The sequence below is a fragment of the Acomys russatus genome, chromosome 14 (genome assembly GCF_903995435.1).
Source record: "Acomys russatus chromosome 14, mAcoRus1.1, whole genome shotgun sequence".
Lineage (NCBI taxonomy): Eukaryota > Metazoa > Chordata > Mammalia > Rodentia > Muridae > Acomys > Acomys russatus.
In genome coordinates this window covers 19,495,129-19,639,307 of record NC_067150.1, presented here as the reverse complement: position 1 = coordinate 19,639,307, position 144,179 = coordinate 19,495,129, and the positions used below count along the sequence as shown (strand labels likewise).

General features: G+C 45.3%; 1 protein-coding gene, 1 long non-coding RNA gene and 1 pseudogene across 2 annotated transcripts; 1 reads left to right on the top strand and 2 right to left on the bottom strand.

Annotated features, from left to right (window-relative positions):
- Positions 1-23,358: 23,358 nt before the first annotated feature.
- Eepd1 (endonuclease/exonuclease/phosphatase family domain containing 1) lies at positions 23,359-139,373 on the bottom strand. The gene is made up of 8 exons (XM_051156095.1): positions 139,067-139,373; positions 137,651-138,688; positions 72,066-72,117; positions 38,291-38,401; positions 34,438-34,572; positions 31,761-31,899; positions 26,030-26,224; positions 23,359-23,725 (listed from the first exon to the last, which is right to left on the bottom strand). Exons 2-8 carry the CDS (start codon positions 138,526-138,528, stop codon positions 23,526-23,528), a joined length of 1,710 nt encoding a protein of 569 aa, XP_051012052.1. The 5' UTR covers positions 138,529-138,688; positions 139,067-139,373; the 3' UTR covers positions 23,359-23,525.
- On the top strand, positions 78,503-78,596 carry LOC127198786 (uncharacterized; annotated as a pseudogene).
- Positions 83,084-84,159, bottom strand: LOC127198235 (uncharacterized). The gene is made up of 6 exons (XR_007831813.1): positions 83,980-84,159; positions 83,916-83,947; positions 83,565-83,628; positions 83,309-83,340; positions 83,149-83,180; positions 83,084-83,116 (listed from the first exon to the last, which is right to left on the bottom strand). It is a non-coding gene; the product is annotated as an uncharacterized LOC127198235 (long non-coding RNA).
- Positions 139,374-144,179: the final 4,806 nt, after the last annotated feature.

Below are 144,179 nucleotides of genomic sequence, written 5' to 3'. Positions count from 1 at the left end.
TTCCCTTCATGAGGTCATTTAGCTTGTGATGCATCATTCATGCACAATCAAACCAAACTGTTTTGCAAAATGCATTCTCTGGTGCTCGTAATTGCTGTATTTACTCCATGAAAGATGCCTGCTTGAACCTTCGAGAAAACAAGAGCGCCTGAGATACAAGAACATGTTTTCTTCCATTCCCTGAGATACCTTGCCGCATGGCATCATGGGATAGGTACTCCAACATTCCTTGTTGCTAGCTAAACTTTGACTCAGAGTGTGAAACGCCCCTTGCTTTTGATTTTTTTTCTTTAATCGTTCAATTTAGTATTTTTTATTTTAACTTATAATTTATTCAGCTTACATCCTGAGTTTTATCCCCTCACTTGTATCTTCCAATTCCCATCCTCACTCCCTCTTATGCCCTATTCCCCTTCCCTAGATCTCTGACAGAAAGGGGCCTCCTCCCCTACCATATGGCCGCAGCCTATCAGGTCTCATCACAACATCCTGCTTCCCCTTCCTGTGAGTGCCTCCAGGCCTCCCCACCAAGGGAAGTGATGAAATTGGGGTCAACAGAGTTCATGTCAGAGGCAGTCCCCACTTTCACCTCAACCATGGGGAGCTGTCCATTTCTTAGATCTGACCAGGCAGTCTAGGTTTACTGCATGCATTGTCCTTGGTTGGTGCAAGAGTTTAGGTCCCCAATGGGTCCAGATCCACTAGCCCTGATGGTCTACTTGTGGGGTTCCTGAACCCTCTAGTTCCTTCCATCCCCCCACTCTTCCATACCACTCTCAGCACTTTACTCAGAGTCCAGCAGTGAGTCCCAGCATCTGCCACAATCCCCCACTGTGTGGAGTGTCTCAGAGGGCATCTATGTTGGTCTGATATCCAAGTATAAGTGAATATATACCATGCGTGTCTTTCTGGGTCTGGGTTACTTCACTCAGGATGATCATTTCTAGTTCCATCTATTTGCCTGAAAATTTCAAGATTTCCTTGTTTTTGATAGCTCAGTCATATTCCATTGTGTAAATGCATCACAGTTTCTTTATCCATTCTTCAGTTGAGGGATATCCAGGTTGTTCCCAGATTCTGACTATTACGAATAAGGCTGTGATGAACATAGTTGAGCAAATGTCCTTGTTGTTTGGTGGAGCATCTTTTGGGTATATGCCAAGGACTGGTATGGCTGGATCTTGAGATAGAACTAGTCCCAATTTTCTGAGAAAGCACTAGATTGATTTCCAAAGTTGTGCAAGTTTTCACTCCCACCAGCAATGGAGGAGTGTACCACTTTCTCCTCACCCTTGCCACCAAGTGCTGTCACTTGCGTTTTTTCTCTTAGCCATTCTGACAGGTGTAAGATGGAATCTCAGAGTCATTTTGATTTGCATATCCCTGATGACTAAAGATGTTGAGCATTTCTTTAAGTATTCCTCAGCCATTCCATATTCTTTTGTTAAGAATTCTCTGTTTAGCTCTGTACCCCATTTTTAAACTGGGTTATTTGTTTTGGTGGTGTTTAATTTCTTGATTTCTTTATATATTTTGATATTAACCCCTTGTCAGATGTAGTGTTGGTGAAAATCTTTTCCCCATCTGTAGACTATCATTTTGTTCTGTTGACAGTGTCCTTTGCCTTACAGAAGCTTTTCAGTGTCATGAGGTTTCATTTAGTAATTGTTGATATTCCAAGACAAAAATAAATTTAAACAGTAGCTAGCCACAAATTCAACTCTACAGAAAATAGTAAAAGGAAAACTCCAACCCAAAGAGGCTCAGTAAAAGACAGGAAATAGATAACTTTACTTTAGGAAAAAAACATACAACCACATTACCACAACCAACATCAAAATAAAAGGACCTAACAGTCACTTGTTTTTATATTTATTTTATTACTTGTAATTAATCTCTCTCAACATCAATGGTCTGAATTCTCCAATAAAAAGACACAGACTAACAGAATGGATGCACAAGCAAGACCCAACATGCTGCTTCATTCAAGAAGTATATCTCAGCCACAAAGATAGATATTACCTCAGGGTAAAAGGCTTGAAAGAAGTCTTCCAAGAAAACAGACACAAGAAGCAAGCTGGAGTAACCATTCTAATATCTAATAACATAGACTTTCAATCAAATTAATCAAAAGAGATGAGGAAGGACACTTGACACTCAGCAAAAGAAAACTTATCCAAGATGGAATCACAATTCTGAACATCTATGCCCCAAATACAATGGCACTCATTTTATAAAAGAAACATTAATGAAGCTTAAACCACACATCGATCCCCATGCATTAATAGTGGAAGACTTCAACACTCCTCCTTTCACCAAAAGATAGGTAAATGAAACAGAAGCTAAACTGAGAAATAATGACACTAACAGATGTCTGGAACTAACAGATATCTATAGAACTTTTTACCCAAACACAAAGTATTATATCTTCTTCTCAGCACCTCACAGAACCTTCTATAAAATTGACCATATATTAGATCACAAAGCAAGCCTCAGAAAATAAAAGAAGATTGAAATAATCCTTGTATCCTATTAGACCACCATGGACTAAAGCTGGACCTCAACAACAACAGAAATAACAAAAAGTCTACACACACATGGAAACTGAACAACTCTCCACTTAATGACAACTGTGTCAGGGAAGAAATAAAGAAAGAAATTACAGACTTCATAAATTTCAATGAAAATGAAGGTACAACATACCCTAATTTATGGAATACATTGAAAGCAATGTTAAGTGGAAAGTTCAAAGAACTAAGTGCCTTCATAAAGAGATTGGAAACATCTCATACAAGCAACTTAATGACACATCCGGAGGCCCTAGGGAAAAAAGAAGAAACACCCAAGAGGCTGTAGATGGCTGGAAATAATTAAACTCAGGGCTGAAATCAATAAGTTAGAAACAAAGAGAACAATTCAAAGAACTAACAAAGCCAAGAGCTGGTTCATTGAGAAAATCAACAAGATAGACAAACCCTTAGTCAAACTAACTAAAAATTAGAGAGACACTATCCAAATCAACAAAATCACAAATGAAAAGGGAGACACAAATGAAAACAACAGACACTGAAGAAAGACAGAGAATAATTAGATCTTACTTCAAAAGCCTGTATGGCACAAGACTTGCTTTTTATTTTAAAGGAGGGGCTTTCTGCTATCTGCTGCCATGCTTTCTCATCCTCTGCCTGAAATAATTTGGTGTGTGGCACATATTTCACTCTGCACCAGTGTGAGCCATTTTAGAACACATTTCCTAGTGCTCATAAATGTTGTGATCACTCTGTGAAGATCATCTTATTGTTATCTTTGAGAAGAAAAACAGGAAGATCCCTGACAATGCATGTTCTACTTCCCTCCCATGGCAGTGCACCACATATGGTGCTGCCTTTACCTAGCACCAGTGCTGTTTTAAAGTGAATATGCCTCAGTGTTCATAAATTCTGCATTCACTATCTCAAAAGACCCTCGTTGGAGTCTTACAGAGTGAGCCAGTTTGAAACCTGAAAAAAAAAATCTGCTTTTAGTCAATGAGAAAAATGTGATGTCTTTTTTTCTTCAGAAGCAACAAAAAAAATGCTTTATGGAGACATGAATATCACATAGGGTGTATGAAAAGCTCCTTTTTTGTGCCTTCGAGAAGGAGAGTTTCAAGTACCCGATAATGAGACATCTTCTTTGTTTCCATGGAAGCACTCAGTGTGGAACATCAAAATTTGACATGAGCTGTCATAAAGGCATACTCCTTACTGCTCATGAGCACTGCATGTGAAAAGGCAACTTGTCTCCACCTCTGCAAGGGATAGCTTCTTGGAGATACCACACTCAGTCTATGAAGGAAGCTTGCTGGAGCCTTGGAAGCACTGAGCTTTCTCATAGCTTGAGAATGCAGCTGCTCTTTCTTCCCTTCCATGGCCTAACTCAGTCTGTGCTACATATTTGCCAGAGCATCACCATGAAATATTTTCTGGGCCCACATTACTTCTTGCTCATGGCTTATTTGACATGTAAAAAGCATCTTGTCTCCATCCAAAAAATGAAGGTTGCAAGCTGGGGAGATGGTTCAGCAGTTAAGAGTGCTTGCTACTCTATGAAGAGGACCAGAATTTGGATCCCAGCACCCATATTAGGTTGTCTAGGAAAGCCTATAACTACAGCTCCAAGAGATCTGACATGCTTATACTTTCTCGTACACACACACACACACACACACACACACACACACACACACCACGCGCACACACACACACTCACACATTAGGTAGAGCACTAGGTAGATAAAATTGTAACTCCTTTTATGAGTTATAAATTTAGTGTGTGGTGCATCCCACATCAAAACAAAACCATTTTTGAGGACACATTCTCTGTTGCTCATAAGCTCTCTGTGTATGAGGTGAAAGCACTCTGTCTGGCATTTGAAAAGGAATGCCAGATACCGGACAGTGTGCCCTTCTTCTGTTCATTTACTGCAGTAAGTATGTGTGCCTCCTTCATCCAGCTTTTAACAAAAACCGATTCATAAAGATGCAATGTCTAGTGCTCACACGCACTATCCTTGTGTTTTCCTTTCCCCTGGTGAGCCCAGCATGCTCTTCAAGTTCCAGGGCCACACATTTCCCCGGAAAACACAATCTGCCTGGGAGGCTCCAGCCCTGCCCATTGCTCAAAAGAGGACTGCAGGCCTGGGATGCTGCAGCCCCAACCACCCAAGTCAAAACTGTGCTTTTGGGAGGCCCTGATTCTATGATTTTCCCCAAAGAGTGAGTGACTCCCAGGAAGCTCCAACTCTTTGGTTACTCTGATGAGCACAGCAGCCTTCTTAGGAAGCTCCAGCCCTTCCTATCACTCTGGAGCAAACTGTGCTCATAAGACTCTACCCACACCCAAAAACCAAGTGAGGACTGTGTACCTGAGAGGCTTTAGCCAGGCCTGAAGCTTTGGCCATGGCCATTGGCCAGGTGAAGACTATGAATCTGGGACGATCCAGCTGCACCCATTGGCCTGATGAGGACGAATGCCCAGGAGACTTCACCTTAACTGATCTTCCCAGTAGTCTCCAGCCTGTCCCATTGTCCCAGTGAGGGATGAACTCCTAATAGTCTCCAACCCCACTCATCAGCCTAGAGAGCATGGAATGCCCGGGGGGGGGGGGGCTCAATTTCTTCACATCACACCAGTGAGATCAATGAATCCGCAAGGCTTAAGTCTTGATTCATCACTCCAGCAACTACAGTCACCCAATGAACTTCAGTGCTGCCCACTACCTCAGTGAGGTCAGCACATCTATGAGACTTCAGTCTCTCCTTGTCACCCAGGTGAACACAGCGTTCCAAGGAGGCCAGCCATCTTGGTGATGACAGAATACTCTCAAGGCTTAAGCTCCAGCCACCACGCTTACGTGAACAACACGCACAACAGGTTAGAGCTCCGCCTTTCAGCATGTCTGATAACTCTCCAGCCACATCCCTCAAGTGATAACAAGCTGCTACCTCACGAAGAGTACCTCACAAAGTAAACTCAACTGAATCTAGCTCCAGATGTACATGCCACAATGCAAAAACACAAGTAATATGAAACATCAAGGCATCGTACATCCTACAATTAATGTTTAACCATACATGAATGGCCTCCAGTGGAAGTGAACTAAATGAAATCCCAGAGGCAGGGGTGGGGGAAAAGCACTTAAAACAGTGGTAAAATTATAGTTATGAAGTAGCAACAAAAATAATTTTATGGCCAGAGGTCACCATAACATGAGGAACCATATTAAAGAGTTGCAGCTTTAGGAGGCTGAGGACCACTAACTTAAAATTATTATAAACACAATCATTTCAAAGGAGAAATCAAATCTTGAAATAATAAAAAAAAAAGCACAAATGGCTGCATGAAATCATGGGTAGATATGTAATACAAAAGAGGAAAACAATAAGGAGAGAGAAATAGTGAAGAAAACAAAACTGAAATACTTGACAGAGAAAAGATAATAATCTGACATCTGAAGTTCTTTGGAAAGCATCATCAATAGAACCAAGAGGAGAACAAAATATCTGAGCTTAAGCACAAGGTAGGAAAGTTAAACAATATTAGTATACTCTTAGCCAAACTAGCTGAGAGGGAGAGCAAATTAATAAAATTAAGAAACAAAAAGACATTCAATAGATACAAATGAAACTCAGAAAATCACAAGGATGTACTTTTAAAACATTTTTCACTAAATTGTAAAACCTGAAGAAATGGATGAATATTTAGAAGCACGTGATTTACTAAATTTAGTAAAAAATGAGATAGTTCAGACAGCAATATATAAGCACCAAGACAGATACAATATTTTTTAAATCTCTCAAATAAAAGCAGTCCATGTACAAATAGACACATTGTTGAATTCTGCCTAACAGTTTAAAAAGAACTAAAAAGCAATACTTCTCAAACAATTCCACTAAATAGAAAAAGAACACGTCAACTATTTATACTGATAATATTCAGCATTATCCTGCTACTCAATGCAGACAAAGACAACAACACAAAAGAGAAATATAGACCAGTCTCCATTATGACCATTTGCAAAGATTCACAGCAAAATACTTGCAAATAGAACTCGAGATCATTCATCATGATCAAGTAGGCTTTACTCCAAATAGACAGATGGTTCAACACAGCAAAAAAAAAAAAAAAAAAATGTCATACATCTCAATAAAGGGATCGAGGTCAGAAATCTCATGGTCATTTCAATAGATGCAGACAAAGCTTCTGGAAACATCACCATCCTTTCATGACAAAAGTCCTAAAGAAAGTGCAAATAGAAGTGCTTCCCTCAATGCGAGGAAGGTCATGTTATATTAACACCACATTATTCTGAATGCAGAACCATTCAAATCATCTCCACTACCATCGAGCACGGGACAACTCTTACTTCAGTCTTATTCATCACGATACCAGAGAGCATAGCCCAAGCAGTAAGACACAAGAAGCAAACTACAATGTGTAAACAGGCAAGGAGGAAGCAAGACATCTTTAGTTGCTAATGGTACAGCACACTCCCCTTCGGAATGCCAATACCAGGCTTTACTAACTTAAAGAAAACAATCTTAAAATTCATTTGGCAGCAGAAAAGACTTTGGATAGCCAAAGCAATCCTGAGAAAAAGGAATAATATAACCTCTAACTTCGAGTTCCACTATAAAGCCATAGTAATAAAAAATATCATGGTACAGGCACGAAAACAGACACTTAGACCAATGGAGTGGAATAGAAGATCCAAACATAAACACATGCAGCTATAGCTGCTCAGCATTGGAAAAGACAGTCTCTTCTGCAAATAGTCCTGAGAAAACTAGATATCCACCAGAGGAATAAAACAAGATCCTTATTGCTCACCTGCAGAAAAATAAAATACAAATAGATCAGCAACCTTGACAAAACACCTGAAACTCAAAAAATGCTGAAGAGAAAAGGAGGGGAAACACTCTAAAGTAAGGCATAGGCAGGGTGTTCTGAGTAAGACTACCACTGCTCAGGAAATAAGCCAATGGTTGGCAAATGGGTGTTGTGTGTGTTGATGCAAAAACTCTCAGCTCTCATTTCAAAGGCAATAAGAGTTTGTCATGTGGTCATTCTGAGTAATCATGGCTCGGGTACACAGACTTGGGTTGCTCCAAACTTCATGTTCCAAAGTTCATAAGTTTTATTGTTTTGTTGAACAAAGAACATCACAAATCAAAACAAGTTTAAAATACATTGGTGGGTACATCAGAGAGACAGTCTCTACAGGCCTCAGATGCTATCTGAGGCCATTTTTAGCTTTGAGTTAGTAGAAGCTAATAGTCTTCTAAGTTAATGGATTTCAATTTTTTAATCTATTAGTCACAAGATGTTAGTTCAAACACAGAAGTAGACAAGGAATGGCCACTGAGGGGTCAAAAACTATCACAAGATGAGGTAATTAGCCTCTGGACCTGCAACATTCCAACCTTTCCACATCTCTACAGTTTCAACCAATCATTTGCTAGTTGCAGACACAGCTTCTTTCCAGGAATTTTCCTTCACATATGGCAGTTACCTCGAAATTGAAACATTCCTCTCCAGAAACACTTACTGAGCCCAAGGAAGTAAACAAAAGGCCATATGTCGGGGAGGACAGGGACTTGGAAGATCTCATGGCCTTTTCCCAGCAGTATAAAAAGAACAATTCCTGCTGGGAGGACACTAGCAGCTGGAACCAGAGAGAGAAGAGGATTTTGTTGTCAATTCCCTGCCACCTGAGCGGAGACCTCCAGGGCTACCAGGGTGCTGAGTAGTCACTGGTCTTGGGATGTTGGCATGGTCTTTCCAGTAACACAACTGCTTTTGAATCATCCCTGCTCTTTGTAAGTAAGCCCCAATCACATGTGCATGTGTTCTGTCTTGATGGAAAAAGTGTCACACACCGGTGGAACAACATGAAATTACAAAGCTTCTGTGCAGCAAAGGAAACAGCCAAGTGAAGAGACAGCCTGAAGAGTGGGAAAAAAAGTCTTTCCAGACTATAAATCTGGTAGCTTCAAGCCCAGACCATGCAAGGAACTCTAAAAGTCAAACTACAACAACAAAATGGGTAACCCCAACGAAAACTGAACTAAGGAGCCAGAAATAGAGATTGTAAAAGGAGAAATATCAGTATTTGACATGTGATTTTTAAAAAAAGTGCTTAACCTTCTTAGCCACAGGAAAAAATGTAAACTAAAAACAACTATAAGGAGCAGCAATATGGCTCAGCAGGCGAATGCATTTGCCTACCTCCCTGGAGACCTGGGTTCGATCCCCAGAATCCATAAAAGGGTAGAAGGAGAGAACCAAATTCATAAAGTTGTCCTCTGACCTTCACACTTCACATGGACACATGTCCTGGCACACACACAATGATGATGATGGTGGTGGTGATGATGATATATTACTATTATTATAATTAAAATGAAATAAAACTTCCCTGAACTTCCATGTCACCTCTGCCAGAACAGATACCATCAAGAAAACAAATGACAATAAATGTTGACGATGGTGTAAGAAAAGACAAGGTCTTACTCGCTTTAGGTGGCAGTACAAATTGGTGCAGCCAATATTGAAAAAAAAAAGTTAAAAGTAAAACTTCCATATTACCCAGTGTAAATAAAAATTCTGGAAAGAAGCCATATGTGCAGAGGCTAATTACGGTGTCAATGACTGTGCGGGTGGGACACTGCAGCCTCAGGGATGAATCACAGTTCATCTCGAGTGACTTTTAGATTACCAAACAGCCATTCCTTTCCCATCTCCATGTCAGTCTTAATGCTCTACAAGTAGCAGACAAAGTTGAACCTAACATTCTGACAAACAGATAAAACTCAACAAAACACTGTTATCCACCAACGGAAGGGCTAAGAATGCTGTCAGATAGCTCCCGAGGCCTATGGTTGACTGCCTGTTAAAATTGCCCACTCAATGTTCCCACTAATGTACTGTTAAAAACACATTGACTTATAACTACATTTTGTTTATTACTATGAAACTACTTTCATGTCGGAACATTGAATCTGGGAAGAGCTATATCCAGGTTCCCAGGCCATCATCCTGGCACTCAAATTTGCCTCCAAAATAAGCTAATTCTTATTCCCTTTGAGGTGAGAGCTATTTGTTTCATCAACACCAGCTCTCTCACTCTTGAGATATACTCAAATAACTATGTCCTTCTACACAGACACTTGCCCACCCATGCTTATTGTTTTTCTGTTCATAATAACAAGAAAATGGTATCAGTTTCTATGTGCAGCAATGAATGGATTATGAACACGATGGAATTTCATTCAGCCACTTAAAAAATTAAATTATGCAACTTTCATTAATAGACGGAAGTTTAAAATATTGGACTAAGTGAGGTACACCTCAGCTCAGCAAGATATACACAGCATAGTCTCCAATACGTCACAGGGTTTAGCTTCTAATTTTTACATACGCATGAAGGAAGGTACTAGGGAATTCATACCCAGCCCATGAGAAAGAGGAAAGTATTTTCACCATAAAATGCTCAGTATTTAAAACTCAGTAAATGTCATCTATGCTTTATTCAGAACCTTACATTTTTAACCACTGAGAGATAGCTCAGTGGTTAAGAGACAGTACTGTTCTTACAGAGAACCCAGGTTTGGCTCTCAGCGTTCACATCTGGTGGCTCACAACAACCATTACTCCAAAGATGCACATACAAACACACAAAATTAAAAGTCAAAAAGTCATGATTTATTGAATTGGTGTCTGGCCATTTTTGAGCTATTGTAAGTCTTTTATTTTGTTCTGTTATGCATTGCTATTCTAATTTACTTCCAGACACATTTCCTTTTCTGATTAGTAACGCTGGCGAAAATGTGTGCTATTCTGTTTTTGCACATTTCTATGCATTCTGCTGTTTCTACTTAGTTTTATTTTTGTTTTGAAGCCTTTCGTCTTTCATTAGTTCTCACTATTTAGATATTCTTATCAAAATAATGCATACATTAAAGATATGAGCCATTCACAGTCTAAAAACACCACCAATTTGGGCTCCAAAACTAGTAAAATTTAATATATTCAGGTCAAATGTAAAGATATAATTTTTTCCACAGAGGCAAAGAAAGTTCTTCTGAGAGGTATCAGACTTAGAAGCTTGTTTCCAATTCATAATGAGGAGCTTGTGGCTGATGGTCTCCCTCTTGCTTCAGTTTCCCAATCTGAGAAGAAGCAAAGGAAAATTAAAACTCCTGAAGCTGTGGAGAGAGAGAGAGAGAGAGAGAGAGAGAGAGAGAGAGAGAGAGAGAGAGATATTTAACTCACAGCAGATGTTTTCAGGCCTTTTGAGTTCTTTTTAAAAACTCAGTCTTATTTCATGTGCATGAGTGTTTTGCCTGCATACATGTGTGTACACCACATGTGTGCCTGGTGTTCCTGGCAGCCAGAAGAGTGTTTCAGGTCCCCTGGACCTGGAGTTACAGACAGTTGTGGGGCAACAAGTGACTAAGCCAGGTAAACCTAAGCTGACCCTAGATCGTCTGCAAGAGCAGCTGGTGATCTTAATCACTGAGCCATCTCCCCAACCCCTGGCTTTGAGTCTTCATTTTAAACCTGGCCATGTTTACTTGTTGGTGTGAGTGTGTGTACACATGCCATGGCACCCATGCGGAGGTCAGAAGACAGTGTTCAAGAGTCAGTTCTCTACTTCCACCATGTAGGTCCTGGTCATCGGGCTTGGCATGAAGAGACCGTCCCCTTGCTGACAGTGCTTTGGGCTCTTGTCTCAAATGAAAGCATATATATTTTCATTACGACACAACACATAGATCATGTACATATATGTATTTATAATGGTGTCCTCACGTGGCCCAATAATGTATTTCCTATTTCTCTCCCCTGAGGCCATTTCCAGCAGCAACAATATGGAGTTGTATGACATTTTCTCTGTGTATCAGCTAATGCTGTATTCCTTATGTGAAAAGAAGGCTGTCTGTGTGTCTGAAATGATCCTTTCAGAAGCCCAGGACTGTGTTTTCTTCTCTCCCTTCAGAACACTTGGGTTATGATGAATCTTTTATCCACCGTCATCACGAATTGTTTTAGGACACATTTTTTTTAGTATTCATTAACTATGTATTCACTGCATGAAAAGACGCCTGTTTTGTGTCCTTGGTAAAAGGATACTGGATGAAATCTAAGAATGTTCTTTCATCTTTTCTTCCTTCATAACACTCAGTTCGCAGTGCATGTTTCTTCCAGCATGGACACATTCTGTTTCATCAGCGCACCCTCCTGTGTAGTGAGAGTTTGGGTTTCCATAAAAACCCAGTTGTTATGTGAATATGTTTTTGTTTTAATCCCAGGTGTGGCATTTGGAGATGCTTCAGACTGTCCACAGCTGCTAACCAGTGGTTGTCTTGTCCTCTAGGAGGGGCATAGTTTTGGCCAGCTGCAGATAGTTGAAGTCTGGTACTCTGGATAGGTAATAGATGCCAGAGCCCCGAGAAGGGCAAGAGGTGTTCTGAAGCAGAAGGTGGCGGCTGCTCCCCCGTGTTGCTTCTGGTTGCTGTTGTTGTGGTTTGTCAAGTCATTGTAAACAAAGAGCAAAGAGACAAGAAGTTGGAGATATCATGACCACAAAGATTGAACATGCCCTAAGGAACTGACAGTGTTAATCAGCAGAAGTAGTCTAAAGAGACATAACGCCCCTCTCCCCTTCTAACTTTCTTTCTTCCCTACCTAGTGTTGTGGGGTTGGAAGGGGAGGGTGGAAAAAGGTCTGGGAGGGAGGAAGAGACATAAGAACCTAAATAAAATAGGTTAAAAATAAACAACACTCCAGTGTGCTCACATATGCCACATCTACTCTATGAGAAGAAATCTGAGCCTTTGAAGTAGGGAGTGTCCAAGTTACGAGCACGTGTTCTCTTCTTCGCTTCCGAGAGAATCCTATACAAAGAAAGCCTGTCTAAACCCCCCACGCAATAAAAAAGATTCCTGGGGATGGTTGGGCAGCCAGTCTAGCCAAAATGATGAGCTTCAGATCTGGTGATAGATTATGTCTCAAAAACAAGGTGGATAGTGACAAAGGAAGATACTCAACATCAACCTTTGCCTCCAAACACATGTACACCTGGACACACACACCATTAATATGTCATGAATTTTCTTCTGTTACTACACATAGCTTGTGATGCACAGATCCCCTAACACTGGCCAACACTTGGAGTCCTGAGAGTTGAGCCATTGTCCTAGGGAGATGATCTGTTTGACCTGGGCCTTTTTTTCTTTGTCCTTTTCTGGTAGAGCCAGGGCTGTGTAGGCCATGCAAGAGTTTTGCCTTTGACTTGCATCTGGAGTCTCTTTTACTTTAGATTTTTAATGTTGGGTCTAAGTAGTACTTCTTCTGAAGCTGTGTTAGCAACTTCATCACTCTGAAAAGACATCTAAAAGAAGTAGCATGTGGGAGGGTTTCCTTCCTCTCCTTGTTTGGGAAAGAAAGCCCAGCTCATCCTAGAGGGAAGCTGTGGTGATCATGAAAGCTTGTGGCTCCAGCATCACAGCTGTTAGGAGGATACACACTCGGTGATCAAAAGAGAGACAGATTGGACCAGGACTGGGTCTGAGATATAGTAAATAAAGCCTATTCAAACAGCTAGGCCCCTCCTTCTAAAGGTTTCCTCCTGAAATAGCACCAGAAGCTGCTTTGAAATTTTCTGTATTCAATACACTGGACTATAACTTTGCCATACAGCCTTTATTATGCAGATATACATTCCCTCAAATACCAGTCTCTGGTTTGTGGGTTTGGTTGTTGTTGTTTTTACTTTTTATCATAAGGGATGATGGGTTCTGTCAAAGGCTTTTGTCTGCATCTATTGAAATAGCCATATGGTTTCTGTTCTGCTGTTTCTCCTGTTACATTTATTGATTTTTGCCCAACTCAAGCCATCTCTGGAATGCAGCCAACTTGATCATGGATGTGACTTTTTTTATGTGTTCTATAATTCTATTTGTAAGTGTTGTGTTGATAATTTCTGTATCTGTGTTCATTAGGGTCTCTTCTTTTTTATTGCATAGTTATCTGGTTTTGGTATCAGGGTAATACCAGCTTCCTAAAGAGTTTGAAAGCATTTCTTCCTTTTCTATTTTATTGAATAATTTGACAATCATAGGTGCTATCTCTTCTTCAAAGGTCTGGTAGCCTTCCACTGTGAATCTGTCTGAGGTTAAAATGTCTATAGTTAGGAGACTTGTTATTATCATTATCATCATTGTTATTGTTACATTATTGGTTCAATGTCACTGTTCTTATAAATCTGTTAAAATTATTTATCTTGGTTCAACTTTGGCAGGTCATATCCATCTAGAAATTCACTCATTTCTGGTAGATTTTTCCAGTATAGTGGAATATAAGTTTCAAAGGTATATCCTTATGATCTTCTGAATTTCACTGGTATCTGTTGTATTGTTTCTTTTTTCATTTATAATTTTGTTAATTCTTATCTCTTCCCTTTCTTTTAAGTTTTTGGTTTTTGGGGGGATTTTTTTATTTTTATTTTTTGTTTGTTTGTTTGTTTGTTTTTGAGACAGGATTTCTCTGTGTAGCCTTGGCTGTCCTTGACTCACTTTATAGACCAGGCTGGCTTCGAACTCACAGAGATCTACCTGCCTCTGCCTCCCCAAGTGCTGTGATCACAGGTGTGCACCACCATCTGGCTCTTGTCTCCCTTGCTTACCGTTAGTTTGGCTAAGAGTATATTGATACTATTTATCTTTTCAACGAACCAACTTTTTAAATAGATACTTTCATTAGTTCTTTGTGTTTTGTACAACATGTTTTGATTATACCTACTCCTCCTATATAGTTTAGTGTCCTTTTTAAAAAGTCAAGAGGACTCTGTGCTACTCAAATATTTTTGGTGTTTGGTCTCTAGTGAATTATGGCCAACAAAATAGGAGCTCCACTCTTAGAGAAAACTGACATTGACTCTTGCAGCAGCCAGCAGTAACTCTAAGATAGTGATAACACTCATCGTCCAACTCCCTTCTCCAATCCAGCAGGATTTGGTCTGTCTTTGGCTTGCATCATGTCTTATCTATATTGTGATAACTGCCATTGTGTTCATATGCACAGCTGCTGTGTCCAGAAGACGCCATTTCCATGTAGTCATCAACTACCTCCAGCTCTTACACTCTTTCTGCCTCTTCTTCTACCATGATCCCTGAGCCTTGGAAGGAAGGGTCATGGTATACCAATTGGCCTGAGCACTCTTCAGGCTCTTGTTACTGTACTTTGGCCACTTGTATGTCTCTGTGTTATTCAACATTGACTGTAAATAGAGGTTTCTCTGATGAAGGCTGAAAGATGTATTGATCTATGGGTATAGTAATAAATCATTAGGATTTAGTTTAATACCATATCCATGATCAAAATAATACTAGTAGATTCTCCTCTATGGCCTAAGGCCTATCTAGCTATAGGTCCTTGGCACAGTAATGGTGCTATGAATTGGTTTCACCTTGAGGGATGGGAATAAAATCCAAACAGAAAAGTGATTGTTTGCATCCATGATATTCATGGCACTATTGCAGGCCAGTCATTATTGTAGCTCATAAGGCTCAAACTGGTTAAGGTTGATAACTAATATTATTCTCTGGTAGTATGCACACTACATTCCAGCATTATAAAAGCTATCCTGTAGGAAGGAAACTTCCAGTTAGTATCAGCTTGATTTCTCCATGTTCTATGACTTAAGAACATAGTCTCCAGCAATAGGATCATAGGTTCTGGAGGGTAACCAAGAGCATTGACAATAGCCTGTAATTTGTCTTTGGGACCTCACTAGCCAACAATCACAAAAGAAGTAAAGCAAGCTATTTCTAGAACTAGAACTTTTATTTGTTAACCTGTGGTGCCTAGCAGGGACAGTGTTGCCACATCACTATGTAACTCTATTTTAACATGTGCATGTGTACATGCATGGTGTGTGCATGTGCACATGTGTGTGTGTTATTGTTAGGAATCATATTTCTTTAAGAATACGTTAAACTATTAATAAAAATGAAAAGGGATAATCAGAAAAAATAGAACAAGAATAGGTCCAAGGGTGGGGATGCCCTGTGAGCACACAGAGGAAGGAGATGCAGCTATCCAGATGAGATCTGATAGGCTGTGGTCAGATGGTGGGGGAGGCCACCCCACCCCACCTCCGGGAAGAGAATAGGATGGAAGAGGGAGGGAGGCTGGGAATGGGAAGATACAAGTGAGGGGATAACAATCAGGATATAAGATGAATAAATTATAAAATAAAAGCATAGGGTAAGGCCAAACTAGCCTGTTAAGTTTGTACTGGGCAGAAATAAATGATGATGCAATGGATGCTGAGAGACAGACAGGGTGTGGGATGGGAAAGCATACTGGCCTAATTGCTGGGTTCAGTCCCAGATCTCTCAGCCCATGAAAGAGCCCCTGTGATGAGTGGTCCTTCCTTAAGATCAGGTTACAGATACTGGTCCAGTTCATGGGAGGTGCTCTTAGGTTGAGCTGCATCTGATGTTCATGTCTACACATCCCTTCAGGATCTGGTTCACTGCCAGTCCCATCATCTTTTAGGACGTGCCACATGGGTAAAGGCAGATCCTTGGTTCACCAAAAGAAGGATTTCAAACCAAGCAAGTAGAAGGCACAGGTGGAGCTTACTGAATGTGCTGTGAACAGAAGCTGATAGCAGGAGCTGCACTCCAGGAGAAAAGGAAGACACCCTCAAGAGCATGGGTACGTGGGTGAGGGCATCTCAGACAGATTTGTACTTCCTTGTCTTCTCATACCTAGGATTTGAGTAGTTTTTACAGTTCATTGTGCTGTTAAGCAATTCAAATGAGATCACAGGATGGCTCCTAAAGTGTGGCTGACATAGTAAATAAATAGGGGAAACATTAGCTTTACCACAATTGTTGGCATATGTGAGCTCGACCCCTGCTTGGTTCACCAAAATAGCTACTGCAGTTGTTAGGATCAGAACCTGGGCCCACGAAGTCCTAACCACCTAGGCTTGGCAACATCCCTCTTGAAGGTACAAAGCAATACAAAAGAAAGAAAAAGGAGATAATTTAATGTGGCAACACTGGAAAAGGGGACAAGGAAATGTAGTAACCTCCCCTACCCCAAGTCCATTTTCAGGATCCTAACATAAGGGTTGAGTAGCAGGGGAGGGGAATTCATAAGTAGCCTGTCCCGGTTAGGGTGTGGTCCTGCTATTGGCTCAGCTCCAGTCCCTGACGTTGATGTGCCATGTTGAAATCTCCTCCCAGGAGAAAAGCTCCCCATCTGGCTGGCACCAGGCTTCAGCCTTTTCCTCCTAGCATGAGATTCCTGGGAAGTTTCTAATTTTGAGAGGCCCATTGTTTCAATAGTCAAAAAAAAAATAGGCACAAGCATCTCCTGAGAATGTTTTCATTCCTGGGTAGGATGCTTAGGGGTGAGACATGAACAGTTAGGATATTTTCATTGTAAGAAGAAAAGTTAATAGTTCTGCTGAATTTCCCAGAGAATACTTAAGAGAGCTGGGGCCCTACTCAAGGCCATACATGTTCATGTTTTAATTTGATGTATTGCTATGCTAACATTTTCATTTAGAATATCTCTTCTATGTTGGCAACCTTCATAGTAAATATTTTTTGTGCAGGAATCCTTGATTCTCAGTCAGCAGGAAGCTTTGATGAGATTGTCTTTCCATCTTACATCACCCAGACACAAGAAGGGAAACAGGTCCAAACCAAAGAAACTAAAAGAAGTAAGTGTCTGCCTGAGGGGCTTGGATTACTTTTGCTTTCCTTTGTACCCCGAGAGCAGCAGTGAAGGACCCATCACATGGGCCAGGAGGGCATCTGATTGTCCTTAGAGTCATTCTTGCTCAGTTTGTTGTTGTTTGTATGTTTGTTTTTAGAGACAGGTTTTCTCTGTGTAGTGCTGACTTGTTTGTCCTGGACCTTACTCTGTAGAACAGACTCAAACTCAGAGCTCTTCCTGCCTCTGCCTACTGAGTGCTGGGATTAAAGGTGTGCACTGCTGCAGCCACCACCACCAGATTTTGCTCAGTTTCTTTACAGAGTAGATTCTGAGCAGTACAGGAAAAACTACTATGGTTGTGGGCTGAGAAGTGCCTCCTAACACAAGCACACTTGGAACTCTCCTGACAATGGGCAGGGAGGGTCACCCCGGGCACCTGAAATCCACCTGTAGTAGGGAGCATCAGGAAACTCAGCACCTTCCACTTCGTGCTTGCTGACCTTAACAGCATACCTAGGACCCACTGGCTTCTCTTATGAAATCTTTCCTAGTTAGGCTCCTGCTCTGTCAGAAAATGGTGGGAGGCATGAGAAAGACACAGCCAAGAGGAGAGGAGAAAAAAAAATGATGCAAAGTTGAGGGTAAGAGGAAAGAACGCTGGAGAGGGCATGGCTCATAAGGCAATGCATGAAAACTAAGTTCAATTCCATAGTGAGGGATATATTTTAACAACAGAGGGAAAGGAATAAGAAAAGGGGGAGGAAGGGGAAAAGGACACGGACACACACACGGGCGGGGGGGGGGGGGAGAGAAAGAGAGATAGAATCCCATACCATAAAAAGAAATCTCAAATGCAGTGACTGGATGGAAAAGTTACTCTGTTCCACCTTTATCCCTGCACATCTTGTAGGCAGGACAAATTATAGGTCAAGGATTTCCCTCCACAGGAAGTCCTGCCTGGCTACAGGATAGAGCCACGTCACTTTTTGCTTTTGTTTTTTCTTTAAGAGGGAATGGCCAACCAATGACTGGCCAAACTTGAGACCCACCCCCCATGGCAGAGCCCCAACCCCTGACACTATTAATGGTACTCTGCTATCCTTACAGACAGGAACCTAGCATAACTGTCTTGTGAGAGCCTTCACCCAGCAGATAATGGAAACAGACGTAGAGATTCCCACAGCCAGATATTAAACAGAACTCAGGGAGTCTTGTAGAAAAGTTAGGGGAAGGATTGAGGGAGCTGGAGGAGTCAAGGACACCACTAGACCTACATGGCTAACTAGCCTGGGCCCATCGGGGCTCATAGAGGCTGAACCACCAACCAAAGAGCATGCATGGACTGGACCTTGACCCCCTACACACATGAAGCTGATGGGATGCTTGGTCCTTAAGTGGGTCCCTTAGCATTTGGAGCAGAGGATGTCTTTGACTTCGACTCTGTTGCCTCTCTCTGGACCCCATTTCCCTAGCACGGTTGCCTTGTCTTGCTTCAGTGAAAGAGGAGGCACTTAATCCTGATGTGACTTGATGTGCCAGGGCGCGTTGGCATTTGGGGTGGAGGGAGGGGGGAATTTGAGAGGAATGTAGGCTTTGAACTTTTTCAAACCTACTTTATTTGGGGTTTTTAAATGCTTATACCTCCCTTCCAACCAACTTACCCTAGATAGGAGAGAAAAGAGGTTAATGAGAACAGAAGTAGACGCAGTTCATGGAGCAATTCTACTCTTCCTAATCAGGATTTCAGCACACCCATTAAACAGCAAACCGGCAACTCAACAAAGGTGACTGCAACCACAACATCCAGGGTCTGGAGCAGCAATTGGGACCTGGAACCTTGAAGCATTCCCTGGACTGTGTCTTTCTAGAAGGGTCTTGAAGCAGAGTAATGAACAGCCAAATGATAGGAAGTGATGCCAAAACCAAAAGATTAAGCCTTTGGTTTGACGCACGCGCGCACACACACACACACAATTTTTTTTCTCTCAGCGTCTGTCCTAGGATGTTTATCAGCTAGCAAAGACCATGCTCCTACAAGAGGTAGTTCCTCTTTTAACAGACAAACACCATGTATCCTCTCACAAGTCTGTTTCCAGAGGACAGACACCGCACACCTTCACACAAGTCTGCTTCGTATCCCACAGTTGGGATCAAAACAAAAACATGTTTACATCTACTACAGAGGGGGTATTGGGGAAGTGGGTAGGAGGGTGGTACTGGGAGGAGAAGAGAGAGTCAGGTTGCAATTGGGATGTAAAATGAACAAATAAATAAATGGAGGGGAAAAGAAAGAAAGAAAAGGTTTCCCTGAAAGAATTTTTTTCTTTATGATTCCAAATCTATGAAGTGCTGGGAAAGGCAAAACTGTGGAGACAGAATGGTGGTTTCCAAAAGCTACAGGGTGTGGAAAAATATTACTTGTGAAGCTATAATGTGATCAATGCCATTTTACAAATGGTCCCAACATAGCATCCGACTTACAGTTCCACTTTATGATGGTCCAAGAATGATTTGCATTTGGCAGAAATGGGAAGAGCTCTCTCTTCAGCGCCACTCCTGCCGGAATGTAATAGCTCAATGCTTGATGCGGTTGTGAAAGAGTCAGGGGACAGCCCCATCTCACTTTAGCTCCTCCCTTATGAGCTCTGGGGCACCCACTGCTCCCCTGCCTCTCAAGTGCATGTCCTCCTCCTCTCTTCTGGCTACTTTGGCTCACAGGAGCTAAGGTCCAGAGAGACAATCATTTTATGATGAAGAACCAACCCTCCTCCTAGGCAACAGAGCCATCGCTACTGCACAAAGTTCTAGACAGTGGACCCTGAGTGTCTAATGAGATCATAGCTGGACAGCTGTAACTACTGCTGCAGTTCCTTCAGAACTCCTGAGCCTGCAGTAAGCACCTGAGAACCAGGTTTCAGGTGATTACTCCGTTCTTCCCACTGTGCCACACTGAGGTTGAATCTCCTTCTCTGCTTCCAGCACTGTGGGTCTTTCTGACTGGTGTTCTGGGATGTGTACCTGAGCCTAGTCTATTGGGATCTTTTAGAACCAAGACTTTTGCCTTAACTGTAGTGACAGATAGAGTGCTTTGAAGTTTGAGTGGCCAGTGATAGGCATGCGTCTAGCCCACTCAGTGAGGCTGGGCAACAGCCTAGCCTATTGTGGGTCATGTAAGTGCTGGGCAGGTGGTCCAAGGTGCTGTAAGAAATCAGGCTGAACCAGCAATGATTAACAAGCCAGTATGTGACACTCCTCCACGGCCTCTGCATCAGCTCCTGACTCCAGGTCCTTGCCCTGTTTGAGTTCCAGCCCTGTCTTCCTTCAGCGATGGACTGTGAACTAAAAGGTGTAAGCTGAAACAAACCTGTTCCTCTCCAATTTGCTTTTGATTATGATGTCTTATGACTCTAAGACAACAGCTATTTCTACCTATTATACCGGGAGTTTAACTGGAATATAATCTCACTATAAATTCAGGGCTTGTGTATGGGTGTCAAAAGGCATGGGATGCACAACAGAGTGAATCTAATGTAAACTGCGGGCTTTAGTCAATAGTGATGTGGCAGTGTTGGCACAGAAATTATAAGAGATTACCCAATTGTGAAACATGTTAATTAGGAATTGAAGGGAATACCCTTTGCATAAATTTTCCTATATCCTATAACAGCTCTTAAAACTAAAGTTTACTAATTAAACAGCAGGTTAACAAGAAGAGACTTGATACCCTATAAGCATATACAGGGGGGAGGTAATCCCCCTCAGGAACAGTCATAGGGGAGGGGAATAATGGGAAAACAGGAGGGAGGGAAGAATGGGAGGATACAAGGGATGGGATAAACTTGGAGATGTAACAAGAATAAATTAATTTTAAAAAAAGTTAAAAAAAAGAAAAAGAAAAAAAAATTCATTTAAATAAAAGGCAAGCTCAAAGGTTTTAACATTAATTCATATAATTAGCACATCAATAAAAGTATACTATTAGCTTTTAAAATAATAAATCAGTTTTGAATTATTAATTTTTCTGATGCTAGTGTCTTAAAAAAAATGCCATGATGTTACAAATAATAAAATTAAATAGAAAAAAGTTTACTAATTAAAAAAAAATTAGTACAACAACAACAAAACAAAACAAAAGCTCAAAATCAGAACACAAACCAAAAGGGTCTAGGTTAAAAGCAATGGCCTGTAGGCCAAGGGGGCCTGAGGTCAGAAGCAAAGACACCAGTGATGCGGCCACTGCTCAGTGCCTATCACATGGAGCCTATAGTGGGATGCTGTTACGTTATGGCATGGCCACGGCTACTCTGAAACCCTAGCACTATGATTACTAATGCAAGACCCTCCCAAGACTGGACACACTAACACTTCCTCCTTAGAAGGGTTCGCAAGCTACACGAGGCGGCACACAAAGGACTCGCTCAGAGGTAACCTATAAAACCTTACTGGAGGTTCCACGCCTCCCGAAGACGGAGGTGGCTGGGAAGGAGCTTTCCTTCAGTGCTGTAGTGGCTTTTAAGTCTCCCATGCTCCTTTAGTGAGTAAATTAAGTCACTGGTTCACCAAGCTAGACTTGAGTAGAATCCTTCTTTGGTCGGCTGTGGTGAGCAAGCATTTGTTCACATCTCTCAAGAAAGAGTTGACACAACAGGGTTGAAGACACAACTGTTTGGTGACAGTGGCAGGTTCTCCATCTTGGGCCACTCTCTATACTTGGTGTGGAAAGAGTAATAAATTCTTAGCTTCCACAGAGGACTGGAATGACCTAGAGAGCGTAAGACTAAGACTTACGTTTTATTTTCATAATGTCGCGATACGCATAGAGTTGACATTGTGAATGGGTTTTAAGAGTCAGAGAATCCGGGGCTCAGACCCTGTTAATTTTGGTTGAGTGACTGTCAGGAGCCGTGGAATGGACAGTATAAGCCTGGATCCACTGTAATAATTATGTCTAAAGATAAACGTAACCTGGCTCAGGCTCAGAGAACGGGGCCTCGCAGAGGTCCACTTGTTCTTGCTTGCCCTCCAAACCCTCCCCCAGAGCACCCCTTCCCTCCCCTGTGTGTGCCGCCATCACCACCTCAGTGATACCCTCAGGCTTAGCCTTCTGCAAACCCTGAATCCACACAATCACTCCTTAGTATCCACAGGGAACTGGCTCCCGGACTCTTCCTCCCGAAACACAAAGTCCAAGAACGCTTAAGTCGCTCACCCAAAATGGTATAGCATTTGCACGTACCCTATGCACATCTTCTCCCACACGTTAAACCATCCAGATGACAGGAAGATGCCCGGTACCATGTAAGTGCTATGAAACAGCTGCTAGGCCACATTGTTTGGGGGACGATGGCAGCAACTGTATTTGCTCAGTACAGGCACAATTTAAAAATTATGTTTGCATCTGTGGTTGGCTGGATTTGTAAATGCGGGAGCTGCTGATACAAAGACCACGTGTGCCTCGGAATCAGCAGAGGGAGGCTCTAAGCTAAGGATGGAGTGTGGCGGGGATGGTGTGAGGAAATGAGTCTTCCTGATAGAAATCACGTCCTACCCTAAAGTCCAGAAGCCAAGTGGTCCTCTAAGGAGAGAGTCTTACAAGGTATAGATGAAGGGGAGGCTGAGATGGAGGATGACTAAGCATGTGAGAGACCCTTTGTAGCATCTCAGGTAGGGACATAAAAGGGTTGTATGGGAAAAGGCATCAGGGAGTGGATGTCCATGTCTAAGAGAGCAAGGCAACCCATCCCACACCTTCACTGCAGCCAGGCACATTAATCTGTTTATTATTATTTTTTTTCAAAACAAAACTAAAACTCTTTGAGAAGTGCATTCATCACAGTTAAAAGCTTCCTGGAATTTGTCGGCAGAGCATCACATCCTGGTGAGGCAGAAATGAGAGCCGCTGTGGCCTTGCTTGTCAGCCTGAGCCATCCCCCATTTCCACTTTACCTCTGTAGCTGTTCTTGCGCTGCCACATGATGCAGCCAACAGCGCAGCACCCACCCACCCTGAATTCACTATCCAGCGTCAAGATGTTGCAGTTGCAGCCAGCTTCACCGTGGTGCCCCAACATAGCAGGCTTCCCTCAGGAGAGGTTCTAAAGTGTTCACAAAGTAGGCGGTGGTCCAGGGACCAAGGCTCAGGTCCTCAAAACAACAATTTGAAGGCCCTGGATCTTCTCACCCTGTAGTGCCAGCTCCTTCTTAGGCCCCACCCTGAGTCCAAGGGTAGAAACAGTGATGTCATCATCGCTCATGCTTGATGTTGGCTTCACTTCGCTCTAAGGTGACTCCACTGCCATTCCTGGGGGCTTCCTTCTTGCTCCAGTCCTTTTCCATGTACAGCTCAGCAAGCACAGGGCAATGCTCAGAAGCAACTCCGCCCCAGGACCAGTTATCTGGAATCCAAGGGTTTGTGAGACCTTCCCTCACAACAGCCCAGTGGCCTGAAGAGAGAGAGAAGAGAGCAGGAGTCAGGACAAAGGTGGTCACAGCTGCTCACCTGAAGGCCAAGGTGTCCTGATAGCCTTCCTCCAATAAGTTGCTCTGCATATACAAAAATTCAGGGCCAACTGTATATTTCTTTTAATCTTCAAATAATAGAAGTGGCAGCAGCTTCCTTGCCTGGGCATTGAAGGCACGCTCAGGACTAACTATGTATTTCTTTTAATTTTTGTACAATAGAAGTAAGAGCAGTTTCCTTGCATGGGCATTGAAGGCACCCAGAGACCAGGCTTTTTATCCAGCTCAACAGTTTACACCTTGTTCATACAGTATTTCTAATATGACCAACAAAACTAAAAAGACAAGTGATATTTTTACCATTATTTTTTATGACTATTTTAAATTCTTAAAATTTTTACACATGTATTCAATATGTCTTGTTCATATCCATCCTACTCTCTCTCTTTAACTCCTCCCTGCCCCACCAAAACACATCTCCCTCCCAACTTCCTGCCTTCCTTTTTATTATAACCTACTGAATCCAATTAGCATTTGTAATTACTTTCTTTTTTTAGAGTGCTAGGGATTAAACCCTAAGCCCGGGGCCCTGTGCATGCTAAGCCAGCACTACATTATACCTCTAATGACAAATGAGTATTTGACAGTCAGTGGAAGACTTGCTTCACAAAGCAAAAACCACTAAAGAAGGGTTAGCGGACAACTCCTTCTTGCAGAAAGGATGAAGAGGAGAAACTTATACTAGTTGTTGCTGAAATAATGATATCTTTGAAGTAAAGACAGAAATACAAGAAATAGGAATTATATATGAAGACAGCAAATACTTATGAAACAAGGCACCATTGCACCCCTCTGTGAGATGTGACGTCAGACTTAATGTAAGATATGGAGCATCCGGATTCCAGGGTTGGTCTGGGTAGCAAGGCTGACAGCTGTGACAGGGGAATTTGTCACTGTACCCAGCTTCCACATGTTGGTGGTGGGGGACAGAGGAAAGAATGGCTCAGCATCAGTATTTCTGCTACAACTTCCTGCTACAGGTGCCTTCCAGGGAGCCTGGTAGGCCCTGAGCTCCAAAGCAAACCTGCAAGTTATATCATGCCTCAGATGATGACAATCAAGGCCCAGTTGAGGTCCACTTGACCCTGTTAGGAAACCGATGTCCAGAGAGAAGAAAGTGCTGGCAAACATGGTCATCCACTTGAAAATTCTAAATCCCAAAGAACCGGACCCTGGCTGTGTGGCAAAGTGTTGTTTCCTTTCCTTTTTAAGTCCCTTGCTGTGGTTCATGAGGGTCCTGCTGAGAACACTATTCTAGTCTTTCATCAAAGACCCTGATGCTGATGTGGGGATATGGCCTGGTATCGGAAGGCCCTAGAACTCCATCTGCAGCACCGCACCACACACCACAGTAGAGCCTACCAATCTTGCATCCTGCTACCTGTCTCCTGGCTTTGTGGATCATAGTCTGAGGGTGGAGAATCCACCATGCTGTGCTCCTTGTGGATCAATGAGGTCTTTTCTCACCCTTCTGTGATATTCTGTGTTATGATTTGGTCCCTAAAGGTTCCCTAAAAGCTCGTGTGTTGTAGGCTTGGTCCCCAGTTGGCGGCGGGACTGCTGGGTGCAGCCACTCCCTGGATCCTTCCCTCTCCTTCCTGGCTGCTCTAAGGGGTGTATTGGAGGGAGAGGACAAAGGAAAGAATGGGTCTGGCACAGGTGCCTCCCGTGGGTGCCACATATTTCTACCACAATGCACTATCTCACTAGATGTCTAAAAGCAGCCATGCTGGGTGGCCCTGGACTGGAGCCTTTGAAACTATGAGCCAAGGTAAACCTTTCTTCCTTACAGGTCGATTACCTTGGGTCTTTTTGTCCCAGTGACAGAAACACTAACCGTGATGTGTCTCCTCCCCCTGTGGAAGTGTAGAGTACACCTCATCTCATAGCACAGCCTTTGACTACTTTAAAAAAAAATGTTTGTTGAATGACTGTCCTTAAAGTTCAAGTAGGTTATCAGTCCATCTCTGTATCAGGACCCCGATGACCTGCAGAGGCGACTATAGCTGGGCTTGCATGTGAAATGCACTGGTGGTTACATTTAAATTACTTGTCACATGCCCTTTCCTCCTAGACATGTCTCTGACCCAACAATGACAGTCTTTCTTCTGTCATAACCCTGTGAGTATGTGCAGAGGAGGGGGGGACGGCTAGCACTGGCCACTCCAGACGTTTACAGGTCCCCTGCCCACTACTGAGCGGAGACAGCAGGGGGAGGCTTCCCCTACCTGTGAACACTTTCTTTAAGCTTTTGCTGATCCAGATGTTGTCCACAGACTTGGAGCCTTGAGGGTTCCTGGTGCAGATGTTGGTGAAGGTGTGAGCCGGGACCAGGTGGTGAAATTTTTCTCTCCTTAGGATATCACAGTCACTGCTATCAGGCCCTTGGCCAAAATCCCCTAAAATAACAACGTCTTTTTCTCCTGGGAATGAAAGGAAGAGCATCAGAAAGAGCGGCTGGGAAACAGCAAAATCAAACACAACCCTCGAAAGCGGCTCGAAAGAGTCTCCGGTTTGAGCCCTCAGGGTTAGGGCCAAAGGCACAGTTCTCCTTTTCCTGGTATTTCTTGTGTACGCACAGCCTTTAAGGATAGGTTAATTTGAAAATGAGGGACAGTGTGTGACAGGACACCCCATTCAGTTTCTCTGCGCCCTAAACTTACAGTGGGAAAAGGAAAACAGGCCTTGCTCAGATAGCTAACAAAAGTTCACCAAACCTTTTACAGAGCACCTCCTTGGGACCTGCCTGTGCAGGAGTCAAGGATGAATAAAACGCAAGCCCTGCGCTCTAGGACTTCGCAGTCTAAAGGAGAGACAGGGGAGGAGCAGCGTGTAGGTGTAAGGCCAGAGACAGGTTCTGAGGCCATGTAGCACAAGGAAGGTGGCCAGGGAAGGCTCCTGGGAGGTGACAGCTGGCTTCCGTCTTAGAGGATGCATAGGAGCTGTCAGGATGATAAGGATGAGAGGAACTGTGAGGAGGCAGGGAGCAACAAAGCAGTGTGGTTTGGAGGTGGCAGCACTTGGAGTACCCAGATGCTTCCAGAGTGAACACTTAAGAAGCCAGATGTGGGCTGGCTCACAGACAAAGGCGCCTGCTCTCAAGCCTAGTGGCCGAATTCAGTACCCAAGACTCACATCATGTAGGCAGAGAGCCAGGTCCTACAAACTGTATCCTGACCTCCATGCAAGAAAGGCAGGCACAGCTACTCTCTAGTTGGCAGACATGTTCTCTCTGCCTGGGGATCAGGTCAGAATAACAAATCAGGGGAAAGACCGGTGTCTTCCCATCACTCAGTAAACAACTCAGAGCATCCATGAGCACAGCTTACTATCCTCTTGGTAATGGTCATCTCTTAAATTTTCCCCAAAATTTATAACTATAAATAATGCTGTTGTGACACATTCACCCAAGCATCTAGGCATCTGGGTCCCTGCTTTCTGTTCTTAGAACAGAGGACCAGTTAAAAGTCCAGTCACTGTTCATATTCTAGATAGGTGATGCTGGCCTCCTTACCAGAGGCTGTCCCATGTCAGTCCAGCCATGTGAGGGATGCTTCCCGGCACTAAAACCAACAGTGAGCACCCCCAGGCAAACGATTTGGTGCATCTCCTTCCTGTGCATCCTCCTTCCACAGCCTTGAGGATGGAGGACCTACACAAATCATGTAGGATTCTGCACAAGAATGTATTAATTCATTCAAGAATTTGTTTATGTAAGTATAAACTCCTGGGTATTTATTTTAAACCCTGAATTATAATTCACTACTATGTTATTTACTTTGTTACTTCATTTTTCCAGCAAGGAGTTTTTCTGCCTTTCTTTTTTCTTTCTTTTCTTTTCTTTCTTTCTTTCTTTCTTTCTTTTTTTTTTTTGTGCCCCCACCCCACAACCGTGTTGTCTTTTCTTTTTCTTTCTTTCTTTTTTTTTTTTTTTTTTTTTTGTCCAAGTGAGTGCTTTTATTCTTTGTGACCTGCCAAAACACCCGAGGTTCACCTGTATCTTTCTGGCACAGCCCTAGAATTAGCCACTTCTCTAAGAAACCCTAGTTCTTCCCCGATCCATGAACTGGGTGCTGCACAGACTTCTCTTTCTTCAGGGTACTAATGATTCATTAACTGATTACAGAAGCTCTTTATAGCTCAAAAGAATAGTGACCCTCTGTTACTTTTCAAGCCTTTGCTACGGTGACAATATCAAACAAATGTTCAATCAACATTTATGGTTTTGATTCTCTTATCTTTGTTTGTTTGTTTGTTTGTTTGTTTTTGAGGCAGGATCTTGCTGTAGTTCAGAATGGCCTGGAACTCATGATCATGCACAGCTGGGATTAAGTATACACCACAGTTTCATATTCTCTCTCTCTCTCTCTCTCTCTCTCTCTCTCTCTCTCTCTCTCTCTCTCTCTCTCTCTCTCTCTCTCCCCTTCCTTTCCAAACAGGAGATGAACACAATGCATGATAGGCAAGGACTGTCCAGCCCTCTTTACTTATTACTTTGGGACAAGACATTCTCAAATTGCTCATGCTGGCCTTGATCACCATGTAACCCAGGCTGGCATTGATCACCATTTAACCCAGGTTGGCCTTGATCACCATGTAACCCAGGCTGGCCTTGATCACCATGTAACCCAGGCTGGCCTTGAATACGCAATGCCCTGCCTCAGCCTCCCACAACAGACAGAAGGAGAGTGGTCTTGCAGAGTTAACCTTGCAGAGCAGCATTTCTGTGAACATTGCTGTCCCCATCCTAGGAGAAAACATCTGGGTGACTCTGGCCATGGCCAGCTTGGTGACCTCAGGCAGGGCTTGGTCCACCAAATGAAGAGAACAATCCGTTTCCTGGTAGTTGTTGACAGAAGTAGCAGAGCCCAACGTTCCCTCCTCTTCTCCTGAGCCACACTAACAAGAGTCTGCCAGAGACATGACAGCAGAAATGACTTACTTGTGTGTAAGTAAGGGCTACAAAGAGAGGGCAGGGGCCAAGTGGAAAGGTTGTCCCTTTGAAGTATTTTAGACATTTCTCTCCCAGCCTCCAGGAAATGGAATCGTTATGAAGTATTTCCCAAGCACTGTGAATGGGAATTCAAAAAGAACAATGACCTAGCCAGGCCCTACTAGATTCCCATGGACAGGGCTGACCCTTGTGGGGAACTCTCTGCAGGGAAGCACAGGCCCTGGGCAATGAGGCTGCTGTTGCCCTCTATGAGAGGCACTTTAGAGAAAGCAGCTCATAAACAAAATAGCATATCCAAGCCCTTCGGCAAATTCCTTTTCCTTGGTATAAGTATATGGTATTAACAATAGCTAAAGACAAAGAAATCTAAAGTGAAGTTACACAAGAGTCCAGCAGGGGGCACTTGTGTGCTACAAATGACACCCTCCTCCAGGAGGACCCAACAGAAGCCTTCAGAGGTGTTCCACTTCCTAACATATGGATCACATCCCACGGTATAAATCAGGGCGAGCCTGAGCTGTTTTGGGAAATCAGTGCCGGTTTCTCCCCAGAAAAATTGAGTATTGCTGAGCAGAACCCAGGGCTGATTACCTGGGTCAATGACCAGTCACAGCGCCCTTACTACTTGGACAGCATGTCATTTAACCTTTTCCTCTTTGCAGGTAGAAAGCTCAGACTCTGAAAACTGAATGATTTGCCCAAAGTCTCGGGAGGTGGCCCTCAAACCCAGAGTTCTTCACAAAGATCTAGGGAGGAAGAAGCCCAGACTATGGGCTGGTGGGGTTTACCCTGACACGTGGAGAGACTGGGTCAGGGCCTGCTGTACAGACAATATGTGTTGGCAGGAGAAAGACCTTTGAATGAAGGCAAAAGCACATGTGCACTGACTTGAACAATCTGAGGTTCTGGGAGACTGAAGCAGACAGTTCCCATATAAATGGAGAAGGCTTTTTCAGTGGGGTGCAGAGCCGAGTCCTGGTGGGAAAGGGTAACTCAGGGAGCAGGAGGGAGGATAGTGTCAGGGGTCAATGTGCCAGTTCTGTGTAGCTTTTCAAATGAAAACAAAGGCTCCTTTTGAATGGGCACATCCAGATTTCTCACATCTCGTTCTTCCAGTTCAGTGTGTGTCAGGAATGACGTGGTAGCAGCTTTGCCCCCAAGAACATGCAGCCCAAACTCTCTTAGTCACATGCCCTGGGTGGGCTCCCTAATCACGGATCCCTGGACCAGTTCCCGCAGAGATCCCCTTGGTTTAGAAAGGGACAGTGACAACCACTGAAGTGGGTTTCCACTGAGGTGCACTCCTTCCCCCTGAGAGCCTTCCTACCAGATGCATAGGAGCAGCATATGCTCCTTCACAGGGAGGGAGACCCTGTCCTCACATCTTGCTAGGTTGGAAGGAAGTTCTGTGAAAGGACAAGCATAGGATGCCTGATGACAGCTGGGTTTCACACTCCAGACAAAGGCAGAAAGGCCTGCTGGTTGCAAATCCCGTGTTTTTGCCTCCATCCCGAAAGCAAGCTTTGTCTTCCTTTGCGCAGAACCCTGTACACATTGATTTTCCTTTGCTGCAGAGGAAGTGCAGGAGCACGTCCTGAATTCCCTGGGTCATCAGTTAACAATTAACTGGGTGTTAAGTTACAAGCAGGGGCATGGGCGTGGGGGAGCTGGGGAGGGGGGAGAGGTCACTGTCCCTACCTGCATGGGTCAAGGCTGAGTCATGCTGTGTGTGGGGTCAATCAGAAGTCCCTTGGCAATGTGGAACCTGCCTGAAACTCTGAACACTCTCTCTCTCTCTCTCTCTCTCTCTCTCCCTAGAGACCAGGGGGAGATTGGTGTCTGCTTACAGCTCTCCAAAAAATTATGAGCCAGTGCCTTTCTTTCCTGCATCTATGAGAGAGACGAATAGATATATCCACAGATATGAAAAGGTCTCAAGTCATCCTTTTAATAAGTTAGAGACTAGTTATGGGTGAAATGTTTCCCACACAGCTACTTGTTGGATGGGGTATCCCAGTTTGAACCTGCTCAGCTGTTTTTCAGCCTGAAGATTCATCATTTAAGTAGAATGCTGCTCAGGACAGGTCATGACTTAAAACAAAAGCCTGTGCGTTTGTATTCATAGTGCACAAAGGTGGAAGCAACCCAAGCGCCTACCAAGACATGGATGGATACACAATAAAATGTGGCCACAAAGGGCATGGAGCCTCTAACACATGATACGACACCACTAATCTGGAAAATACTAAGCCAAGTGAGAAAAGCCAGACACAGAAGGAAAACACCACATGATTTTCCTTATATGCAATATGCTATCAAATCCAGGAACACGGAAGATAGTACGGTGGCTTTGGGGCACTAGAAGGACCAGCAGGCCAGGATTCCGTGGGGACAGAGTTTCAGAAGACAGATGACAGGAGAGAGACGGTACTGAGAGATGCATAATAGTGTGGCAAATTTCATGGCTATTTCACTACAATAATAAGGCTTTTAAAATGTAAAGTTACAATTGGACAGAAACATTTCCATAGGTGATCATTTACTGAATGTCGCACTATGAACGGACAAGTTAATGACAAGAAGTCTAGGAAGCTAGAAGGGCAATCAAGACAAATATGAGAGTGAGTTTCAGGTCTCCAGATGCAATTTTTCACCTTGTCACCTCCTGTCCCTCCTTCACAAGAGCATGTGCAGCTCTGCATGTGGTACCACCAGAGTAGACCCAGGATGTGCTGTCACAGGGGAGGACTATCACCACTTATGTTTGCTCCTCTTGTCTTCTCCATCCAAGAGGCTTACAGACCTCATCACTGATACCCTGACACGCACCGGAGAGGCCCACAGACAGGTCAGCCAGCCAGGATCCCTCTGAGCAAGGACTGTGATTGCCCTGCACCATGATGCTGGTGAGTGGCTGGGCTAAGAGTTCAGAGAGATGACTTGAAAAAGGCACCACTGCCTGCCCTGAAGAACTGTTGCCCAAAGACAGAGACAGATATCCCTACCTTTCAGGGTTTCCTGGAGGGTGAGTGCAAAGTTCAACAACCGGTGGCCATCACTGTGATTCTTGCTTGAGTTCTCAGCTCCTGGGAGGCCATGGGCTGTCAGCTGGAGGTTAACCAGGGTCAGGTCATTACTGCCCACCTGGGTAGTAGGAAATGAAGCAAAAGGAAAAGGCTCTTTCTTTTACAACGGATCCATAAATGGTTTCCTACACACAGTCAGCAATGGTAAGTGGGGGCAAAGCTAGCTCAGATGCACAGGGGGCAACACGAGGTACTTTATTTTAGATTTCTTTACTCTAAAATCTAGCCTCCTACCTCAACACCCTCAGAGCTGAAAACATTTGCGTATCTGGAAGTGGTAGAATTTTTTTTTTTTGTAAACCTTTTGTGCAACCTTATGAAAGAAGGAAGTGTCTCCAGTATCTAGATGTTACAGACCCAAGGCTGTTACCCACAAGGCTAGCTTCAAGTTCGCCACCTATTCATCTTTGTCCTTTGGAACCAATTGTGTGATAACATCCACTTTAATCTGATTTCTTCTGTTAGAACCAAAGCTCACCAACCAACCAAAGACAGGAGAAGATATGCCCAGAGCCTGGGCCCCAGGGTGGCTCTCACAGTCTTAAGAGTGTATACACACAAGGGCAGTTTATCTTTTGGGCTATCATAACAGTGCCAGCTGCTCTAGGTTTAGCAATTCTGCCTTTTCAATTGCCATGGCAACAAACACTAAACACTTCTGAGAAAGGATGAGTGCAGGAGCCCCAAGATGTGGACAGCACCAGTCTTGTCTTAACGGTGTGGCTCCCGTTCACCTCATCATCACTATCAGGACTGACAGCTCTACAAATGCTGCTGTCACAGTCAGAGAAACCACTTTGAGACTTGGACTGTCAAATGCTGCCTGTAAGGATAAGCTGTCTGTGTCCCAGACCATTGGCTTTGTCTTGAATGTGACTTGGAAAACAAGAAGTCAAGGGCTGGGCTGGTGATTGGTTCAAATGATTTGAAGCCATCCCTCCTGGTGCCATAGTTGGCATTTTCACTGTTAGCTTATTAGATATACTTTGCTTTTTTATGTTCGCTAAAAACTGTGCTTTACAAGTAATTTTTTTTAAGTTGGTAGGCATGGCAGCTACTCTGTTATGCCTCACTCAGGAAGCTGAGGGGAAGGACTGGGAGGCTCACTATATAGGTCACATAGTGAGACACTTTCTCAAAAAATAGTAATAGCACTAACAAAAATACCAGTTTGCCTTCTGACTATGTGAGCTGGTTGTGGCTGCTGTTCCAGTAATCCAGAGCCAGGACAAATCACTTACCATTGAAAGGTAAGGGTAGTGTTAGGTTGAAAGACAATCCTGGCCAACTCATGGGTCAGAACCACGGGTGCCAGGGTTACAGACATAACCTCATCAGTACAGCAGGAAGAGAGATGGAAGGAGCCACTGAGTGCCACAGCAGCCACATCTGTGTGTGAGCATGCACCAACCCCATCACCTCTGCCCTATAAATTCAATAGATGAGGCATGGGCTTATATATCCTGTGACATGGGTTGTCCCCAAGCCCCACCTCCTGCTACCGATAAATGATGTGGGCTTAGGGTTAAGGCTCAGGCTCCAGAGTTGCTGGGGAGCATAAAGAAAGAAAGGGTGTCAATGTTCAATAGAGGAAGGAGGATTTACTATGCTCTCTCGAGGGGTCAAGCTGCCTGGCTTGGAATTTGCGGGTAAGTCGCAATGAGGTTCATTGCCTCTGTGGTGATCTCTTGGCTTCCTCTTGCTTGTCTTGTTCAGTATCAAAGTACTTTGCTATCTAGGAACACTGCCCAGAGGCATTGCAGGCCACACAGATCCAGCACCCAGCTGCTCCCAGATGTGGCTGGCACATGGCTTCTTCATGGGAAAGCACATACATGGAGGAGCCAGTGGCAGGGGTCCCTCAGCCCAGAGCTCCTTTGGGATACCACCTCCAATCCAACAATCCCTCAATGGGCCCTTTCTTCCTGACATCTAGACAATGAGGCCTGAGGAACGGTTAAAGTGAAGGGGCTCCCTAGAGCAGCTCTGCCAAATGTGGCCATTCTGAACATCCCACTAACTAGGACCAGGCAAGTGGACCCAATGAACATACTTGAACACAGCCTGGATCCTATCCAGATGGGAGAGGCTTGAGGAATGTCTGTTTTCAATAAAGGTGATTCTGCTATATATTATGTCTGTCTGTCTATCTATCTATCTATCTATCTATCTATCTATCTATCTATCTATCTATGAATCTATGTATCTATCTGCCTATATATCTATTTACCTACCTACCTAACTAACTACCTACCTACCTACCTATTTTTGAGAAGAGGTTTTGTTATGTTGTCTAGGATGGTCTTGAACTCCTGGACTCAAGCAATCCTTTTGGCACAGCCCCTGTTGCTAGTACAACAAGGGTGGACCACTCCTCCCTTCTTGCCAAGGGGTTTTCTGGGTCTAAGACGCCCTAAAAATCTTCACTCCTGCCCTGTAGAAGGTCCCCTACTGAGGGAGCATCCAGAATGGGTACTAATCCCACCCTAAGAGAATACAATCAAGTGAGAAAAAGAGTGGCTTCTCTGGGTCACAGTGTCACAGAGACTTCCGCTTCGGAAGGAACTGGATCTCTGAGATGACAGGAAGCAAGTACCTTGAACCTGGCGAGGAACGGGCTGGGACCCACAGCCTTCCCGTGACCATTGCTGGGTGAGCTCTCCAGCCCAGGGATGTCTCTCAGCTCCACACTGGCTGTTGTGTCCCATAGGAATCCAGAGTAGCAGGGGCCCTGTGGTACAAACAGAAACAGGGCCTCAGTTCTGGGTTCCAAATTCCAAAAGCAGAGGGAAGAGCAGAGCAGCAGGCGCAGAGCAGCAGGCTCTGCTTCGGGTCCTCACAGTGACTCGTGCTGGGTGTTTCCACCATGGAGAAGTACCACCAAGCCACAGTGCCACAGTGCACCAATACCCACCATCGAGTTACTCAAGGCCAAGGTTGCCTGGCTCTTCTCCTTAGGAAGGAAGTAGGGGAAGAGCAGACCAGGCCCAGAATCACTTTTGAACCATCACATGACAGGAAGTCCTGTCATACCAGCTTCCATCTCCATTTGATAGATGAGGCCACTGCTGTTCAGAGAGACTGAGTAACTCCCCTAAAGCTACACAGCATAAGTACTGATGTGAAAGTTCAAAGATTAGTATCTGGAGTAGGGTGGGGGAGCAGGTATCACTTGTTGATAAGTTACCGCTTACACAAGTGGTGCCCAGCACCTGCTCACTTCTCAGTCAGCATTTGCTGGATGACAGAGGTTCTAGTGATTTGAAACTGAACAACGGCCCTCTGCGGATAGACAGGGCTGCCCACAGAGGTCTGAAGCCTGGATTGGATGCCCTGGTAAAGTATAGACAAACTTGGGGCTCAGTGGGCACAGTTCTGGGCCCCCTTCTGGCTCTAAGAATCAGAGCCAGTTGCTTCCATTCTGTCTGCTTCTGCCATGGCCTCTGGGGCCTTGTAGGAGAAGAAACACATCAGTGTGCCTACGCCAGCTGAGCCACCGATGGCGACAAGGGCATTCTTAAACGTCTGACACCAAGGAACAGATCAACAGGACATCAACCAGGCCCGCAGCCCTTGTCACTGCTCTGCTATGTTGTAAGGTCCCTCTTAACCCTCGCTACCTCTGAGCAGCCGCTGTCATGCACGCACGCGCACACACACAGTCTCAGCTCACAGCCCAGCCAGACATTTGAAAGGCACACCTTGCTTGATGTGTTTAGGAGGGAAGCCACAGGGACAAGAATATGAATGAGTCTTTTATGTTGTGTAAGAATTTCCTTGTCCACTCATTCTCCACAGTCGTGTGGAGAGCGGGGACTGACTCTGACATGAACTCTGGTGCCCCATATTTGACCACCTCCCCTTGGTAGGGAGGCCTAGTGACACTCAGAAAAAGAATAAGCAGAGAAACATGAGACTTGATAGCCTATGACCATATAGTGGGGGAGGAGGTACACCCCCTCGGTCATAGACCTAGGGGAAGGGAATAGGGTGAAAGTGGGAGGGAGGGAGGAACGGGAGGATACAAGTGGTGGGATAACAATTAAGTTGTAATCTGAATAAATTAATAAAATTAAAACAAACAAACAAATGGGGAAAAAATAATCTCTCTGTCTACCACTAGAGAGAGCACCACTTTAAGCCCTGCCACACTGGGATGTATCTGGGAACTGTGGGACCCAGGCCAGCCCCTCAGTGTGTCTAAGACTCAGTTCCTCATCAAGACAAGGAGAAAAGCTTCCTCCTGCACAGCTCATCTGCCTAAAACCTTCCCAGCTCCACCATCCCTCCTTTTCTGAAGCTGCTCCCCTTACCTGATCAATGCCCCCACCCCCACCCGCAGCTTCTGAGGACCTTTCTCATCCCAACATTTCTTTGGCTCTGACCTTTACCCAGGCACCCCCCCCCCAAAAAAAATGTGGCTTAGGAGGCCAGGACAGCCACAGCAACAGAAAAGCACTATGCCCAAGGACTCAGGGCAGACTGTCACATCCAATAACAAAGGGGCTGCTTTGGGGGAAACTCACTTCTTCCTATGTCTCTCTGCTTTCTCATTTGTAAACTGCCCCTTTAGTTGGTACCTGGACAGGACTCCAAGGCTTAGGGTCCCAACAGCTGTTCAGCGTATAAACTGTAGGTTCGTGATCATGGAAATATGACACTCGACTCACATTAGGTTTAAAAACAATTTTAGGAAATTTCACATGCCATTAATCTGGGTGACTAAGACCCACTGAGCCCATAATAACAGGGGGGCCAGGCCTAGACATGGCTGCAGCCTGAGACTGGCATGGATCCCAGTCTGAAATCGCCATCACCTGAGGCACATCCCACCAAGCCCTGGTCTGTGCCCTATGACAGAATCACCTCAGCACTCACTGTCTCCTCCTAGACTGGGGCTGTCCTGGGAGCTGAGGAAGAAGCTCCTGCTCCCACGTGCAGATGAAATAGCTAGGGCAGAGAGCTCTCAGTGTCTGTATTGATGGCGTTGGCTCTTCATGCTAAAGTAGGGTAAGCTGACCCGCCCTTTACATGGCTGTAAACTTAGTGAAAGGGGTTGGGCTACCCAGCTATTTTTATAGAGTAGCTACAGAGAAGGCCAGGATGTGGGTCTGTTTTCTCACATATACATGAACAACCTCTCACAAATGCTTTGCTGAATGAATGAATAAAAGTGAATAGACTCTGTGTGTCACGTGAGTTTTCACACACTGATATCCATGAAGTTTTTTTTTTCCCCTGCAGCAAAGTGGCATTATTCTTTGTGTAGACTACAGGGGAGAGCCCTGGGCTACAATTCTGAAAACCTAATGCAACCTACATGAACTCCCTCTGGTCCACTGTGAGCTCACTGTCCACTGTAAGTCTGTTTCCACACTAACACGGCAAACTCATGAAAGGAGCTACATGCACAGTGTTAAGCAGTCACTGAGAAGAGGAAGAGCTCACAATCAACACTAATAAATGGACACAGGACTTTAATCCCGTCAATATTTATGATTCCCACATTACGCGTATCAATCATGTAAATACAAATCATAATGTCATAAGGCATATTAGAACCTTAAAACATCTGCATTTATGAAAAAAAAATTATATAAAAGCAATGGTTTTTCAACTCAAATAATTACAAGAAGTAGTCCTAAAACTCAAGTAATTACAAGAAATAGTCCTAAAAATGTAAGAACCTAGGCTGGGAAGATGGCTGTCAGTAAAGTACCACAAACACAGGGACCTGAGTTCAGAGCCAAGAACCACATAAAAATCTGGGCACAGTGGCCTGTGCCTGAAACCTCAACCCTGGGGGAGAAGAGACAGTGGGTCCCTGAAGCTCAGTCTATTAGAATCTGTGAGCTTCCAGTTTACTGGGAGTTCCTGTCTCGAGAAAACAAAAGGAGGCAAGCAATGGAGGAAGACCCTTGATGGCAACCTCTATACACACATGCACATGCAAATGCACACACACATGCACACACACACACACACACACACACAGAGAGAGAGAGAGAGAGAGAGAGAGAGAGAGAGAGAGAGAGAGAGAGAGAGAGAGAGAGAGAGAGAATTCAATGCTTCCTGTGTGAACTACAGTGACCATGAATCCTCAGCTACTGAATAATGGGCTTCTGCAAGCACAATAGGGGACAGAGCTGTGACCTTGGGATTAAAAGAAAAAAGGGCAGACACACAGACAAATGAATGATGAGATGGCATGGCCCCAGGTAGGACTCCCCTCCCAAGATGCTAAGCTCACCTTTCTATCTGAGCAAGAATTCATCTCTGATCAAAATATAAAGTGAGGTTTACAGCATTAGAGATTATTAAAAGTTAGGTCAGGCATGCAAAACTAGACCAAGGATATTGACAAAGAAAAATTGAAACCACCCTTGATTTTGAAAAAAAGTTATGTTTAAATTAAAAACGGTGCAGGGCACTTGTGCAGAGAGGGGTACCTTCTGGAGCTGACTGGAAGGCTTCTCAGCAACAACGGACCTCCAGCATCCTCGGGACCCCTTCCACTTGCGGATGTTGAGCAGGATCGGTTGGTTTAGCTCTGTACAGAACTGCAAAGACACAACACAGGTCAGTGTGTCTGTGTCCCTGGGCGTGGCATCCTTAGAAAACTAGACACAGATGGTTCTGCATCACCACATAACACCTAAAGACCTGCTGAGCTTCATCCCTGTGTTCTCAAAGACCAGGGATGGCAGTGCATAATTTGTATACTGCAAAATAAACACATAAAAAACTTAACAACAACAATAACAACAAAAACCAGGGCTTACAAAAGAACCACACAACCAAATTAACACCACAAATTAAGGAGCGAATATTTATAAGCTGACAAGTTATCATTATGTGAAAACCATCTGTTCAGAAAAAAATACGGGTTCTCTATATCATTTTGGTCAGAGAAATTCGGAAGGCTCTGTCAGATCCCTACACATACTGTGGCACCAGTGGAGTCAAGGTCCCAGGAGCGCGTGGATAAGGATCAGTGCATAGCTTAGAGGAGGGTAAAGATGGCCCCAGCTTAATTCTCAGCCAGGACACTGCTTCTCTGTCCCAGACGGCTACCACAGCCTGTGTTCATGAATATGGGATGCCCCACTATTTTTATTTATTTTCTCTTCTTTTGAGATAAAATCTCATCATGTCACCTAGTCTGGCTTCAAATTCACAATCTTTCTGCTACAGTGTCATAAACACTGTAGACAAAAGTACACACACACACACACACACACACACACAGAGCATCTGGCTCAGAACTCATGGATGCACATTCTGTGTCAGGGGGACAGCATGTGACAAAATAAAACTATACAGAAGAGGAGTTAGAAAAACTGCTGAGTGCATAGTACAAAGGCCAGCTCCTCCAGCACACAACATACTCTTCTGTGGGTGATTCTTTCAAGGGATTCCCAACATGAAAGATTTGAGCCCAGTTTTCAAGATGCTCCATCATTTGGTACTGCTCTTCCCTGATGGCACTTCTTGTCCCTTAGTACACTTCAGCACGTCACTCACTCCTCTCCTGCTCCCCATGCAAAATATTCTTGACAGGGCTTTGTGTGTGTGTGTGTGTGTGTGTGTGTGTATGCATGTGTGGGCATGTGTGTGCTTTGTGTGCATGTGTATGTGTGCATGAGTGCGTGTGTGTTTGTGTGTGCATGTGTGTGTGTATGTGTGTGTGTGTGTGTGTGTGTGTGTGTGTGTGTGTGTGTGTGTTCTATACTTGGTGTGGGAGAATGCACAGAGCCATGCATATACCTGGGGAGTCCAAAGAAGGGTATCTGGTCTTATTCCTCACTGAGCCTGGAACTAGGCTGGCAGTTATCCAACCCCAGCAATCCTCCTGCCTCTGGCCCCCACAGTGTTGGGGTTACAGGTGTACACCACCGCCAGCACTTCATATGGATGCTGCTTTGTAATCAGGTCCTCATGCGTGCGCCAGCAAGAACTCCTTCCCACTAAGCCATCCCTCTAGTCCAGTTTCTGGTTCTTTCCTTTGAGTACCACAGATTTCTGCTCTACTGAGCTGCTCGTCATCAAGCCTAGTGTCTAGGCCCACGGTGTCAGCTTAAACTACTCTCTGGAAGGTACCAAAATCTGTGGCTCTGGTTCAGAATTATCTCCTAGGGTTTTATGTTACTGCTGATGGATTTGTTTCTTTTTTTGTTTTTGGTTTTGTTTTTTCAAGACAGGGTTTCTCTGTGTAGCCTTGGCTGTCCTGAACTCACTTTATAGACCAAGTTGGCATCAAACTCACAGCAATCTGCCTGCCTCTGCCTCCCGAGTGCTGGGATTAAAGGTGTGCACCACCACTGCCAGTTTTGTATTTTGAGACATGGTCTTACTTGTATAGGCAAGGCTGGCGTGAAACTTATCTGCCTCTGCCTCTGACTATAAGTGCTGGGATTACTAGTACGTGCCATCACACCATGCCTTGCCTGAGCTTTGAGTCTCGCTGCTAACTGCCTCTTTAACATTCAGATAGAAACTTCCAGTTCTTCTCAAACATCTACTTTACCCTGCCACAAAGGGCTGCCTTTTCCCCCTCCCCAGCCCATGCCTCACTGGGTTCTTTGAATTCCTTTTCTCCTAAGAGCTCCAACTCCCCTCCACTCCTACCCCTGCTTGCCCCATCTGTCCCCAAGCCCAGTGATTCTGCTGTCACCTAGCTGTGAAGTCTCTTTCCAGTCCCACTGTTGGGGCCCCTTTCAGATTCTAATCTCCCTCTGGGACACTGCAAAGTTAAGGAGTTTCTCAGCCTGTCACCAACCACCATGATCCATCCACTAGGCATGAGGGACCACGCCAAGGCCCCACCCTATGTTTCTTCTGTGTGGTCTGAGGAACAGCAATAGCAGAATCCTCTAGAAATTCTCTGGCCACATCATAGGCATGCTTGATCAGAAAGTCTGGGTGAGGCCCACGAAGTCACTTTGTAACAAGCTCTTTAGGCAGGTTTGAGAACAGCTGAGCTGCCCCAGTTCTGCCTAAGCAACGTCCTAGACTCCGCAGAGCTGCAGACAGCCCTACAGAATTCCCAGACTGGAACAAGCTCTTTTCACACCCTCTGGGCAGCACACAACCACACAACGGATAGCCAAGAGGCAGACTTCAGAGTTCTGGTCTTAAAGCCATAACAGAGAAGACGAGGTATGAGTGAGGACTCAGCCAAACACTCGATACTAAGTGCTACAGAGAAAGTGGACCAGGTGGTGGGAGGATAACACAGGAGGTTGACTTTAGATAGGGGTTAATTTACAGTCATCTGAATGTCTGCCTTTCCCCAACAGTGGACTCTGCTAGGCAGTATCCGGGCTGTTATAAAGCCTGACCTGGCACGGTATCCCATTGGCTGGTGAGTGGAAAATGTAAGTGGACACTAATCTTCAAATCCACGCCAGACAAACAGGACTCCCCCTGGAAGTCCCTACCTCGGTAACTGCCTCGATTTTAACCAGATATTTTCCACACAGATGCATTTGGTGCTGCTGTGTGACTGGGGAGTGTCCACCCAGCAGTTTAGGCAACAACAACTTTCATTGGTTTTACTATCAACACTGCTAGTGTGTGCATGTGGGGGAGGGGGCTCCTCTTGGCTGAGAGCCCTCTGTTGGTGTGATGTAATTGTAAACTTGACAGGATGGAGCCACAGGAAGGATAAACTCCTGGCTGTGTCTGTTTGAGCTGTGAGATTAAGCTAATTGAGGTGGAAGACCCACCCTAACCCAGAGTGGCATCATTCTCTGCCTTGGCATCCCAGACTAAACTAAAAAGGGAAAAGCAAGTTGAGCACTGGCATTTGCCACTCTCACTCCTGCCTACCGCTGCAACGAGACCAGGGCCGCCATGCCTTCCCTGCCAGGATGCATGTAAGGAGCACAGCGAGGCATGGCTGGGGAGGGGAGAAAGGCGCTCCTCTGGGACAGCAGAATAGATGCTCTCACCAGGCTGGAAACACTCATCAGTGCAACCCAAAGCTCAGGCAAGGCATGTGGCACACACCAGCGCCCAGAGGCAGGACACTGACCTTTAAGCCAAGCTGTTGTTTGCCCTCACACCATGAGCCAAATGCAATCCTTCCCTTTCTAAGTTGCTTCTATCACGTAATGGTACCACAATGTGAGAAGTAACTAACACAGCTAAGATATGAAATACTCTTAATGACGCGGCTGCGGTCTATGGACAACAGAGATCAGTAAGTGAAAACACTGCTGAGCCATCCCTACAGTGGCGAGGTCACTAAGTCCCAATTCTTCATCGATAGCTGAAGTCTCACTGTCCTCCAAACAGGGCCGACTTCTCATCAGAATCTCCAGAATGCATCCTGGATGTTCAGTCTTCACAGGTTCTCATCGGGTCACAGCTACCAAGGGAGCAACAGGCAGCGGGGTCATCACCAGCAGGAATCCCAGCGCTCAGGAGGATTTTCAGATAGCCAAGGACAGGTGGGTCTCTGAACACACCCCAAGTTCATCCAGCTCAGGTGCTCCCCTTCCTAGCAGCAGTCCTGTAGAGGGAGGCAGGTGGTCTAAGCCAACGGCACTGTTTCCTGTGTTCACTTTTCTCAGAGATGGTCTCTGGGACTATGCTTGAGCTAGTCAGAGTGAGATGACAAAGTGAGACTGCTTATTAAAAGTACAAATTCCTGGGTGCTTCCAACTTAATTAAATACTGGGTGAGCCAGCAACAGGGATTTCACATCCTCTCCAGAGGACCTGAACTTTAAAAGTTGACTTCATTGAAGTATGAAAAGGATTACATTTTCATTGGTTCATGTTGAAAACTCTTTATTCATTGGTAAATTCTAGAAGCCCAAAAGAAGGCATCACCGCTGATACTTCTGAGCCACTTTAATCTAGAATATCTGAGGGTCCTTGTCACCCTCTCTCAGCCCACGTAGCACATTAGCATCTGCTCTGTCCCGCCTTCTGTATTTCTTATGCCACTGAAGACAATAATCGCTTAAGAAACTCAGGAGTTATGTTGCTGACTGAAACTTTTCTCTCCCCGGTTTTCAGGATCAGAGTTAAATAGGATGCAGGATTCTCTTCTGTTTCTGGGACTGGAAAGAAAAACTCTACATGTGTAAACAGAGATGACCCTGAACTTGCAGTTCACAGCTAACCCACACAGTAGAACACCCCTTGGGTCCTTGCTGATCCAAGTGTGATCTACAGACTATCTGTGTGTACACCAGCAGGTACCTGAAACATGCTGCATCTGAGTCCACAGGTTCCCATGCGGAAGCTGCAAGAAGCTGGCATATCTGCCTTCCCACCTGCCAAGCTACAGGAGATGCCCCCGTACAGAACATCTCTGCTGTCTCCACACAGCCCTCAGTTGTTCACCAGTAAAGAATGCCCCACAGACAGGTAAAGCCCAAGCTCGGGTATAAGTTCACGACTGCACAGCTGGTAAGTGTTAGAGAGAGTGTCTGAAATTCCATCTTCTCTGCTGCAGCCCTTACTTGACAGGTAGGCCAGAGTGTGCCAAGGTCAGAGGAGCTGAGGCAAGACCCTCTCTACAGAGTCCTTGGATCCCAGAAATGCCAGCATGAAGTAGAATTGTCTTTGGAAAGTGTGGGGAACACACAGAACAGGGTTTTTTTCAGCTACAAAGAGCCAAGTTCTATAATTTGCAGGGAAATGGACACAACTGGAGGTAATCATATTAAGTGAATTAAGTCAGTCTCAGAAAGACTTGTGTCCATGTTTTCTCTCATTTGTGGCTCCTAAATTTTATACTGACTTGTAAAATCATGTGTGTACAAATGATATTCCAAGTAGAATCAACACTATCTAAGGGAGTAAGAGTGGCTAACAGAGAGGGCAGGGCTCGGGACAAGAATAAACTCAAAGTATATTATACATTCATATGAAAATGTCCTTATGTAACTCAGGGCCATGTATAATAAATGGACACCATGGGACCAAGAAGCATCTTGTAAGTACTCTCAACATGGACCCTGCCTTAACCTGATTTATTTAACTCAGCTGATTCTTAAATATTCTGCTTCCCCCACCCAACGAAAAAGATGAAATAATAATAATCTCATGAGTACAAGTGGGTCACCAAGGCAAAACGCCAAAATGGCAGGACTGGCAGAAGAAATGTGTGTGGTTATTCAAGAGAGGTGTCCGTGTAATTCTGATTTGTTCAGCCCTAAGACCAATACACCACCCTCCGTCATATTTAGCAAACTCTTACGGCTAACCGATCATCAACCAAATCAGAAGTAAGCTGGTGCCTGCTGTTTTGTTAAGTTAACTACTTAGTATTACTGTGGAGGAGGAGTGTGTGTGCCACAGCACACGTGTGGAGGTCAGAAGACAGCTTCGTGGATCAGACTCTTCGTCATCTTTATCTACGTTCAGTTCTCCCTACAGGCTGACAGCCAAGTGCCCTTACCCACTGGGCCATCTCACCTGCCTCTCTTGTTCTTAATATAGCTAATTAATAAACCCTGCTCCTAATTGACTGAATCTCTGAGGTTAGGCCCAAGATTGAAAGTTGTAACAAATTGCTGCCCCCACCCCCCCTCTGCCCCACCGCCCCCGGCAGTTCTCAAGTTTGAGAGGCTCAGACGAGCTAGACCGCTGTTGTGGAGTCAGCCTCCTCACCCCTATAACTCACTGTCTGGGAAGGCAGCTTCCATTATTCAAAACAAAAACCACTCTAGCTTTTCAACCCCACACCTTGACAGCACCTGACTTGTGGCTCCCTGTGGCTGATCCTTGAGATCATAATCTGAAGGCACCCCGCAGGCATGCAGGCCTGCTCCGGTGTGTCAATGGGGGTCCAGTCTACTCTTTCCTAGCGTGAGTTACAAAGACGACCATAGGCATAATTTGTTTTTCTAGCATCAGTCCAAACAGGGCAGAATCGTTTTTTAATATTGCCTCACAGCCATGACCAGAAGGATAATACAGTGGGGATATAAAATGTCCCCAAACGCCTATGTATCAGAGCCTTGTTCCCTGAAAATGTGGCATTATGGGAGTTGGTGGGATCTTCAAACTAAGGGGCCTACCGGGAGGATACTAGGTTCCTGGATTTATGTTTCCACAGATGCTGTTGGGACCGTGGCCCTTTCTCCTTGTTGCTGCTTCCTGGCTTCCATGAGGTGAGCAGCTCCTCCACCATGCTCTTTCCACCATGAGGTTCTGCCCTGCTACAGGCCCAAAGGCAACACAGCCAACTGACCACAGCCTGGAATGTTGAAAGCCAAAAGCAAAATAGCTTTTCTTCCTTAAAAAGTGGCTGTCTTAGGCATTTCGTCACTAATTTAACCAGTGATGGTCACCTCTCCACCCTGTGTCCTGACAACAGGAGGCCAAGCCAAACATCTCAGTGGCAATCTACTCAGTGCTTAGGGCACTGACATTGGGAAGTGCCAAGACAAAAAGATTACTGCACCCCTGACCTCAGGGCTTGCTGCATGCTGAGTCTACATTGGACCACCAGGCTGCTTACTCTGCAGTGGCCAGAGGGTCCTAAAATTTGAAATAAGCATTTTTACCTGTGGATCTTAGCACTCTTTTATTCACTTTGACTTCTCCCACTTTCTAAAAAGAATATTCCTAATTCAATTGTTCACGATCAAGAAATAAAAATGAAAATGATGTTCCAACCCTCTGGGAGGCTTTGAGCTTCCTTTTCTAGTCAAGCTAGAGAAAAGTCTGGCTCTGTGATGAGACTATAAATATGCATTGCTAATGGCAACCACACAGTTAACCGGAGGCAGATCTGAAGTACTGGTGGGCACTTTAAAGCAAACGCCACATGGCCATTTCGTCCTGCTTCCAAGAAGGAAAGGGAGGGTCAGCTTCACGATGCAACCTTGGGGTCAGATTTCCAGATGAGGGTGTTTCTCTGGGCTCGTGTTTCATTTGCTTTCCTCGTTTTTGGACGTGACTTCCTTCTAACGAGTTTCCCAAATGAGGAGACTGATTTCCTCTGTGTTCTTGTGTGGCCACTGAAAATCCAATTTGTTTTGGTGGATGAAGGCAGTGGAGTGTTTTCTCCTTATAAAGATACATTGAAACCAAAAAGAGAAGTCCAGTCTCAGGTCAAGCAAGGTCCAGGGACCCAATAGTCATCTGAATATGATACAACATGGAAAAAGACAACAATGGTGCTCACAGAAAGTTAGGGGGAAGTAAGAGTTTGTCCTTATCAAAATGTTCAAGCACAGGACATGACCGATGATATGAGAACCAGTGACCATCACAGGCAAAAGCAAGGGAAGGAATGACCAAGGTCTATGGAGAGCATCAGCCTGCTGCATAATGAAACTGAGCAAATGCTAATTTCATTACGTATAAACTAAAGAGTAACCTTGTTCGACCTTCTAAATATAATAAGCCTATTGTGAAGTTTCTCTAAAATATCAAGCTTTGAAAGGCCATATTGCTCATAAGACAGAAATAGCCCTCCCTTAGCTCAGTTCTACTGGGCGCTAGGTCTTTGGTGGTGTTGTGCAGCATTACCAGCCCTGGGGCACACCCCTAGTAAGAGACGGGGCTCTCAGGAAGAATGCCAGTAATAGCATCAGAAAGCCAAGCAAAGAACACCTCCAGCCCCCTTTTCCCAAATCTTTATGAGCAGAAAAAGACTCCTTGGCCCACATTGTTTGAGGATGAGTACTGTGTTCCTACAGAGCTGGACAAGGTGCAGCTACCTCAGCTCAAATGCAAGCACAGGCCCTAGGCTGCAAGGCCTCTCTGCAACCCACACGCAGTACTCCCCTAGCACTGTCCCTAGTATCTGTGCCCAGAGACCCTGTGGAGAGCACAGAGGAGTCCATTCCAGTCCCTGCTACAGAGAGGCCCAGTGAGCAAAGGGCCTTTTCCAATAGCAGAGAAGTGCCCTAGGGTAAAAGTAAAGGTGCTGTTGGACACTGGGGTCACAACTTCCCAGTGGCCTAGTTCCCCACAAAAAGGTCTACACCAGCTGTCCTCGGTGTCTCCGATAAACCCCCTTACTAAAGTGCTTAGAATAAAAGCTTACTTTTAACAGGGTTGATCCTTGTAGGCTAAATCCAAGCAAATCCAATAATAAGAACAGCACTCAAATGCCTAATCATGTACAACCAGATGTTCTTCTGTTTAAAAAAAAAAAAATCAAGCAGGAAGAGGCACAAGGAGGGAAAGGTAACATTTTCTAAGAGCCTGGCATAGGGCAGAAACTTCCAACATGCCATAGCAGCAGTTCCTCTAGGTAGGCAATGATGCTCCCATTGGATATGGCTGGGTCAATTACTGTGAGCAGGGGGACAAGGATGTGGCACATGCCTTTAATCCCAGCACTCAGAAGGCAGAGGCAGAGGCAGGTGGATCTCTGTGAGTTCGAGGCCAGCTTGGTCTACAAAGTGAGTCCAGGACAGCCAGGGCTACACAGTGAAGCCCTATCTCAAAAATAAACAAAGTAAATAAATAAAGGCAGGGTTAGCCAGCTCTATAGTTCCAAAGCCTCAGAAAACAATAGCCAACGACCCCAGTTTAGTGCGTGCCTGCCTTCAGGCACTCTACACTCACACTGCAACTTCTTAGAGATTTCATCTCTAGTCACACACACACACACACACACACACACACACACACACACACACACACACACGCTTGCCCCTGTGTTCTGCTTTTTTTATATCTACAGTCCCCACGTCTTTTTCTGAGATAGCACCACAGTATGTAGCCCAGCAGGCTAGCTTCAAACTTATGATCTTCCCATCTCACCAGTAGGATTATGGGTGACTGTCCCCTGTCAGGGATATATATGTGCCACACTTGTAGAAACTCCCTGACACCACTTAATGGGCTCTAAATCACCATCATCTACAGCCCCTCCCCTTGCTAGTGGAAGGCTCACTGCCCAGCAGTAGCTTCTGCTTCTTGGAGCTTATTTCACTATAGGCATTATAGAGTCACCTTACAAGGTGGCAAGAAACCCTCAACCACTCCACCTTCACATGCTCGGCGTGCTTTTTATCCATGTTCTAACTATTTTAAGAATTTAATTTGTTTCTGAAAACAAGCCAAGAGTTTTTTGGGGTTTTTTGTTTGTTTGTTTGTTTTTTGTCTTAACCTGTATCTGTGGTACCTGGCAATACAGGGGTCTCCAGAGGCCATGGCCAAAGATATTCTCCACCTCTCAGATCTGTGACCAGAAAGAATGTGACATTGTCTCCTTTTTAAATGTCTGATGGCACAAACGAGGAGACTCTTCGCAAATAAACTTTTCTTTCATCCAGAGACAATGCTCGCCTTTCTCTCTCTCCCTCTCCCTCTCTCTTCCCTCCTCTCTCCCCCCTCTGTATGTGTGTGTGTGTGTGTGTGTGTGTGTATGTGTGTGTGTGTGTGTGTGTGCGCACACACACACACACACACACACACACACACACACACACACACACACACACACTTTTAATGAAATGCTTCTGTGGTGAATTTCTCCTGATGCCAACCTGCACTTGTTAGAATCTTCAGGTGAAGCCGGGCATGGTGGCGCACGCCTTTAATCCCAGCACTCGGGAGGCAGAGGCAGGCGGATCGCTGAGTTCGAGGCCAGCCTGGTCTACAAAGTGAGTCCAGGATGGCCAAGGCTACACAGAGAAACCCTGTCTCAAAAAACAAAAAAAAAAAAGAATCTTCAGGTGAATGTAAACTCCAAAACTGCTAAGTAGGTTAGATGTTTTTGAGTTTAAAAGTGTCGTTTCATCACCCAACTAGAGCTTTGTGGAATTGTCTGGGGTCAGCACAGGTGCTTTAAAGAAATCCCCCGGATCCAAGCAGCATACCACAGCCATCACTAGAGCTCTCTTCTGGAGTGTACCCTTCCGGACCATGTTTGTTATTTAGCAGCAAACCTGTATTCTCAGTCCCTTCCTTATTTCTCAAAGCCTCACCTCCCTGTGAGGATTAAAGCTCCAGTGCACAAAGGCTGGAGGAGACACAAACACCAGGTACACAACCGTTCTAATAATTAGGGAAGAAGATGATTGCCTGCCCGGCCTAAGTTGGCTAGGGATGAAGGCAGAGGTAGAGACATGCAGTTAATCAAGCAACAGCCTAAAGCAGACCTGGACCGGTGACTCATGCTATAAAGACACGACTGGAGAAACCTGTGTGCATATTTGCTGCTGGTGGGGAATCTGCCTCAGTTGGAGGAGGCTTCTGCAGCAGTGATGTCTGAACTCGTAAGTCCAGAGTAAGAGAGTTGACTGGAAAAAGAAGTAGGGAGAGCATTTCAGAAGCAACGAAAGCACGCAGGAGATGCGCAGTAGGGGAAGTGTAAAGAGTTAGGACAGAGAGCTACTGAGATGCAGCCAGAGAGAGCCGAGGCAGCATGAGCTTGCAGAGTCCTAACCAGCGGAGGAAAGGAGTCAGGCCCTTGCCCAGAAGCACCCCCATCATCACCCAAGACTGTGAACAGGGCTCTGCAATCTCAAGGCTGCACAGCTGCACTGTAGAATGCAGGTTGATCTAGTGGGAACAGGGAGAGGTCAGGGCCCACCGTGGGGTGGCTCCTTGTATGTGGTAACACAAGAATTCTCTCGACACACTTAACAGAGGATTGTATGGCCCAATCGTTCTTTGAAAACTGACACTTTGAGTTGAGGGGGTGGGGAGAGGGGGAAGGAAGGAGAGAGAGAGAGAGAGAGAGAGAGAGAGAGAGAGAGAGAGAGAGAAGTGTGAATTTTAGGGCAAATAAAATAAGCTCTTCTTTCCTAATGAGGCACTAAAGTTGTGAGTAATGATTGAAACTAATTATTCTAAGTGGAAGCAAGTCCGAAAATAGCAATGCATTTTGAAGGATTTTGTAGTTATTTTGGGAGAGCGTGGGCAAGTTGCAGGCGGACTGAAGCATATCCCACATCACAGTTCAAACAAACAAACAAACAAACCTGACATGGTCATGCCATACTTTGTACTGAGTATGCTCACCCACAGAATGTAAAGGTTAAGCCTCCTGAGCCACACACTGGTGTGAAGGTCGAGGCAGCAGGACCGCCTGCTGCTTCCTACTGAACTGCTGAACCCCAGTGCAGCAAGAGCTGTCACACTGTGTGCCACAATGTGGACACTGTGATCAAATGCACTCGCCCTGAACTTGCACCACAGGCCAACAATGTTTCCTAACACGGGCCTTGTTGACTTCACGAAGCATACCCCTTCCCTTTCTAGATTCTTCTTCTTTCCTCTTGGATGTCAGATGAACAGGCTGAGCGAATAGATAACATGGATGGAAGAAAGGCACGGCCCCCAGCCTCCTCCCCCCAGCCACCCTACAGCAAGGTGATTAGTGAGAGTGTGTCACGGCAAGTCTTTTCCTATGATTTTTCTTTTACTTATCTGTATGTGTATGTGTCCTCTTGAATATCTGCCATGTGTGGTGTGTGGATACCCATGGAGGCTAGAACGGGATCAACCGCCCTGGAGCTGGAGCTGCAGGTGGCTGTGAGTCGCCTGATGTGGGTGCTGGGATCCAAACTCGGGTCCTCAGGGACAGCAGAAAGTGCTCTCAACCACTAAGCCGTCTCTCTAGCTCTATGTGGTTAATCTTGATTCTTGACTGGACTGAGAAAATTAGTAAAAGGGCTGTGGGCCTCGGGGTATATCCGAACACATTTCTTTAAAATAAAAAAAAAAAATCAATAAGAAGGAGAGGTGGTCTGGTACATTTCAGAGGATGGAGCTGCTGGGGTAAGAAGGGAAAATGAGATCCAGGTACACCAGCAAGCTCCCCATCTACTTCCTGCCTGCCCAGAGGGCAAGCGCCTCCTGCCAATCATCACAAGTGGAGCTTAGTATGATGGGTTGTAGGTAAGGAATTCCTGTCAGAGTGATACAAAGGCTTTTACTCTAGCGGCGTCAAGGGTCAGTTATGGCAGGAGAAGGGATGAGTATAAAGAGCAGATGAGCAGTGAGGGGAGGGCTGCAAACGTGAGGAAGGCTCAGCGCTCAGACATCCCTTCAGAACAACAAAGCAGCTGCTCACACTAGCTCCCAGGCCTCTTCTGGGAACACCCACACATTTTTTTTTTAAGCTCCAGGGACACATTTTGTAGGTCTGTTCATGCTGAAGACTGGTTTCCTTTCTGACTCTCTCTAGACCGCAGAGACCCCAACACTACCTACGTGTGCTTCTGTGAGGGATCCAGCGTTATTTGGGACTGTCACAGTAAACAGAATTAGCACATAGGAAGCCTTGGGGAAATGGCTCTGCTTACCATTTTTCTTATGAAATGCCAGTCTTCAGCTATTCTAAACCGTATTTATATGACCTGCTTTCCTCTAAAATGATCATAACATAAAGACTTCAAAGCTGTGGGTGAGCACGGTGCCGGTTCACAGTGTGTTTTTCTTCGGTTTGCATTACGACACTAAGTCTTGCTCTCTAAAGCCCTTACATTCCCTATTTTCTTCCAAGTAGACTACATAGATGTGAGTGTTCTTTTCCTGTGTGGGAAGCAAAAAAGAGACCTACAATTTTTCACTCCCACAGGCTTGGTGGCAGCAAGAAGTGGAAAATGTCTTAGATCCATTAATTTGTAATTTTTCTAAGCTAGCCAGGAACTAGAAAGCTGAATCCCCACAGGATCTCTCAGTCAAATTGCTTTCTCACTAAATTTTGGGCCAGGTGCAACGCTAAACTATGTGATGTTAGTTTCACAGGTTTTTTTTTCTGGATCCTTCCAGCCTGCAGGCAGAAAGTTGGCTGACAGCAAACTTGTCACAGAGGGTTATGAAAAGAGTATGAAACCGAGCTGGACAGCGAGCAGGCAAGATTTGTACTGTGGCCGCCATGGCAGCGCTGTGGGGCAGGGACGACATCTTACACAGGTGTGTCAGACCACCAGCACATCCGTCCAAGCCCATTGCGCCTCTCAGCTCCCTCCTGGAGCAAACACAGTTGTTTTTCCCATAGGTCCCACGTCCATATTGATGGATTCAACCAACTGCAGATTAAAGTTATTCAGGAAAAAAAGTACCTTTGTGTGTATTGCTGAACACATGCAGACATCTGTTAATATCATTCCCTGAATATTTCAGACAATTTCTATTTGCCTGGTGTTTGTACTATATTAAATAAATTTAACATGATTAAATAATGGAGAGAGTGTATGTGGCATATATGCAAATCTTTGGGGAATTGCTGTAGAGGGGTCTTGAAACAATCCCCCGCAGAGACCAAAGCACAGAAGGGTTACTTTGAAAGCAATATAAATGAGACGGAAACTATAACATTAGAGGAACCAAATTGGAATTTTATATTTCATTTCTCTCCCAGTTTTTCAAATTCTAGAAATTTCCTCTAGCCATGGTAAAAAATATCACTTAATTGGCTTAAACTTTACTCATGTGGAAGACACATACTTTCCCTTTTCTACTCTCTGCCCCTTCTCTTTCATTATAAAAAGCTCACTGTCTGCTACTCCCAAAACCTCAAGAATGCCGGTGCCTCATCCTGGAGGGTAGCATAAGCGCCCACTACATCTCTACTCATAAGTGTATTCATATGAACTGAGTGCATAAAAGGAGATGTTCAGGCAGAGAGAAAGCAATCCAATAGGCAGTGGACAGCCACCGAGTCTCTGCCAGGGCCACTTGGAGAGGAAAGGGAGAGGAAGGAGACTAAGATGCAAACTGCAGTCTTGTAGGGTAGAGGCCTGGTGGAGGCTGGGGGGGGGGGGTTACTGCCTCCTCAGCAACTTGTGCAAATATTGGCATTTAGGCAAAACCCCAGAACTTCCCCAGTTTCAGTGCTTTGTATCATAAATGTTGGGGGTCTGCATTAGCCCATGCCACTTCTGAACCCCAGAAATCTGCAGAGCTAGGACAGTCAGACTGGGAAGATGATGTGATGAATCCACTGTCCTTCTGCAGAGAGCCACTTAGGATTCCTTGACTGTCCACCTGTCTAGAGAGCCACAGGCAAATAAAGCCACAGGGCAGGGGACTTCAGAGCAATGCACAGATAAGGCACCGTTTGGCTTGCTTTGGCTCTCTGCTACCCCTCTAGTTAATTCTGGATGATAAGTAGATCTGTATTTCAGGTGGAGCAGACTTAGGAATGGGCAGGAGTGGGTGACAGCAATTGTGTGTGGTGGGAAAGCCAAGTCTAGGACCCGGAGCCAGGTCTTCCATTCTGGTATCAGTGCACAGTTCTGAGTCACTACCCAAATGGGTCAAAAGTCTCTGAACCCAGAATGGACACTGTCCAAGGAGTCTAGAATCTTACGGTCCAAGTTCATCATTTTAGTGCCTTTGAAGGTTAAGAAAAATATTTTATCAGCTATAGGAATTATTCATCCTAAATGCAGAATTGACAGTCCGTGGTAACACTGCTCTGAATAATTTCTGGCAAAGCCAACTTTAACAGCCAGCTCAGCGAGGATATTTTACCTGCAGAGAACATCCTGCACTGATGTTTTTAGCAACTCAGCAAAATCAGTTTCACCCGTCTGTCCCTTCGTTCCCTCCCAATGACTATCGCAAGCTTCGCCACCTACAAAGCCAGTCTTCAGAAATCAAGGAATGAGTGAATCAGTCAAGAAAGCCTAAGAAATTTCAAAGAAGACTGAATTAAAAGTTCTTTCCAGGACTAACCCATTGTTTACATTTCCGGATAGGATGAGCACTGAGGGCAGCACAAGAAAGCCAGGAAACTGTAAAATACCTGCCACATGGCTGTCTCAGCAGCTACAGGTGGGGTCTGCTATGTGCACCCATTGGGAGGGCCAGTACTAACCTGGTAAAAAGTGAAGCAAAGACAAGCAGAAGCCTTCCATATAAATTCCTCAGCATCCCTCTTCCAGGCCAGCAAAATAACACAGCAGTTTTCACACACTACAATTTCTAGCAGCAGATACACTTTCACATGGCAGTAGATACTTTCTACTTCTATTTATTTCTCTGTCATTCAGCTATCCATATAGCTACTCACCCACCTACCCATGTGTACACTCACACACATACACTGAAGGAAATGCTAGGTGAGACATCACAAAACTAGTATTTGAGAGCCTAACTCAATGTCTGCTCACTACAAAATCCTTGGTGCCCTAGAGTATCTTGATATTTTGTCGGTTTTGTTTTCCCTTTGCCAAAACCATGTGAAACTTCTGTTGTACTTCATGCAGACAATGCGTTAAAGCTCATCTTGAACAAAAGAAACAGTGTCTCAGGCTGGAGAGATGGCTCAGTGGCTAAGAGCACTGCCTGCTCTTCCAAACGACCTGGGTTCAATCCCCAGCACTCACATGGCCGCTCACAACTGTCTGTAACTCCAAGATATGACACTTTCACACCAATGCACATAGATTAAAAAATCTAAATTTTATATATATATAAAAATAAAAGAAATGGTGTCTCTGAGGCAGGACCAACTTTAGGACACTAACAAAAAAACAAGCATGAGTCACTCTTAAGTAACCTAATAGATCAGATACTTCATTTAGTTAACATGGCAGTGTCCACCTCAGAAATATATCCAGCTGTCAAAATCACTCATTCCCAGTGAGACTGACTACCAAACTTGAACAAAACAATGTAGGCAAGGCAGAAAACTGACACAGTCAAGCCAGGAGCTGTGGTAAACACCTGTAAACCCAACACTTGGATGATGAAAGCAGGAAGATCAGAATTTCAAGGTCATCCTTGGCTACATTCAGTTCAAAGCTAGCCTGGGCTACATGAGACCCTGCTCTGGAAGGAAAAAGAAATGAAGAAAGAATGGAAGGAGAGAAAGGGCACATGTAAACAAAGTGATGAAAGAAAATGACTGCCAGCCAATCTTACAATCAGGAAAACTGCTTTTCAAAAGCTAAGATGAAATAAGTTTGTAGACAAACAAAAAACAAGTGAATTTTCTCCTAAGAGACTTATCTGATGAAAAGTATTTTAAAGTTATAACAGTATGGCAAGATGTCCCTAAAGCAGTAATAGTGGCACTCACAACTGCAGTAATAGTGGCACTCATAACTGCAGTAGTAGTGGCATTCATAACTGCAGTAATAGTGGAACTAATAACGGCAATAATAGTGGCACTCATAACTGCAGTAATAGTGGCTCTCATAGCTGCAGTAATAGTGGCACTCAAAACTGCAGTAATAGTGACACTCATAACTGTAGTAATAGCGGTACTCATAACTGCAGTAACAGTGGCACTCATAACTGCAGTAATAGTGGCACTCATAACTGCAGTAATAGTGGCACTCATAACTGCAGTAATAGTGGCACTCATAACTGCAGTAATAGTGGCACTCATAACTGCAGTAATAGTGGCACTCATAACTGCAGTATCAGTGGCACTCATAACTGCAGTAATAGTGGCACTCATAACTGCAGTAATAGTGGCACTCATAACTGCAGTAATAGTGGCATTCATAACTGCAGTAACAGTGGCACTCATAACTGCAGTATCAGTGGCACTCATAATTGCAGTAACCGTGACACTCATAACTGCAGTAGTAGTGGCACTCATAACTGCAGTAACAGTGGCATTCATAATTGCAGTAACCGTGGCGCTCATAACTGCAGTAATAGCGGCACTAATAACTGCAGTATCCAGCTGCTCTCTACTGGACAGAAAGCTCTACAGAAGGAAAATGAGGCCTGATCCTGGAAACCTAGCCATGGACTTGGGGATAATGAAGTCCTGGATCCTAGAGGAGAACCTACTATGGCCACTTGCTTGGACCAGCATAATTTCTAACTGCGTTCTAAAATGTATCCTTGTATCTACATATAAGTGTAGCTCTTACCGCTCATCAAAGAAGCCTCTCTTTACAACAGAAGGACACCATTATGGAAAACCACAGTTGGTCAAAATGCACTGGTCACAGGGTCCAGCCACAGTGGATACATCTACCACACAACTCCTGAGCCGTAGGTAACAATTGCAGGAGGCAAAAGACCAGAAAGTCTGCTGTGAGATAATGTCACCTCAAAATGACAGGGAAGCTACACCCATCCTCAACAGTATGACCACCTAAACAAGACCAATAGACTTGCTATCATTGAAGGGGGAAATCCCTAGACAATACAAAACAAAACAAAACCCAAAAACAAAAACCTACTGGAAACTAATGAATGCCGAGAGTGGGAGAATTCAGTCTTCCCCAGGGGTGAACCCCCTAAATGGTTATGCAATACCAAATTACCAGCCCTAAAATCATAAAATCATATATATACAAGCAACACTAAGCAAAATGACCATGGGGTGTGTGTGTGTGTGTGTGTGTGTGTGTGTGTGTGTGTGACAATAATAATCAAATAAAAAAGAAGTCATTAATTTAAAAGGTAAGTAGCTGGAAGGTGTTGGATGGAGGAAAACGAAAGGAAAGGAAGGAGGACAGGAAATGATATAATTATGTTTCAATAATTTAAACATAAACAAATCAGGCTAAAAGCAAGGGATCTCACAGTGCTTGGGAACCTGAAGGGGAAAAAAAAAGTAATGCCTGTAAAAGCAATTGTAGCTGCTGTTATGGGAGCTCCTCCTCCTTTATGAGCTCTTTTAAGAAGCAACTACAGGGACTGTGGCGGGCTCAGCTGTACAGTGCACTCAGTCCCTGAGCCATGGTGTATCTATGTATGGGGACTGTATAGAACAGAGTACATATAATTGTATTGTAAGGCCTAGACTCTGTGTGTGTGTGTGTGTGTGTGTGTGTGTGTGTGTGTGTGTGTCTGTGTGTGTGTGTACATATTGGTTGGGTTCTTTTTTTTTTTTTTTTTTTTTTTGAGATGGGGTTTCTCTGTGTAGCCTTGGCTACCCTGGACTCACTTTGTAGACCAGGCTGGCCTCGAACTCACAGAGATCCACCTGTCTCTGCCTCCCGAGTGCTGGGATTAAAGGCGTGCACCACCACTGCCCAGCTTCTAGACTATATTTAAAAATGCAATAAAGGAGAAAGGAGTAGGAAGAATAATGAAGTTTTTTTTAATTTTATTAATTTATTCATATTACATCTCGATTGTTAGTCCTTCCCCTGTTTCCTCCCATTCTTCCCTCCCTCCCACTTCTCCCCTTCTCCCCTCCCCTATGTCTGTGACTGAGGGAGACCTCCTCCCCCTATATATGCTCATAGGGTATCAAGTCTCTTCTTGGTAACTTGCTATCCTTCCTCTGAGTGCCGCCAGGTCTCCCCATCCAGGGGACGTGGTCAGAAAAGGGGCACCAGAGTTCGTGTGAGAGTCAGATCTCACTCTCCACTCAACAGTGGAGAATATTCTGTTCGTCGGCTAGGTCTTGGTAGGGGTTCGAAGCTTACTGCCTATATTCTCCTTGGCTGGTGCCTCAGTTTGAGGAGGACCCCAGGACAGAATAATGAAGTTTTGAAATAGGGAAATCACACCAAGTGGCGACTCAAATCCAGAGGCACAGACAAGCAGGTGTGGTTGGAAGTAGGGTTCTCATAGCTAATCTACAATCAAATGCTTGTTCCACACCTCAAATCTTTAAAAGACATAAAAACACAAAGAATTAAAGCAGTATTAGCATGTGTAACACTAGCATGAAGGGGAGGACAGGACGGAGAGCTAGCTACAGCTTACTGGAATTGGTAGCGTGAATCTGAGACAGTAGAAATTTGAAAGCAGTTAGTGTGATCTTGTAAATTAGAATATTATGATAAGCCCTGAAACAACCACTAAGAAAACAACATAAGGATATATGTGAAAAACGTGATTTTAAAAATTTAAATGCTACATTATAAATATTCACTTAAAGCTGGATGTGGTGGCATATGCCTATAATCCTTTGATTTGGGAGGCCGAGGCAAGAGGATTGCCACAAGTTCGAGGCTATTCTGGGCTACATAACGAGGCCCTTTCACATAAAATGAAAAGTCAGTAAATAAGAAAAAGAAAAGGCAGGAAAATATTTTCTTAATGCTTAAGAGTAAAGCAGTGAGGATCAACAACAACAACAAAGTAAAGACAAGAAAACCAAAGGTGGAAATGGTAGGCACACATTCAACCACAGCATTCCTAACACTAGTGTGAATGGATAAACTGATGGACACAATAGGGCTACATCATAAGAAACAAGATCCAACTACATGCAGCATCCAAGAGTCACAACTGAAACTCAAAGGCACAAGTTAAAAGAAAGAGGGGGGAAAAATGTATATCATGCTAAGAGGAAGTACACTAAGGTCAGAAAAATGGACAGTAGCCTGGGTGTGGTGGCACGTGCCTTTATTCCCAGCCCTGCAGAGGCAGAGGCAGGTGGACCTCTGAATTAGAGGCTAGCCTGGTCAACAGAGAGAGTTCCTGGACAGCCAGGGCTGAGAAAGACTGTCTCAAAAGAAAAATAGTAAAGGAAGGAAGGAAGGAAGAAAGAAAGAAAGAAAAAGGGAAATTGACCTTAAAACAAAAACCATTACTAAAAATTAGAGATCATGAAAACACAATATATAATAAAAGGGCCAAGTGACTAGAATTATATATAATCGCTACAAACCTAATAACAGGGCCCCAAATACTTGAACCAAGAACTGACAGAATTAAAGGGACAGGTAACTCATCAACACTAGTTAAATGGATCATTTGACTAGACAGGTGATTGACAAGGACATAACATTAATTCAAAACCATGAACCAAGCAAGGAGGCCTGCAGACACCCTGAACACCTAAAAACACACATCTTCGAATGTGCACCTAGGAGCTCTCTGAACAGATCATGCTGGTCCAGGAAATGCATGTCAGCATTTACAAAGATAAAAGTCAAAGGAAACATGTTCCCTGACCACAACAAGATGGAATACAATGAGAAATCAGTAAGAAAAATGAGTTTGGAGAATTCACCAATGTGCAGAAATTAAACAACTGACTTGGCAACACCAAAAGGTTAAAAATGAAATCTCAAAGGAACTAGAAGATGCTTGGCCTGGATAAAACTGAAGATGCAACATGCTACATCTCAAGGGACTCATTGTCTTTGATAATGTTAGAGAGCAAATTACAACCAGGAGCCTTTTTACACCAGAAGGGAAGAGTGAGTTCAAATCATCAATCTAAGCTTCCAAAGCAGAGATAAGGTAGAGCAAATGTAGGGAGAAGAGACCAGTAACGTCAGAAGACAAACAGAGAGAATCAGGGGAGTCACAATGCAGAACTTTCCCTTTTCCCCTCCAAACCTCAGCCTTCTGCCACTGGCGAGCTGGGGCTAAGCACATGGCAATGGACCTCACTTGGTGCTGATTCCTGCCTCACTTATAGCCCCTGCAGTTTCTGCTTGTTTTGCCCGCCCTTTGGGATCTTGCAATTCTTGAGAACATCTTACCTAGTTTATATTGTTAGCTGAGCAAAGATTATTCTGATATAAGCTACAGATTCATGATCGTAAGTGGAGACTGCAGATAGCAGAGTGGGGAAAGGCGTCTCAAGGCAGCACAGAAAAAGTTATAGCCGGCGTATGGGCTAGGAACGTCACAAAGTCATGGGCCATCGTGACAGGCCAGCAAAACTCTCTCAGATTGGTGTTAACAGAAATCTTAGTGAAACACAGAGGCCTGACTTCTAGAGGCCAAGACAAAGTTAGTTCTCCTGCACACATTTAGCCTTGAACAGTTTCCAGTGTGTCAGGCTCAGCGGATCTTGAGACATAACTGAATTAGCCTCTCTTCTTTTTTTGTAGACCCAGCTATGGCCTCTGCATACATCCATGATCCACATGTATACAGTCTCTGTTCATTTCCTCTATGAGTCTAGCATCAACTACAGCACTGAGATGTAATAATGGAACTTTTAGAGTATCCAGGAAACGGAATTATACCATCAAAGGAGTAGCCCCGAAATACAACCACACAGACAGAAGACAACAGCCATGGAACTCCCCCAAAGGGGCTCAGACCACAGGCCACACTTGCTCCAATGGTGACTGATTTCTTTTTCCTGCCAATTCATACTTCTGTGACTTCACACATTTTTAAAGGTAGATGTCGTGGCACATGACTCTAATCCCAGCACGTGGGAGGGAGGGGCAGGGGGGTTAGGAGTCTAAGGCCAGCCTAGGCTACATGAGAGCCTGTCTCAAAATACTCCAAACAAACCAATTAAAAGATATTTTTTAAATCTAAATCAATTGATTTCCAGAATCAAAATATAGGTATATAAAAGTTACCCAAAAAATTTGCACATAAAACTTTAACATAATAACAATAATCTTTAACAGCAGAAAGTAAAATCTTTAATTTACATTTAGAGTGGTGTGTGTGTGTGTGTGTGTGTGTGTGTGTGTGTGTGTGTGTGTGTGTGTTGTGCATGTGCTTACTTATGGAAGTCAGGCAATGTCCAGGAATCGGATCTCTCTTTCCACTAGAGAGCCCCAGGAATTGAATTCAGGCCATCAGTCTTAGCAGCAAGCATCTTTACCCACTGAGACATCTCTGGCCCAAAGAAAAAGTTTCAACAGTTAAAAGTGCTCTGAATTAGATAAGAAATTGTCCACGGTAACTTATTAGATTTGTTATATTGTCATTATTACTAGGCAAGGGCCACGCTGCTAAGTACCAAGGAACGCTGAAAAAGGATGAAGGCTGGTGATGCCCACTGAGACTTTGAGTAAGTACCAATAAAGAGAGACAGGACACTGGCAAGGAAGAAAACAGCTCAAGTCTCAACCTACTTCAGGTTTCAGGAGACCTAAATACATCTGGTGGGGCTAAGAATGGGAGCACAGATGCTCTGGAAACCAGAGAACCCCTTAAGGTCCCACGGCAAGAGTCCCTATAAGCCACAGAAAGGAACTGAAAGACTGCTGTTTTCCCACCAGTAAGAATACAGGGTGCAAAATCCAACCACAAAATCTTTCCCCATAGACATATTCCTTGAGATTTAGCATGTTGCATTCTCAGTTTTATCCATGCCAAGGACTTTATACTCCCTCGTGATTTTATTTGTAACCTTTTAGTATTTCCAAGTGAACTGTTTAATTTCCACATGTCAGTGCCTTCTCTGTACTTGTTTTCCTTACTGATTTCTCATTTCATTCCATCTGCGCTCCATGGCCTTGGGCAAATTCATCCTGTGATTAAAACCACATCCAAAAGACACATCCGTGTGGACAAGAAGAAATGACTGAACGTATCTAGAGTGGAGAAATGAGTCCTACCTTCATCAGAGGTAAGACCTTGAGGAGGCCTGCAGGCTCCTGAAATAAGGGAAGTCCACCGTGAATAACGATTCATACATGAATCTTTCTGGGAAGCACATAGCTTCCACGTGACCCTTAAAAATACTACTTGTCTAGAAGAGGATTCAGCAAACCAGCAAATAAAAAGGGCCCAACTGACAGGTGACTTGAGGTCTGTGGGTAGACACTATCTCTGTTCCAACCACTGGACTCTGTCCTCGTGGCCTGACAGCAGCCACAGGCACTAAGTTGGGTGGGTGGGGCATGTCTGCATTCCAGTGAGACCTCACAAGGACAAGCCATAGGCCAGATTTAAGCCACTGACTGAAGCAGCACTCGTGAGGCAGAGGCAGGCGAATTGCTGTGAGTTCGAGGCCCACCTGGTCTACAAAGGGAGTCCAGGACAGCCAGGGCTACACAGAGAAACCCTGTCTCAAAAAACAAAAAAACAAAAAAACAACAACAACAACAAAAAAAGCCACTGACTGGGGAACAGGCTGCTGTGGTCTAGCAGGACCCACTGTGCAGGACGGCAGGCCGTTCAGAGGGGCTTTTCCATCTCTGTACCGCCCCACCCTGCAGAGACCACGAAGCTCCTCCCTTATGGCTGAGTCCTCCTACTCCTCCCACTGCAGCTGCCAAGGGGGCCTTAAAATGTTCAACCCAGGAATATTACTTCAATCATGAAGGAAAATAAGAACCTACCTGGTTACTCGTTTTTTTCACTTTTCCTGGACGTGATGAGAACATTACGGTGGGGCTCCTTTCCTGACAACCTGCTCTTTCTGTTTTGATTTTTTAGTTGTTGTAATGAAATGCCTATGTAACGGCCAATGGTGGTCCCCTTATCAGCAACGGTGTGAGCTCCTTGATAGGGAAGGAAAATGTCGGGTTCACAAAGTGTGGGCATCCACCAGCACCATGTCTAATAAAAGACGGGGCTCAATATATTATCAGCTTAAGGAAAAAATATATATGTACACATGGTCATTATCAAAGCCAAGTAGAAGCTGAGTCTCCTTTTTGGTAAAAAGTGTATGGCATTCCTACCAGGCTAAATGCTTTCCCATTTACGGCAGTCACACACTTAACCCCAGGGCAGATCTACCATAGTCCTCAACATGCCTCTACAACACCAACCTGCCTTCCAATTGTTCACACCTGCAAAGTGAGCCAGGTGTGGTGGTGCATGCGGTTAATCCCAGCACTTGGGAGGCAGAGGAAGGCGTGCCTCTATGAGTTCGAGGCCAGCTTGGTATACAGACCAAGTTCCAGGACAGCCAGGGCTCCACGGAGAAACCCTGTCTCGAAAAACAAACAACAATTGGTGTTCTGTTCAGAAAGTTGTCTCCAGATCTAGCCAACGGTCAGAACATTCTCCACAGTTGAGTGGAGAGTGGGATATGACTTTCTCACGTACTCTGGTGCCTCACATTGGACCATGTCCCCTGGAGGGGGAGACCTGGTGGCACTCAGAGGAAGGACAGCAGGTTGCCAAGAAGAGACTTGATACCCTATGAGCATATACAGGGGGAGGTAATCCCCCTCAGTCACAGTCATAGGGGAGGGGAATAATGGGAAAATGGGGGGGGCAGAGAATGGGAGGATACAAGGGATGGGATAAACATTGAGATGTAACAAGAATAAATTAATAAAAAAAAAAAAAGAAAGAAAAACAAACAACAAAAACAAAACTAAACAAAATGAATTGGCTGAATCAATCAGCTCTGTGAGGGGACCTGTGGTGTTTTGAAGGACAATGTTCTACACAGGCTCAGATCTTGAATACTTGGTCCCTTGTTGATGGCACAACTGCAAAGTGTGTGACAATATGTTTATTATCTACCTGTCTGCATGGACTGTTTCCTTAAGAGACATGCCAGGAACAAGCCCTAGCTAAAGGGTAGGGCATCTCTGAGGCTAATGGACCACACTGCCTCGTGTCACCCGCCCTCCTCGGAAATGACTACCATGGTGCTTTTAGCAACTTCAACTTTCCATATTAAGTTTTTAAAACTTTGCTAATACAATCAATTTAAAACAACTTCCATAAATGCATACTTTTGATAACTAATAAAGCTAAGGAGATTTTTTAAAGTTTCATTAGAGGAAATGGAAAGACAGTGTGGTCCCCCTGAGCATATACACAGAACCTTGTAGGGATGTCAAGATATTAGGAGAAAACGCATCTTTGCTTCACTCTTTTGTTGGTACTAGGGATTAAAGCTAGACCTTCTAAATGCCACAGGCCAGCACTCTACCACTGAGCAGCCCTGCCTCCTTTAAACAGACCATGGAGCCTGGACCACAATTCACCAAGATGCTCCAACTTCAGCAGTGAGGTTCATGGGGAGACCCCAGGGTACAGTCTGGAGTGCAGAGCTGCCCAGTGGCTTGAAGCCACAGCAAGCCCCTGAAACCTCTATGGGAGCCCCATTTCTGCTCACTGGTCCTTTTAAAGTGACCAGATTCCTGCCAGGCAAAGGATGGCAGAGAGATTAATTATGACCACACACAGCTCTGCTCAACACAGTGAGAAAACAAACAGCCTTCCTGGATATATGCATATCAACTATTCAACATAGCACATTAGGCTCCAACTAATGAGGAATTAAATGAGAAGAAAAATAACACTAGAGATCTGAAGGGTCTCATGCTGATCTTATTTATTTATTTACTTACTTACTTACTTATTTACTTATGGTTTTTCCAAATAGGGTTTCTCTGTATAGCCTTGGCTGCCCTGGACTTGCTTTGTAAACTAAGCTGGTCTCTAACTCACAGAGACCCATCTGCTTCTGCCTACCTGAGTGTTGGCATTAAAGGTGTGTGCCACCACGCTTCACACTGATACTTTTAAAGGACACATTTTCCAGAAAGTATTTTAGAGGATTTAAGCTCAACTGCAGGGTGTGTCTACTGCGCGTGTTCCATCATTGCATGCGTTGTTTACTGGTTCTGTGACCATCTGGATATGGAAGCCAGGCCACTGGGTAGAAAGGTCCTTGCCTTACTAACAAAACAGCCATGATCCCCGGGAGAAGGGGAGCACCTCAAGCCCCTTGGTCTCAGGGTACTTTCTTAAAAATGTATAGGCTTAGTCTACATAGGTTTAAAAGTCTCCCTCGGTTGAAACACTGTGATTCTATACAGACAATTCGAGTGTAAAGTTTTATAACTTTACCCACTTTGGTGTAAAGTACAACTCAGGAGCAGAGCAGCCACTGCATTCACACAAGCCAAATTAACTGGAAACCCAAATCACAACATAAGCCACGATCTGTGTGCATTTCAGTGAATCTGCAACAGGACCCCCAATTACTGTCAGGAGCTGAGCTAGCATCCTTGGCTTAGTCACCCACATCTCTCTGAAAATGGTTTGCCTCCTATTCCTTCTGAAGATCCCTAGGGAACTATTAACTTCTAATTCCAATGTTGCTTAGCACTAGGTTCTGGCTAGGAGAGCGACTACTGTATTAGATTTAATTTTCCTAAGCCCAGGCTTGCTGGTGAAATGAATATACACTTCTCACACATAGAAAACACTGAAGTAAGGCTTGGAGATAATTTGTTCCACCTACCAGAAAACTAGACAGAGAGGTGCATTGCAAAGCCAGTATTTTAAGAAAAAGACTTCATGGCAGCAGCAACAGGGAGGAGCACTGGGCACCTTGCTGTCCACCTTTGGCAAATAGAGGCGGGGGCGGTTATGACTTTTTCCTTTAACGTCTTCTAATGGCAACAGTAAAGCTCAAATTAAGCTTCTAAAGCAAAGAAGAAACAGCACTGATGATGAACGTGACAATGACAGGAACATCATCTCACTGACACGGGTAGGACAATTAGATATAATATATGATCTCTTCTGCTACATGCATTATTCCATTTAGTTCTCATACAATTCAAATGATGCAGTTACAATTGTAACCCTACATGCTGAGGGGGAAAAAAACAAAGTTTGTGGGTAGCCTTCCCAGCAGGCCTCTCACTGGTAAGTAACCAAGCCAGACTCAACCTGTCTATGCCCTCAGAGCTCAGCAGCAGCATCGGGATCTGGGATTGATGACTGAGTGATGGCCTAGGGGTGGGGGCAGAACTGGCAACAGTCATGAGCTGAGGGTCCAGGAAGGCCAAAGTCACAGGTAGGCGTGGATTACAGTAGGTCAGCCAGTGGCCGCCCTATGTACTGCCAGGATGGAGGTGAGCCCTAGCCAGAATGGCCAGCCAAACTATTGTCTTCAGCCTTGCAGGAAGCTGTGTGAAAGGGTTATTAGAAAAATAAACAAACAAACAGAAAAACAAAAAATCCCCATCATTCCTAATCAAGCTGGACCAATATTTTTATTTCCCTTCATGTGATGCTGCAGTTAAGGGCATTAGATGAGCCTGTTTTTAAATCCCAGGAAGCAATTCCCAGTGACTTGAGTTCAGGAAAGCAAAAGCTCCTACTCTAAGCAAAGAACACAGGCGGGCAGTTGATAGGCATCCTTCTTATTACTCTTGGGACCTAAGTATTGTGTGGCATGAAACACACACACACACACACACACACACACACACACACACACACACACGCACACGCACGCACGCACGCACACACACACGCAAACACACACACACACACTCACGCACACACTCACGCACACACACACGCAAACACACACACACTCACGCACGCACGCACGCACGCACACACACACGCAAACACACACACACACACACACTCACGCACACGCACACGCAAACACACACACACTCACGCACACACACACATGCACGCGCGCACACACACACTCACGCACACACACACACTCACGCGCACACACACACTCACGCACACACACACACTCACGCACACACACACACTCACACACACACTCACGCACACACACACACGCACGCACGCACACACACACACGCACACGCAAACACTTTTTCAGAAAAATGCTACATGCCTTGATACTTACACTATTATTTACCCTGCTCATGGTTCTAATAATTTTTTTAATAAGAAGTCCACAGAGAGACAGGCATGGTGGTGCATGCCTGTAATCCCAGCACTTGAGGGGGCGGACCAAAGGCAGATCTCTGAGTTCAAGGCCAGCCTGATCCGCAAAGCAAGTCTAGGACAGCCGAGGCTACGCAGAGAAACTCTGTTTTGAAAAAAAACAAAAAACAAAAAACAAAATAAAAACAAAAAAGAAGTCCATGGAGACAAGTCTAACTCTGGGCTACCAGAGAACACTTAGTAAGTTATTAATGGCTTAGCCGATATATTAAGTTCAGAAAAATATTGGCAGAAGAGTTCTTTAGGGTGTATTTCATACATTTTTAAGTTATTTGTTTATTTATTGTCCCATAATGCTTTGTCTGGGCTTTTTTTTTTTTTTTTTTTTTTTTAACCTTACAGGTTTTTGCTTATTTTTTTTTTTTTAATTGAAGACCAGGTAGCTTAGTTTTACAATGAAGCTTAGTTGTTTAGGGGTTAAGATGTTTTTTAGGTCTAGATAAATGTTTTAAGTTGATAATGACAAGATGTTATGAAGATTGATTTACATTCAGAATTCTAGACACACCAAGATAGGAAAGATGTTTTCTTTGAGGCTATCAAATACAAATAGGCAAAACACTAAGAATGTAACATTTATATAATCCCTGATTGTATCATGGCTATTCTTGCTATAGGTAGTTTATTGAATATATGTGGATAATATAAATGTACATGTAAAAAAATAAATAAATATTTTTTTAAAAAGAAAGAAAATAGATTTTTCTCTCATACAATGCATCCTGACCGCAGTTTTCCATCCCTCCACTTCTCCCAACTCTCCCCAACACCTCCCCTCTCCCCTAGATCCACTCCCGTTCCCTTTCCGTTTCCTCTTCAGAAAACAGCAGGCCTCCAAGAGATGATAGCCAAACACAACCAAACAATAAGACAAGGTGAAAGCCTTCATAGCAAGGCTGGACAAGGCAGCTCAATAGGAGAAAAAGAGTTCCAACAGCAGGCAAAAGAGTCAAGACACAACCCACTTCCACTGTGGTGAGCTGCACAAAAAACATCACGCCAACAGCCACACATAGGCGGATATTATCTGTCAAGTAAAGAAATGATAATCACGCTACAATCCACGGACTGCACAGATCCAGAGGTTAGGCAAAGAGGAGGGCCCTAGGGGGTCCCATGGATTTCCCTCAGAAGGGGAAATAGAAGAGAGTTTGCAAGTAGGCTGGGAGCAGGTGGTGAGGGTAGTGGGAGGGATCAGGTGAGGATGGGATCAGGGATGGAGGGAGAAAATATAGGGAGAGACAGCTGGAACTGGGGAATAATGTGGAAACCTAGTACAGTGGAAACTTCCTGGAATCTATAAGGGTCACTTTAGGGAGGACTCCTAGTAACGGAGGATATGGAGTCTTCACTGGCCATCTTTTGTAGCCTGGCAAGGCTCCCATTGGTGGGACTAGGTTGTATTCTATTGAATTGTTGGCCGAGGGGTAGGGGCTTCCATGGAGATCCCTAAACAACTCAGGATGATGCTAGGCAGAGGATCACTCTCTGAAAACTGGCAACAGAGCCCCATTGCCAAGGACAATACCCACACAGCTCACTGAGGATAGTTTGAGTTCCTGCCAGCATGGAGCCTTCACCACTACACTCTAGTCTCTTTGGTGCAAGAAGGTACTCACAGGCTATGGAAACCACCCAGCCACAAAACCCTCCACCTACAATCCGTCCTGCCTGCAAGATGTCCTGGGGCAATGGTGGCACAGGAATTGTGAGAGTGGCCAACCAATGTCTGGTTTAACTTGAGGCCCTTGGCATGAGGGGGAATCCATGCCCTGTGCTGCCTGAGTGGCCAGGAACCAAAGACCGGATAGCCCAGAGACCTAGGGTAGGTGCCTTGTCCAGTCATCAAAGTCTTCCTCCAGCAGGAAATGGGAGTGGGTACAGAGACATTATGTTGACAAAGAGACTAAATTGAGGTCCCTATCTGTTTCCACCCCTAGGAGGCCTGGGAACCCTACCAAAGAGGGGAAGCAAAGATTGTAGGAGTCAGAAAGATAGAGAATACCAGAAGAAGACAGACCATCGAATCAACTAAGCAGGTCTCATACGGGCTCACAAAGACTAAGGTAGCAAGCACGGGGCCTGCATGAATCTGCACCAGGCCCTGTGCATAAATGTTATGGCTAATAATCTATGGAAATAAAAACTGGACAAGGAAACTTAGACTGTTAATTTTATGGCTTGTAACTTATTTTCAAAATGACTGATAAATTTCTGTGTCTAATCTGGGAAGAGGGCCTTGTATAGTGTTGAAAGAAAGAAAGAAAGAAAGAAAGAAAGAAAGAAAGAAAGAAAGAAAGAAAGAAAGAAAGAAAGAGAAAGAAAGAAGAAAAGAAAAGAAAAGAAAATTTCAGAGCCACAACTTGTCAGGTGTCCTTGAGCTCCTCCCCAGCCCACGGCCCTAACTTGAGGCTATGGCACAGGCCTGTAATCCTAGCACTGGGGAGGCAGAGGCAGGATGATCACTGCACATGCAAGGACAGGCTTACAAGCTGCACGCCTGAGGCCTCTCTGCTGGCTCTGACTATTTCTAGCAGGAAAATAAGATATGAATAAGGTTTTAAGGGGCTGGAGAAGAGTGTTGGCTTTGTGGACCTGAGGTCATATTCTAGCATACACGTTTTTAAAAGTCCAGGTGTGGTGCTTTGAATAAAAATGTCCCCATAGACTCTTGCTACCTCTCGAGCAACACGTCTGCCTACATGCTGCTATGCTTCCCCTCGTGACAGTGATGGACTAAACCTCTGAGCCTCTAAGCCAGGCCCAATTAAGCATTTTCCTTTATGAGAGTTGCCGTGGTCATGGCATCTATTCACAGCAATGAAACTCTAAGTAAGACGCCAGGCATGACTGCGCATGTCTGTAACCCCAGCACTACAACAAAGACCGGGCAAATCCCAGGAGCTTGCTGGACCAGACTAGCAGAAAGAGTGAGCCTCTGGTTCAGTGGGAGCCTTGGTCTCATGGCAATATGGCAGACAGCAACAGAGGAAAGTCCCCTCCCCAGTTCTGCTCTGGCTTCTAAACAAGCATGTGTGCTTGCATACTCAAGTGCGTGCAACACACAAAGAGAGATCTATACGTAAAATGATGCTGTCTGCTTCTTTTTAGTTGCCCCACACATACCCCTCCCAAAGGGACGTCCCTGGACATGGAAACAAAAATTTTGCGCTCTAATAAGTTTCTGACTATTACAGGCTAGCCAATAATCACTGGGGTAGTAGTAAATGACCCTCTCCTGAACAGTTCTTGGACTTTGATGTGCACCAGTCACCTGGGCTCTCGGCAGGCTGTGGCTCTGGTTGAGTGGGTCTGAGCTAACAGTCAGAGTTCTAAATCTCTAATGAGCTTCCAGAGCTACTGGCCCAGGAACAAATACATTGAGGAACAAAGCTGCATTGTTTACCAGGGACTTTTCTCAGTGGCTCTCTAGCCTGACCAAGTGGAAGGGAAAATATCACCCAGGAGTCTCTTCTGGGACCATATCTTATTTCAACAACTTCCTGAATCAATCTTACTGCAAGAAAAAACAAACAAACAAAAAAAAAACAAACAAAAAAGCACTAATCCAGCAAATATATCATGTATCACTCAAAAATACAACTGGAATACCAAGTGCATAACCACTGGCTGCTTCTGAGCATTTCCAAAAATGTTTACTGGTTGCCTAGCATGCAGAAACATCAACACTCGCAGAATGAATGAGCAAAACAGCAGACAACTGCACAGGAGAGGGGAGAAGCAGAACTGCACATTCTTGGCTCCCTATTGGTCCATGCGGATATTTCAATGGTCCTATAATGTTTTCCACTGCTCGGCTGTTGGGGAGGGAGGAGGCAAACCCACCATCAGACTTACAGAGAGGAAAGACAGACAGGAGGGGAGGAGGACAGTGGAGGTGGATGGGGACAAGGGAAGCCGTGCAGAGCACTGAGATCCAGGTATCCTCCCAAATGCCTTTACCCAGCCTGCCCACTTAACTCTCTTCTAAACCTTTGTGAATTGAGGATTAGGATTTTCATTTTAGAGCTGGAAACCTGAGGCACAGAGGATAAGTAACCCAAGATAATTCAGGAAAGGAGGAGAAGGCAGCCTTTGCAGCAGAACCACAGAGGCCTGGTTCTCAGGGTGGCACAATGGCTGGCAGCCAGTGACAGCGAGCCCGACACCACGTCTCCATTTTGCAAGCTCTGCTCCCCTGGAAGGGCCTGGCTATGTGGCCTCCCTAAATTAGACAGCAACCACTTCAAAGACATAACTAGTGTTTTTGCTGCTTGTATTTTTATTATACTGATGCACTGGGTGTGGAAGTTCCACGTGTGACGCCATTTTTTTTTTCCTAACCTTTCAAAACCAAGAAGCAAAACAAATCACTGCAGTGAGTACTACTAGGAAGAAAAAAAAAAAAAGGAATGAGTCTTTCAAAATAGTTTCAAAGACATACAAAGAACTCTCATATACCTGCTTACATAGACGGTTCAATGGTTTGTATTTTGCCCCATCTGCATATCCCACCCCACTCTCTTACACACACACACACACACACACACACACACACACACACACACACACGATAGACAGCTATCACTGCTGTTCCCTCTCCCTCCTTCTCTCTCCCTCTCTTTCCCTCTCCCCTTTCCCTCTCTCTTTCTTTCTCTCCACTTTCTTCAGAATCTTTCCAGATTCGTTCCTATATTCCTTCCTGTACCTCCTAAGGTCCAGGCCTTCCTATTACATAATCACAAACAAGGCATCAGCTTCAGGAAACCTTATGGTTAATTTAGTAGCATTATCTAATCTACCATCTACCATCAAGGCTGTCATTTGTCCCACTGATTGCCTTTATAGTCATCATAGCATGTTTTCATAGCTGGTTGTTTATGAAGAATTGATATGAATAATCAAGAATTGATAACAGCAGAGTGCTTTGGCATCCAGAGAGCCATCTGGCTACATTAACTCATTTGCCTCGCATCTTGGCTTTCTAAGGTCCATGGATGCACTCTACTTCCTTCACTCATCATAGAAAAGAGGCCGAGTGGATCGGCAGAGCTCAGGCCGCTTCCCCACCCTTCATGGCTTGATGCTGACTTTAGAGACTTTCTTCATTTTAGTACCAAGAGCCCGGGCACTACTCCAAACACTGCAAGTTCCTAAAACAAGTACCATTGGATGTTTATCTCTCTGACCATTTACGTTTATGGTCATCTACAAATTATAGTCAACACCTAAAGCTACATTTGTAGCAAGAGTCCTGAGCTCGCCCGGTCGAGAGCACTGCCTGGGTACGATAGCTCCCACAATGGCATGTAGGGCCTGGCCTCCTCAGTAGCTGCCTAACCTGCATTGCCAAACTCATTCATCTTCACATCCAGAACTAGAATCCACGAGGAAAACAACTGTGAGTTCCAGGGTTGACTTGAACATGGAAGGCCAAAACTGCACCAATAGCTCTCCAGAGCACAGGTGGGGAGGTGATGCCCCAGTCTTCTGCAACAGCCTAAACACCACCACAGCAAACACACTAAAAGAACATTATTGCAACCACATCTGTTAAACAGGAAAGGCGTCATTTCAGAAATAGAATTACGGGATTCAAATCCTCACTCTCCCACTGAGTTCACTTGCCTTGGGCTGGTTACCAGGTGTGGCCGCCCCTCAATTCCTTCATCTGTACATTCAGATAATCAAACACTGAACAGAGAGGAGGGGACTGCAAGCTCGAAGCCTGTCATGTGGCAGGCCCCTTGGTCCTACTGCATAGAAGCACAGGTGACCTTCTAGAGGGCGTGGCCTGGCTTGTGATTAGCAAGCCTCTGCTTTCACCAGCAGAGCTTGAGTCTGCAAGGGGGACCGGAGTCTGTGGACTGGAAGCTTTGAGTGAAAGTCTGCATGGCTCACTGCCTGTGGAAAATACGAAGAACCAGACCATTTCTGCAGTAAGTGCTGCTGCTGGTCAGGCAGCAGAATTCTTCCTGTGTGCCAGGAAAAACAAAATATTTACCTTTTCCAGGGCTTCTTTGTCAAGCAGTTCTTGCACAGCCAGAAGTTTGATGCTGTAAAGTAAAATTAAAACCATTATTTAAAACGGGTCATTTTGTGCCACCAAGCATCATCACACAGGTCAAATAAGAACATGAGGTCTCAGGGCATCTTTCCATGTCACCTCCCACCTTGAGGTGACTTTTTTGTTTGATTCAAAATGACTGTTCCAAATATATTCAAAATGTTTCTAAAATCTAAAAGTAACTTTACCACAAGATTAAGCACTTCTATTTTCAGTAGAAGGTGAATGTCAGGGCTTGAAAAGGAATTTGCACACCAGTGCTCACACAATTCCTTATAACTAAAAGATGGAAACAACCCAAATGTCTATCAGCAGAGACCTCGACAAATGCAAAGTGGGGTGCCGGTGTTATTCATCCCTGAAAGGAAGGATAGTCTGATATAGTCAACCTAGATCATAGATGCATCTTGAAGACATGCTAAGTTGTGACAAAAAGATAAACTGTGAGTGCTTTCACTTACATGAGGTGCCAAGGCTAGCCAAGCTGGAAAAGAGAGAAAGATGAGTGGTTTTTTCCAGGGGTTGGGGTGAAGGAAATGAGGAGCTTGCTTTTTTTTTTTTTTTTTTTTTTTTTTTTTTTAGCTAGAATGACATTTCCCAGTAGGATGAAAAAAAAAGTTCTGGAGTTGGATGGTGGTGATGGTGACACAACAGTGCGAATGTGTTGACGCCACCAAAATATGTGCTGTATGATGGTTAAAATGGTAAAAGTTTTGTTATATAAATTTCATTACCACAAAGCATCGTTAAAGTGACTGATAACTGTTCATGCAAAGAACTTGGGTAAGTTCTGAGGGGTAAAGAAGTCAACAGTTACTCATGTTCGGTGTCAATCTTCACACAATCCTTTTTGAGATAGTGAGCAAAGAGTAAACATCATATATCGCCCATCAGGCACTGATGGCGCCTCACCGTGTGCATGAAGCTGTGAATGAGTGTGACTTTAGAGCACGTGACCTGCCCGTGAGGAGTTCAAGGCTCCTTGGAAGCCATGGTCAAATCAGAACATAAAGTGAAGTGAGAGGAGTGGACAAAGAGAGATATTAAGGGGACCCTGTCTCCACAGACAGCAGAAGTGCTTGATCTTGAAGAGACAAAAATAGCTTTGCCCAGGTGGGGAGAAGTTTTGGATGAAGGCTATTTGTAAAGGGATAGCCAAAGATTCCAAGAGAAATGGTCAGTGCTCCAGTTTCTAGGAGCCTTGCCTGTGCCCACTGACTGAGGTGACAGGATTAAGTACTGGGACAATGTTGTTGTTGTTGTTGTTGTTATTATTATTAATTAGACTTGTTGCTTCTGAAGCATTATGGAACATGAGCTTCAAGGATGCAGTCAAGGCCTGGGCTATATTGAATACAACACAGAAGCATGAGAATTCAGACATTAGTGAGTTATAACATCCCTCACACACACACAAGGTTGATGTACCTATCTATGGGGGTCATTGCAGTCCATATGTCATAGCTTATGCAGAGCAGAGGTGAACCTTACTTGTGACACATAGCTGCCTACAGGGATAATGCCATTGAAGGCTCATGGTACCTTACAAATGTCTTCACATTCTTGATACAACTAAGTGAGTACATCTTACCAAATGGAACAGCTCATCTTACTGGCAGGACCGGGAGAGGCAACCGGTACCTTCAAGGTCTATAAGAAACCCATCACTACCTCCATCCATGATTTGGGTGCTAACTAATAGACTGTCTTGGGGCATTCTCTCCACTGGACAGATTCGCTTCTGATGTATCTCAGACTCGAGGGATACTTTGTGACTATCCCCAAGGAGTGTCTCTGGTCAGCCAACATGGAGGGTTTCTACTTAGATGTTGTTTTCCTCAGGGTACTCACTACACTCTAACGTATTATTTGCCATTTGCTTCATTTATCTTCTCCTAACTGCTGAAGGCTTGGAGGCTGAGGGCTCAGGTGTTCCTGCCCACAGCTATTCTTGTAGTATCAACAATAGACATGTGCAAAACATCCAAGGAATACTTGCTAACCTCATGGGCCAAGTTGCTTCGGAAACTCATACATCCCAGTGTAGAGGAGCCAAATGCCAAGTCATGCCTCAGTTTCTCCACATGAAAAAACAATGTCTCAAAGGAGGTGAGCTACCAAACATGGTTGTATAACCGACTGTGGCTAGTGAAACAGAGCCTGTGGCAACTCAAAGCCCTTGGCCCTCCTCAGCAGATTCTGACTGCCAGTGAACAGAGCTAGGGTTCCAGGTAGCAATGTGGGCAGCAACTTCTGCGCCAAGTTAGGAGGCTCCAGTCACAGCTCAAGTTAAAGCAGCTTAAACTGGCTCTCAGATAACTACTGGAGCACATTAACTCTGGAGGGATGTGTTCAACAGCCTCCTGTTCCTGCCTGTTTGCCATCACAGGGTCTAATCTAATGTCCAGTATCAGATGTCAGCAGATTAGCTGTGGAAGCTGTGAAGCCACTGACCTCTTTTTCTCCCCATCCACAAAGACCCCACATTCAACCTACTAAAGAGCACCAAGGGAAAGCTTTGGGGGCAGGGCAAATTAAATTAAAATAGCCTCTACCAACTCTAGGCTATTTCTCCCCTCTCTAGAACGGGGTGGCGTCCACGTGGCTCCCCTCCACCCATCCCTGCCCCATGCCAGCTCTCTCCATGGGGTTTCCCTCTGCTCAACTGAAACTGAACCTCAGAACCCTTCTCAACACCCTGGCAAGCCGCACCAATCTATTAAAGAGGATACCAAGCTCGAGCCTACATAACATCTGCTCAAAAAACCAACGTGAGCACTGATGTCATTGGCAGAAAGAAACAGACATTCTCCCATTTAAAACCCAGACCCAAGATGGAAGGGCCACAGGGGCCGAGGGGGTGATAGCGATGAGACACTCAAGCTAGACAGTCTGCGCCTCACAGCAGGAGCAGGTGGCTTCTCTAGGGCTTGCTGCCTCAGACCCTTCAGCAAGCTGTGACTGCCTCCTGAGACCTTCAGTCTCTGAGGGTGTCCTCAAATGTCCCATTAGAGGCTATCCCACTGCTACTTCTAATGCTGGGTACTCCTCAGGACTTGGATATTCTTACCAGTACTGATGATATCCAATCTTCTAACACCAGGTACGCCCTGGGAAGTAATTTTGCACATAATTTTGCACATATTTAGGGGCAGCGAACCTACTTACCAAATCTTCCATTTTATACGATCTAACTTCTCACTCTGGAAGATCATCTAATATGTCATTTTCAATTCTGCCCCAACTTCTGTCGCTCCTTCCTTCTGCTAACTTCACAAATACACATTGAATATCATCTGCTATAGAAACTACATCATGTTGTTGGGGGGTGTGAGGGGGATGGCCACCATGTGTGAGCGCAATGGTGTCCCTGCCCTCAAGAGTTGAAAGCAGCGAAAGTGCTGTTTAGGCTCATATGCTCAGGGGACAGGAATGTGTGATGTTTAGACTCTCCCACATTCCACTGTGGATCTGGGTCTCAGAGCACTTGTCAGTGGGTGGCCTGGTACCTAGTTAGCATTCTCTGAGAGCAGCAGAACCAGGCAGATGAACACAGCAGTGACCAGTCTTTCCTCTTCCTATACTCCACTTAGAGACAAGAGGGAAAAACACATCAAAGTAGCTGCTGGCAGAACCAATTTGATTCAAAATCCACCACTTCAACGGCAAGTTCTGAGGTCAAGCAGCACGCAGAAGCACCTAGAATACACACAATTGATTTTTGCCATACAAGCCTCAAGAAGACAACATGCCGGAGGGCACCATCTTTTTTAGCAGAGCAACAGCTGACACAGTGAGGCGTCTGAGAGGACTAGAAGAGGCAGCAGGGAGAGTACACTCTCCTATAGTGTGGGCTACAAAGTGGGAAGTTATCAAATAACAACAACCAATCGTCTTTTTGAGGGCAGGAAAGGCTTCCAGGAAGGTGGGAGGATGACCCGGAGCCCAGGGCCTAGGCCAAACTTTGGAGACCAAACACTGGTACCTAGAGCAAGAGAGACCCCAGAGATGGAGGATGCCACAGTCCAGTGGGTCAGGAGTAGACAGGAGATAAGGAAGAGAAATGATGAGGTTAAAATCCAGGCAAAAGCTATGTTCTGCCTCCTCCTCACGTAGCTGGGCTTGTGAAGGAGGAAAGCACGGGGCTCTCCACATTCTTTTCTGTCTCATCCTGCTCTTCTTTTTGCTGAAAGTTGTTTGTTTTATTTTGTTTTGTTGCTGTTATTGTTTGGTATGGTTTGGTTTGGTTTGGTTTGGGGTAGGATTTCACTCTGTAGCTTAAGGTACGTCATGTCGTATAGCCTCCTACTTATTTTTAGCAATCCTCCTGCCTCAGCCTCTCAAGGGCTGGGATGACAGGAGTTAAGCCACCATGTTCAGCCCCATCCTTGATTAAATCCTGTCAGTTTTGCTCAGAGTATATGTGGTCACCGTTTGCATATTACGGCAGGATACAAAGACTCTGGAAGGTTCCAGAGAGTACCCAGGGCAGCTCTGTGCTACAGTGCAACCTTCCCACTATCTCCTCCACAAGGAAAAGGAGGAGTGTGGAGACTCCATTTCTAAAAAGCCCATCCCAGTACATCTGTCATGTTCCTCCTCCAGGATCCGGAGGAGGAAAGGCCATGTCTCTAGCAGAGGGAAGCAGCCAGCAGACACCTGACAGGAAGCTCCCAGCAAGGGCAGGAGGAGGAAAGGAGGTGAAGGTTCAATCACAGCCTGGCCTGGTGGCCACAGGCCAGGGCCACTATACTCAATGTCCCTGTATAGTACGTAGGAAGTCGAACAAATTCAAGCCCAGAAATGGTGCCAAACCGCTTGCCCGTCCACTCCTTCCTCCCTTCCACTTCAAAAGAGGCTCCACATGAACAAGGTCATAAAGAAACCATCTTTGTGGTCCCCAATTTTCAAGAGGGGTCATGAATGTAACAGGCAGACTTGGTTTCCCTAATGTTTAACCTTCTGCGACCACTGGGAGCCAGGGGTGTCAGCCTCTGTTGGGCAGACACTTCTCCGAGGGAAGGCACGGGACTAGCTTTCCTCAGACACGTCTATTGCCACTGTGAACAAACACATTGGCACCTCATCCTTCCCCATGGAAGCTGAGGGCTACTGTGTATGTCATCTCTAAAACAATCTACATCAAATCCAGCCTGCACTCACTGCCCTTGAGTCCATGGTCTGGAAAATGACCTTCCCTAAGGGCGGTCCTCAGAGTTTATGTTCCCTTCTCAGGTTTTCAACCACATGGGTTCACTTCTGTGATCTCCACTTTCTTAGAAACTTATTCAATTTACCCATATTTCTTATTTTTGAGCAAAGAGCAATATCAGGAGAACCTCTTTCTCTAAATTGATACCCCCTTCTTCACTCTTTCACATCTGAAAAAAAAAAAAAAAACTTTTTTTCATTTTAGGAACTGGGTTTAGGGCTGGCCAGCCATACAGCTTAGTGAGGAAAGGTGCTTGCTTTGGAAGTATAGCCGTTTGAGCTCGATCACCAGAATGCACATAAAGGTGACAGCAAAGAACTGACTCTGTAAAGTTGTCTTCTGACTGCCACACACACACTCCGAGTACTGTGGTTGTATCACTTTCCCTCCCTCCTCTCTCCCTCTTCAACTCCTCCTGGCTTCCCCTACTCCCTCTCAAAGGCAGGACCTCTTCTTCCTTAGTTATTACTGTTGCATAAATATCCATATATCAAATCCGCTGAGATCATTTAGTGCTACTCTCATATGAACACGTGTTCAGGGTTGCCCATGTGGGACTAGACCATCTATTGAGGAGCTTGACTCTGAAGAAAGCTGATTCTCCCTCTCAGCATTGCCTGGAACTCTTCCTCTAGGGGTGGAGCCTTGTGAATTTCCCCCTATCTGAACTAGTACATTGACTGGTATTATATAGGACTTGCTCAGGCAACCATATTCTTGAGGTTTTGTGGGTACAGTGTTCCAGGCCTATCTAGAAAACATAATCTCATAACTCGTATCGTCTCTCTATCCTCTTCCTAATTAAAAACAACAACAACAAAAAAAATTGTGCTTACTGTGTTAGAAACTTGCCTGAGTTGTTTCCATTTCACTATGTATAGTCACGCCCCACATGACAGCACGTTAGTCAAAGATGGCCCAATGTATAATGATGGTTCCATAAGCTTTTATTTTCGGTGCTTTTGAAGCCTTCTTAGCCGATATGAGTGCACTCTATGATGCGTGTACAATAATGACATCACCTAATGACTCACTGCTCCAGATGTATCCCTGTTGACAATTGATACAGGCCTATAGTTGAGTTTGTAGGGTTTTTATCTATAATTCTAAAGCACCATAATGCAGAATGCACCCCGTACATTTTTTCACTTTTTAAAATATATTGTCCACGAACAATGGCTGCAAACAGCAGGCTCACTGGTACTATGTCCAGCTTGCTGCTTACATGAGTTGTCCTAGGGACCCTGGAGATAGGCCTGTCTAGGACTACAAATTACACTAACCTTTTGTTGTCCCTATTTAAGTATCAGGTAGGAATACATGAGACCTTAGGGAAGAAGCAAGGCAACATGGCCAGCATTTACACTGGCTAAGTCTTTATCCACAAGGCACAAAATGAGGGATACGTGACGAAGGTCCTACTAAGGTCAGGTTCTTTGACGGGTAGAAAGTCCCCTATCTCAAAGAAGCGGGGCTTCATCAAGTTTAATATGGATAAATACAAAGACAGAGCAGCCAGGAGTAGCTCATCCCAATGGACTGGAGTCAAATGCATCCCAACTGTGGTTCCACTGGGACAAGCAGCAGGGCCCGCATGTGTGAGGGCTCCCACTGTGCCGCCTCTCCTTCATCGCACCCTTCATCACACCCACCAACTAATTCTGCCTCCTGTCTAATACAAGATGACATAGTTGGCCTAGCTGGTACACATGCCACCACAGCACTAGTGGGGATAACACAGACGGACAGTGTGTTGGGGTCAGCGTGGCTGCATAGCAAGATGGTGTTGCAGAGCACTGTACTGATCTTTACAGAGTTTTGTGTTTTTTTTTTTTTTCTCCTTTACTTCCAAAACGTTTGAGCAGTTCAAAAACCCGTTTGGAAACGTACAAGTGTTTACCACTAAGTTTCTTCATGGTGGTACAAGGAATAAGAGCTGACAGCTGGGGACAGTCTGAGCTGTCATGGCTCCTGCTTGCAGGGTTCTAGGAAGCTCAGGAGCTTCTGAGAAGGTGGGAGAAGAGAGTCCAGCACACACTCTGCAGCCCTGAGCAGGGACTGTGTGGGTAAGCTCTGTGTTGCTCTGCTCACAAGAAGTATCCACAGAGGTAGGCATGAGCAATAACACTATCAGAGGCTTTCTTTAGCCTTTCTTTAACCCTTTCCTGAAGATCAGAAAGCAGAACTATTGGGGGGGGGCAGTATAGTATTCCACACAGGCAGCATAAAACGTTTTCTTTCCTTTCCCCTTTGGGAATCCCCATTGTTAAGATTTGTGATTTTTGTTTTGTGTTGGTTTGGTTTGGTTTGTTTTTCCAGGCAGGGTTTCTCTGTGTGGCTCTGGTTGTCCTAGAACTCACATTGTAGACCAGGCTGATCTCCCAGAGCTCAGAGATCCGCCTGCCTCTGCCTCCTGTGTGTTGGCATTAAGGTATATACCACCATGACCCCAGCTGGTGATTATTTACAAAAGTCAACTGTTCAGCTCTCAATCAGAGACTCTATAGATGACATGTGTTGTGATGTTAAAAGGCTGACAATGCCTGTGGCCAGGGCGCCCATCCAGAATCAACCACTGGAATGCCCTTTCACTCTAGAGGGAAAAAAAATTACTTCTGATGCTAGAAACTGCTTGATAGTGAAATGTTAGCAGTGCTCTTGGGCTGCCAAGTTCAGGGCTTATAATAGCCATTCCCAGTGTGGTCTATTTCAAGCCAGAGCTGCAAAGACATGGGTTCAGCTGCAGAACTCTCTAGTGAGACAGGGCTGGAGCCTAAATGCATGTGGCCCTTCAGATTTGTATGTGAAAACCCAGAGGCACTCATGTGAAGGAGCTGGGCAGTGGTAGATTACTCCATGAGGGGTAGAGCCTTTAGACAGGTGTCCCTTCTACTGTGCTGTGAAGATTCTGCATTTAGTACAGATGAAACCCTGAACTGGAAAACCCTGCCCTGAATAAAGCATTGACAACCACATAATCACTTTGCATCTCTGTCACATCCTTGTGTCTCAAATTTCTACATTATTATAGCTGTGACTATTGCAATTGTTTCGGAAGTACCATATAACAGCATGCTTAATTAGTAAACATGCATGTCTACTCCCACTGGAAAGCTGTTCCCTGCTCTCGCCTTCTCCTCAGGCCTCCCTAGCCTCTGAAACACAACAATATTGAAAGCAGGCCAGTCTTCTGCCTTACAGACATGTGTAAGAGTCCACATAAAAGGAAGAGTGCAAAGCCTGTCACTTTAAATCAGTGGTTCTCAGCCTTCCTAATGCTGCGACCTTTTAATACAGTTCCTCAGGCTGGAGAGATGATGGCTCAGAGGTCAAGAGCCCTGACTGCTCTTCCAGAGGTCCTGAGATCAATTCACAGCAACCACATGGTGACTCACAATCATCCATAATGTGATCTGATGCCCTCTTCTGGCCAGCAGGTGCTCATGCAGGCAGAGCACTGTGTATATAATAATAAATAAATAAATCTTAAAAGAAAAAGAAATACAGTTCCTCGTGTTGTGGTGATCCCCAACCATAAAATTAGTTTTGTTGCTATCTCATAACTGTAATTTTGCTAGTATCATAAATCATAATGTAAATATATGTGTTTTCCAGTGGGCTTAGGTGACCCCCTGTAAAAGAGCCATCCAACCCCTAAAGGAGTAGCAACCCACAGGTTGAGAACCACTTCTTTAAATCAAATACTAGACTCAGGCAAGCTTAGTGAAAAAGAGTCACCAAGCAAGGCAAGACGCATGCCATGCCCCCTGCTCCCAACAGTTAGACAAGTTGGTAAAGCAAAGGAAAAGTTCCTTCTAATTGTTTATCTTTAACTAAATAATTAAGCCATGCTGGTGATCGTAGAAAAGGTGCTCAGGGAAAATAAAAAGTGCTGAGTCAGTAAACACAGAAAGGATAAGAAAGTAAACAGCCGCGCTGTTGGTAGGGAAATGTTTTAGTGGTTTGGATAGACTAAGTCAGCCACAGCGGATGCAAAGTCTGATCCAGAGCAAGGCCGGGAGCTCTAACCCTGTGAATCCCAGAGAGCTGAGGGAACAGCAGAAGGCAAGTCGGGGGCATTAGGAACCTGCCATCTCCAGAACACAAGGCAGGTGAAGCAGTAAGTGTTGGTGTGAAAGCCTGAGGAAGCACACAGGGCCTCTGAGAGCACAGGTGCAGGCTAATACAAGCCCCCAGGACTTCAGAGGCAGAGACAGCAAAGCCTGGCTTTGGAGCATCACGGACAGGCCCTCCTCTTGTTATGAGTGAATGTAGCTGGTGGCTGTGAGCGGAAGCCAGTGGTCACTTGATGTTCCTAAATCTCTAACGCCCCTGAGAATTATGCTGAAATCTACTCTGCTGGCACTCAGTAAGAGAAGTAGAAGAGGCCAGACGGCAGTGTGACTGTTTGCAACATGGCTTCCCAAATAACTGCAGCTGACTGTTATGACCTACCTCCCAGAAAAGGTTCCTTTCAGATATTACGGGGCACTCACAAAACACCTGGTCACCCATGAGTTCAGGCAGACATAGCCAACAAGATTAATGCTGCTTTTACGGCAAGGTAGCTGCCCATTATGAAGGCATCATGTCACTGTATAGACTTATTACTTAAGAGGTGCATTTATAAGACTTGATCTGCCATAGATTTGTCTAATGGATGTGGGAATATGAACTGGGAACCTGTTGGAAAGGATTTGCCATTCTAGATGCCATTAAGAATATTTGAAATTTATGAAGGGTAAAGACATCAATGTTTACGAGAGTGTTTGAAAGGACTTGATTCCAATCCTCATGAATGATTAAGGGGTTCAAGAACTGAGTGGAGAAAGTAAGTGTAGAGGTGAGAGAAACAGTGGAGACCTGGAATCCTACGTGGAGCTTGAGCATGTGTCTGAGCCGCCCATGATGTCAGGTTAAACCAGAGCGAGGACCTGCTCTTATGAACAAGCAGAGAAAGTCATCTCCTGCGATGGCAGCGTGGCCGTGAACGGCGCTGAGGTGAAACGAAGGTCTCTCGGTGCTGATGTAAACTCAGCAGATAAGTAGGTGAGAGTGAGGGTCTGCAATGGGTAATGCTACACAAACACTATCACGTTCTAGAAAGAAATCTGCGAGAGAACAATCCAGATTCGTTGTTATTCTTAAGACATAAATAACCACAGCTTCTGGCCAGTGGCCTCCACCACCTTGGTCAATATGCAGCATCATTTAGGGGAGACCTCCCCCCACCCCCCAGAGGAGGAGTACGACTCACTGCAGGCTCAAATGAGCAGACGCTGTTTTCAGCACTAACATAGTTTAACTGAAAATATGCAAATTTAGTAGACTACATTCTAGTGCAAGCATAAGTTTTACTTGTACTTATGAAACCAAACATAATTCTGCTGTCCCTATGCAGCCAGTCATCTTGCTGCACAGGAACCATCCTGGTGGATGCATGTCAGCAAGGCCTCAGATAGCCTTACTCACTTTACCACAGACAACACATGTGTGAACTAAGACACAGGCCTTCATAGGATAACAACTTGACCAGCCCTTTTATCTTGGACTTCCCAGACTCCAAAATAGAAGTGCTTAGTACCTATTGTCTATAAGCCTGGAAGAGCTTAGTACCTGTTGTCTATAAGCCTGGAGGAGCTTAGTACCTGTTGTCTATAAGCCTGGAAGAGCTTGGTACCTGTTGTCTATAAGCCTGGAGGAGCTTAGGACCTGTTGTCTATAAGCCTGGAAGAGCTTAGTACCTGTTGTCTATAAGCCTGGAAGAGCTTAGGACCTGTTGTCTATAAGCCTGGAGGAGCTTAGGACCTGTTGTCTATAAGCCTGGAAGAGCTTAGTACCTGTTGTCTATAAGCCTGGAGGAGCTTAGGACCTGTTGTCTATAAGCCTGGAGGAGCTTAGGACCTGTTGTCTATAAGCCTGGAAGAGCTTGGTACCTGTTGTCTATAAGCCTGGAAGAGCTTGGTACCTGTTGTCTATAAGCCTGGAAGAGCTTAGTACCTGTTGTCTATAAGCCTGGAAGAGCTTAGGACCTGTTGTCTATAAGCCTGGAGGAGCTTAGGACCTGTTGTCTATAAGCCTGGAAGAGCTTGGTACCGGTTGTCTATAAGCCTGGAGGAGCTTAGGACCTATTGTCTATAAGCCTGGAAGAGCTTGGTACCTGTTGTCTATAAGCCTGGAAGAGCTTGGTACCTGTTGTCTATAAGCCTGGAAGAGCTTGGTACCTGTTGTCTATAAGCCTGGAAGAGCTTAGTACCTGTTGTCTATAAGCCTGGAAGAGCTTAGGACCTATTGTCTATAAGCCTGGAGGAGCTTAGGACCTGTGTCTATAAGCCTGGAAGAGCTTGGTACCGGTTGTCTATAAGCCTGGAGGAGCTTAGGACCTATTGTCTATAAGCCTGGAAGAGCTTGGTACCTGTTGTCTATAAGCCTGGAAGAGCTTGGTACCTATTGTCTATAAGCCTGGAAGAGCTTAGTATCTGTTGTCTATAAGCCTGGAAGAGCTTAGTACCTGTTGTCTATAAGCCTGGAGGAGCTTAGGACCTGTTGTCTATAAGCCTGGAAGAGCTTGGTACCTGTTGTCTATAAGCCTGGAAGAGCTTAGTACCTGTTGTCTATAAGCCTGGAAGAGCCTAGTACTTATTTTGTCTATAAGTTGTCTGCTCTACAGTATTTTGTCAAAGTACCCTAAACAGACCATGCCAGACCAGATTAGCAACAACCTAAAATTACAAAATACTTATATTTTTATAACAACTGGGTAGAATATGTGATAAATTATCCTTTTATAACATGTTTCATGGTAAACAGGTTATAGAAACAAAGGCAGAGCCAATAGGTAGAATGACTGAGCACACAGAAGCATGAGGCCAGTGGCATATGAGGAAGTTGGTGCAGATAGAAGCCACTGCAGTTTCTACTCTGTACAATTTGGATAACAACTCTAATTTTATACACTCATTGTGAAAATTCAAAGAAATGTCATATGCTTGCAGTATATAGTAGGTACTTAATAAATTGTACTGAACGGTATTTTTGTGCTTTGAAATGAACAGAATTCTTAGCTTTAGAATTGGAAAGTACACAGATAGCTGGCACTGGCAAAAATAAAACTAGCATTTTACTACTAAAACAAAACAAAACAAAACAAAATGCTGCAAATGACTGGTCAGCGCATGAAAATGGATGGAGTTGCTAAGCTGGACTTTCTCTACATGAGGACGTTTAGAAGTGATGTCAGGAACTGTAGTGTCCACACCATCACCAGTGAATCCCTCAACAGTAGCTGCTCTCGCTTCTGCTCCATCCAAGACACTTCCCTCAAAGAAGCACAAGGGCTATTATAAGCCTCCTAAAGTTCTTTATCCCTAAAATATTAAATTATATAGATAATAGACAAAATATATACAGATTGACTATGCTTTACCTTAATGCTTAAGATCTGAAATATATACATGTATACATACATAAATATTTGCATTGTGTGTGTGTGTGTGTGTGTGTGTGTGTGTGTGTGTGTTAAAGAAAAAGAGGAAGGGGGAAGGAGGGAAGAAGGCAGGAGAGAGAGTGGGGAGGGGGATGGAGAGGGAGTGGAGAGAGGGAGAGAGATGTGCTGGGTGATTGGACCTAAGTCTAAACAAGAAATTCACTTGAGTTTCAAAAAGACCTTATACACTTACTCTAAAAATTATGTATGTATGTACGTATGGATTTATGTACATCCTGTGTTCTAAGTATAGTATATCTCATGAAGTCAGGGTCAGAATGTTTGTGATTTTTAAATTGACCTGTTTCTTCAAAACTATCAATTCTAAATGTAGAGCTTGTTAAAAACTAAAGTCCCTTTTACCAAAAAAATGAGAAGAACAAAATTCTAGAAGTTAAAGTACAAGATGTTGGAAAGGAATTAAACATCAGGTCATTTAAAAGTGAGAAATGAAATGCTTCCCTTAACTAGAGAAAAAATTAGTACTTTAAGACTAGACTCCAAGTGCAGGGAGGAGAACTCCAACCCACCCACAAAAATACTGGTCCAAAGCATACCCTATCTACAAGGCGTGCAGGTATAAAGATAGAACAGATAGAGCAGAGATTGAGGGAAGGTCCAACCAATGCCTGGCCCAACCCGAGACCCACCCCACAGAAGACAGCCAACCCCTGGTACTATATTCTGCTATGCTTGCAGACAGGAGCCTATCAGAATTGTACTCTGAAAAGCTCTCCACCCAGCAGCAGCTTGGAAACAGATTCTGAGACTCACAGCCAAACAATGGGAGAAGAATAGGGAGTCTAGTAGAAAAGTTGGGGGAAGGATAAAAGGACCTAGAGGTGACAAGAGCGCCACAAGAAGAACAAGAGAGCCAACTAACCAGGACCCAGAGGGGACTGTGGAGTCTGAAGAACCATGAAAGGACTGGACATAGGCCCTCTACAAAGATGTAGGCAATGGGCATTAGGCTTCATATAAGCCCACTAGTAAGGGAGCAGGGGCTGTCTCTGACATGGACTCTGTTGCCTGCTTTTTGATCACATCTCCCTGACAGGACTGCCTCACTAGGCCACAGACAGGACTGCCTTGCCAGGCCACAGGGGAAGAGGACAAACTCAGTCCTGATACAACTTGATGAACCGGGGAGGGTGGGTAGGGAGGCTCCTCTTTTCAGAGCAATCGGGGGAGGGTGAGACTGGGAGGAAAGGAGGGAGGGAGCTATGACTGGAATGTAAAGTGAATAAATAAATTAATTTTTTTTTTAAAAAAAGAATCCTGTTGCCCAGCAGTGGTGCTACACACATTTAATCCCAGCACTTGAGGCAGAGGCAAGTGGATCTCTGAGTGCAAGGCCAGGCTGGTCTATCATGTGAGTTCCAAGACAGCCAAGGATACAGAGTAACCCTGTCTTGAAGAGGGGGAAAAAAAAAAGGAATGCTATGTCACTCTAACTACATGCTTCCTCAACACTCATGTTTGCATGACATCAGAGTCACTGTCATTAGGTCTACTTGAAGATAAGGTCAGTGCCATGGGTCAGGATGCCTCATGAGAGCAAAGCCTTTCTCCACACTCAGGGCCCAGGACACCAGTCTTTCCCTTCATCGTCTTTCCAGTGTCACATCCAACAAGGAAGGGATAAAGCTACAGACCACCCAGGGGGTTCTTGTTGGTCACTTTTAATCCAAGTGACTATGACTGAAGCCAGATGCACCGACACTGAGCTCTCCACTTAAGTATTGTCCACTCTAACTGAACTGGGGACATCTCAGGACAGACTTCTCCCCAGGCCTTCCTCTGTTCTGGCCTCTGCTTCTATAGACTCAAGTCCTTCCCAGCAGGAGACAGTGGCCGTTCCTTCTCCCCTGTCCTTCCTCTAATCCTTGCCCACGTTCTAGCACCTCTGGTCCAAAGCTCATCAATGGATGCTGGAAATGGCTGCTGCAAAAGACCTGCTTTACATCCCATCACATTTTCAGACAGCAAGGGGTACTATGTTTTCTACACAGGAATTAACATGAGCAATCCACCCATGCTGGAATGACATCCTAAAGTCCGCCTTTACATCTGATCATGTCTCCACACAGGAAGTGGGTACTGTGTTTTCCACATAAGAACCGGTGTGAACAAGCACTTCTGAGCTATCTCACAGTGCTCCAGAGCATCCCGGAGGCCCTCTATCCCCAGCTAGGCTCACTACTGCTCTTTTCAGTCCATTGCCAACGTTTTAAGAATCTTGATCTTCGTTTTATTTTTCTGAGAGAACGTAAGAGGGCTTACCAGGACATGCACGTAAAAAGGAGCTTTCTGCTTTCAGAGCACACTGGGAATTAGATTAGAAAGCCATCTAACACAGCACAGGCTTCATGGTTCCAGCCTAATGCTCCTGCCAGAATTCATCCTGCTTAAGGCTGACCTTTCCCCTCTTCCTAAAGCTGCTCTTCCTTCAGAGCCAGATGAAATTTGTCCCTGCCTTATGTCAGAGGCAATGGCCTCCCTGCAAACGCAAACCAGCCAGTTGGATGCTTTGGTCAGAGACTTGTTTAAAGCAGTGGCCCATGAGGTCACATTTCAAAGACATCTTTTATTTAGGTTTAGGAATACATTTTCTAAGAAGTGTTTCTTTTTGGAATACTTAGGAAATATAGAGGGGGAAAAGGACCATGATTCATAATCCTACTACCTGGGAATTGCCCCTAGGGTTTCAATTACACATGCTAGACCTTTTAAACGTGAATGTAGTGCCAACTCGACGGACAAAATTGTCCAGCCATGTTTACTGCTGCTCTATTACAATAGCTGGAAAATGGAAACAACCTAAATGTCCTTCAAACAACTAACAGACAATGAAAATATAGGATACACACACACACACACACACACACACACACACACACACACACACACACACACTGTGGAATACTAGTCAGCTGTTAAAAGAAACAAGGAAAGCAAGGAAGGAGGGGGAAAGAGGAGGAAGAGGAGGGACGAGAGGAAAAGAGAGGACTGGAGGGGAGTATAAGGGAAGGGGAGAGGAGGGGAGGGGAGGGGAGGGGAGGGGAGGGAAGAACATATGAACATTTTGGGTTTGAAAAACATGACTGACTAGAAAATGTAGCATTGGGTGCAGTAACTCAGACCCAGAAAGACAAACTTCACAAGTTCTTTCTCATCTGAGTCTCCTAACTCCAAATCTTCAGATATGGACAAGATTCCTGCAGTAACTGAAGAAATGAAGAAATCAAAAAGGGGCCAGTGGGTGGTGGGGTGGTGGGGGCAAGATGGAGAGGGAATTCCAGGGTACGAGTGATCTGTGAGTGACGTGAGCTCTAACTAGGGAGGGGGAAGGAGAGACAATGGTAAAATAACAGTAAGGATGTGAAGAGTCATAGGAATTAGACTATTGCCTTAAAAATGTAAAACAGTCATGTTTGTGTGTAAATGTACATATATAGCTTAAATAAAACTGTCTCATCTAGTCTGAAGATGCTCTCTCCAAGAACAAAAGACTATCTGACAAAACCCCCAGTAACAGGTATGAGAAGGCCTGTTTTAAGTTGTCAGTCAGGACTGTGCTGTGACTCCCAAAACAGACAGCCTACTGTCATTGCCCTCAGTTGTCCCAAGACGTAGAATGTAAGGCGATTCCTTATTGCTGAAGGTACAGTGCCTTTCAGGCACAGGGCTCGGGGGACCCTGAACTGGAACTGACCTGGAAGTCTCCTCCCTGAGGAGGAGCTCTCATGATACCAGAAGGCATCATAGAAGGTTCTACAGGAGGGAAGGAAGCCACCAACAGCTCTACCCAGCTATGACATCCGTGAACCAAAGCATGATAACAGTAAAGGTACAGTAGTGCCACGGATACTTTGGCAGTAACCAACAGGTACAGTAGTGCCACGGATACTTTGGCAGTAACCAACAGGTACAGTAGTGCCACGGATACTTTAGCAGTAACCAACAGGTACAGTAGTGCCACGGATACTTTGGCAGTAACCAACAGGTACAGTAGTGCCACGGATACTTTGGCAGTAACCAATTGGTACAGTAGTGCCACGGATACTTTGGCAGTAACCAACAGGTACAGTAGTGCCACGGATAGTTTGGCAGTAACCAATTGGTACAGTAGTGCCACGGATACTTTGGCAGTAACCAACAGGTACAGTAGTGCCACAGATAGTTTGGCAGTAACCAACAGGTACAGTAGTGCCACGGATACTTTGGGAGTAATCAACAGCTTTCTTACTGGGCATAAGATTCCCTCAACAAAAGGGAAATCATGCCCTGGTACTGGAAACTTAGCCAGCTACCCGGGGTTAGTGAAGTCCTGGATCTTGGAGGAGAACCTACAATCACCACTTTTAAAACCACCATCATCCCTAACTACATCCTAAAGTATTTGTCCTTATATCCAAAGATAAGTATAGTCTCCATCCCTCATCAAGGAAATGTCTCTTTACAACAGATCTTTTCAAAGACCATTACCAAAAAAAAAAAAAAAAGGCACAGCCAATCAATATGCATAGTTACAAAGCCCAGCCCCAACAGATATAGCTCCAAAGCACTTTCACACCTAAGGCTCTGGGAACATCGCAGAAGAAAGAGCAGTAAGACAGCAAGAGCCAAACTTTCCAGTGCAAGTAGACGTACACACTTTCTACTTAAGTTCACTGTGTAGTATGGTACTTGTATGGCATCCAAAACAATTGCAATAATAACATCATAGATCACAGCTATAATAATAATAATAATACAAAAATGTGAAACAATGTGACAGAGAAGCAAAGCAATTAAGTGGTTGTCAATACTTTCTTCAGCTCAGGGTTTCCATGTCCTTTCATCTGTACTACATGCAGAATTTGCTATGAGACTGTATGTCCTAGGAATGTCAGAAGCTACGCCCACAGAGTCTCATAAACGTGCCTGCCTAAGCATGAGTTGAACAGGAACAATAGGCATGCTAAGGTGGAAAGCCCATGGGGCCTCAGCCCTGCACATAGAACTAAAAGCAACTTAAGAATGTTGAAAGCGGGAGAAACACACCAATTGGTTACCCAATACTAGATAGCCACCCCTGAAAACATACAAACAAGTAACAATATACAGACTGAGCAAGTTGTATTTATGTATCCATGAACTTGAAAGAGAAACAACAAGGAATGGTACACAGGAAGTTTGGAGGGACGAAAGGAAAAAGGGAATGATGTAATTATAAACTCAAAAGAAATTTAAGAAACTGAAAAGAAACAGGTTAAATAAATAAAATAAAATAATTTTGCAGCTGAATGTGGCTATGAGGGTCTCTAACCCTCGTGTTGGTTGTGGGGGGTTGCACGGCAGACAGGTAGATCCTGGAGCTCACTGACTGGCTAACCGGCCTAGCTAAATCAATGCGCTTTTTATAAAATTGGCATATTATCCATACCATTTTCCACCATCTGTAAGTATCATAGCGTACTATAAGTTATCACCAATAATTGGCATGCTATGTCATTAACTGACATTCTTGGAAATACTTAGAAATAGACAAGTATATGCCATAATTTACTAAGCCTTAGTTGGATATCAGGACTTTTAATTTTTTAACTGTTCTAATAAGCATTTGGGTGAAGCACTTTGAAAACCATGCTTTTTTCATGACCTCAACTGCTCCCAACAGTAAATTCCTGGGAGTGCAAGGTCAAGCGCCATGTAAATTTCTGTGGTTTTTAATAACTTCCGCAAAACTGCTCTTCAGATTCTACTAGATTTGCTAGGATTCCGCCGTTAAACAACGTACTCTCTTGCATCAGGTAATTAAAAACTCTTTATCTGTGGAGATAAATACAGTGGAGAAGGATATTGTGCAGTTAAGTTCACATTCATTGGCTGGTCTCAAGGCTTTCATCTGAACCAGTGAGTAATGGTGGCACAGGGGCACAGCCGCAGGATCTGCCTTCACTGCTGTGAGCTCTGTTGGAGGATCCATGAGCCCAGCACCCCTGTGCAGAACAACCAAGGAACACCTGACCTGACGGGGGGGGGGGGGGGGGGGGGGGGGGCGCGGCCTTTGCCTCTGATTCCTTCCTATTAACTGGATCTATTTCCATGGATAAATCAAAAATGCTAATAGGGGCTTTTTAAATTCCCAAATACTCTTGTGAAAAGCTACAGTTACTTTGCCCAAAAAGTTTTACATGGTGCCCATCCATTAAAAAACAAGCAGGACTAAAGTCTACCCACTGGACAGGGGTGTTCAGAGAGATTTGCTTGGACTCACCTGTGGCTGTAGCAGTAGCAGCATCACCTACAAGAGTGCCATAGAAGAAAGTACTGCAGTGGGCATGTGTCGGGGTCCCTGCAGAAGCCTAGAGGTTTTTCAGAAGGAGCAGGGGTACTCTGAAGAGATGGGGCAGGTGCTAAGCTGCTAGTGTCTGTCACCTAGGAGAAGCCCCAGCATCCGAAGGAGAGAGGCCCTTGCTCCCAGGATCTATCCACAACACTGTACTCAACAGTGAAGAACTGGGACCAAAATCCCAGTCATCATCAAGGCCCCCAAATACTGATCAGTAGGCTTTCAAAATGTGAGTATCCACTAGGGGACAGGGGAGCACCAGCTGCACATCCCAGAGCCTTGGCTGCGAAATCAATCGCACAGCCTGGTTTCTGAGTCCATCGTCAGATATGAGAATCTGCCTGGTCTCTGGTCCCATGAACCTCTCTCTACATGACAAAAAAAAAAAAAAAAAAAAAAACACTCCACTTGCCCCTCTTGTAATTAGCATCTGCTGCTGAGTCTCCCTGCTGAGAGCTGCAGCTGAGAGGCCTGCCCCTTAAAGGCAACTGCAAATGCCCCACTAAGCCAGTTTTTATCAAAGAGGTGTAGGTTGGGGGATGACCCAGAGCACAGTTAAGGGCTAGATGACCCGCTGCAGGCAGAGTCACTAGGAGGACTGGAGCCAGGGGCCCAGGTCTGGTTTTTGTTAGGCAACTGCCTCTCTCCAGTCTTCAAAGGCAGAAGTCCCAGACACCTCAGACACCAGAGCTATGAATTCCAGCTGCTGTGCATGAAACCTTATCCTCCAGCCTGCAACTCGGGTTCCCTTTGGTCCTTCGGTCTGCAATTTAAAATACCAAATTCAGGGGGCCCACGAGCCCCACCCCCACCCCTGTCTGTGGCTCAGGAACTTACATACAAATCACAGCCAGGCCTGGAAAATTGCCTGGGATCCCAGCAGAACCTGCAGACCCTGTAAACTGGAACAGTTACATGACAGGGGCCTCTAATTTTATCAGCCCAGTTCCCCTAGCTTAGGGGATTCAGAAGCAGGTTTCAAGTAGACAACTTCAAAAGCACTTTCAAAAGAAGCAGTGAGTGTGTGTGTGTGCACACATCTGTGTGTGCGCATGTGTATACATGTGTGCATGTGTGTGTCGTGTGTGTGTGTGTGTGTGTGTGTGTGTGTGTGTGTGTGTGTGTGTGTGTGTGTGTTCAGGGAGTGGGAACTCAGCCCTGTTCAGAGGCTCCTGCATAAAGGTCAGCAAGGACTAATTAGCCATGGCAGCTGCTGGTCTGTGCTTTCAGAGGAAGACAGTGCTTCTCCAAGAATGGAGACCATCATCCTAAGTAGGTCCCAGGTGGGGCTTTTGAATTTGCATTCCTAATGAAAACTGAAGGGTGGGACAGGTGCTGTCAGACTGAGGGACACTTTTATTTAAAGGACTTATCACGTGAGAACCTCTTGAGGGTATAACGTCAGACCCATAGCCAGCTTTAATGAGGATGCAATTCCAGCAACTGGAGGTGAGGGAACTGACAGCCTCTTCTGGAGACACCCATTCTCCAAACAAGATGTCCGTTTCTTATGGACACTGTGAATAATCAATTGTCATAGCCTGAAAGGGTCAAGCGAGAGGACCGTGAAGCATGGTACCCATTCGTTATACGATCACTTTTTCTTTCTTACGCCTTTGTCCCATCCATCATGGTTTGAGGTCCATTGCACTTCGCAGCTTTTCTGAAGCTTTTTTCCTCATCAGTCCACTTGTGTTCTTGACAGATTAGTGGTGATCTTTTCCCTCAGTCTTGCTTCTATTCTTACTCTATAACAGCTTTGTCGTCCTTGATCACCTAGAGGCCATCTTTCCCAACACTAACACTGGTCAAAACTGGTGCCTATTCTATCCTTGAAGCTCTATTGATACTTTCATAGACCCTGCCGACACTGCTAGTCTTCCTTCTCCATCCTCACAGATCTTCTCATCAATCCTGCTTCCCCGGTTTGCTTGTTGGATATATACCTGGATGCACTTATCCTCCCAGAAAACCCATGCCAAGCAGTGTTCTGGCACCAGTGATTAACAACAGAGAATTAGACAGACTATCACCTCCCATGGACCTGACAGTCTGGTACAGAACATGCCCTTCAATCAGCTAATTACACAACTGTTAATAGAATTACAAGTGGGTCAAGTGGTGCAAACGAGAGATATAAGATGCTGAGATTGTAATAACAAGAGACTAGCTGGGACTTGGGGCAGCAATAGCATTATGACTATAGCAGCATCTAGAACAGGCACTTGCCTGGCACTTCTTCTTCTACCTGCCTTTCAGCACCACAGTGACAGCAGCTCATGTCACCACCCACCGCCACCAGGCACAGTGCATTTCCACTATCGCTCTAAGTTGCATATTTTCCTATGCAAAATGAATCCTCTTTAAAAAGCCTCTGTCTTGTTTGTTCTGCCTCCTTGTTTCTCTTTCTGTCTGTCTACCTCTCATATCCCCATTCTGAGACAGCCTTTTGCTCTCCCCCCCCCCCCCCCCCCCCCGCCTCCACCCGGCCTCAATAAGCCCCTTGCATTAGATCTGTCGCATGGCATGACCTGTTAGTGGTACATGTTGGTCCCCAACCAGCTGAGGGCACTTTCCCTGCTTTATCCTCACATGGACGCCACAACTCTGTGTGTGTATGCATGCATGTAACTCGGATTCAACTCAGTATGTATATGTGCCTGTAACTCAGATTCAACTCAGTATGTATATGTGCCTGTAACTCAGATTCAACTCAGTATGTATATGTGCCTGTAACTCAGATTCAACTCAGTATGTATATGTGCCTGTAACTCAGATTCAACTCAGTATGTATATGTGCCTGTAACTCAGATTCAACTCTCACTTCAAATATATATTTAACATAAATATTAATATAAATAAATTATATAATATATTTTAGAAAAAATGCGTTTTTAAACAGCAACCATGTGGCTCTCCTCCATTTTGGCTGGTGACCGCATTAAGTTGTAAGCGACCACATGGCTGGCACCCACCTTTACCCACATTAAAGAGTGCATGCTTGTGACTTCACCATCTTAAAATGACCACATGGTATAAAGCAATAATTGGGAAACCTAAGTCCTAATGATCTTTGTTTATCATCGTATCTCCTTTTAGAATAAGGAAGCAACAAGTCTCAAATATTAGTGTGGATTTTTGTATAGTAAATAAAAAATTAAAGTTATACTTGCTACAATATACTGTGTATGTGATTCAACTCTGGTTTAGAATATACTGTATATGATGATAAAATTGTATAGTTATAAAGGTCTATTCAAGGGTAACAAAAGCTAACTTAAGATATTTGTCTAACTACTTATGTCTTTGCTAATTGTTCAACACTAAGCTGCTAGAAATTTTAAATAAGGATCATGTTTGATAAATAAGGTATATTTGACAATCAAGATCTATAAATTCCTAAGGTCTATTCAGGTCCACAATAGCATCTGTTTAGCTTCTTTGTCTTTTGCACTCTAGCTATTTGGATAAACTAACCCACACACACACAAAAAAAAAAAAAAAAAAAAAAAAAAAAAAAAAAAAATCCAACGGCCTAAAAGGATCAGCAAAGTTGCCAGTCTCTCTATGGACTGTATCTATGACTAAAAGTTTTATTTTGATACTAGAAGAGTTCCAACTCAAAAAAATCGTTATTTTTAAGACTAAACCTAACAGGGATGGAACATAAAGTCCTAGTCTTATGAAAACTACTAACTTATTGTAAACTGTTAAGGATAACTAGGACATTCAAGTTAACGACCAGTAACCTTACAAATGACCAAATTCTTTGATGTGTTCAGAACTATTCTTGTAGTCATGCTAAGTACTAACGTGATTAACAGAAATAAGCTTTATTTAATCTTCTGTATATGTCTTCAAAGTTAAATCTAAAGGAACTATAAACAAAGTGTGTCTATACTTGACAGATAGCCCTCAAAGGCTTCAGAAACCTGCAGAATATGTTGTTTAAAATGTTTAATTAAAAAAAAGTATTTTGTGATAGAAACATGCCAGCTCCTGGCAGCACCCCTAATCTCCTCAAAAAAAAAAAAAGATGGATGGGCACAGGAGAACCTCCCCTAGGAGCTCGCTCTAAATGCAGCACAGCTGGCCACTGGGTGAAAAACTGCCCTTCGCCTCAACTGCTGACAGGACACTGTCCAGACTGTGGACAAGCAGGACCCTGGGGCATTGACTGCCCTGCTTTGCCTAGACAAGGTAGGTCAGTCTCCACGGTTTCTACTCCCCAGGAAAGTTGTCAGACCTTCTGGGCCCGGTGGCCGAAGACTGAAGCTTCCCTGAGACCTCTAGCCCCCACCATCATGGAGGAACCTAAGGTGACTGTCCAGACAGCCAGTAAGTCTCTGTCACTTTTAATAGATTTGGAAGCTGCTTGATCTGTACTTCCTGTTTACTCAGGTGAAATTTATCCTTAAGTTGATGACTAGGCTAGTGACAGATATGCCAGCTTAAGAGCAGCATCCACAGCTTCTCGGTTCTCTTCAGGTATAGAAATCAGGCCGCAGGCCCCACTCTTCTAGAACTACTGCTAGGTCTCAATACAGCTTACCTTGTCACCAGACTTGAGAAAGAGAGAAACTCACAAAACAGATTTCAATGTTAACTTTTTAACATTCCTTTATTTAAAGACACTTGCCTGCACTCCACTAATCAACCACATGTGTCTCCTGGTAAATACTTGATAGAAAAAAGATAGTGTAAAGTTATAAAGTTTGTGTAAGGTCTGAGGATATAAAGCTTCAGTTGTGAGGACCTAAGAAAGAGTTTTAGGGTCTAAGAAAGTGCTCTAAGGTGTGCAAATGCAAGATATAGTTTAAGGTGGGTAAATGTAAGTTACAAAGTTTGGAGGATGTGAAAGCTTAAGTGGTGATAAGAAAGTAATTTAAGGTATATAAAAGAAAGGAAAAATGCTTCAGATTTCTTTCCTTCACTATGTTACTGTTGTATTAAGACCTCAAAAGCTCAGAGTTTTAACATTAATCAATAGAGTTCTGATATGGTATTAATCTAGCTCTGGCAAAGTATGGACTACTATTATCATAGTCACAGGCTCAAGATTTTAAATGTCCTTTGGTTGTCTTCTAAGTATAGACTTAAAAGTGTGTCTCACTGTGCTAGAAATGCCCATCTAATTATTATATATATATATATATATATATATATATATATATATATATATATATATATATATAGAGAGAGAGAGAGAGAGAGAGAGAGAGAGAGAGAGAGAGAGAGAGTGTCTTCTGGACAGAGGAACGAAGGCCTGCTTTCATGGTCTATTCATACTGAAAATCAAGACCAAGCGAGCTTCTTTCCCTTCAGCTTCATGGAAAGCATCTGTCTTCCGCTGAGCTTGCCTTAAAGAGTAGTCATGCTTTGAGCTCAAAACCATTTCCCAACTACCATGACACAAAGGTGTGAGTCGATGTGGATTTCAGTACAGATTACAAACAATGATGATGCTAACGTGGATAAAGCTTATCTCTTTTTGTAAACTTAAAAAACTCTTGTAAGCTTCAGGGAATTGACTTGAGTCCACCTCTCATGGATCAAATGGACTCTGGATAAATACTCCTGTCAATCAATAGCCTGTCTCCCCACCTGCCTGTTCCACTTATTCTTGAGGGTGGGATCTCTCCCCCTTTTCCTGATCCTGGGACTTCCCTCCTTCAACTACCAGGACCACAGGCCTGAAAAGTTTCAGGAAAAATTCCCCTCTAAATCCCTTAACTTTTTTTTTTTTTTTTTTTTTGCCCTTAATATATATCTGTTCCACAATCCTACCAGGTCCAGGTGTTCCCTCAAAATCTGCATTCTGAACAGCTTCAGATTGGCTAAGCCCAGGTGGTACAACTTCACAGACTGCTTTTCTAGGCCCACGTGGCCCCACAGAGGCCACAGTGAATGAAAGAGCCAGCTCTCCCAGGACATACATCACCTCCAGACAGCAAGAAACAACCTAAAAGGCATGGTACCCTAATTCCTGCCTCACCATCACCCCTTCCTATTTCTTCACATTTTGTAGTAAACAAAAGGGAGAAAATTTGCAGATTTGGTGCTCCACCAGCCTGTCTTTCAGTGACTCAGGACACATCATCAGTGTCCTGAGTGTCCTTACAATCTCAGTCATCACTCGCTGCCATCAGGTACAGTGCGTTTAGACTGTCACTATAAGTTGCATATTGTTCTCTCTCTGTGTCTCTGTCTCTGTCTGTCTGTCTGTCTGTTTCTCCCCCCTCCCTGCCTCCCTCCCTCCCTTCCCCCCCCCCCCACTCACTCTGGTTCTCTCTCTTTCTCATCCAAGTTCCAAGATAGCCTTTTGCTCTCCCCACCCCAATTAATCCTCTTGCATTACATCTGTTGTGTGGATAATCTCTTAGCAGCACACCCTGACCTGTAACATGCCAAGGGTAACTTTCAAGGCTTTATCCTAACACTTTCTTCTGCCATCTTTGTATCTCTTCCAATGCATCACCTCTCTCATAAAGATCACTAATATTCAACATCTCTCTCGCTTCCCCTCCTCCCTCACTCCGTCCCTCCCCCTCCTTCTATCCCTGCCCCCTCCCCTTTTCCAGTTCTCTCTACCAAACTTTGGCTCTATGATTTCTGATGCCTCATATACCTTCAACTATAGTGCTTCAGAGGAACCTCAAACTCAGCATATTAAGTGAGGTTTTTTTTCCAAGCAAAGTTACCCCATAGCCTTGTTCCACTTCTTACACACCATTCAATCAAAGCTACATTATGCTTGAACCAACCTAGCCCCAACTACATACACCATACCTTAAAAAAAAAATTAAAAAAAAAAACAAAACACCCTACACCCTACACTGGCTAATTCTATCTACTCAACTACCTCTGAATACATCTGTTATCAAGTTAAATGTCTCAAACGCAGAGCCATACCTTCTTAGTCCAAGAAATACATTTTGATTATTATTATTATCTATTTAACAATAGAGTAAATTAAAGAACGAAAACTGATAGCATGCTTGTATATCCTCATATACCTGTGTGTCTATGCCTCATGTTTATGAGCTTTAATCATGCTATAAACGTATAGTAGACAGTCTGCACTAGCTGACTCCTGTGTCTCTGCTGGGGCTGGACTTGATCATGTGGCTTGCTTGAAGCAATGCAATATTGGCAAGCATGATTCAATAGAGGTTAAGAATGGCTCCATTAAATAATCTTTAAAAGTATTTTAAAAGTCATGTAATATTTCATATGTGTATGTTCTACAATTTATTATTCTCTGTCACTAAACACTTTTTTTCACTTCTCCATGATTTATGATAAATATATGTGCACATGTTGTAGGTATTATAGATATTTCCTTAATCTGGATTTAGAGAGTTGCACTTCCCATCTTTAAAAAAAAAAAAAAAAAGTGTATGTAGTTAAGCCTCTTTAAGCTCTGTGCCAAAAATGCAATTTCTAGCCTTTCTCCCACCAGCAATTTAGGAAAGCATCTTTCTTAAGGCAAGCCCTACCACAGTAGCTGATAAGCAAAGGCTGCTCCCTCCCTCCCTCTTCTCTGCATTTCCTGAGAACTCCCATGTGGGCTGGCTGCTTTGATTCTTCTCTGCATGACCTCTATCTGTCCTTGGGCTGGTTCTTCTATTGGGGTAGAAATGGCGGAGCTGGAGACTGAGAGCACTGGCTGCTCTTCCAGATAACAGACTGCCAGCACCCAGTGGTGCTCACAACCATCCATAACTCCAGTTCCAAGAGATTCAACGCCCTCCTCTGGCCTCCCTGGACACAAGGCAAAACATCATGCACCTCACTGTCTTTAAAGATCGGAATGGTTTTCCCTCTTGATTTATGTAAGTATATACAAAAATATTTAAACTTCTTTTTTGATATGTCAGCCAAGTTTTCAGCACTGACTTGAAATTTTGTTTCTCATGCTTGTGATATATAAAAGTCCATTTTTAAAGATCATCCAATTCGCTATTCTGTCTTTTACCATATTTTTTTCTGGTGTTCCGTGCTCTTCTCTTCAACTTCTGGTTAATTTGAAAGGTGCAGCTACATCCTTCAACGTACACTGTGGGTGAGGGCTGTGATTGTTCTGCACTAGTCACTTACTCCCTTAGCCATCCATTATCCCACTGTTCTGCAATGCCCCTGGCATCATGTGCTAAGTTCTCAGAAAGGCTTGGTTTGTTTCTGAGACACTAATCTGCTCCGGTAATCTGTCCCTATTTGTGCTCTAAATTCTGTTTTAATCACCATCCCTTATTGTATGTTCTACTTTCCTGCTTATATATTCACTCAACAACCAGTAACGGAGACACAATGTGTGCCGTGTGCCCTAGTCTAGGCATGGAGTACACCACACTACATCAGGCCAAACACTTCTCTCTGTTCCCCTTTCTGTGGGTGGTAAGGGAGACTGAGTGCGGAACAAGCAACATTGATTAAAGGCTTACTCTGTGTGCCAGGCTCTGCTAAGCACCTCCGTGTCACTTTAACTTCCACAGCTGCCCTAAGTCTATCTTCCCAGTACTCTCCCATCCCTACCTCCTCCTCAGTCACAGCTCCCTCTGTTTCATTTGTCCTCACTGGCCGTGGGAGCTACAAACTGGCTCAAAGCCCTTCCTCCTCCTCTAAGCTCTCCCCAACCCTTAGCAGGGTTCCTCCTCCTCTGGAGCAGAGAGAACCATCACCTCAAGGATCATTCATGGGCTTAAGCAGCTAACCTCACGTTTGATGTCATGAGATATACTATGCCCGGCTATGAGGCATTGATTTCTGAAGCCTCTCAGAACCCATGAAACTGGAAGAGCAAGCAGGCTGGGGCCCAATCTCTTCTGTTCAACGAAAGGAACAGTGACCCTCTTGGCTGCTCCAGAGTGCCTCTGACACTGTCTACATGGGAACATGCATGCACAAGTGAAAGGAGGTCCCCATGAGACTCCAAAGAGACTCCTAACACTTCCAGAGCTGCCTGAGGAAATGCAGAGCAACTACATTCCAGAAGTGAGGCTTCTTCGGGTGTAAGACACCTGTGCTGCCCACCAAGTAAAAGTAAACACCATGTGTTCCTTCTACCAGGGAATCTTCTGACTAGGAAGTGTGGACTGCTGGGTAAGTAAGGCCACAAGAGCCACAGAAAGCAATGCAAGCAGCTGCCTGGGTGAAGAGTACCAAGAAGCACAAACTGGTGTGTGTGTGTGTGTGTGTGTGTGTCTGTGTGTCTGTGTGTCTGTGTGTGTCTGTGTGTGTGCACGTGTGCATGTGTCTGTCTGTGTTCATGCACATGAGTGGATGTGCACCTGTGTGTGTGTCTGTGTGTGTGTGCATGCATGCATGTATGTGTATGTATGTATGTGTGTGTGTCTGTGTGTGTGTGCATGTGTGCATACGTGCATGTGTCTGTATTCACGAGAGCGTGGGCACATGCCTGTGTGTGTGTGTCTGTGTGTATGTGTGTATGTGTGCATGTGTGCCTATGCATCTATGTTTAGACAGAAAGCTGTCCTGTAATTGACAAAAAGAGGGCAATATGGTGGGCACACAGTGGGCCATGAACATGCTGGTTGTTTAGCAGGACTCACTTGAGGCCAGAAATGGTCACACAGATGAAAAGGGAAGGAAGGGAGGTGGAAAAAAGGAAGTATACATATCTTGTTTAAAAAAAAAAAAGTATCGTGAGGATGAGAATAGGAGGGAACTGAAGCTGTTACCAGTATACCAAGATGGACTTCTGATAGGATATCACAGTTCTCCTCAGGCTAAAACAGAGTATTAGGACAAAGTGACCTTTTGTTATGAGTGCAGAATCCAGCCCCACCCCAACATACAGACACTAGTAAGTGGAACTGGACCTTGGGAAGGGTGGTTTTCCTAAGAAAATTAGCTCTCAATGACCTTGAACCAAACCAGAGGACTGCTCAGTCTCCTGAAGCCTGAACTGGGGTCTCCACTTGGAACTGACCACTTCCTCCAGTAGACACAGGCCACAGCTGCTGAGACAGAAGGAGCTGATAAAGATGGGAGAAGGAACCAAGTGGGCTCTGGCCGCTTGTTTGAAGTCATGAGAACATTAGAAATGGTGCCTTCTGGGAAAAGGGACTTCAACATGCAGAGAAGGCTGGCTCACGTAGCACTCTGCCATTTGAGTGGGTTACAGATAGACAGCTCTGAGAAAACAGATCCAGTCCTGCCCATACCCTAGCTTCCAGATAAAGACAGCTACAAGATCAACCGAAGCGAGAACGTCTCCCACTGTGGCCATGGTTAAGCACTAGAAAACTGCACTTGACTTTGTTGAGTCTTTAGTCTCCCTATCAGCAAAATGGGGCTCAGCATTCCTGGTGGTCATGAGATGGACAGAGGCTTGGCTAGGCTCCTCACCTCAGCACTGCTGCAGCCACAGACATCTTTACATGTCCTGCAGGAGATGGCTTGGGGCCAGAAAGGACATTAATTACTAGGCCATGTGCTGCTGCCCACAACCCCACATGGAGTGCCAAGCAGATATGCCCCAAATATGCACTGCACATGATTCCTAAGGTATTCAGGGGAGACGTTAAACTCTCCCCATTAAACCCAGTCACAGGAAAGGATCAGAAGTCCAAGTAAGTTCACAGCAGGCAGGGAGAACATGCAACACGCCACATAATCCACGACAGACGTAACAACAACGGGGTCTCACACATGGCAACCCAAAAGCTAGAAAACCCTCCTTCAGGCAACAAACCACAGCTGGCACCCAGAGGAAGCCACGCTGCTAACCTTGGTCTGTAACAGACAGCCCTCATTGTTGTTGGACAATTAGATACCTTAACAACTAAGTGAATTAGGTTTCTAAGGGAGGGACACTCAGTATAATACAGTGAGTAAACAGCCTTAAAGTCAAACAGACACCGGATCAAAGCTAAATTTGAGTGTGTTAGAGCAAGCGCTCACCATATGCCTACCATAAGCCAAACACTGTTGCTACAGGTCCCAGAAGGCCCATACAACCCTAAAAGACAGGTCCTGTTACCAACCTTTATCTACAGGTGAGAGCACTAACAGCATTAAGGTATGCTTGCTCCAGGCACCCAAAGACATGTGGCATATGACGGAGGGTTGAGGCCAGCGTAGTCTCCTTTTGCTAACCTGAGTCCCCGAGATCTCGTAGACATCAGTGTCACCTGGGATAGGGATGGGGCATTCGTTTATTTTAAGATTTATTTATTTATTTAAACATATATGAGTGCTCTATCTGCATGTACACCTGCATGCCAGAAGAGGGCATCAGATCCCAGTATAGATGATTGGGAGTCACTGAGTGTGGTTACTGAGAATTGAACCCAGGACCTCTGATAGAGCAGGCAGTGCTCTTAACAGCTGAGCCATCTTTAAAACACCCCAGAGTCCCATTCCCTTGACTTGAATAGTGCCTGAAAATATGAATTCCTAACAGGTTCTCATCCCGCTGCTGATGACACTGGTCTAGGGACCATAGCCTTATAGAAAATTGCCATTCAAAAGGGCAAGGGTACAGATGGTTGTAAAGAAGCCCTAGGGCTACACATGTTCCTGATAGGGTCTAGGGGTTCTACGAATAGTCTTTTAACTGACTCTAAATCGGGTGTTTGGGGCTTTTCTGTATCTAATGTTCTAACCTGTCTCAGCCAGTGCACTACTGTACTGTCGCATCCCATGTGCCCCACTCCCCCGAGTACCAGGCACTCAGTCACTGCTAACCTCAAAGTCCCCAAACAGGAACATACCCATGACCCGACTGTTCCCCAGTCCTGTTCTGAAACACCAGCACACAACAAACTCCAGGGCTCCCACCGGTGAAGGTGACAACAGGTACACATACCTGCTTCTGCAATTCTAAATACTAACATCTAACTTGCATGAAATCGTGCCTGCTCTAGTGAAAGGGCTGCTATTGAAGGGACGCGGAAGAGAGAATACAGATCTCTGCGCTGATGTCTGCCACAAGGTCTCCCCGGCTGAGGAATCCCAGCTGGCCACAACAAGACTGCCCTGCAAGGCCCATGCCCATCAAACCACACAGATACCAGCACCCCCGCTTGCAGAGGCCCGGGCTCCTCTGAACTCCAGTAACCTGGTTCTGCTGGCCCAGGCCCAGGCAGACTGCTCATTCGGGTCACTGGGATTCACACTTCAAAAGCAGGAACGAGCTGATGAGATAAAAATAAAACTGCTGAGACAGAGGAGGTGCACCATCCCTGGAGGGCAACAGGCTGCAGACAGTCAGACCACTGCCGTGTCTATTCTGCCCTAGGGCTGAGCAGGACCTAGAGCTGACACAAGGCAAGAGCCCAGCTCTGTCTAGGTTTAAAAAATAAAACAAAACAAAAACAAAAAACAAAAACCTGCAGTGAGATTCCACAAGAGAAGCCAATTCACATGGGTTCAAAAATAAGTAAATAAATAAATAAATAAATAAATAAATAAATAAGGCACACACACACACACACCCCTCCACAGGACTCCAGGGTAACTCTGAAAGACACAATACTTAACGCACATCCTCACTGGATGTGCATGGTAACTATGCAGAACTGGAGGAAATTCCAGATCTAAAAAAAACAAAAACAAAAACAAAAACAAAAACAAAACAACAACAACAAAAAACACCCTGTGAGATCTACAGAAAAGAAAAGACCTTAGAATTAAGGCCGTCCAATTAACAATTTCCAGCAGTGGATGCCTCCTACATTTGCCCCCTTACTCAAGACCATGGCAAAGTGGCCAGCCTGGACATCTGGGTTCCTGGCCTTTCCTATGAACACCTAGTAGGCTTTCAAGCAGGGAGCCTGACCTGTCTGGGCATCAGGAAGACACGCCAAGCTGGGTTCTCAAGGAACGGCCAGCCTTCAGGGTTCGCTGCCCAGTCCTCTCCACTGACTACCACATCTCTCTTCTACACCGGCTACTCAAACCTTCCCCCCAGAAGAGCCTCGTGTCCTGGGCAGAGTAAGGTCTTTCTCTTGTGCCATCTAGTCAGGTAAAATAAAATAAACACAATAATTTCAAAGGGTCACAAGAGAACAGAAGACACTTCTACAATAAATTTATATTGACTATGTAAATAAATGTTCATATTTTAGATATAGTGCATGAAATAAAAGTTACTAAAGCAAATGTCAAACTGCTTCTCCCTAACTTTTAAAAATGTGCTTCCAGACTGGTTTAAAAAGCATCCACTGCTCTTACTGTAATTGGCTGCCAGTGAGACTTGCAGGCAGCCCCACCTAGTTAGTACTTCTGAACCAAAGAGGGTCTCCAGTTTCTTAGATTCTTAGGATAAAATGCTGTTTCTTGGCTAGTGTCTCTGATCACTGTTACCACTCAGACTTCTGAAAACAGAGGTGTCAGAGTCCAGCTGGAGTGAGAAAACAACCTCCATGTCACTCAGGACCTGACTATACACAGAGCCAGCACGTGAATGGAAGACTGAGCAGCCTCAGCTTGGCCCTGACTCAGCCATGCTGGCAGCTGGAACCTGTTAAACTCAGCAGATGCCTGCCCTTATTTAGTTGCCTGGCCCCATTACCCCAGAGTCCAGAGGTTCAATTCTAAGGTGTTTTGCCTGAAGTACTCTTGGCTACCTCTGTCCATTTGCAGAAAAAGTCCCTTTGGTAGACTACCTGTATGTAGTATGTAAGGCAGATTCATCTCAAGTAACACAGAGAGAGAGAGAGAGAGAGAGAGAGAGAGAGAGAGAGAGAGAGAGAGAGAGAGAGAGAGAGAGAGAGAGAGAGGGAGAGAGAGAGCGCGCACACAAAGGGAGAACGCGCACACATACACACTCCCTCATGCTGCTGCATCTGAGCAGAAAGAATCACTAGACACACTGATGACCTGAAATTGTTTCTTAGATCACACTTAGGACCCTGCTTTTTCCCTTCCCTACACCGTGCTGGGGCTGCAATGGCAAAGAAACTTAAAAAGCTCTGCTCAGAGAAGGCCAGAGGCATCTTTTCTCTTTTATTGAAAATAGATTCTTTTCTCATATAATATATCTGATTATAATTTCCCCTCCCTCTACTCCTCGCAGTCCCTCCCCATCTTCCCTCCCTCCAGATTCACTCCCTTTCTGTCTCTCATTAGGAAAGAGCAGGCTTCTAAGAGATAACAACCAAACATGTCAAAGTAGGGCACGAGATGAAGCAAAAACTATCATATCAAAGTCGGACACAGCAACCCAAGGGGAGAAAATAGTCCTTAAAAAAAGGCAAAAGTCAGAGCCCCACTCGTTCTCATAGTCAGGAGTATTTATTACTCAGGTGTTAAAAAAAAATGACATCATGAAATTTGCAGGCAAATAGAAGGACCTAGAAACCCTCATCCAGAGTGAGTGACCCAGACCCAGAAAGACAAACATGGTAAGCACCCACCCACAAGTGGATATTAGCTGTTAAGCAAATGACAGTCAAGCTACAATCCACAGACCCAGAGCGGCTGGGTCGAGAAGGCGCTGGGAGGGACACAGGAATCTCCCTGGGAAGGGAAGGGGAAACAGGATAGAGTTCACTGACAGACTGGAGCAGGAGGGATCAGGTGTGTGGGAGGATGATGGGAAAGAGGGAGAGCTTGTGGGGAGACAGCAGAGGTATCTTACAGGCCACTGCCTCATAAAATACAGGACATTTTCCTCTTCACAATCAAACTGTAATGATTGAGGCATGAGTCAGCTTTAAAAGGAAGTTAGTCTTTGGACAGAAGACGAATTCTTTTCCTCTGAGAGTCTTTTCAATTACTTTATTTACATGAATAATCCCTAAGCATGATCTCTCTGTGAAGAAACACCAGCAACACGGAAAGAGGTGAGTGCCAAGTGCGCACCATTGCCGCCCCAGCTCGGCTTTTGTTCCTAGCCGAAAAGTGACAGGCGTTGTCATTGGATTTCACTGCCTGTGTACCTCACTCTGCCTTGGGCCAGGGGTCCAAGCACATCTACCTCCCCTCCCCACTGAAAGTCAACATGACCTGACATTAGGGCCAGAGTGAAGAAGAGAAATAAGCCGGGGACACTGCCTTGTGTTTCTCTTACCTGTCACAACTGGAAGACTACCTCCCTCACCAGCGGCCCACGACTGACTCATCCGTAGATTGACTCATCCATACTCCACGGTGCCAAGCATGGACCCGGGACCTCGGAGGCCTACATCTACATCACTATCCCACAGAGTTTTTAAAATCCACTGTCACACAGTAGAGTCTAGCCCCTTCAGACACTCCTGAGGGCTCACTCAGAGGGAGAAGAGGCCCACGCCAGGAAAGTGTCAAGCCAGGTGAGAGCCATCTGCTTCCTGGGCTCAGGGCTCCTGCAGGTACACTCGCCTGGGCTTTCCAGTCTGTTCTAGATGCAGCTGCAAGGAAGTCGGAGGCCCACTCAGCTCTGAATCTCATGAACCTAGAGCCTCAGATGGGGAGGCAAGTGGACCCTCCTCCGCACAACAACTCGGGCTTTCTGCAAAGGGATTTAGATGGCTCAGTTTCCACCCTCTCTGAAATTCGTTTCGGCCACTTGGAAACCTCACCTTGGTTTACTGGGACAGTTCTCCTTCTTTCTGCCAAACCAATAAAAACAGACCGAGTGCCCAGCGCACCGCACTCAGCTGTGAGAGGGCACATGAGGTGTGGTTGCACCCACCAGGGATTTTTCAGTTTAACTGAAAGACACTAAGTCGAGAGACAAGATTAACTAACAACGTGAAGTAGTAAAGGCCAACTGAGAAATCTGGTAGAGCTGGTCATTAAAAAACAAAAACAAAAACAAGAAAAACAATCCAGGTACCAAAGGCCAGCTGCCCATAAAGTCCTGGGTCACACGTTTTAAACTCAGCAGATTCTAGATTCTTACACTCTCATCCCACACATCAAAGGGCCACCTCCAGACCAAACCAGACAAAGAGGAAGAATTGGTAATAGCAACTCACACACACACACACACACACACACACACACACACACACACACACACACACACGGGAGGTGGGGGAGCATTGAATGAGAATAAGAACAGGACTTATCTCGTTAAACCATGTGATACTAAATCAATTTTATAAGTAAAACTTAGAATAGTACAGACACAGAACAAGCTCTAAACAAAAGCTACTTATCCCACGAGGCACAGTAGCAAATACCTCCCATCCCAAAACCCTGAACTTGAGGCCAGCCTAGGATAATACATGGTGAGTTGAAGGTCAGACTAGATTCTGTCTCTAAAACCAATATCACGCCTGGCCGCACGGTCACCATCCTCACGGTGGCTGCTCCTTGTAGATAAACTATAATGTCAAATGTGAACATGTTCACTACCACCGAAAAGGGGATCTAATGTCTTGAGGAAGGAGTGAAATGTTGAGTTAAAAGGTGATCTGTAGGAGTGTGCAGACAACATTTAACCATGAGCACAGAAGAGAAACTAAGCAAACACTTGCTAGGGTCTGAAAGCAGCTACTCTGTGTGGCAGTATTAGAGTGATTTCTCTTTGCTAGCTTTGCTTTTCTGAACACTACATTTTCAGTCAGATGTATCTTTTTTTTTTTTATGATGCTTTTTTCAAATTAAGAAGTGAGCGCATGAGTAACGTTGGGACCACTGCCTGATCTTTATTACGCCACTCGTCCAGTGTCCTTCAGCCCCAAAGATGAAGGTCTGGGATCTAGTGGTTGGTTGGTTGGTTGGTTGGTTGGTTGGGTTTTGCCACATTCCTGTCCCAATCCAGCTAATGATTACTCCTCAAGCCAGCTATGTAAAATGCGATGCTGTCTTTCTTCAATAGTTAACCACGACTTAGCCATTTTAAAGACACGTTCTGAGCTGGAGAGTCATGGTAGGGACAAGCCAAACTCGCATGAGTATATTAGTTTCCACTTCCTTCTGTTCACTGCTCAGAGTAGGAGAAAAAGAGGACAGAAGCTGGCCACAGACCAGAAAGCCTACTGAACAGCACATGAGACAAACTGCAGTGCTTCCCTGAGCAACTTCCTCCCAAACGCAGCCCACTCTCGGACCACGATCACTTAGATGCAGCTATAGGAGCCACACTTTAAAATGCAGACCCCAGCCTGCCCTTAGAAGCTACCATGATGTACACTGTTACCCAACAATAAATGGGGGTTCTGCCTGAATCACTCCAAAAGTCTTCCCTCTTTGGGTCTCGGGAATCAAACCCAAGACGCCAACCCTAGTACCCAACACCATTCCTAAACATGTCAAGAGTGACCACCAGTCGCAGCCAGGCCCATCAGAAAGCTTGAACCTGCAGGTGTATTGTAAATGAACTTCTGGCTACTTTATTGGGTTCTTTTTCCTATCTCTCTATACCACCCTTAACCACTCCCAACCCCCCAACACTAGGTAGGAGAGAAAGAAGGTTAGAGGGGAAAGAGGGTGTCAATATCGCTGATTAGGGACATCGAGTTCCTTCGGGCAAATTTGACCTTTGTCATCAGGATATCTCCAACCAGCCACCAGCAACCAGCAAACCCATCAAACAGTGACAAATAGCAACCAGGAACAGTAAAGGGAGGAGCAAGAGCCGGAGCCACAGGGGCAGCAGGCACCATGCCTCTTGGGGCTCTAGTATACATGTAGTCTCTGAAGGGTCCCCAGAATCCCAAACATAAACTATCTTCAGCTGGCAAAATTGTACCCCTGCTAGAACGTGAGGCAAATCATAGTCAGCTGCTGAGGATAAGCTGAAGCAATCCCATATCCCACACCTGTGATTGAAACAAAAACAGATTTACATAACATTTCTGTGTTTTTAAAGAAACAAAAGTTCTCACTACAGCCTGTGGACAGAGCAAGCACAAGAACAGGAAGGAGATGGCAGGATAGTCTCCAGCTTTGCCTTTGAGGAGCAATAGCTTGACCAGCCTGCTTCCGACATGAAAGGAGAACCAAGTTCACCGCAGCCTGGGGTTCAAGAGCTAGGCTTCAGCTTGACATTCCAGGCTCAAGCCCCAGTTCCACATGCAGGCTACATGACCTTGGGCCCCACTGACCTTTCTAAAGCCAGGCTCAGAGTTGACTAGCAGTGGTTCCACTCTGTAGGCTTGGGTCACAAAAAGCAAGCGGCTTAGTCCTCAGACACACTGAGTCATCCAAGAAACACTGGCCTAGTTTAAGATCAGCCTGTTCAGCACCTACATCAAGCTGAGAGGTCGTAGGACTTGCCACTGACATGCAATCTGTGCTGTTTGTTTTCGACAGATACCCTTTCAGCCCTGGGCTCCAGCCCTGTCACCCTCAGAAACAGGTGACAGTCCCAGTTATAATGTGGTCTGACAGCAAACGTTTACTGCCAACAGGCACCCAGAATACTTGGCACAGGCAGTAAATGGGGCAGGAAACACAAATCTAGGTCGGAAAATAAAGAGTACCCCAAATCCCTGACAAGATCCTGGCCAGGCAACCCTTATGCAAAGGCCCTGACCGAAACTCCAAGCTGTCTCCAGGGAGAGAATTCCACACATAAGCCTGGCTGGAATGACCTATGTCCTCAAGATCTTTCTTACCCATGATCCTATTTCCCAGCTCCCATAAAGACTCTGGTCCAGCCCTCTACTGTGGAGACACACAATAGAAGGAAACTCTCCCTCTCAGCTTTGGAATCGACTCCTGTATCAAGTTGTCAAGTGGAGGACGCCTCACAATTGAATCCCAGATCACCTGAGAACCCTGGAGGACTGCCAGCCCTTGGCACATGCATCTGCAGCTCTACAAGTTCTCAGGAACCACTCATGTTCCCGGCCTAGAGAACAAACCATGGTTAAAATGCCCAGACCTCTGTTCTCTGAGCCCACTTAGCTAACTTCTGGCCAGCATTTCTAGTCTTGCCACTTACCATCTGTTCTTCCGGGATTCTTCTTGAGACCTCACCCACTCAAGACTGATTTTATATCCAGGCTACAAACATCTATGGGCTGCCACACCCCTACCACACCACCTCCGCTGAGCCCTTCTTGTTTCTCTTGTTGGAGCAGGCACTCCTTCTGGGTAGACTCAGACCAGAGCCTTCGAGGATCCAGATGAAGAGCCTGGAGAGTGAAGGGACCAGTCCAGACTGAGGATGCCCTCCCATCTCATCTCCATTCAATGACCTATGGAAAGAAAGACGACTCTGCCAGTCTTCCCTCTGGCTGAGTGACAACTGGGCAGTATTCCTCTTCACAAGGAGAGAGTATCCCAACCAGTCTCCCTGGGCTGGGGACAAGGAGTACAGGAGAACGAGTCTGCTTTTATAGTTTGTGTGTCTGGTCTAACCCATGAAAACACAATTATGTGCTGTGGTCTTGAAAGTGCCACTTCTATTGATGTTTACATGATAACCTCACTTTAAAATACAGGAGGAGTTGGGTTATGCAACAGCTATGACTACTGTAATCCACGATTACTGTTGAGATACAGATTTCCAGTGGATACACAGATCATGATACTGAATGCTGAAGCCAGGATCCTGAGCATGTGAGGCTGTAACCACTGAGCAACACCTCCACTCCTTCAATGGTGATATTAACTGATAATACAATACAGAGATTTGAGATGCAATATGACAGCTTGAAACTATGATATGTTTGATGACCCAACCAAAGTAGTTAGCACCTCCTCTCCCGACTTTTTAGCATTTCCTTCTGTCCAGAAGCTTTGAACTCTCTTCTAGCTCTTCATAACATATATAGCAAACTACTGGAATGTTTTCTTATCCTAATATGCATCCTATGAGCTTCCCTCTACACCAGTGGTTTTCTACCTTCCTTTAATACAAATTTCCTTTAATGCAGCCCTTTAATACAGTTCCTCATGAGGTAGTGACTCCAACCATAACATTATTTTCATTGCTACTTCATAACGGTAAGTTTGGTACTGTTTTCCAAGATCTTGGGCAACCCCTTTGAAAGGGGTCATTTGACCCCCCCCCAAAGAAGTCATGACCCACAGGTTGAGAGCCACTGCTCTATATGCTGGCCTTCTCTTTGCAGCCTCGACTGGCAGTCATAATAGCTTCTGCTTCTATGAGATCAATTTGTTTGGCTTCCACTGAGTGATCGACAGGTAAGGCTACACGGTCCATTCCTCTCAGTATCACACCAAACTGTGAAGAATTCATTCTCAAAAAGAAAGAGAGAAGAGAAAGGAGTGCATAGAGATGAACAGCTTGGTCAGCTACCCCAAAAAAGCAAGCTGTCCCCTCCTAATCACTCCTCCCAGGACGGTCTGACCTCTGCCACTGCTCAGCAGTGCCTGTAGGGGAGCTTTTCCTTCCATTCACGTGACTGGGGGAGTTAGCCGCATCTGTTCTTCTGCCTTCTTCTCTTTTAAAAATAATTTGTGGTTTGTGTGTTTTTGCACAATACAGATTAGCTGGCTGTGGATGCGTCACTGCTCACACGCCATCACTCAGGGAGTTTAAAAATAAAAATCACATCTGCAATGCAAAGCTCACATGCTCCCCTTTTAGAGCAGGGTGAAAGGCTTTGGCGCCCAGTGCATTCTTTTAAATTCACCTTGGGCCTCCATATACCAGGCCAGGGCACAGAAAGATGAGGAGGTTTGACCTGTAATATCCTGGCATCCTGCAAAAATCCATAATCTTAATCTTGACCTTTCCGGGCTATGCCCCCAAACCCAAGGGCATATGACAAGAGTCAATAAATAATCTCTGTCTCATTGGCTTCCAAATCAGAGGATCACTGTCTCCAGTTACAATATACCCCTATGGTAAGCGCCCTAAAAACAAACGGGCAGCTTCCGAAAATAAAATGTATACCATCTGGCACCTGGAGTTGCAATAGACAGTAGCAAGCCTATATTTTGTGGCCATCCAAAGTGATTGAAGGTGTGCTTGTGCCAATGGGGGTGGCTCAGCCTGAGTCAGGCAATCAATATATCCCTTGCTTGTCACAGTCTTCTCTCTTCTCCAGTGCAGGGTAAAATTCTTACAGCAGAAAACAAACAATATTTTATCTCTGGCCAGTCTTAGCTCTGGGCTTGGCTGTAATGGGGTAAGGCAAAATGACAACTAGACAGAAGCCATGTGCAAACTGCCTGTACAAGGGTATTGTCACTGATAACTCCAGCATTTGCCCCTCTCTTGGGTCTGCCTCCAGGCCAGCACTACTTGCCCCTCCCCTTACCCCTCCAGCACCACCCCCCAACTCCACTCTGCCCCTAGCATTAAGCATACCTCTTGCCCAAGCTGACCTGGGAGCTGTGCCTCACTGAAATACTGATTTTTAGAATGTAACAAAAATCTATCCCTGGCCTTTGAAATGGCTTGGGGCTAGCCTAGTGCCCTTCACCTTTCCTACGAACTTCCTCTTGCCCTCCAAGCACACGCTCAGATTGAGGACCACTGATGGAAATACCCAAGATGATAAGGCCTGGTACAAACCAACACTTCTCAGAATGCTTCCTTGACAAGAGCCAGGGTCGCTCTATCACTGGGTACTGACATAGATTCTGAGGACAGTCAAGTTTTCTATCATTTGGTCTAATGGGAAAACTCTAAAGTTCCAGAGTAAACACAAATGTAGAAGTCATTTCAAGTTCAATGACCTCCTAAGTGTTTTTCTGGGGAAGAGGTCATTGACCAACAATGACTTGAGGAAAGACAGTTAAAAAAAAATTATAATAATAAGGAAGTTGGGGCATTCCAGTGGTGAGGCCTAAAAATCTTGCTTTAACGAGCCCTAGGAGAGGGTCTCAAGAAAGACATGTTCTTCCCAGAGGATCCTAAGGTATCCAGGCTGTAGACTTTAGCCAGCCCCACTACTATCACACTAAAATAGCTACTTGCTTTGCAGCAGGGCTTAGAAGAGATGCCCTAAGCAGTTGCAAGATCCCACCTAACGACACCTCAAACAAGCACTACCACAACACAAAGAGCATGAAGTAAACAATCAAAGCTGCATTGAAACTATTCAAAGAAGTATAGGCAGGATTCTCCTTAAAGAGCCATCTCCAACTCAAGATGCATAGGGTGGGAAGGGCATCTTTCCAAGACAGCAACGCAATGAACAACAGCGGGGGCTTGTGGTGAAGGACCACAGCAATGGGAGTTAGGGCAAGGGTTCTGAGGAGCCACAAGCTTGGCACATGGACACTTGGTGCTAGTATGTTCAATAAATTAACATTCTCTCTCTCTCTCTCTCTCTCTCTCTCTCTCTCTCTCTCTCTCTCTCTCTCTCTCTCTCTCCCTCCCTCCTTCCCTTTCCCTCCCTCTCCTCCCCCCCCTCTCTTGTCTGTTCTGGACTTGCTCATTGTAGACCAGGCTGGCCTCGAACTCACAGAGATGTGCCTGCCTCTGCCTCTGCCTCTGCCTCCCCAGGTACTGAGATTACAGGTGTGCATCACCACACCTGGATCAACAAAATAAAATTTTGCTGCTAGCCATTCTACTTTTGCATCTACGCCCAAGAGAAATGTGTGCTTACACGAACAAGAATGGTCCCCGCAGTACAGCTTATATAATAAGAAAAACCTGAAAATAAACTAAATGTTCGACAGTAGGATGGATAAGTACATCGTGGTACACCCACCCTCTGGTAAAACTGAGTAAATTACAGCCAAATCAAAAGGCAAGGAGGAATCTCAGGAAGACAAGGCTGAATGAAACAAAAGCAAGCTGCAGTGACTGCGTGGACTGTCACTCCAGTTATACAGAGCACAATGTGTCTTTTAGGGAATAAGAACTCCTGCGGGAAACTACCAGAAAGCAAGGGAGCAATGGGACGTGTATTTCTTTTAAGTAGGTACCTCTGCATAAGAAGAGCACAGAAGGAGCACCAGAGCAGTCGTGTTCTCTTGATGACGCTGTACGGGTGGCTCGTGGGTTGCGCATGGCAGCACTCATCTTGCATTACATCTTTTGAATGTTTGTTTTGCAGTTTTGAGACATAGTCTTATGTTGCCCAGGCTGGTTTTGAACTCTTGGACTCAAATGACGCTCCAACTTCACACCCCCATGTAGCTGGGAATATGGGTAGGTGCCATCGAGATTAGCTTCTGAGTATTTGTGGAGGCCCAGGGTTGGCAAGGGAACCATCATCAATTGCTCTCTGTCTTATGTGTGGAAACAGGGACTCGCATTTGAACTCAGAACTCAGCAATAAGGCTAGTCCAGCTGGCCGGCGTGCCACAGAACTTCTGTATCTCCACCTTCTGAGAGCTAGAGCTATAGGTGGCCTCCTTCACCACATACCATTTTGAATGAAGATATTTCTCAAAAGAAACGAGTCAGAAATCCACCACTGGTTCTAAAGGAACTGAGAGGAGGCCTTCAAGCCCAAACAGGATCTTCGGGGGAAGGAACAGTAGGAAACTTGCTGTTCCAAACCCTGTCCTACCCTCTACAGCTCTAGGTCTTAGATTCCCAGGCTACATGTGCGTCTTGGCTCTGTCACTTGGCTAGAATCTGTTCTGGTTAAGCACTGTCTGAGGCTGCTATCAGAATATCGCCTCCTATTTCACAGAAGTGCCCAAAACTCAGTGCTCCGTGGTGCGTTATCCACAAACTCTGACCCATGGGCAACATCCAGCACACCACCTGTCTGTTTGCATCTCACAAGAATGGTTTTGGCATTTCCCCTCGTGTGTGTGTGTGTGTGTGTGTGTGTGTGTGTGTGTGTGTGTGTGTGTGTATGTGTGTGTTTTGGCATGAACAAACGCACAATGCAACCTGGTGCACATATGAGTGGTGGCCTAAGGTTGACAGCAGGAATTCTCCTAAATCACTCTGTACATTTATCAAGGCAGAATCCCTCACTTGAAGCCAGAGCTCGCCTGTAAGGCCAGTATCACTAGCCAGTAGCTAGAGGCCTCCCCAATCTCCAACATCCAAGTACTGGACTTAACGACATAGCCCGCATCTCTGTGGGCTCTGGCAGTGCTCTTCCAGGCCACATTTTCACAGCTTTAGGCACCAAGCTATCTCCTAAGACTGACGTTGGCATTTTTAGGTTAAGTTTGTCCTTTGACAATTGATACATGTATATCACACATTCAATTTATTCCCCTCACTGTCCTATCCTCTCTCCCTCTCATTTCATAATATAAAAGTGTATGCAAAATTCAAACATTAGCACTAACAAGACTCTTCTGGCAAACATACTATTTGTGTATGCAGGAGACTATAGAGCCTGCCTAAAGGAAGGCAAAAAGCCTGAAATATTTGCATGTGACCCCTGACAGAAAATACTAGCTGACCGCTACACTAGAAAAAAAAAAAAAAAAAGCTTGTTAAAACAATCAGACCGAGTATTAAAAAAAACAAAAAACAAACAAACAAACAAACAAAACAAAAACACAGTTTGCTTCTTTGGTTAGACTGTTTATATAACTACATACAATTTATAAACTACACTTAAAAAAAAAAAAAACTGAAGATGGGGGCCAAGGATGTAACTCATTGGTAGAGCCCTGCCTACACAAGACCCTGGGTTCAACCCCCCAGTGCCACAAAAATCAAACAACACAAAACCCATAGGGCTGGGAATCATCTGGAAACAACAAGATGGGGCCCAGAGAAAGGCCATCAGGAACAGCAAGCCTAGCATTACCCCTGCTGGAACAAAGGTCTGTACTGAGCTGCTAAAGTGGAAAGGCACGCAAAGGTGGAAAACTTTCAGCCTGAAGAAAGCAAACAAAACCACAATAGCTGCTCAAAGCAAAGCTCTTTCTGTCTCCTCAGGTGCGGAGCGGGCTTGCAAGCTGGCCATGTTTTGACAACATTCCCAGTGCCAAAACTGTAGCAGGTTCTGGGCTTCCTGCAAGTAGCTGAGAGTGCAGTTCTGAGCTATTATTGGAGCAAAGCTGTGCTGGGGGCGTCTGTCAGGCTAGATGCAAAGGGCAGTGTGCCGCCCAGAACCCACGCTCTGGTCCACTGTGTGCTCTGTAATCTTTCAGGAGCACAGGTTGCATTAGCCAACTACAGACCTTGGGCCAAGTGAACCAGGTTTCTCTGAGTTCCTGCGGAGAATGTAACAACGTGTGTGTCATGGGCCACGGTTCAGTGTAGGTGAGTAAAGAGAACACATGAGCCTGTGAGCTAACTTTAACCCAGACTACCATCCCCCTAACCTCCTCTGTAAGGCTTCCCTCACCCCAGCCACCTGGAGGCCCTGTTCACCCCAACTGGTTCCTTCTGCTGTCAGGTAGCTCCTGAATTTCATGGAGGAAGGGAAAAGAAAGAGCCCATGGGACACAGGACCTAGACAGCAGGATCCAGTTGAATATGACACGCAACAGAATAGGAAGGCATGCGGCAAAATGTTAAAGGTAAGAACACAGGCAAGGAATCTTAACTTTGCGATGCTGCTCTGATGCCTTCGTCTGTGTGCTGGTCTGCATCATCAGTGCGAGAGAAGTAACTGTGCCGCTTCTGTTGGACAGAGGGTCCTAACAAAGGCTGGCAGGCATCAGGGGTCCCATGCTGACTCACCTGCTCTCCCAGCCTTGTGTGAGAAGGCCAACCCACTGCCTTCCCATAAAGACAGAACGAAAGGTCTACAGCTGCTGCAGGAGTTAAGTGGGGCAAATGGTACCAGTGGATAATTAGGTTTTAATTACAAAAAGGAAAAGTCTACTTACATAGCTTTAAATTGCAAGCTTATATTCTAGCTATTGTTTGTTTGTTTGTTTTTTTTCTTGTGTAACTATGTACAATCTTTAGAAAGGTTAACGGTCACGGAGTTCAATAAACTTGATGCTATGAAGAGAGGCACACTGTCACCCTGTCCTCCCTGTATATTGTCATTTCATTGACAGCATCTAGCCAGGATCTCTAAATGTCATGTACATATGAGAAAATACATACTCTTACCCCCCCCCCATTTCTTATAGGAAAGTACAAGGAGATAAATGCTTTTCTGTGTCCTGCCCTCCGAACAACGTAGAGCAGGAGGCTTTCCGCGTGCCCTTCTCTGCCCTCCTCTGTCACAGCTGCAGTCTTCTCTGGGTGGCTAGAACAGTTTGTTTCAGATAGCACCCAGACTGCCATGCACAGTACACTGCGATGTGTGTAACTCTCCACACTTGTTTGTAAGATAAAAGCCCCAGCAGCAATATCAGAGTTTAATTTCCCCTCGTGCTACCGAGTTTATAAATCGTCTCTCTTTCTGTGCAATGCTTCGGTTCCCGCTGAGAAGCAGAGCACGTAGGAAGCGGGGCCAGCAGACGTCTCGGGGACCCTTTTGGTTTTTGCTGTTGCTGATAGCAACATAAGTAAAAGAGGAACAGGTGGGGCAAGGCTCGGCTGCTGGCCTGCATCCTACTCCCGACGAAACGTGCAAGAAAGGACAAATGAGCACACGAAATGCAAAATAAACGCACTTGACAACTCCCTAAAGAACGAAGCCTGGAACCCTGTTTAGTCTGAGCACATCCACATGTGTCTTTTAGACAGCCATATCCTAGTTGGCTCACAGCTTCCACTCCACGAGGCGAGATAGCTGTGAAGATCGTGGTGTTCTGCATATAGCCAAGCAAGGCTTTGCAGATTAGCAGCTAGTTCCTGGGCCCGCTCTCTTATCCCCACGCAAAGAAAGCATTTTCTATCATGGGACTGGGAGATGCAAAGATCAGAGACAGAAAGGATTTTCCCTGTGACAAGTACCATGCACTTCATGCAAAGACCAAGAGCCCTTTCCCAGGCACAGTCAACCTCTGGGAGTCAAAAAAAAAAAAAAAAAAAAAAAAAAAAGTTTTCTCTTGAACAGAGAGCCATAGAGAGAACGGCTCTAGACCTTGACTTTCTTTTTGGCTTTGGATTGACATACATCCATTGTACATGGTACCAACTTTCACAAAGATATTTTCATATGAGTAGATAATTTGGGGAGGCATGGGGAGGGATAGACTTTAAGCTTCTAAATGAATAAATTATACTCAGGACCAAGTTTTCTCCTGAGGGCAACAGAAGCAGGTCCATTCCTTCAGAAATGGTTTGCTTCCCTGGTTGCTGGAAACCGTGCCAGGTATTATTGGTGCTGCACCTCATAGGCAGAATGTGGGTCATTACGGTAATGACAATATCTAAGGACTTGGGATCAGGGGTACAAAACTGGAAGGGTCCAAAATGGGTTCCAGGTTATAAGGAAAAGCTGGTATTGCACACACACACACACACACACACACACACACACACACACACTATATATATATATATATATATATATATATATATATATATATATATATATATGAGGTCCTTCCTTAAGCAATGTTCTCATGAAGATTGGGGTTTTCATTTTGGAAGCCCCACTTTGACAGCTCTATGTGGGCAGGCAAGGCTCCACAGTAAGCCTGCACTAGGGAGCCAGGCTTATGACAGGGACAGAGAGGAAAGTAACAATGACAATGGGCAATGACCATAACCTGGAAGTGTGCCAAATGCTTTACAATTAACTCCACGAGTTGACCCAACATCCTCTTGTTTTCCTAAAGATGATCCCCAGAGGGTAAAATGATTTAGTTTACACTCAGCACCCGTTGAAAAGATTAATCCAACAAGGAGACATAAAAAGTGCTAACTTGTACTAGATGCCATTAAAGCAGACAGCAACAACTTTACATAGCAGAGAACCCACCCACTGGGGTGGGTGACAGTGGTGTGACCTTTACCACAGTCATCCCCAAGCCTTCCTCGTGTCCATCTGCAACTGATCCTGTTCTCAACCCTAGCCCCAATCCCCAAGCCACTTTCTTTCTATGAAGGCATGCAATAACAGTTTAAGGCAAAAGTTATTAAATCACGCTCGAACTTTGCCCCCTCCCCCTTCTATCAAAGACATTCAAGATACCTAAGAGCTACTTTGGACCAGGCAGCACTATATTGACCATGGACAACTTCACACCATATGCCATGTGCCTCCCACCTTTTTTCCTCACTGGCAATGATACATTTGGTGTTTCGGCATTAGGAATTTAGTTTGAGTCATTTTTCGTAAGAGCCAAACACCTATCAAATTAACATGACCCAAAGCCAAATACAGTACCCTTTACATTTTAGGCGTCACTCTATGCACAAAACAATAAAAACATTATTCCAAATACACTTCCATCTTTATAGTCCCCACAGAGGCTTATAAACACTAATTTTTTAGTAATTAAAACCATACAATTACTCTGCTGTTGAAAATGACAAAAGAGATGGCTCAGAACATCTGACCTGAGAGAATTTTGCTCAGACACCCAGTAGCCTCCATAAGTTAATTTTTCCTACCTTAAAAAGCAGCACAGAGATTAAAAAGTCCTGTCCTTCTTCCAAATTCCTGCCCTTTCTCAGGGGGAGAAGATTAGCTTCAGGCTTCTCCTCAAAAACCCACTGTCTACCGAGTGCTTTTGACACTCCCTCCCACAAAATCTGGAAGGCCTCGCATCACTTTTCCTGGGAGGCTTTTTCACCCTCAGGCCTTTGCTTAGTTTCCCTGCCTCATCACATCCCTACCCAAGCCCAGCCTCACCATCACCAAGGTAGACCAGTAGTCCTCAGTTCCTCCTCTACTCAGCAAGTACCAGCAAGGTGCGAGGATACCTGAGGGTACCCTGGGCCTTGCCTCTTTATTCCTGCCTTCTACTCTGCCAATGTGTCTTGCACCATCCCCAGCTCCATCCTTGTCACATGCTCATGAGAGCCCACAGCCATTGTCTTCTGGACCTTTCTGTAAGAGGCTGCCCATATGTACTCTTCAATGTCACCAAGACACAGCAATCAGTTCTTTTCAGTACCTTCCCCTGACACTTCCTCCCTTATCCAGTTGAGGCTCCCGGTCCTTAACCTCAGCACTGAGCTAATCTTTGCCTGTGGATTGCCTCCCTTCTCCTATAGCCAGGGAAAATCATTCAGGCAATATTATAGTCCCCATGACACTCCTTAGGACTTTAAATAGTTCTAAAGCACCGGCATGGACCAGCTCTGACCCAGGGGATTCTGACCCCTTTTTGAGATTTCTAGAGCTACTCTGGTGATCACATGTAGGGAAGGCAGGCCCTTCTAGGACCTAGTGAATAGAGGCCAAGGATTCATTAAATATCTCATAAAAAACAAAAACAAAAAAAAAAAACAAGGGCCAGTGCCACCACAAAGAATGAGCTGCCCAAAAATATCATTAGGATGTTGAATCTGCAATCATCTTAATATGAGAAGTAAAAAAAAAAAAATTTTTTTTTTAATCGAAGCTGATAGAACTAAGGCCAAGAGGGCCTGCCATAAATGCACAGCCCTCTTCACTTGCAAGGGCCAATGTAGCCCCTACCAATTAGTTCAGTATTAGTATTTGTTTAAGGAACAAAAAAAGGCTAAGTTAAGAATGAAATTGTATTTTGAAGAAGACTGTGACCTCTGGTGCAGGTGACCCCACCTGCTCAGGGTCTGCACAAAGGGAAGCATATGAGCATTTATGCCTGTGAAAGCGATCATCCTACAAAGAGGAGGCCAACATGGAGGACATAAATAGCACACAGAAGGCCCTGAAAACAAACAGATGAACCAGCAGCAAACAGTCCCATGATCATCCATGGGTTGTTGGCAGCGAACAGAGCCTAGTCACAGGAGTGGGGAGGTGACTGACATTGAGCCAGATGATAAAAAATGTCCACACAGGATTTTGCCAGTGCTTCTTTGCACAGTGTGCCTCCTAGCCCCCACATATGCCCTGAGCTCTAGCCCAGAGCAACTCATCTTTTATCAGCATGGTGTGGTATGCGTTTCCAACAGGCACTGGTTCTCAGCCTTCCCAGTGCTGTGACCTGTTAATACAGTTCCTCCTGTTGTAGTGGTGGCCCTCCACCATAAAACTGTTTTTGTTGCGACTTTATAACTAGAATTTTGCAACTGTTATGAGTTGTAACATAAATATCTAATATGTGAGATATCTGATATGTGGCCCCGTATGTAAGAGGGTTGTTTGACCCTCAAAGGGGTCAAGACCCACAGGTTGAAAATCACTGCCATAAGATTTCATTTAAGGAAAGTTGTCCTTGACTAAAAAGCGTTTTAAAAGCACTGTCCGGGATCTGGAGCTACAGCTCAGTGGTAGAGTGCTTGCCTGGCACACACAAGACCCTGGGGTTTGGTCCTTAATACCAGTAAATAAACAGATGCATTGTTTGGGGTCTGTGGGTCAGGGTACATCCACCAAGAGTCATAGCTGCAAGTAACAGGAAACAGCACTGGATGGTTGGAAGAGGTAGCACCACAGTACAGGACCATTTGAGCAGTTCTACAGGCAGCAGTCCTGAGTACCACCTCTCCCTGCCACCAGTCACAAAGTATCTGCTGTCTACCCAATCCCTCCATCCTGTGTCGACTGTCCCCACAGCCAGATGGAGCTCTACATATTCCCTCTGTTTTTGAATAAGTGCCACTGTCCCTTGATCTGAGATCAGCAGGGATACACTGTGCTGACCAAAGGAGGCTCCACTGACAGCTTCTTCAGTGGGTGGTGAACACTGCTGTCTACCAAGTCTCAAGGAAGCTGATTTCTCAGGCTCTGAAGGAGCTCAGAAGGACAGCACAAAGGTAGAAAGCACCATGACCTCACGAGCGGGAGCCCAAGCATTGTTCATATGTCTTTGTGTTTTGAAAGTTTCATGCAAAAAGTCAAGTATGAGAGAGGCAGGGGGAGAAGGAGGAGATGGAGGAGGTGGAGGAGGAGTTGGAAGAAAGAGGAGGAGGAGGAGACTGTGCCTCACAGTCTGGCAGTCTAGCCTTGAACTACACAAAAATACAAAGTCAAGGTTCCTGGCTCCCGCTCTAGCCGCCACCAGACTACTAGACGACAAGAGAAAGTCCCTGTTCCCATCTAGGTTGCATTGATAGTAAATCAGATGCCAGGTACCATTGGGCTCGTCTAAAACGAGCTGCAGGGGAGAGCTTGCAAACAATTAGTCAGAAGGCAGTATCCTGCCAAGTGCATTACAGGTTCTCCCAACTGTGGGTACTCACTGACAAAGTGAAGGAAGCAGAGATCTAATTAGCACTAAAGATAAAGACCTATTTTTAAGATGGGTATATTTATAGCTCTCACATAGCCAGACACTCTGTGGGTGGAGACATATACAAACATAAGTCTATGGTCAGACACATACAAACCTGGGGACCCATGAGTCGCAAAAACGGGGTTTAGAAAAGTGAGACTCCATGAATTGACCCTATTTGAACCATGAAAGATAATGTCGAGGCTGTTGATCTCAAGTCTGACCTGGAATAAAGTCTGACTCACTGTTAGATTTATCGTGCAAATAAAATTGGGTTAAAATGTAAGTATTTGTAATTTAGACACTTTATTTTTGGTCTGTTTGCCTTTAAGCCAGCAGCATACGTTTTGGCTTTTCTGAAAGGTCCATTAGTATCTGCACATGTACTCATACAAAAATATACTTGGAAAATCTAAGGCTTACAGTATAGGGAAAAAAAACACTCATTTATTCCTTAAAGACATAAATCAAGGAAGATAAAGCAATGGGAAGCTGGGAAGACAGCTAAGTCCAAAAGGTGCCTTCCAGGCAGATGCAAGGACCTGAGTTCATATCCCCAGCACCCATGTCAAAAGCTGGGCATGGTGGAATATACCTATAACCGCAGCACTAGGAAGGAGGGACAGAGACAGGCAGAGCCCTGAAGCTCCCCTGAAAACTAGCCTAGAAGAATCAGTGAGTGTCCGCTTCAGCGAGAGACATGCCTGAATAGACAAAAATAAGAGAGCAACACAGAAGAGACACCAACCTCCATCTCTGGCTTCCACACGCACGTATGTATGTGCACATACCTACACCAGCGAGTTCATACACCACACAAATACACACAAAATTAAAATTAGAACTTTTTAAATATATAAAGCATGGGGAAGGACAAGATTAACAAAAATGAGAATGACACTGGAGATAAATCTAGTCGACAGAACTGAGGCCTCCAGATGTATGAGAGAACTTCGAGATCTGGGCCACTGGACTTATTTCTAATTAGGGGGTCTTTAGAAAACTGGTCCTGAATCACAGATAAAATGGTCTGTGCCCCAAGGTCATACACTTATGCTCAGTGAAAGGTGTTGGGCCATAACACAGATGTTTAGGAAACAAAGCTGTGTCCTCACAATGGATTACCCATTACTTGGGGGAGCAGTGGTTATCAGAAAGCGGTGGTTCTTTTTGGAATTATGTGTATGTGTGATTGTTTTAGCTGTTGGAGCCCCTAGGGCTCAAGTTACATGCCACTGTGATCTATCTGATGTGGGTAGTAGCTACTGAACTCAGGTCCCCTCCATTTTTTGAGATGGAAGGTCAATTTGGTAGCAAAGTTGAGTTCTTTTTCCTACCACAAAGAAATTATCCCAAATTATGTCCTGGTACAATGACTCCATGACTAAAGAGCAAAAAACAGGGCAAGAAACGCATCGGGACTTCCCCCCACCCCCACCCCCAGCTTAGCACTAAGTTTAAAAATACATGTTCCTGACCCCTGAGTTGTCTCTTCAAAAGCAAGGTTGGCCCTCTGCAGTCCCTTGCCTTTCAACCTTCCACCCGGGGCTGACGGAGCCTGAAGGTCTTTGCTAGCTGCTGATACTCCTCTGTTCCTGGGAACCTCCCAGTCTCTAGAACCATGAGAAAAACAAATTTCTACTCAGATAAATCACCCAGTTTAAGGTGTTCTGTTACCATGCCAGAAGAAGGGCTAATTCCTGAAGGACGTCTGTGCATTAGGGAAATGATCAATGTGATGATGGGGACAATTAAACAGTGGGACAGCTCTCCCCAGAAGAAGGGAGCAGGAGCTGCATATGTGTGGTAGATGCACAGCATGCGCTCAGTGCTTCTGAGTACAAGGCCTTCAGAAGCAGTCGCTAGCTGGAAATCTTCAGGACTCAGAACGTACTTTTGTGAATTAATATCATAATTCCCACTGATATGCCTAAGTGCATCTAAGTACCTCTTTACACTGAGAGTGGATGGGAGGGGCATTTAAGAAGAAAGGGCAATTTAGACACAAACAAAGCAAAGGGAAGTAGAGCCTGCACTCGCAGATGACAGGGTCCCATCAAGTGAAGAGTATGACTCAGCTTGCCACAGCTGGGGTTCAAAGAGATCAGGAAATAAACACACGGCATGTAATTTCATCTGTGCATGGTGGCTTTGCCAGGGTCCTGCAGCAGGTGCTCCTTCAAGGCAGGTCCCCGGCTTGGGCGGGGAGAGGGGGGAGCTATGAACTGCAGGTACGGTAGTGACATTGCCAAAGTTCGCCTCTCATGGCAATCCCTGGCATGCTGTGCATTACATCCCGGCTTCAGATAAATGTGTTTAGACATCCGTCCAAAACACATAACTTAAACGTGAAGCTGGAGAACACTCAGTACCTCTGAAGGACTCTGCTAAGAGCCCAGCTCAGACGCACGGCTGCTCCCAGAATCATGGAGCACACAGCAAGCAGAAGCTGCCAAGCTCTTCCCAGATGGAGGCTTGTTTGGATAGGATGCTTGTACTTGCTTCTATTACAAAGAAATCAGCCCAGTCATGTTCTGGTGTGATGACTCATGACTAAGTGCCAAGAAAGAGAAGGCAAACATTCAGCGCAGCACCTTTTTTTTTTTTTTTTTTTTTTCAGCTTAGCGATAAATTTGAAAATAACCTAACCCAAGGCCTAAATATAGATGTTTCTCCAAAGAAGGGACATAAACAGACAACAAACACATGGGAAGATGCTAAGCATCACTGGCTACTGGGGAAATGGAATTCAAACCCTGATAACACTATTCCGCATCCAACAGAACGGCCATGGTCAAAAATCAGAAAACAATACGTGTTGACAGGAACTTGGAAAATGTGAGCCTCATACTCTGCTGATAGAAATTTAAAAAAAAAAAAAAAAAAAAAATGATCCCGATGCTCTAGAAAGCAACCTGGCAGTTCTTCAAACTGTTAAACAGAGAATTACCCGTGACCCAGCAACTTGACTCTCTGGATCTAGTCAACAGCAATGGAAATGCCTTCCATATAAAAAAATGTCTTCATGTACATTCAAAGTCAGTATTGTTCATAATAGCCAAAAGGTAGAAAAAAAGCTATCATCAACCGGTATAGTGAAATATTCCTCAGCTCTCAAGGAAAAAAAAAAAAAAGGAATGCCAACACACCACAACACAGATGAACCTTAAAATATGCAAGATACAAGGAGTCCAATTCAAAAAGCCAAGTGCCCAGAAGAAGAACATACAGGCAATGGGCAGTGACAGCTAATACATACGGAGCTTCTTTATGAACTCATCAGCATGCTCTGGAATTAAATAGGCATGAGTTGCACAACTTCGTGAATATAATAAAACCTAGTAACTGTCACTTTACTGTGGTGAGTCGCATGGCAGAGAAGTCATATTTCAATTACAAAAACAAACCCAGCCTCCACCCAGCCCAGCACTGCTGGCCTCACCGTGACAGACTAGGTGACTTCCCAGGACACCGACTGACAACCACCTCAAGCTCCCTCCAAGACACAATTTCCCACAACTCGCGCTGACTCTCCAGCCTCTCTAGGAATAGAACTGTCCCCTCCTGGCCCTGCTGTGGCCTCTCCACGTTTACAGATTCTCTGCCTCTGTATGAAAAGGAGACAAGGCCTGCTCCCTGCTCACCAGCTGAGTGCCTTCCTGCAAACTTGCTTAAAAATCTTCAAGGAAGTCCTCATGTGTTTGGGGTGACCTTTTCTTCACACTGTGTGAAGGCATGCCTCTGTATTTTCAATTGTTAGTTCTATACCAGCAGAGAGCTGAATGCTGGCAGGATGCTGCTATTGGCATTTCCCTGGCCCATCACCGGCCTTATATTTTGTAAATATTCATCCTTCTCCACTTGCCTAAAGGCAATCTAGGACTGCATCAGAGGTTCTGATCGGTTGTAATAAAGACCTGACGGCCAATATCTGGTCAGGAAGTGGAGGATGGGACTTCCGGGAGAAGGAGGGATGCTGGGAGAAGAGGCAGATGTAGAGTATGTGAGCGCAAACACAGAGGGAGCAGATGCAGACTGCAGTGGAGCAGAGAAAGGTATAGAGCCAGCTGTGGGGGGTGGACTGTAGGCTACATAGTTGGGTTACATTTAGAGTGACAAGGAGACTGCCCAAGCCAGAGGCCTAGCTAAGCTTTAACCTACATAGAAGCCTCATGTCATTTATACTGCTGGCGGGTCCGAAAAAAGTCCCACTCATGTATATGGTAGATGAACTGTACTCACTTGTTGGTGTGGGGATGAAGTTAGCTACTGGATATAAAATGCTTGTAATGGCACTTGAAATAAATTAAATAATTTATTTGTTCGTGGCAACATATTCTTGCCACAAATTTCTTAAGGCTAGTGTGCCAAAATTACGATACTGAACACAGCTCCCGCCCTCATGAAACCCTCAGTTTAAGAGGGTGAATGGCATCTACACACAATTGCGGTACCTACTATGGTCAGGAGATCTGGATGGGAGCCCTTAACTGGGCACTTAATAACAGAAGTCAAAGAAAGCTTGGCTTGCGCTGGCTCCAGGACAGGCACTCTGGATCTCACCTTCTCACTGAGGGTCTAAAGGACACAAAGTTCTAGACAGCAGACAGACACCAGAGCCCTACCTGAACTCAGTGACTAAGGTCTGGCCAGCTTATGCATCAATATTACCTGGGACTAAGGGCAAGCACCAAAGTTGGCAGACTAAAAGATGCTGCCTAGGAGTGGTGGTGGACCACAAGGCTTCAAGGCAATGGAATTTTTCCAGGAGGGTGCCCAGACTGGCACACCTGAAGGGCAGTGCAGGGAAAAGTAACCCCAGTTTGCCAAAGCTAGGCCAGACATACTGTGGCTCATAAGAAAACTGTCCTCATGTCAGAGGGCAGTGTCACCAGCTTTTATCTGTGCACTAAATGCCTGATATTATCCCACCAGAAAAAGTCAGAGACGTGTCTTCCTCGCAAATGGCCAAGACATATTGGTCGACTCTTCCTAAGTCATCTTCTTATACACTGATTGATGGGGTTCCCTCACACTTAATAAGTCCTAACCCAAAGTACCCCAGAATGTGACTATGTGAAGTTAAGGTCTGCAAAACGAACGATCCCCTCATCCAATATGACTGGTCCTCACAAGAAGAAGAAATCTGGATGTGGATAGGCAGAAGGGCCGTGTGAAAACAGAGACGAAGGTCAGCTATGAGGCAGGGACCCAGCCTCGGGGAAACATAAAACAAAGACCACTGCAAAGTCACTGGTCACGGTTCCTTGGTCAAACATGGAGACAATGAATTTTAGCTGTTTACGGTCGCCAGCACTGTATCATGGTAACTCTCTTGACTGAGACACGCCCATCTACAGAAACCACTGCTCCTCCACCTCGGAATTCCAGGTACTTGGTAGAAAATAGAAGTCACTTTCCTTCCTCGTGAATACACCTCAGAGTAGAAGGGACTTCTGAGACTCAGAAGAAGAAACGTATACATCCAAAGTATAGAGCTCTTACCAACAGTGCTGATCAATCAAAGTATCATGCAGACATGTTTTGGTCCTCCTCCTTTTCTTCCTTCTCTTTCTTTCTTTCTTTTCTTTTCTTTTTTTTTTTTTTTTTTTTTTTTTTTTAGATTTTTACTATGGGAGAGAGGCAGGCCTTAGGACACTGAAGGGTCTCACCACGGACCTCAGGGTTCCTGGACACAATCCTGCCTCAGGCTCCACAGTGCACCACCTTCCTGACCTAACACAGTGGTTTTCACGAGCATGAACACTGTATCTGAGCCCAATGTGGTGCCGTGTGTCTTCACTCCAAGCATGCAAGAGACAGAAGCAGGCAGACCTCTGAGTCTGAGGCCAGCAGGGTCTACACAGAGCTCTAGACCAGCCAGGGCTACCCAGAGAGACTCTGTTTCAAAAGACTATACATCAATTAAAAACACTCTATCTAAAATCAGGGCTAAGGATAACTATTGTGATCTTGCCACCCACTCATCCTCCATATTATTTCTGTGCCTTGATTTGTTTGGATAATGTCAACAAATTCTTGCTTTTCATAGATAAGTGGCTGCACACGGTGACATTTTGAACATCTTAGATGCTCTTCAATTAAGTTTACCCTAGAATTAGAAAGATAAAAGCAATTTTTACTTCTAAGTCAAAACTAGCAACCTCTAACAATGGCTTATATTTTTATTATAAATGTGGAATCATCAAAACAAATCATCACCATTTTGCCTGCTGTTTGACTGTGTTCAGTTCAGTTCACATACCCTAAAAAGGGGGTCTCGATCCACAGGTTGAAAACCAACTGTTTTATACCCTGGTAACCAATACAAGTGTTCAGTCAGAGAAAAATAAAATTGCATAAAAGTCCATTGCTATTTACCTGGCAACTAAGATGAAGAATTTAGGGACAATCGGTACACTGGAGCAATCAGCTTATGAGTTTATAACTAGCCATATCTTTTGAGTCAACTTTGAGGAAAATGGTGAGTGAACAGGAACTTCACTTACTGCCCAGAGTCTGCAATCTCCATACCCTGCAACACTCTCTAGACCAAGTAACCTGGGCACTGGTACCAGTGTCTATTTTGTTGTGTTTATTTTGTTGTGTTTCTGCTTGATTGGGGTTTTGTTTAATTTTGTTTGGTTTGAGATGTGGGTCTATGTAGCTCAGCCTGATCTCAAATCCACAACCTATTTCTCTGCCTCCCAAATGCTGGCGTGACAGGCATGTGCCACCATACCTGGCTAGTGTGCTTGGAGGTTCATCTACACGTGCTAGCAGTTTTACACACTCCCCAAAAAAAAGTTTGTTTGTTTATTTCAGCAACTTCAACTTAAGAGACTCAGCAGACTGACCCTTTCCTCTGTCAATTCAGGCTTGGGAGGCCCATAGCACATTGAACGTTCCTGACTGGATCAGCCATGCCTATGGGCAGCCAGCACTTGCCAGGAGCAAACTGTATGAGTCCCAAGACTGTTAATGCCCATAGCACTCATTACTACTCTCTCTTAAAATATGACATCAACGAACAAGAAGCATGAACAGAAAGAGAAATTGTTCCTAAGAAAATGAAGATGAATGTTTGGAAAGAGTCTATAAAAACAAATTATGTAAGAAACTGCTGCCAAAAAAGGTGTAGGCAAGATAACTATAAAAGACTCAAAAGTCATATATGTGTGTGTGTGTGTGTGTGTATGTATGTGTAGACACACACACACACACACACACACACACACACACACAGTATCTCACACCAGTTTGCTCTGCAAATATCCTTGCTCCACTTTGAAGAAGCAAAGGCCAGGGCAGACACATGCTCTCCCAGGCATGGTAGCACTGCTATGTGTCCACATGCTGAAGGATCTCAGAGCAGAACAGGTAGGAGAGCAGCTAGTCCAGACACAGGCTGCGCTAAGGATGGCTGATTCTCTCGGAACTTTCTAGCCATCAAACTTACACAGTAACTGCTGCGACTGCAATTCACACTCCACTACTGAAAAGCCATGTGACTCTGGCAGAGGTCTCGGCTTTGCTGATCAATCCTTTTATGTCCATTAGTCAGGGACAAAGATGACGGTCACAGGTGACACTGGCCATCCTCAGGCCTCAGCCATACCAAGTCCAGCGTTAACTGTCAGTTTTTGTTCTCAGAATACGTATTGCTACCAAACAGACATAAAGGCTCCAGCCCCATCGGGTTGGGAGACAGACAGGAAGTGTTTTGCTGTTTAACGTGAGACTTTAAGATTGGAGAGCTCCATGCTAACAAGAACAAATGGCAAAATGACACCCAGATCTGCATCAGCAAAGGCTTCTACCAAGAAGTGAGACAAGAGGGAACAGAGTCCACAGCAAGAGGGCCAGTTAAGCCAATCATTGGGATTTTCAGACCACAGTTGCTTTACTTTTCCTTCTACTTAAAACAGCAGAAAACGAATTCATGTCATTTGCAGGAATGAACTGGAGATCATCATGTCAAAAGAAGTAAGCCAGCTCAGAACAAATATGCCATGTTCCCTCTCAAATGAGTGATCTTGATGTTTTTTCTTTAATTTATTCAGATTACATCTCAATTGTTATCCCCTTGCTTATCTCCTCCCGTTCCTCCCTCCCTCCCTCCCTCTTTCACCCTATTCACCTCCCCTAGGTGTATGACCAAGGGGGACTTCCTCCCCCACCATATGGTCACAGCCTATCAAGTCTTATCTTGGTAGCCTGCCTATTCTTTCTCTAAGTGGCACCAGGCCTCCTCACCAAGGGGAAGTGGTCAAATATGGGGCACCAGAGTTCATGTCAGAATCAGTCCCTGCTCTCCACACAACTGTGGAGAATGTCCTGCCCATTGGCTAGATCTGAGTAGGGAGGGGTTCAATAGTTTTTAAAGGTGTGACATTGTTGAAAGGGACTATTTGGGGAAAGCAGTGGAAACAGCAGTGGGGTGAGAATACTAGTGGGCGGCAAATGTTAACATCCACGTTACATGCATGAAACTGTCATGATGAAACTGCTTATTGTATTTTTTTTTAAAAAAAAAAACATTAATTTCTTTAACCGAGGTTTTTAAAAATGTAAGACAGACTGAATTCGCTCAAACAGCTTTAGGGGAGGTTTCCTTTGAACCAGTTACTGGATCAATATCTTAAGCAGCAATCTATCTTAAACCTCGCTCTAAGACTCCATGCTTTAAAATAGCCTGAGTAGAGAAAGTACCAATGTGAGCCTCCAGAGTTCAGTCAGGAAAGAAGACGGCAGAGCCCTAGAGCAGCAGGACGTAGGAGACACAGGCAGGAGGGCAGCCTTCCCCTGGTGAAGCACTCCATTTCGGGACTTCACAGCAGCCTCGCAATCAAAGGCCCTGGCCTAACAGCTTAATCAGGTAATGGCTGGACCAAAATAGAACCCTCAAGAAACAAGGGCTGGTTGGGAATAAAGCACAAACCAACATCAGTTAGAGAACGAGAGCCAGGAAAACGAAACAACAAAAACCACAACAACGTTATACCAGACTTCGCAGGGATCCTAGACTTATTTTATATGACATGTTTACTACAGGATAACGTCCATAGGCTCCTAACCACCGGGATCCACCTGTGTGGCATCTATCAATCACAACAGTACAATCACTGATGCGGAAGGCCTGTGTGCAGTCAGATGCAGTAAGGCCAGGATGCTTTCACCCCGCATTTTTGTAGCACCTCCTTAATGTTTTATGCAGAATTACCAATACAGGATCCCACTTTGCTGCCTCTACGGCAGGTAAGGGCAGGTATCTGTGATGAATAAATGGACTTGTGGTGAAGTGCCCCCTTTTATTTGCTACTAGCAAAAATTATTAAGGACTTGTGGATTAAGACCTTTGGTTTTGTTTGTTGTGTTTGTTTGTTTGTTTGTTTGTTTGTCACAGGGCCTGGCTCTCCAGGAATTTGCTTAGTAGACTAGGTTGGCCTTGAACTCAAAGAAATCCACCCGCCTCTGCTTCCTCGGTGCTGGGATTAAAGGTGTGTCACCACACAAGGCTCACAGAATTATGATAGGGGCAGCTGCTTTCTTGTGCTGACTTTTTGTATGCTGTTCTAGAAGAAAGCTTCTGTGTTTCTAAGTATTATACATTATCAACGTGAGCAGAGAGAAGGCTCAGTTTGGCCCTCAGTCCTTAACTCTGCAGGAAGGGGAGGGCACGGAGGGGCTGCTAAACTAACAACTCCAATTGTTGCCACATCTCTCTATGTTAGACGCCAACCCCGCTCCCAGTGAGCTTGTCCCCAAGCATAGTCTTCACTCTCCCCTAAGGCGGAAGTTCCCACAAACCCAGCGGAACCAAGCAGACTGGTACCCAGTCCCTGTGCTCTCTGGCCTCTCAGCAGTGTTCATATCCTCCCTCATGTTGCACACTCTCTTGATAACTATCTGTCGGATTCCTACCTCCTTTCAAGACCATCAGTTTCCTCAGTATGGGGCAGGGCTCTGCGCCACTGACCTCATGAAGGAATAAACGTAGAGTAGGTGCTCAATCAACAAGGAAACTATTGTAAATATCTTCTGATGAAAAGTTCCCTACAGTCTCTAACCATGGTCTTGTTCTACATGTCATTGATGCTGAAAGCATACAGCACCTTGCCAGATGCCACTCCGGGGTAGAGGCCAGGCCATAGCCTCAAACTGCTATGGGTACCCAAGATCCTACCAGAGTACATTGGGCACAGGGCGGAGCAATGAGGTCAGAGACGTGTGTCATGTTCACACAGTACAGAAGTATGCCAGCTGGCCCCAGAATTTCTGAAATGACTCTGAGTCTGTCTGCTAGGAATTTCAAAGTGCTTCAGATAAATCACATCATCCCAAACACAGACAAATATCTTCAGCTTTTACCTCTGACTAGGTCGTTCATTTCCACCCACTCCATCTCCCAGTCACTCGCTACCCCTGAAGCAACAGCTTCCTTTACAACTCCCAAAACTCCGGCCATTCAGGCCAAAGCAGCCATAACAACCCGGCAAGAATTCATGATGCCAGCATCTGCCTCCACTCCCAGATTTTTCCATGCCCGGCTCCTTGCCATCTACCAGCATTTAGACGAGGCCTTCCAAGACTTCCATTTATCTAAACGAGCTTCTCTGTGCCTCATCTCCATCATCCTCAGCCTGTCCTTGGATACCTGTGTATGACATGCAGAAAGGAAGTTCCAGCAAAGCCCTCACTTTGTCTCAATCAGACTGCTACCCAGAGAAAGAACGAAAAAAAAAAAAAATTGCTTGAATGAATGTTTAATCACCTGGAAAAATCAACAGTATCAAACCTCCACAGGCCCTTGACACTAGACCCCAAAGAAACTCAACCTTTTCGAAAAACAAACACAACCCCGTTCCTTTCTGTGAAATACACCCCGAGTGATGCCCACACTGAGAGCTCCCTTCACTGACCCCACTTTCTCTTACAAACCCACAACAGTCTTCGTGCAGACCACCTTTCTGTCTGGAAATGACCCGTCATTCCTTGGCTCTGCGAACCGGAACTCCACCTTGGAGTAGAGCCCAAGGTCTCAAGCTCACAGTGAGGGCCAAGCAGAGAGGCCTTGACGTTCTCTCGAATTTGCTCCACACATCTGGCTACCACCCCATCCTTTGGAGGAACAAAAACAGGAAAGGCACGGAAGGCCTCCCGAGGCTGAGACCATTTCGGGGACTTGGGTGAAGCCATGTTTCTTAAAGGCCCTGATGTTTGACCCAAGACGAGGAGGAAACAATGAGCTATGGACCGGATGGGGTCCGAACAGGACACGGAAGTACATACTGAGTGTGGTAAAATACGCACCCAGTCCTGGCTCTGAGATCAGACAGAAAACCTAGCTTCAAATCCTGGCTCCAGCATCTATATTTCTTAAGGTCACAGGGATGTTATCTCAACCCTCTGAGACTCTTTTTCCATAGCTATCAAAGAAGATGGCACCATGCTAAGTGGTTTTGCCCCCTGGGGATATATATACACATACATATACATATATAATATTTGGCTCATCTATTTTTTAATGAGCTGATTATTCATATGGAGAAAATAAATACACTCAGATACCAAATCAATCTCTGTGAGTTAGCAAAAAAAAAAAAAAAAAAAAAAAAAAAAAAAAAAAATCTGGGCTCAGCATACTGTTTTGACGGTGAGCCATACAAACTGACTGGCATTTACTTAACTCTGTCATAGAGGTGAGCCAAGCTGATCCCTGAATTATGTTTATACACGTACACAGCAAAGAGTGCATTCAATACATAGTTTTCAATGAATGAACTGAATGACAAGATGAACTCTATCTCTGTGGATCCCACTAATCGAGTCCGACAGCCTAAAATCTGTTGGTGGTAGGTTTTTTCCTATAACTGTCCATCTTGCCAGGCATTAATCTACCTGTGCTTTGGCAGTGAGGACTCAGCAAGAAATGAGATGAACACCATTAAAAAAGCTAACTACTTTGACACGTGGAGTTTCCTTCTGATATATAATGCGGGGAAAACAGGCACTCGGGAAGTGAAATTTCTGGGTTTTTTTTGGAAACTACCCATCAGTTCTCCCTGAGCCTAACTTCAGAATCCAGAGGGACACTTTAAGATGGAACGGTCACCCAGCAATAATCACTGGAGGAGCATTCCTCACGCTGGCCGTTCCTGCATTTTGCAAGGATATTTAGCAGAAGCACTCTCCTCTTTCATTCTTGCTCCACAAATACTGAAGGAGGAGGTTGGCAAATGGATCTGATGAAACTATCCAAGCATGGACACATGCCACAGCATGGTGTCCCTGGAGGTTCCTGGTGACTGTGATAACCCAGCTCTGAGGGGTCCTACCTTAGGGTTCACATGCTAGACATGGTTTCTTATAGATCGAACGTGTCCACCTATCAAATCAGCAGCATTTCAGGGCAATAAAGACTCCAATCCCACACAGGGACCTCTCCTCTAAGAAAATGCACATACTTGATGAGCAACACTCGCAGACAGGAAGCTAAGAGACAGCCATGCCCTCAACAAAGCTGCCCAAGGTTTGCTTTATAACAGACTTAATGTCTGTGACAGGCAAAAGAGGTGGGAAATGCCTTTGACTGGTACAGTGTGGGACACCTAAGCAGGAAGCAGTGTACATACAGATGCTGTGCCTTAGCAAACAGTACACTTGCAAGGTCTAAAGCCAGCCAGTCTCCGTCCTGTCCCTGGTAAGTCACAAAGGAGCTGCTCCAGAGGCAGGTGGTTTAACCCCTTTCTCGTTTCCTCACCCAAAGGTGGAGAATCTCTAATAAAAACAGGTATTCCCTACTTTCCATAGTGACTGGGGTGCCACGCATGGTGGCTCATGCCTTTAATCCTAGCACTTGGGAGGCAGGCGGATCTTTGTGAGTTCGAGGCCAGCCTGGTCTACAAAACAAGTCCAGTATAGCCAAGGCTACACGGAGAAACCTTGTCTCAAAAAACAAAAACAAACAAACAAAAACAACAACAAAAAAGCAGAGTTACTGAGGAGATCAAATAAATGTGGAAGCTGTCAGAAGAACACAAAGGCACACCCTAAGATTATGCATATACACATTTGAAAATAAGAGCCTCCTGGAAACCAGCATGCGTCCACACTTGCTCACGCCAAATATGCTTTCTGTCATTAACAAAAGGAGATACCAGGATGTTGAGACACTTCTGTGAATCAGCGTGAACACACAGCTCTTGGAGCATGGGGACTGCCACCTGCCCTCCTCGAGGACCCTGTGACAGCTTCTGGTGCCCTAGGGCAGTCACACAGGCAGATGCTCCCGCCCCAGCTTTGCACGGCTCAGGGCTCTAAGCCTATTACTTAGGTAGGTTTTACCAGACACTATGTGCTAGGATTCCATACAATACCTGAATTGTGATCAGGCCAAAGGAGTCACCAACTCGTAGGACAGATGTGCAGCACGGTGTGAGACCCCAGTGGAGCTCACCTTCCCGTTGCTTACTGCAAGTGTTTCCTTCTACACCCTATTGGGTTTGGGTGAACTCGTGTGAAATCAGCAGCTAAATGTTGTTAGTATTCTAAGAAATCCAAAGAAAAAGACAGGACAAGACCCCCAAGGACTCCATACTGGGCAAGAATTGTTGATGCTCTTCTCTGGGCAGCCAGTGGTGGGTCCATCCTTGACTCACAGCCAAGCCCACTGCCTGAGTAGCTCCTGAACAGCTGGGACCACAGGCTCTGGGTCCAGCCTTACCCACCCCCCTTCATCCACTCCCCACACGCATATGTCCTAGAAACCGACAAGGCCCTTAACTCCTGGCCAGACTGAATGGTTACGGGAACAGATAACTTCAGATCCGGCCAGAACAACCAAAGGTGGGGACAGAGTAACAGAACGGCTCAAACACAAAGTTCACAGAGATGACAACACACAAGGAAGGTCTTCAAAAAGAAACTCAGAAGCACACACGCGGCCCGACCCAGAGGGAGGTGCACCTCACAGCCGCACCAGAAGCGCCTGGAGAGGTGGCACAACCTGACACCCAGGGCTTCTGAGGCAGGGGTTGCTGGTACTGGCCCAGGGCCACACTGACGCGCCAAATGGACAATAACTACCCACACAGCCATTAAGACACTTCAGATCCTGATTCTTCCCTCTTTTTACACTGGGCTTCAAGAAAACACCTAATGGGAATTAAACAATCGTGCTGTTCCACCCCCACCCCAGCAGCTGTGAAGGCAGACTATTACCAAGCCCATCCTGATGTGTGTCTCCCAGGGCTGTGAATGAGTCCACAGAAGATATGAGTTTGGGTGACAAACAGACAACACAACAAGGCAGGGGAGAAGAGTACTGGGTGGTCTCCTTTCTCTGACCCGCCCCACAGTCCTCACTCTCTCTTCAGTGATGAGAATGTGCCATGGGACAGTGCCAAGAAAGACGTTGTGACCTGCATTTCTCCTCATTAATCTTGTCCTCATGACCTGCCGCAATTCACCACCAATTCCACACTGAGAGCTCACTCCTCACTTCTGGACACCACGATACCACCTTGCCAAGCTTGTCCGCCTCCTCAAGGGAAGGCAGGAAGGAGCCACCAGCATTGATTGAACCCCAGAGCCCTGAAGATCGGGGCCTGAGGATGTCTGACATAGTAAGTTGACAGATAGCAGGGGTTCCTACCGCCGTGCACTACTGTGCTGTGTGGGGAGTTAGCAGATGTTTCGACGCACAGGAGGCATCCCCTCCCACTGGACAAACCTGCCAGTTTTCTCTCCCTTAGTTCAGAAGGAACTATCTGCCCAGTATCCACACCCATACTGGCCTTTCCCCGCTATGGGATAGGAGACGGAGCATGCTAAAAGCCGAGTTCAGGTTCAACAAAAAAAAAGGGGGGGATGGGGGGTGCTAAACACTTCGTTCACAGCTCCCTGGCAAATACAGTGTATGTTTTTGCAAATACTATGATTTTTGTCCATGCAAATAGGTGTATTTGATGAGAAATCATGACTCCCGCCCTCCCCCACCCCGCGCCCATGAGTGCAACTTTAAAAAACTCTGGTTTTTAGCAGGGCAGTGGTACCGCACACCTTTAATCCCAGCCCTCAGGAGGTAGAAGCAGGTAGATCTCTAAGTTTGAGCCAGCCTGGTGTACAGAGGAAGTTCTGGGACAGCCAGGGCTACACAGAGAGTCCCTGTCTCAATAACAAACAAACAAACAAAAAAGACTTCAGGTTTTTCTTACATGCAAAACTACACCTCAGTTCCCAGGCTGTGTCCCTGATTCAAACTCTATGGAGCCCTGAGAGTCAAAGACCTTCTCCAAAGCAGAACCCACACTCACACAGCCTCTGCTTAAGAGGGACCCATCACGCAGCAATCAGCTCTAGGCGACAATATTGGCTGGAACCTCAGGAGCATGGATAAATGACTCTTTGCTTTCCCTTGCCCCAAAGGATCCACTCAATTGTATCCTCTGATGAGGCCATGTCACACTGCCTTGACGCCCAGCACCCTTGGTGGCTCTTGTCCTCACCTGTTTTCCAGAAGCGTCATGCACACCACCTCTCGGACCCCTGGGTTATTGGCCTTCTCCACAGAGCAGCCCTGCAAGTTCCACGTGGCCAACCTAAACACAGGTCGCCCATCCCTCATCCCGCCAAAGGTCTCCACCGAGGGCCTCATGGAGATGATTTGCGTGGGGCCCCCTGGTGGCAGGTCCAAGTCCTCGCTCTGCAGGCTCAGAGATGTGGGACTGGGATGAGGTTTGGCAGTGAAGGTAAGACCTCCGTTGGTGTGGGTAGACGGCGGCCTCGACCTCTCTGCGAACACCTGGTGTCTTATTCTGTCCAGGAAGGCTGCATTGATTCCATCCATCCTCACCAGGTCCTCAACACTGCGAAAGGGGCCGTGTTCCCGGCGGTAGTCCACGATGCTGAGGGCCATCTTCTCGGTGAGGCCTCGGACACTCATGAGCTGGGCAAGGGTGGCTGTGTTGATATTGACTCTCGGAGTGAGGGGCACAGTGGTGGCCAGGTGATGAGGCTGCTGCTCAGCCAGCAGGTCCCGCCGCAGGGAGCTGGGAGAGTGCTGAGCCGAGTTACCCTTGCTGCTCACACAGATCTCAAACTTGACCTGCTCCAGTTTGGTGGCCCCTACACCGCTGACCAGCGCTAGATCTTCCACCTTCTTGAAACCGCCGATATACTCTCGGTATTCCACGATGCTTCTGGCCACTGCACGTGTCACCCCAGGCAGGGTCATCAGTTCCTCCTCTGTGGCAGTGTTGATGTTTAGCCGCTCCTGATTCACCAGGATGTTGCTGAAGTTGCAGGCTGCACTGAACTTGCGGCTATGGGACAGGTCTGAGGGGTCTCTAGGGATAGAGCGATGGCAGCCCAGGGTGCTCCCCATGGCCAACCAACACAGAACAGTTCTGGATAAAGAAGCCTGGGAGCCTTTATTAAGCACAGAAGAATGGGAAGTTGCAGGACTTACGGGTCGAGGAAGTTGCTGCAGACAAACATCAAATCTTCCATGGCTAGTGTTTAAAATCGACCTTTTGCTGGGTCACCTAGAAATTGACATGGAAATGGATTGAAATTAATCAGTCAACCCTTAGAACTCCCGTAGTGTGGGAAGTTCAGAACTAGCGGGGGTCAGCTTCTGAAAAAACGCAAACACAGAAAGGCTTCCCCTTGTGGGTTTTCCTCGGATTATTTATCACACTGGGTCCAAAAAGGGAAGAAAGCTATACCCACTAGCCTCATGCCTCTTTGCTGTGGCAACGCTGGGGCCACCTCCTCACTTCGGACACCCCCATAGGGACAAGATGAAGCCCCCACTCTGCTCAAGACACTGTAACTTGGGAACTCTGAGCTGATCCTGCAGGCGCAGACACCGAGCAGGGGCTCAAGGACCCACCCCCGGCCCTCCGATCCCCGCGTCCCACCTCTCCGCCGCTCTGCTGGTGTCGGATCCAGGTCCCACTTGGCTCTATGCGCGCGTCCCGGCTCTTTCTCCGGGGGGAAACTCTCAGTGCCACTCTCCCGGGGCAGGCAAGGCTGCTCCTGAGCGCCAGCAGAGGCGGCGAAATTCGGCCCCAGAAGCTGCACCAGGACTAGCGGCGTCACCGCTGCGTTGACTCAGGCAAAGTCCGGCGCCAACTCGGGCGCGGGAGACGGCGGAGCGTGTCCTGAGCCCCGCGCCGCGCACCACCACCGCGGCTTGCCGTGGGTGTCACAGCTGAAGTCGGGTCGCGCCGCCCGCCCGCGCCTCCGCCGGCACAGCCACGCCTCCTCCGCGCCAACTCCTCCTCCCGCCTCCCCGCGGCACGTAGGGGCGGGGCGTGAACGCCAGGGGGCGGGACCATTGGTAGGCCTGGTGGGGCGGGGCTTAGGGACTGTCCGGGCCGTAGGAAAGGCTCACAGTGATCCTATCCTGCCTGCTTTTCTGGAACCTAAACTGCTACCAAGCTCTGGTTTTGTTAGGTGAAGCTGTTTAGCGCCTCCTGGGGCAAGCTGGAATCTTCCCCGTGAAGTAGGCTTGTCATGTTCAGGGTTCCTGAAACTCTCAGACGGGATAAAATGAGATCTAGCTCAATTCTCTTGCCACTTTTAGGCCTTTTCTGTAAGCAGAGAGACCTCTTTCATCCAGGAAAGGGTGGGAAACTGGGAACCTTGTGTCACTGGAAGAGGGCTTGCCTCCTGTGTCTTCACAAAGGTTGTATGTACATATGCTGCCAGTTGTAAATTTAGCTCTCTGAGAAAATGAAGGTATGTTTCTGTTAAGTATTAAGCCTAATCACAAAAAAAAAAAAAAGAAAGAAAGGAAGGAAGGAAGGAAGGAAATGATACTGGGAAGCGCAGGCAGCTTTCCAAAACAGTTTTTGGATAACATTGTGAAATGATAGTTTAGTTAAAGATTAAAGAGCCCTGTGCATTACAATGGATACCCGAAGCAGGAGTATTTGGTTAAACAAACCCTGCAGTGTGGTGGTGATATGGTGATAAGTTAGATACTTTGACCCTGGGCCTGTTGGTGGCCTCTGAAAGAATAGGTCAAACCCAGGCGTCTGGCCAAGGCTTATGATTTGAATGCCAGCAGAAAGCACTCAGACGTGAAATGAGCGGCAGCCCAGGCGTGGTAGAAGGCTAGGGATGTTAGGGACCTCACTACTACGAGTGAAGGACACCCCAGTCGGCAGAGCTTAAAGAAAAATGCGGGGATTGGGGTGGGGTGGGGTGTTCTGATCCCTGGGAAATAGTTATGGAATCCACCTCACCTCGAGCCGGTCTGCATCCTCGCTAAGGACGGCATGGACTCACCTAACTTCCTTCACATCTGCTGCCAACTTTCCAGGCGTGATGATCTCTCTTGACAAGAATGCCCCATGGTGGTGGTGGTAGTGGTGGGAGGTCAGGGACAACAGGTAGATAAACAGAAGTGCATACCCGGACCAGTGTACATTTGGCAGTTTTAAGCGACGGACGATCCAACTGGTGAGAATGCAGAACAAACGAAACTTCCACATATCACTAGTGGGAACAGAAGTTGGTCCAACCACTTTGCAGACCAGCTTGACAGTTTTCCTGAAAGCTAGAAGTGCACTTGCTGTACAACTCAGCCATTGCACTTACAGAGAAAAGAAAGCACAAAGCCTGAAGCCTCTACATGGGTGTTTGTGGGGTTATTGTAGTCAAAGACTGGCAATCTAAGTTACTGTCAGTCTGGGTTTGATCGGAGTTTGTCCCCCAGCAGTTCCAGCATTAGAGCTTAGCCCTCTGGGAGGGGGATGATGTTGGGAGATGGCGGAATTTTACATTCTAGGTGGTGCTTCATGGGAGGTCACAGTGGTGCAACCTGTTGAAGGGAGTAAAGGGGATGTTTGCAGGACCCTGAGTCAGTCATGTGAGAATGTTGGTGAAAAAAAAAAAAACCTGCCTCCTCCCCATGCTTTCGCTCGAGTCTCTTGACTGCCCACCCTTTCCTGCTATCATGATGTCATGTGCCTTGAAGCCTTGCCAGAGAGGACGGCCGTGTCAACACTTCTTCCTGATGACTCGAAAACTGTGTGCCAAATAAATCTCATCTTCACAAGTACCCCGCTTCAGGTATTTCATTATAGTAACAGAAAACAAGAAGTGCGATTTAAAAAAAAAAAACCCAACACATGTGGAATATTGTTGAATAATAAAGGCAAACTATTTAACGGAAGCAAGAGAAAAGAAACTGAAAATCGGTTCGTGAAGGAAGCCAGACAAAAAGAGAACACGGGGCGCGATCCATATACAAGCTTGAAAATAGAATCTGCGCATGTGCAGACAATGGACCAGTGATGGGGGGCGGGGGGGGGGAAGGAGCAGAATAAAAAGGGCACAAAGTGCTTTCAAGGTGGGTGGGTGAACTGTTGCCTGCGAGGTGCTGGTTGAGCATGTCACAAGCAATAAAATGGTGTGTTTTAAATATACAGGTTAAGGTGGCTAAATTATTCTTCAACAAATTTAGGCAGATCTTCAACATGCAATTCTAAAGAAATACCGTTTTGGCTTAAAAGAAGAGGTGAAACTGGGGTAATACAGTTAAGTCAGAAGTGACTGAAGGGCTGATAGTTGAAATGGGTGAGAGGGGACAAGAAGTTAAGTCAACAGCTACCAGAGGAGAAGTCTATGCTTCTCAGAAAGGTCCAAGAAACAGGAAACCAGACTGTGAGATAACCTCACGACATGATGGATGACCCAGAATCAGCCCTGACATGAAGAAGTTGGCCAAAGGCTTATCTCACACAGAGAACGAAGGTTTTAATGAGGCCTTGCGATTCTCCAAGGACTGAGGTTTCCAGCTGACCACTGAGTTCCATGAAGACATCAGAGGTTGCGTCATTCCAGCCAAATGCCACATGGAGTAGCCTTTGCTTATTTGAACACAGTTCTCACTTAAAGCCTAGTCAGAGAGGACCAGGTCAGCGGCCTTTCGCTTTGTAGTCAGCAGCCGCAAAGATGAAGAGTGACTAGGGAGAAGTGGTGAAGTCAAGGGGCCCATCTCCATGGTTCAATACCATGGTGCAGGCACTCTTAGACAGGGATGGACCAAGTTCTGACTCCCTCCATTCCCACAGCCTTTGGACATCAGGGATATAGACAGGAAATTAGGAAGAACACTGCAGGTTAGTAACTAGGAGGAGAGAAAAGGGACATGCTACAAAGCACTGGTAATTTAGTCTAAGGGATATCCCTAGGAAGTGAGGCTTAGCATAAGACGTGATAAATAATTAGGAAGTGATGCCTCAACCCACAGATTCTCAATCCCTTCAAAGAAAAGCAAACCTCACTTCCCAGATAATAATGTTCAAGCAGGTTACTGACGGGGACCATGACACCAGCCTTATGCATTGGCCAAGATGGGTGTTGTTCTGCAGAGCAGGGTAGCAAAGCAACAACCCCTGTTTGTGTGACCTCAACAGTAGGTCTGTCCCTGTATGCTATAGTGTTCCCAGTGTTTGGAACTGATGAAAGTCCAGGCATTCTCAGGGCTCTGGAACATTCTGGATTAGACCTGCCGCACTGCAAGTCCTGCTCTGGGGTGGCACAGAGTGACCACTGATAGACACCTGCAGAGTGTCAATAGAAGCTCCTGTGGCCTTCACACCTGGTCCTGGGGTCTGCATGCAGACATTCAGCAATGAACTCTGCCTAGCAGCAGAGGCCCCCACATCTAAGAGTGCCTAGTACTCTGCCACAGCCAAACCTGTCCTGTTCTCCCAGTAAGCCAGCACCCAGAGTCCTCCTCACCACACACCTCTCCTCGTGTTATGGAACCTGGCACCTGCACTGGAGGCACCTTGCTCATCTGCAAGAAAGGCCACATGGAGGAGAATGAAAGCAGCCTAGCCCACTCACCTCCCAGGCCCAGCTTGCAAGTGAGGCCTCTGGAACCTTCACGGTGTCCAGCTGCAGCAGATGTGGCCAGAGGAGGAGCCTGGTAGAGAGCCAAGGGCGGAGAGGCTACCTGGCAGTGCCAGGTACCCATAGGTTATGAGAGAGGTCAGAGGTCAGTGCAGATCCCAGTGGCCCCTCACAGCGTGCTCATCACACAGTCTGTGGTCCTGGGCTTGTTCCCCAGCCAGAAGAGACAATAGCACAGCTCCCAGCGCAGCCCTGTCCACACACATTGACCACGCCCCCTTCTCTCCAGCTGTTGTCTGTCAGCACAATGTGCCCACCACTGTGTGTGTGTTTTGTATTTTCTACAGGACACAGGCATGGAGTACAGTGCAGAGAGGATGTGAGGGGAAGGGGAGAGGCAGAAAGCAGTGCAGCCTCTGCAGGCCCCAGGCCAGGAAGCCTCTCTCCTGTTCCCAGACCGCTCCTTGCAGCTGAACATGTACTGGAGAACATTTTGGAGAGCCATAGAGGAGCTAGGTGGCCTCTCAACCAAACGTGTGAGCTAAGCCCTGGCCATTTGTACACTGGCCACCTCCACTGTGTGTGACAGTCTCAGCCAGGTGAGTCAGGGGTGCGTGGCTGTGTGAGCTTCTTGCTCTCTCCACCCCAGCTGTCAGTGCCTTGCCCTCACCTGATGCTTGTACCATCTCAGGCTCAGCTTAGTTCAAATCTTTCCTCCACTTTGGACAGATTTCAGAGGGGGTTGTTCGTCTCTCCCAGCAGCTTTTGTGTCCCCATGGCCTCACTGCTCAGCACCTGAGGCTTCACATCCCTGCTCTGAGTCCATCTTCATGTCTCCTTCATAGCTGACTTAAAATATAGTGGTCCCTGTGGTCCTGACTATGGCCAGAGGAAGAGGCTGGGGTCACTGCAAGGGGCACATGCTTCTGATCCTGCAACTGATCGCAGCTACCCAGAACGCAGGGAAGCTCCATCTTTAAGAAATGGGCCCATCTGTGTGTCTCCCACTGGTGTTGCTGTGTGGTTGTGGAGAGGCCATAATGCCTGAAGTGGGCCCATGGTGGATCACCTTTGTGTCTAGACTCAGTGAAGGACTGGCAGGCATCTTGGACCTCCTGCTGGTCTTCTGCTCTGAGGTTTGCTTCAGGCTCTGGTTTTCTG

Coding starts and splice junctions, on each gene's coding strand:
- Eepd1 (XM_051156095.1), bottom strand. CDS start 138,528: ATGGGGAGCACCCTGGGCTGCCATCGCTCTATCCCTAGAGACCCCTCA. Junction 26,225..31,760: donor CCTCCAGGAAACCCTGAAAG/GTAGGGATATCT, acceptor TTTCATTCCCAG/GAGAAAAAGACGTTGTTATT. Junction 23,726..26,029: donor CTTAAAGAAAGTGTTCACAG/GTAGGGGAAGCC, acceptor CTCTCTCTTCAG/GCCACTGGGCTGTTGTGAGG.